This window comes from Manacus vitellinus, unplaced genomic scaffold (assembly GCF_001715985.3).
Source record: "Manacus vitellinus isolate BGI_N305 unplaced genomic scaffold, ASM171598v3 scaffold_20_pilon, whole genome shotgun sequence".
In the NCBI taxonomy this organism is placed as follows: domain Eukaryota; kingdom Metazoa; phylum Chordata; class Aves; order Passeriformes; family Pipridae; genus Manacus; species Manacus vitellinus.
In genome coordinates this window covers 5,142,048-5,274,358 of record NW_021939471.1, presented here as the reverse complement: position 1 = coordinate 5,274,358, position 132,311 = coordinate 5,142,048, and the positions used below count along the sequence as shown (strand labels likewise).

Sequence of the window (132,311 nt, the reverse complement as noted above, 5' to 3'; positions counted from 1 at the left end):
GAGAAAGAGAGAGCCCTGGCCCCGCCGGAGCGCGGCTCTGCGCTGGAACGGGGCAGCCCGGCGCGTAACTGCGGGAGTGGGGCGCAGGGAAACGGGGCCCCGTGTGCGCATCCTGCGGGCGGCTGTTCCCGTGCGCACCGAACGGAGAGCAGATCGGGGGATGGACACCGCGACCGCGCTACCTGTTCCTTAAAGTCGGGCTGACCTTTATAATGAGTTTCCTATGTGGGTCAGCAGCCGGTCCTTCTCCGATACACCGAATAATCGGGAAATTAGGCTGTAGTAGCCTTTTTAGGGGAAGAGCGTTATTTGGGGTACTGTGTGGATCGTACATAATGTGTTACATCGGAGAGAATTTGCACTGTAAGCTCTTCATTTTAAACGTGTAGTGATATGGTTAAGAGCACTCGGATGTTTTTTAAAAAAATCAATGGATTCAGATCTTAATGGGTTTGGAGTCTGATATAGCTGTTTTGTTTAATACCTTGCTGCACGCTGTTGGAGTGGGAAGTCAGCTAGCAAAATCTGAAATTCATGCTTGTATTCGTGAACTGAATCTTCAGTCAGATCTGTTGGTTTTTCCTGGAGAAAATGAAGGCAAAGAGCTAGGTTCACTCAGCGGCTTGTGGGGAACCTGGCACTTCTCCTGTTAACTTAGAGGTGATCAATCTTCATTGGAATCAGGCAGACCATCACGGAAAACACACAGCCTGTTTGTCTTTATTATTGGGGGCTTTGTTGTGTCACGGGCTGGCGAAATTCCAATTTGGACTTTTGTCCAACAGATTTGTGATCGAATGGGGATAAGTTGATGACATTTCCAACCTAGAGCCATGAAATAGCATAATTACCGGGTGACTTTTGAGGAAACCAAGTCTGTGAAATAGAAAAAAAAAAAAGTGTGCGAGGTACTGGGGAATATTGACTAAGAGAAACACTGAGGGAGAAATAAGAGAAGTGAAAAACAGAGGAGAGGGAAGGACAAAAGAAAATCTGGACTCTGTTATTTCATCAACAAGGTTATTGTACTGTGTGCATTAAAATGCAATCATCCCATATTGTTCCTCTTGCTAGACCAAAGCTGACTTTTTGACTTTTTTTTTTTCCCCTCTTTACATTTGAGGTTACGATGACAGAGAAAATGATCTCTTTCTCTGCGACACCAATACCTGTAAATTTGATGGGGAGTGTTTAAGGATTGGAGACAGTGTGACTTGTGTCTGTCAGTTCAAGGTAAGAGGATTGATATTTCGTTCTCTAATTCGCTAATGAGAATACAAATCAAGGGTCTACCTTTATTACCTATCACTTGGCAATTTATTTCTCTATGTACGGAGAAGTTAGAGGGAAAACCTGGCAGCGTGTATAAAATACTGGCAGGAGAACCAACTGGTGTCAAGAAGGCGTAAGTTTCTCTCGGAAAATGAGGATGCTGTAGCTTTAAATGTCCCTTTGGGTCTGCAGTTTCAGGTTGTGCATTTCTGATTTTTCATCTCTACCCTTTTAACAAGGATTTAGAGTCCTTTCTAAATTCATTTCTGATACAGATCGTGGCTTATTGTATTCGGAGTTCTGATCTAGTTAAAGAAATGGATCTGTAATGTGCTTATGCAATATTTTCAGGAAGGGCTGCATAGTGACAATGCTTCTGCCTGTTTATCTGCCCAGCTGATCAGATTAAGGAGCAATCCCTCTGTTCCAAAATGATGAACTTCCTTTAGGTTTTATATAGTTTTAGGAGAGCTATTACTGAGTAGTAGGGATTTTTCCTTCTAGTTCTTCTCTCTTCCTCCCATAGCTACATCTAAACCTGAGGCATTCTCAAAGTCAGACTATTTCATTATGAAGGATTCCATTTAATATGTTTTAGCCAACTCACAAAACAGCTGGGCTTTAAATAATGACCTGAATAAAAACTGAACAAATTAAAGGGGTTTTAAGCATATACCAGCACGAGGTTGTATGTGTATTTATGCCTCAGTGATCTTTTGCATTTTAATGTGGATTTGCGAAGTGGTGAAACTTATAATGCTGCTTTGAGTATTTACAGAAGGGCAGGCCAAATAGTGCACAGTTCAAGATCGTGCACATCTGTAATGATTATGTTAATATTGAGCTTTGATAGACTATTCACTTTGAAGCATGACAAGTACTGTGTATGTTTCTAGAGCCAAAAATGTCTTCAGAGAAAAACCCCAAGAAGGATTGTTGTCTAATAAGAGCAAGACAGTTGTTTTCTGAAGTGCTTGTGTTTTCCATGTTGGGAGAAAATTCATATTGATCATGGGAGTTTTTTATTCCATTTGGAGTTTGCATGCAGTCCAAAATTCAATGTGAGAATGCTGTTGTGAGCATTTGCCTTGGCTCAGCATGTGCAGTGATCTGAGGGTTGCTCTATTTTCTCTTTCTAAGAAAAATTTGTAAGGCAGTGAGATGTCTGTGATGTGTCCCATTGCTTGGAGGTAAGCGAGGGCAGATGTTGTGCCACGGGCACCAGGAACTTGGAGAAGCTACTGAGAGTTATTGGGACTTGTCTTTGGTCCCAGTTTGGTGTTGCCATTTGGCATAAAGCAGTGGACTCATAGCCTGGAAGGAGTGAACTCAGATGTTGCTATCGACAGGGAAGAAGGCATTGGGAGCACTGTTTTCCCAGGGCAAGATGCTGGTCCCTGGTGATTTTGGATAAATGAAGCTAAGTAAACCTCTCTGGGCTGTGTCATCTCCTCTTTGAGAAGTGAACGCTATGGGTATGCTGAGTTTAGCAGTTCTGTAGGGAGGAGTTGAAACAGATTTCAGGAAATCAGATAATTAGTGTATGAATATGTTAAAAAGATCAAAAGACTGAGTTGAGCCTGCTTGATCACTAGAAAATGGGTTGAAATCAACCGTAATCTTTGCTTCCAGTGGCCTTTGGATCAGGCCCTGTGAACACTTGACGCTCTTTGTCTTGATATGAGCCCTCTGTGGAGCCGCAGGGCTGACTGTGACCTTGGAGGGCAAATTACCTGTGGCTGATCCTGTGCCAGCGCTGCGAAGGGCGATGTGGTGCCGGGGGCTTCTGTAGTCGAACGCATGTGCTTTGATACAGGCAGAGCTTGGGGGGATGTTAGCTTCTCTTGTAACATCAGTGGACAGTGTGACAAGCCAAAAAGATATGCCACCCGAGTAGAAAATTAACTTGTAGTGCAGTGTCTGAGGCTGGCTAAGTGAGGCAGAGCTGGCCAGGTAATTTATTTCACAGGTAAGGAAGTCCTCCATCAGAACTCAAATCCCCATTTCAGTGGCAACTGTTTGGGGTGATAATGAACAAATCAATAGCAGAATCCTCATAGTTATAACTATGTTTTATGTTTTCTTCAGAATTTGCCAGGGACTTTAACTGCAACTGGAGAGAATAGACGAGGATGAAAAGCTAATTTTGCTTCCGTACTGATGAAGAGTCCTGGGCTGGTGAAGGCAGAAATGGGTAGCGGGGCTGCAATAGTCTTGATCTGGGCTTTTAAAGACCAGAATCGCAGATGCATCATGTCTGTCCGAGTGGAGTTAAAATTAATTTACTTGTATTTGAAAGGCTGAATATGATCAGACTGCTCTGGAACACCTGAGTTAGGCTTCAATCCCTGGAGAGCCAGCGGGCATGTATTGAGAAAGAGGTTCATATCAGCTGGTTTTCTTGTCACAGTCTACTGTGACTCCTCAGAATGAAACATACTGAATTTGAAAACAACATGTTGCACTCTGATTGGGAAATTTAGACCCGTCCCAGCTCAAGGCAAGCCCAGACCTTGGTGCTGGCAGGGAGGGAAGGCACTGGGACAGTGCTGTCTCCAGCAGTGGGGCTGAGCATGGAGGAAATCACCACCTTTTCCTTCCCTCAAACTCAGTGGGTCCAACAGAATGGGTAGAGCTGTGCCAGCAGTCATGTGGTTGCAGACATGCCTTGCTGGGATCTGCACTCGTCTGCCCAAAGCCAAAGGTCTGGCAGCTTGGACTCTCCCTTCTTATATTTCATGAACATATCAAAAAATATACCAGGGTATTTCCATCAGTGTCTTTTCTCTTTAACCACCAGGACTGGGTTCAGTCACTGTTTCTTATGTGAGGAAGGAGTCCTTTTTTCATGCATGTTGAATCTCTCATGCATGTTGAATGTGTTCAGTGTTTATGGAGCTGGAACATCACCTGTCCAACTTGCAGCTTTGTTGTATTTCCGGAATATATTTTTGTGCTACTTGGTTCCAGATGTAGGTGCCATTTTGGGGTAGTTAATCCAGGGTACCAGAAGGAGGTCAAACTTTTAACAGTGTTACCAGGAGGAAGAGTTATACAGGTTACCATGTTCTTTAAAAAAACGAACCATCTACTTTCAGTGTCCAGCACTGACCCAAACACTTGCAAAGCTGGTTTGTCCCTGGCTGTGACACTGGGCACTTGAGGCTGCAAGTGCTGAGGAAGGCAGCCTTTGACTGACACTTGGCTGAATTGGTTGCATCCATTTCCCTGCTTTACAGCTGTATTTTAAAAACTTGGACATATGAGAGAGAAGTGGACAGTGTTGCACTGTGCCGTGAGGTTTAGTGGGAGTTTTGACATGGATTTCCCTGAGTGGTCGATCAGTCCTTACTTGGGGCATGAAGAATCATTCTTACATCTAGGGCTTAGTCTATTGAGCCCTAAACCAATGGCAGAAACACGTTACTAGACTGAGGAAACTGACTTTCAACATCTGATATTCTCCAGTACTAGCAAGAAGTATTTTATGACAGTGAATTGCTGTGAGTATGGGATTTAGCATGGTCAGATGTAAGAGTCTAGCTCTGGTGGGTTGGGAAAAACCTGGTGACTAACATCACAACCTTCTCATTAGTCTTCTTTTCTGGGTAACCTTCACTAGAGTTTCCAGCTCAAAGCCAAGGCAGGATCCATCTGGAAAGATATCATTTCCTTTGTTCCTTGTTGCCCTCACCTTTTTCATCTAAACACTAGTTTTTCGAAGGCGGGGGGGGGGAAGAGTGGGGAGCAGATGAAGAAATACATCTTTGACCAACACAGCTGGAGAAAGAAAAAGCTTCATCATCTGTACTCACCATGGAGTATCTTCTACCTCCACTGACCAAAGCTAAGCTTGAGTGGGGCAGAAGCCACAGGAGAGACAGAGAAATTTCTCCCAGGAGAGTTAATACTTCCTGGAATCCTGGTGTCTCTCAATTACATTTTAAAATTGCTAAACTTTAGAAGAAGTTCCAACCTAGCTCATAGCACTCCCTTCTAGAGCGATGGAGCACTCCTTTCTGTGGATCAGGACTTTCCCATTGATGTAGAGCCGTCTGGCCTTTCAGATCTGCAGCTGAGTCAGTGTAAAAGATCGTCCCTTGCTCTGGGCGAAATCGGTGGAGAAGTTGCCCCTGTTTCTTTGTTTCTTGGGTAAAGAATCCAATATTGTTTCTACTTGTAACAAAGCCTGTTGAGATGCTTCAGGCCAAATTTCACACAAATCCATAGGTGACAAGCAGATAGTGTGTCCAAAGCAAGTACAATTTGATGCTTCATGCTTTAAAAAATATGCACGATTGTGTTAATTGTCCCGGTTATGTATTCCAGATCAGCCTCCAGCAATTGCTGTTGAGATTCTGGATGAAGTTGGCATTTTATGCTTGAAACATTGCTCAGATTTGGAACATAATGGTGAAAATACCCTAGAAACACTTTTAATCAACTGTTTGAAATCTCTGCAAGGAGGAACCCTTTGTTAGGAGCAGGAGGCGAGAATTTTTACTGTTGTGGCTGTTGGTTTTCTTCCTTATTCCGAGGGAAGAGTGCGCTGGGGGTGGGCAGCAGATTGGAAGATTTAAGAAAATACAATGCAAAAGGAAAATGTCATTTGTTTTGGCCCAATCAAAATGTCACTCTGACCAACTATGAATAATTTCTTGGCAGCTGTTCTGTGTGGAGGCCTGCAATTAATGCAATCTATGCAATTGTTTGTGTTAATCGCTTCTGTAGTCATTCAGTTCAAAGCATTTTTGATGTTAATATCCCTGAAATTTCTGCTCTGTGTTTTACATTGTGCCTGACAAACACACCTCAGATACTTTGTGGCATAATATAGCTAAGTAGGATGTATGATTTCTTCTAAATTTTTATTCGGATTTAGGCAGAGGTGAGCATTTGTAAATAATAATTGTGATCATTCCATTTGTTCTAATTAAACAATGAGGCATACCAGGAGTACGGTAATCACGAGATAATCATATCCCTGGTATAATTACCATGTACAGGGCACATCCAAGTATTTCTAAGCCTCCGAGTGTGATTATCTTATGATAACTGCACCCGGTAGGTTGCCCAATTTTCAGTATAAAATGAAATTATTACTTTTTTTAAATGAAAAAGAGAGGGCAAAGCTGTCTTTCAGTGGTAGAGGGAACCAAGCAGGTAGTTTGCAGAGCTCAGCAGGACTATGAGCTGAAGGAGGGGTGTGTGGTGTGAGAAACTTCTTTGCTGAACTCGCTGCAGTGCTGCCACTCCTGCCCACTGGCCACCATGGGGAGAGCTTGGACCTTTGTGGAGCATCCCAGCCACAGCTCGCTGGGAACAGAAATGTCACAGCAGAAAGAGGGATAGATTTTGGTTGTAGGTGCCTCAGAAATAATTTCCCTCTGTCCAGTTAGCTCTAATTATAGCTGAGTACTTAAATAGTCACAGATGCACAGGCAGACACTTGTGTATGTGCAAACAGCAGTGAGGGAGTGTGTGTGCAGGAAGAGGGGAAAGTGAGCCTGCTCCTTACAGTTTGTCTGTAGCCATCCAATGGAAGCACATGAGCTGTCATTGCAGATGTGAGGAGCCCTTTGCCTTGCCCATATTCCTTCCCCAGGAATGCACCCTGCTCATTCTGGCAGGGAGAGGCCTCTCTCTGGGCGCTTACTGAACACTTTGCCTGTTCAGATTACCTTTTCCCTCACCTGTTCAAGTCTGATTTGTCTTTTTAAAAATCCCCCTCCCTCTCCCCTGGTAGCTATAAAGGTGAAGAGAGGAGAGTCAGTGTCTCCCTCTCTGTTGTATTCTTAGGGTTTCAATACTGGAAGGGGCCGGGGGGGGCACCCAGAAGGATGCTGTGCCACCTGCTCGTGTGACTAATGCTGCTGCTCTGTGTCCATTCCTACCAGTGTAACAATGACTACGTGCCCGTGTGTGGCTCCAATGGTGACACCTACCAGAATGAATGCTACTTGAAACAGGCTGCCTGCAAGCAGCAGAGCGAAATACTCCTCGTGTCCGAAGGATCGTGTGCGACAGGTACGTACAACGCGCCCCAGGCTGCCTGGGGACCCTGCCATGCCCCCGAGTAAAATAACCTCTGGGTGGCAAAAGCCATTTGGATTCTTGCTTTGAATTCATTGCAGGTTAATTCTTTGCAATCTTGGGTATGATAAATTGCTGCCACCCTTCCCTTTTAAGTAACTTTGTATAGGTTCACAGTCTGTGATACACTATACCAATGACGCTGTTTTGAAGAGCTCAGTGCAGAAGTTGATTTGTGTTTTTTTAATATGTATCTTGTGCTCCTGATCATCCTGTGCCCTGTACTTCTGAGCTCCTAGGACAAGTTATTGGAAGCAGATTAAGTGAGCAGATGTCTGATAAATGGGCATCTGGATTACCACAAACCTCTCCATAATCTGGAGAGAGAGAACTGGAGCATTATTGCCTGCAATCCACTTTCTTAGGTTTTTCCTTATCCTTGTAGGGCCAGATTCCCAGCTGGTATGATTAACAGACCACTGGTTGTAATGAGTCATGCCAATTTACACCATCTGAAGATTTAGTCCAAAACACACTAAATGAACAGGTCTGTGCAACAGGTGTTTTGTTCTGGACTTGTGAAAACTGACTGGCATGTGAGATACCTTTGCTTAACTCTGAGCATCGTGACCTGTGTATATCTCTGCTTTTATGAAGCACCTAGAAAGGTGAACGAGCAAAACCTGTCAGGAAAACTGAGTTGCTTATGTGCAGGAGTTCTTGATGTTTTTCTTTCGTGCTTGGTATCTACTAGAGGTAGGCAGTGAAGTTAACTTGAAAAGAGCAGGAGGAGTAAGTCTTTGTTCTTGAGAGAGTTCTTTAAACTTAAAGCAGAATTTTTTCTTGGCTGAGGATGGAGGAGTCAATAAAAAGTACATTAGACAAACTTTTTTCAGTGCTGTAATTTTGTGTTTCATACACCTGAGAGAAAATAAACTTCTTCCCCTGGAAATGTTGTTCTTCTCTGAAGCTGTTACCTGGCAATTTTCAAGAAGAAAAAAACATATGCTGCAATTTTTTTGTCTATAAATTGGTATTAAATGGAGCTCAGGCTGACAAAGCCTACTGTGGTGTAGGATTTGTTCAACTTAGTAAATTCTCTCAGCACAGCAACTGGTCTTTTTTTGGTTCAAACTTTTAGATTAAAGGGATAATTTCAGTGCATTGCTACAACTTTGCTAACACTTGCCTACTGGCAGTGACTGTGTTGGAAGCATTCTCTTTGAAACATATTGTGGATTTCAGAAACAGAGAAGGGGTAAAAAAAAAAGGGGTTCATAAAGTCTTGATCCAGGTCTTTGGCCTCTTTTTCTTTCTCCCAAGGAAGAGGCTTAGTGGAGAAGGGAGCAGCCATGTGCCTTAGATTTTCCCCATGGGATGGGGCAGAGAGATGGTGCTCAAGAATCCCCAGCAGAGTCCTGACCTTCTGGAAGAACTGGCATTGAGCTGCCCTCCTGAGCTGGCAGGGATCTGGGCACTGAAGGGTAGAGCAGGAAGAGAGACACAAAGTCTTTTCCCTCCAAAGGGCAGATAATGCAGTAGCTCATTGTGGGAGGCAGGTGACAGCAGGCGTTCATTTCTTTTTCTGTGCTGGGGAGACCTGACACACCTGTAAAAGCAGTGCTTCCCAGACCCATGAGGGCACTGTGGTAAAGACATCTTTCTTTCCTCTTTCCCCATTAGCTAACTGGGGAAAGAACATCAGGACAAAAGATGAAATCAGGAAAATTCAGGACATGGTCACGGGGAAAACACCGTTATTTCTGTTCCCTTTTTCAGCCACCTTTTGCACCTGTCCTTTGCAGCCTTGCTGTATAAATCTAACATTTTAAGCAGTTCTTGCAACCAATTATTTAAACAAAGATTTTTCTTTTCATTTTTAATTTTGAGCAGTGATGGTATGTACAAGCCAGTTCAGATCCACCAGACCTTGCTGTCAGTAAACGAGACCTAACAGTTCATAGGGTAATTGGATCCTAAAGCAGCCTTTCCAAACTCTTTCTATTAATCTTGTTGCTGGTAAATGCATGTTTCACTAAGGGGGAGGATAGGATGGCAACCTCCCTCCCTTCCCTACAGAAGAAACTCCTCTTATGCATTATTTTTGGTAACCCTAGGTGTGTGTATTTCTGTACTTGCCTTGCTTAGGAAGTTTCTTAATGAAGCTCTGGGCTTGGCAGTTTTGTGATGTTACACTTTCTAAATTTGTGACTCTCATCATTCCATCCAACAAAATGTTGAGAAGAGGAAAAATAAAGATAAAACACTCAATGTTGAAACTCAGCAACAACCTTGAGAAAAAAGGAATTTTAATCATTTATCTGAAGACTTTGAATAATAGTAATTTAATGGTTTGTTCCAGCTAGCTGTGATCTCATGAGATGTCACTGTTTTGTAAAGATAATGACATGAATTTACAATTGGTCTGTCCTCGAACAAATGGGTTTTAAAATTTCTCCTTGGTGGTGAGGACTTAGTAGTGACCAAGTGAGGTAACTTTGCACAACTGTTGGGAACAAAGCTTCATTGGTCTCAGTACAGCAAAACGAGGCAGAGACTTATGAGGACATTACAGCGTTCCATGGCTTACGTTATTTTTGTCTGATATAGAGACTTTAAAGCAAAAAAAAAAAAATGGAGACATGAAAAAGATGGCTTGAGTTAGCTATATTCAGATTAGATCTCTATAATTTACTCAGGGATGACATCAAACGTAAGGTATGCTGTAACACACCTAACTAAAGTCTTGCTTTGCATGCATACGGGACATGCTGTAGAGCATGAATATAAATTTCTTTCTGTTTTTTTTCTCAGATGCCGGCTCAGGATCTGGTGATGGAGGTAACAGCCATATTTTAATATCTCTGTGCTTCTGTGTATACACATTGTCTTTCACAATTTCAGATTTTAAGTGGATATGCTTTGCAATTTAGTTGTCGCACTACATATTGTCTTTTGTTCAGCTCTTTCTTTGAAAAAAAGTGGTATTTTGCATTTTAGTCAAGTTGGAACCTAATCATGACATGCTGTTTTCTAGGGAAATTCAGAAAGCTGTGTTACTTCTAATAGGACTTGGAATTATTCATAGGTTGTGCTAGGAGCTCTATCTCCATCTACTGTTACAGTTGTACTCATTTGTTTTATGTTTAGGGTAATATTTCTTTTGTTTTTAAAACATGAGCCAAACCCTTGGCTTCTCCTCACTGGAGGATTCAAGCCAAATATTTTGTGGCAACAGAGAGCACTCCTTCAAAGATATGAAGAAATGTCACAGGGAAAGAACAATGTGTTTTTATAAGGACAGCAACGGCAAAACAGAACGCAGAAATAGTCCAAGCCCTTTGTGGCATACAGGGAATACTGTAAAATATAGGCAAACTAGCCTTTAAGTTGGGGGTTTGTTTGGTTTTTTTTTAGTTATTTTTTTTTATTTCTTAGGTGCAGTCATTAATGGATTTGCTTGTTTGACAGCAATCCTTCTTGGAAGTATAAGTGTTGGGTGTGGCTAATACCCTGCCGTGGGGTAGGGAATGTGACTTTTGGGTGCTGCTTGCATGGTGGGGCTGGCAGGTCAGGCTTCTCTGTGAAGGCCAGGGTTATTTTGGATAGCTATGGAAGATTGTCCTTAAGAGTTACCCTCGTTTTTGCCCAAGCTCCCTGAGTAAGCTCTAGGATCCCCATGGCAGGGGAAGGGCAAGGTCAGCATTGGGCTGGGATGCTGCTGGACTCCTCCAGCTGGGGCAGCCACCAGACCTGAGCCAGCTTTCTTCTTAAGACACAGACAGCAGGTCTGGGCTCTTACCCAGTTTTGTGGCTGGTCCCGGTTGGATTCAGGTTTTTCAAACACAGTCATGTTATTTGGCAAAATATCACCTAGTCCTTGTTTAAGTTTGGTACCCAGTATATTAGAGAGTGCAATGTGTACATGAAGTAGTATTTTTACCTATGAAGTGGTCAACAACATGAGCATGAGGGACCTGCACGGGACCTGATTTTCTGATGTTGGACTCAGGCTGTTTTCTGGAAGTCAGGACACTTTAAAATGCTTCAGATCTGGCTCACCCAAGACCATAACATAAAACATTGCTATTAATTTTCAAAAGTTTTTTCCAGCTATTCCTGTTTTACTCCAGGGTCCTCTTAGATTGTCTTTCTTAGCCCTTACACCAGAGAAATTCCTTACTCAGTGCCTATCAGAAATCTACAATTTGATTTATATGCACGACAGTGTTTTCACACTTAAGAGTTGGACCCAAGGATCCTTGTGGGTCCATTCCAACTCAGAATATTCTGTTAAATCTGTGTACTAAGGCGGTGGGAAAACAAACCTGGCCACTTTCTGAAAGTAATGAATTCCGTTCTCAAAAAGCATAGGAATTTGAAAGTGAGGTTTCCAAGCAATTTCATTTTAGAAGCTAAGGTTGACAGAATTCTGATGAGCAGAACAGGACCTTGGGACTGACTGGGCAGGTAGTAAGGAAGCAGATTCCTGAAGGAGAAAGAACCAAGTTGGTACATGTGTTTAAAGGTCTACAAAGCTGCCTTGTATTATTCAAGATTTAGTAGACAGCTATGGTGGTTCTTAAAGTACAAAAGTATATTTATGTGCCCCAAGAAGCTAAATCCAGCCAAGTAAATATTGACACTACATCACTCTTTATTAGACATGGTTTTGTTGTAAAAGCTGTAATAAATTTTGGATGTCATCACAGAAAGTCTTGTAAAATCCACTCCAGCAATCATGAGTGGGATATGCTTCTGTGAGAAGCCAGAGGTCTTAGGCAATCTTTTGTGGTTTCTGTTTTTCTGAAAATTTTCCTTTCTTATGCTTCTCCAACCAGTAGTTGTTAAAAAACTAACCAGTGCAGCATTTTTTTTTTTTTTAGCAAAACTACAGCCATAGGGACGCTCCCAGCCAGCCATACCTATGCCTAATTCAGCAGAATGGGGCTGTGCTGGAGGCTGTAGGTGTCAGAGGTGCTGGGTATGTCTGCAGTGAGGCACCTGAGATACCTTGGGCACTGGGAGCCCTTAGGAACAGTCGTTCTCTGCCTGATTTGCCTGGTTTCTTGTTGTGTTGGAGGGCTGACAGGTCACAGGGTAGCGCAACACTTCAGCATTGCTGTGGTGGTTTCCCCCGTGACTGACACCAGTTCAGCTTTCAGTACTGCTGTTCCCTCAGCGTAGCTCATCACATGAAATTAGAATTGCTAAAGGGTTCAGAAATAGCTGGAAAGGGGTTGGTGCAATGGACAAATGTAGACAAGCACACCATGTGGTCACACAAACCTCTTTTTGTCAGGAAACTAGACAGAGCTTGAACAATACAGCCAGAGGCTGTGTTTTGCTGCCATATTTTCCTTCCACATATTTCCACCTGGGTTTGCAGAGAAATCTTCTCAATTTGTTGTGTAGGATTTGGGATTTTTTGCTTTCCTGTCAGGCACACTGTGATCAGAGAGGTCCCAGCTTCTTAGCACTTCAATGATCTTAAGGGCTTTTCCAGAGGTGATTTAATTCTCCTTTATGCAGCACTAACATACAGAAGTTCCCTAATTTGTGAAGTGATGGGGGGACCTTAATGTCATTTGATTACTGAGCCTTCAGCATGCACTTTTGGGGCTATCCAGTAGATGGGTAAGACAGTAGGTGTTCAAGTTTCTTGCTGCAGAAGACGTTTTTCCCTGTAAATGAAGACGAAAAATGCAGAATCAAGAGCCATTTCTGTGTTTTGATTGCAGAAGCTGGGAGTATGGTGTGGAATTATTTAAAAACCCACATCCCAGAAAGATACTAATCAGAAACGCAGAAAAAGTGAAAGAGTTTATACAGGGAGTAATTTAAAGAGATTCCATTCATTTTCATCTATGCCGTTCTCTAGACAACTGGGTTTTTTTAGAACCCAATGATTCATGTTTTGGTCTTGAGCAGCTTTGTAATGAATTCTTTCTCGTTTCCTGGCTTCCTTCTAAGAGCGACGAACTCGAGATGCAGTATTTCATTATAGCTTTTAACGGGCTGAGGACGTCTCTTCTCGGTTTCATTTTCACACTGAACACATCTTTCTCCCCCCTGCATTGTCTGCACTCTCAGCCCTGTTGATTCACAGTCTGATGGCTTTACTGTGGGTGACTGTCACACCAGGTGTTGCTGTGATTGCCAGCATGGCAGTGCAGGAGCACCTACCTGGAATTACTTTCAGAGCCTCCTTCAATTTCCATTCAAGTCCTACTGACTTCAGTGGGAATTGTATGGGCCCCTGGGTACACAGATCTTATCCTAGTTTGATTTTTATGTTAATTCTTTATGATCTATAGTAAAGCAGAACGAAAAAAGCAAGTCATAATCCATCAATATCATCATCACCATTTATTTTACAGTAGAATCTAGAGGTCCTAATTCTAAGATTAGGACTCCAGTGTGGTACACCCTGATACTGTGAGGCACTTCACAGTGAGGGAGAGAATAAAATCTGTGAAGCAGAGTCTGGATATCCAAGTCAGGCAAAGGCTGGAAGTTGCATCACACTTCAGCATCCAAATTGGGAATAACACTTGCCACTTCAGAGCCAAGCCAGTGCTGGGTCTTTTGAACCACGGTGTTTGTCAGCAGACCCGTATGCCATCTAGAAAGAATCAGAGATTATACTGCTTTAAACTGAAAATCAACAACCTCACAAACCATCTTCTTTTCTCCATCTCTCTGCCTCTCTTGTTTTGTGTGTGTATTTTAAGGATAAGCATGGCTTGTTTGTTTTTTTGTTCTTTCAATTTATCCCTTCAATCTTATCTAGAAAAAATTGAAGTCCTGCAGCTCTTTGTAGGTGCCAACATGTAGATTTAATGATAGATTTAGTATTCTGGTCTGCCTTTCCTGTTGACTTAGAGATGTGTGAGTAAACACATACATATTATAAATCTATATGGGGCAGCAGTCATCTTGAAACACTAACTCAGAGAAAATAGGGAGGAAAAAATTAACACTTTGAATCCTATGCTATTTTTTAAGGCAAACCATAATTCAGCATGTATATCTTTTTTTCTTTAATCAACAGGAAAATGACTACTTTGACCCAATTGAATTTGCATTTGTCTCCATGCTGGTTTTGTATGACTAACTTGAATTCAGCAGCTCTGCTGCTTTTCCAGTGATTTCTGTTACTGCTTTATTACAATGTTGATTAACGGGCAGGGCTGTGCAGAACACAGTGAATATTGCTGTAAACACTGTCCTAGCAATCACACTTGAGCCAAAATGCACCATAAAACCTGGAGTGTATATTGGTTTGAATGAAGCAGTGTATAAAATGCAGTGCTGATAAACACACATATACACACGTGTTCTCAATACATGGGAGAATACTCTGAAAGTTCCAGTTTAACCTCAGAAAGAAAGGGAATTGGTATTTTGAGCTACAGATCCCGTCCCTTCTTTGCCTGGGTGTAACAGGTGATACAGGCTTCTCTCATGTGAATTTAGAATACCTGCTGACCACAGATGCTGTTGTCAACTGCAATAAGGCAATAGGAAAACTTCTTCTACTCTAATTTAATTTGGGAGATATAATTTAAAGCAGCATCAGAAGGTACAGAATCAACTATAAGCAACGTGAACTGACTTGGTAAATACCTCTGGAGGAAATGTTTAAATCTTAAATGATTGACCTGACGGTGGATGGTCAAATATATGTCTCCTTTGTTAAACGGTTTTTTACCTTGTTAACCTCAGCATGGCACTGAGCCCAAACCAATAAGCTCCTTGAAAGGCTGGGTTTATTAGCTCAGGCTCTTCGCTGTCCTAACATGATTACATGACTTCTAGTTCAGGTCTGGTGCACATCTGACCTATATAAGAGTTAGGTCAGGAAAAGGCAGTTAATGTCTCTCCATGGCCTTTAAAACTTCAGAAAGGATGAAGTTCCCATATGTTTTTGTTGACTAGATGAGAAGCACTTGGGCATTCACAAGTGCCAGACTTCTAGGCCCCTGCCTGGAAGGCATTTTGCACTGGTTAGGATGCATTAGCAGTTTTGGAAATCCTAGGAAGGTATGGAGTTGATGGGAATACCAGCTTTTGGATTCCTCTCAGGCTCTCATTTGAGCTAAATACTGAGCTCATCAACCCCGCTTGACTGAGATGTTCCAGCAAATCCCCACAACTCCTGTGAACTTGAAGCTCTCCAGGGTTACAGACAAAGTATCAGTCTGGAAGATGCTGGTTTGAGATTTAGTTGCCTGGGTTCTGCCTGCATTTCCCTTGCTGCGTCTGAAGTTAGCATGCAAAAATCCAATGAAAAATGATGTGTTTTAGAACTGCTTGCCCTGTTATTAATGGGCTGAAGTCTTTGCTGTGTTCTTGGTGTGAGTGCACAGGTCCCACCCATCAAGCAGGCTATCAACACTGAGAAATACCATGGGAGAAAGTTGACCGGTAGTGAATGATCTGTGGCCCATTTTCAGCCATTCATGCAAAACCAAAAAAGAAATGAATAGAAGATGCAGAAGATCCAGACTTCTGTAGGCGAGAAGTATGAATGACGTTCATTCATAGCCTCTTCCCTACATTATGCAATTCTTTATGGTTTTCAGCACTTCTTGTAAGTAGTTCAGAGCTGCACAAGGAGACTGTGAATGGAAGATGCTCACCTACATCCAAAAATACTGAGGATGCTCTGGTTTTGCTTTAAGAGTAAAAATTGCTTTTCTGCGTCAAAATGGAGCAAAAAAAAAATCAAAAATGTGCTGTCTAATCATGTTCAATCTGTAAATCCACAAATAACTAAGTCATCAAACCATCAAACAAATCCAGTGATACTCCAGCAAACAGATTAAAACGGGAACGTCCAATCGCAAATAGTCATTTATTGGTCTGTTACTGTAAACACAGCAAGAGAGATGTAGTGATCTAGATTTGTCTGCTACATCTCTGTAAACCTGGATTAATTTTCTTGTGACAACTGTGGAGTCACTAGAGATTAGCTGTGATGACAGTGAGAGGCAAATCTAGCCCACTGTTTTGCTTTTCTGTGCAGCAAGTTCTTCCATAGGGAAAAAAATGGTTTTTAAGCTTTCAAATGGCTCTACCACACTTACTACAAACACCTTCCTTCATGGGGTAAGAGCATGTGTTCAAGCACATGCTTGATTTTTATCACATGCTTAAATGCCGTGTAAGTTTTTTTTCTGAATGTGGATGTCTTACACAAGTGTGACCTGAGGCAGCCTTGGAGTGACCAGAACTCAGATCCTTGTTCATCTCTTCATAATATATTCTGTGGTTTAGTGATTGAAGAAGCTGATTCACTGTGAGCTTGCTTTGAACTGGTTTTGGCGTGACATAGGATTTTGTTAGATGCTCTCATGAGATCTTTAAAAGAACAAATGGGATGGAAACTGCCAAGCCTCTCTAAAGGTTTGTGTACTTGCTTTTCTTTAACTCCAACATTTCAGACCTCAGCTGCATCTGGCAAATTTAATATATTCTGCACTGGATATTTAAATTCCCTTTTGTCTAAGAGGCTTTCTTTCGTTTCAGAGATTGGGAAATAAAAGCAGACATTTTGCTTGCTGTTTTTGAAGTCAGCGTGAGCTTATCTTCAGGAAGGACATGACTGATTCCCAGACATTTAGCAAAGTGGACATGGCCACCTACTTTATGTAATTGCACATACAGGACAAGCTTATTGAGTGTAGTGCAAGCCCAGGAATCCAGAACAATTCATGATCAAATCCAGATGAGTTAAAATTTTACAGTACAGTGCTACCAGTTCTTTAAGATTCTGCCCCTAGTCTTTTAGCCCAGGTTTTTTAATAGCATTATAGAAAGTGCTTAGTTTTTCACTTAAACCCATAAAATGTTTTTAGGCCTTGTTGCTCAGGAAGCCCAACATGAACAGAAACCCAAAATGTTCAACAATAGGGAGATGTCTAAATTGCATTCTGAAAATATCATGATTTGGGAAAGAAGAAGTCAAAACCATTCCATGTTATTTCACATGAATTTTTTAATTCCTTGGACTTCTTGATCTCATTTGTTCTAGCTGCATGGGAGTTAGATAATGATGGTGCCCTGAAGCAGGGCTCTTTTTACCTCTACGGCCCCAAATATCTTGCAGGTAGGAGTTTAAAGAGAGCTAGTTAAGGACCTTTAATATTGCTTTTCGGTAAGTCTGAGAACATGGGGAAGTTCTAAAGGAGAATGTAGGTTTGTATTCTAAGAGAATGTAGGTGTTTGGTTATTCAAAAGGGTAAGGGGGGAAAATCCAGATATTTATAGGCCTGCCAATCTGACATTGATTGAGGTAGAGCAGGACATTCAGTCCTGGACCTACTCAATAAAGAGATAAATGAGAACTAATGCTGAGCAATGTGGGCTGATGTAATAGATTCTGTCAACTAATTGAAATGTTATTTATGAAGCTACAAGTTTGCTTGATACGCTGTATGTAGATGTCAGTGAAGTATTTGGCATGCTGCAGTATGAAACTATGATTAAGGGACAACAATCATGCAAAATTGACATGGTACACAATTAGTGGAATAAAAACTGCCTTTCATGATGTAATTATAAGTGGATTTATTGTTGTTAGATGGACAGCACAGGGATAAGCCTTATGCTATTTATTTGTTTGTTTGCTTTACCGGTGGCATACATGGGCACATACTTTCCTCATCCATCAAGTTCTCAACAGATATAACTGGGGAAGTAGGAAATGAGTGGTTCAAGGTTGCAACTGGGTACACTGGTGCTAGAGCAGGCCTTCTGATGTGACCAAATGTAAAGCCACAACCACAGAGCAAAGACAAGAAATCAGAGGAGTGAGTGGGGAAAGACCACTGGAAACAGTGGTGCCACAAAGAAAGCTGGAGTTTTAGTAGTTAGTGGGCTTGTGTGAGTCCTCTGCCAACACAAGGGACAAAGGGCCACCATTAGCCTGGTATATTTAAGAATCAGGCTCTTGAGCAGGGCTAAGGATGTCAGATTACCCCCACCATTACCAGAGGTGGCGACTGTAGCTCCAAAAGTACTGAGAAGCAGGGGAGGAGAGGGCTGTGAGCTGCCAAGGGTGACAAACAAACACTGCCATGAAAGCTTTGATGCCTTTGGCTTTGTCAAGGGAAAGGAAAGGACTGCATAGGTCATGATCAGTAAGTACCAGTGTGGGGAACACAAATGAGCAGCAGGGCTCTTTATGCTGACAGACAAAGGTCTAATGAGATGCTAGGCTGGCAATTAAAGCTAGACAAACTCCGAGGGAAGTTTAGATGTGTGTTTGTAAATGAAGGCAATAGCACAACCAAGTAAGTCATTAAAAGTTATGTAGGATGCTGCATCACTTGAAATTTTGACACTTGGGTGTCTGGATTGCTCTGCTCAAATGAGGATGAATTTTAAACTCCAGGGCCTCTGTCACATGGGAGATTGCAACATATGCTTAGCAGACCCTTAATTCTAGGTACCATAAATTAGTTTACACATGAAATAGGCAGAGTTTAGCCTATTTTGTTCAGCAAGATTGCTGTGTTAAGCAGTCTGGAAAGGGATTGATTTCGTGGATATGTTTGCTCACTTCAGAATCCACACAATTGTTTGTCTCTAGCCTCTCCCATCTCACTGTGTGCATTTACATACACAGGTAGGGGAAGCGAGGTGGACTTTAGTAGCAAGTGGGAAACCTCATGCATAACGCTCTGCTAATTGCTAATGCATTTAGAGATAGGCCACACCACACTGCCTTTCATCTTAAGACTTCTTTATCTTGCCTGGCACTGGATAACTTCAGTAGCTCCCTATCTCACCTGAGTCATGACAGGCCCCTTTGGGCTCCTCCCTGTCCTGCAGTACTTCTCTGACTCCCGGTGTATTTACTGGTCTACCCCCAGCTGGTGCTTGGAGGGAGTCCTGAAGAGGAGGAGGATCACCACCTGTCTCTGGAGGATCTGTCCAGTATTCTTTTCCTCCTCATTTCTCCTGGTGTAAAGGGACGAGACCAAGGGGAGGATCTGCACCCAAAGAGCTCTGAAGTTGCAACCAGTATTGATCATGATTAAATATAATTTGATTTTTATCTGCTACTACAGAGAGCCTCCCTGCATTTGATGTGGTGTGTGTGATGTGTTTGGGAGGCGAGAGAGAAGGTACCAGAGTAGGCTGGGGTTGCTTTGGCTCATACACATTGTCCACTAGATTCAGTCAGAGAAGCATCTTCATATTTGTTATAATAGGGCCTTGATAAATAAATAACTTATTCTTTTGTACAGTGCCTGAAGTTTTCATCAAAAGAGGAGGAAGCCTGTTACATGAATCACAAGGCCAGTGCAGGACAAGTCTATGCTGTAATTCATTTAGACAAATGTTGAAGTGAATTGATGGACTCAGGTTTGTTTAGATTAGTGGCCTTTTGAAAAATGAGTTGTCCTGTGTGTACAATTTTTCAATCTGTTTACATCTAATTAGCTGTTCAGATTGGCTAAAATTAAGCGGTGTCACTTGTAATGTGTTCAGAGGTGAGGATATGATAAAATAGGCTCTTTTATAATCTCTCCAGAAAGTGACTTGGAGCACTAGCATAGTGTGAAGTGAGGGTGTATGGAAGATCAGTCTGTAATGTGGAAGCAAATATAATCAAACTGCAATCTCACAAATGTAGTGAATTGTCTAATCATCTTTCTGGTACTGATTCAAAGAAGGAGCAAGTTTTTCTATCATCCTCTCTCACGACTCCTTTTTGGCAGATATGCCTGGCTGTTTGGGGCATGGTGTTGGGGTGGCTGCCCCTGTACACTGACATCTTTACCTGTTTCACTATTGATTCCTGCATGCTAGATATTCCTCCCTGGAGAGAAGTCATTTGAACAGCTTGAAATCTAAAAACTGATTGCTGCAATGTCAGGTTTCTAATTCTGCAGCTCAGCTGACAGCTCTGGAAAGTCCCTTTCAAAGGCAGAAAATACAACACTCTTCAGCAGACTTTGTTCTGTCACCATACGGCCCCAATTCTATTTTACTGCTCCAAAACCTACAGGCTTTCACATGTTTCTGACCGAAAATTCTGCTATTAATATGTAAGCTTCTCAGCAATTAAGCTGTGCTTGTTGCTGCATCAGTGCTTTTAGACCGTGACCAGCAAGCAGCACCCTCTGTATGGCAGAAGCAATTCGGTTCTCGTGCTTAGTCATGGATACATGTCTAAGGAGATTTTGGCACAGGTTTTCTCAAATATTTTTGAAAGTTTTTCTTAGTCTTGTCTTTTTTCCTTGGCATTTGCTAGTAATGTGCAGAGCAAATCCCAAGAAATACAGCATTTGAGCTGCAAAACTATGGGCTTTTCCATGGTGAGTATGAGGTGCTGCCATCTGGCTCCTGCCTCCACCCAGGTCCTTGTGGCATGGCACAGCAGTGCTGTCCCCTCTCAGCTGGCCACTGGGCCCTGTAGTGCAGGACATCTTAGTGTGTTGAACCCCCTGCCTCATTTGTGCAAGGAGCTTCAGTGGAGCCATGGCCCACCTTCTTGGTGTCCTGTCTCTCTTCCTAGGACCTGGTGTGCCAGGATTGGTGGTGATGCACCTGTGTATCTGTGCTGGGAATGAAAGCTCAGCAAAGTGGCTCAGAACTTCAGTGTCAGGGTCCTGCCATTCACTCAAGTGTCACAGAAACAGCAGGAGGGGACCTTTAAAAGCTGGTGGGAGCATTACCCTGTGAAGCCTTTGCAGGCAGCACTGCAGAGCCATTTCTTAATTGACAATAGTACATAGGAACTGAAAAGTTTTGGTTTTAAGGCATTCATTCTTACTTGTAAACGGGCGTGAGCTGGTACTGGGCAGTATTCCAGATGATTTTCTATGTTTTCTTTTGCATATCCATCTACCCTCTACCTGAAGTTTAAGTACCTCCTTTCCATCTCAACTCCTGCACTACAATTAATGAAGTAACTTTCTAGACCGTTATAGTCATTTGCAAACAATTACAAACACAGAACACGAGAAGGTTCAAAGTTGGTAAAAAAATGGGAAGAAACCTCTACACATAGTAGCCTGAAAATTCACCAGGCCTCTTCATCATATTTTCCTGTCTTCAGGGAAAGTGCTTCGTTCTTAGTTCCTTTTCAACTTAGTTCATAAGAAGGAGAGATTTTGTTTTATCTTAAATGAGGAATTGAACAGCTGCTAGGGGCAGGGGAAATGGTGTCAGAAACAATCTTCCATTGTATTTCATTAGATGTATCAGAAGTCTTTATTGAAGAGATTATTAGTGCAATCTGTATAATTAGAAATATGCACCCCAGTTTGTTTTAGGTGATACATTGTGGTGAGGCATATAATCTGCATTTTCTCCCTTCATGTAAAAGTGATGTGACTTCAGGATCAGAACCTCATACGGTCATCTCTGCTGTTTCTGTGTTTAATGGCATTGTGCAAGTAACTGATGAAATGCTATTAATTTGAAGGGACATAGAGGGAACATAAGATCCTCAAGAGACTCTGATCTGACAGCAGTGAACAGCATGGGAAGCTGTCAGATTGCACAAGTTACTAAAGTCAGGTTAAATTAGTGCCCCACTACTTATACAGTGGTAGTAGGTGCTAGCATGTATGATACAAGTGTCACTGTGTAAATCCCTGCAAATTCCAGTCTTAAATTAATGGCACAGAGAATTCATTTAGCCGTGTCACTTGTCAGATGGTAGTGTCTCAGAGTGGGACAGGCAATGAGAATTCTTTGCATTTCTTAGGACTTAGTGTCACTTCTACTGTTTTTCATAAGGTGTTACACTGGTTCAGCTTGATGTCTCAGCTAGGCTTATAAGCATGCTGAAAGTTCTAGCAACTTTCATCTTCATTACCTCCCATGAGGGGGAAAAACGGTGATGAAGGTGTCATCACGTTGTGGAGAATAAAAGTAAGCATACTGTCTGGGTCATGTGTGTACATGAAGAGGAGAAGGAGTAGACATTTTAGAGCACCCTGGCCTGGTGACCCTTTGGGGCATGTGCTGGGTATGTCCAAGAGAGGTGTCAAAGGAACAAAATGGAGCACAGAAGAAATAATCAGTAGTGAGGAAGGGAAAGTTCTTCTGTTACCTCATACCCCTGGGTATGATTGCATTGTTATTGTCTGGAAAGACTTAGTGCCAGAGGATTTCATAAAAGACAGTAATCCTAAGGCTAAAGAACCTCTTTCTTTAAGGTAAGCAGTCACACAAGGCTGGTGTAATGTGGCCCTTAGCAATAGCAGCCAGTTATGCCATCAACACCATCGAGATAAATAATATTTACCAGAGGCAACCATCAGATGATTTATCTAAACCTTAGACTGCTCCTGGCCAGATTACTTTTTGGTATGTTTTACATTGCACTGTCATTAAACAAGTACATTTAGAGTAATAATCCCCTCCTAGCTTGAGTTTCTTCAAAGTGCTCTGTTTGAAGGAAAGGCGAAATATGTGTTTTTCAAGAGCTGCTGTTGTAACGGCCAATTCACTGTATAGTTTACAGGCATTGTAGAGGATTAGCTAGAGAGTGCTCCAGAGGTGCTCTTCCATTGTCATCCCACAGCTGACGATGTCAACTGAGGGAGAAGAATGTAGGTAAGAAATGCAAATAAGCCAGAGAGAAAATATTGCTTTCTCCTTTAGCTTGTCTTTCAAAAACAGAAGGTATAATTTCTGATCCTTTAAACCTACCCATGAATGAAAGCATGTCAGGGCATGCTCCAAAACATTTGCCTACCAGTGTCTCCTGTGTAGAAACTATTCTGAATATCAAAAGTTGTGCCTCTGCTTTTACACTCAGAATTGTAATTTTGTAAAAAAATTCAAGCTTTTAAGCCGACCACAGTATCCTTGTGAGAAAAAGAAGAGAAAGGTCAGTGAAGCTTGTCCTTGATGAGAAGCAATCCCAACTGATGTCCAGAAAACTGCAGTGGTAAACTGAGCCTAGCTTATGTAGGACAAGCATGATCAAGCTTTTCACTCATTTCAGATGCTTCTTGACAATTGTTTTCAGCTAGATCTGGTCTTCAGCTAGACTTAATTGAGGTCTTGCTAATGAATTTGTAGGAGTTCACTGGCCCTGGAAGTTTTTGCTGTAATGCACTCAGTATATTATATTAAAAATGTATATCACAACTGAAGCAGTTTTGTATAACAAGCTTTAATGCAGCATCTGCTTATTTGTGCCTTGGGGATGTGAGACAACAGCAAACTGCTTACTGCTTGAGAAATCAGCACAGCACCACAGGCGTTGCTCTGGTGTTAGAAGTCAGGGCAGTGCCTTAATCTGGATGCAGATCAAATTGCTCTGTTGATAATTAGAAGACAATAAGCCTGCATGAAATTGAACCAAGATGTATTGAAATCAGGTAGTAATTCTCCTTAATGCTGACTGGAAGTAAGCCATGTCAGAAGGTAACCAGAATGCATTATTGTTTGGCATTATAAAAAGGTCCATTTAAATAGCTGTCTCTCACCTACGGCTATTTAACCTTTTGTAGGTAGGAGCATTACAAGGGAGCCTAATACATATTTTGTGTGCATTATTCTGCATAAATGCATGCCCACAATTTTTATATTTCTATGTGCATATTCATCATGAATCAGACTGGGGTCAATGTATTTCCAAGTCATGTCACTGGAGATGGCCAGGAGCAGCTGTTTCCAAAAAGGGTGAAAGAAGCTTCATCCTTGAGCTACCCTAGTGGGAAATGGATCACTGAAGCCTACCAATGAATGCTTGGCTGGTGCAACAAGATGAGAGTGTAAATGTGAACATGAATGGTCTCATATAAAAAATGTGTTTGTATGTGAGAGCCAGCTGTGAAGAAACCTAAATGCTGGGGTCTGGTGATGTGATAATGAACTTAATAGTGATCCCTTTGCTGAAATGAAACCTATGTCCTCACTGTATGTCCTCTTTTCCTTGGATTCTGAAAGCTGAACACGAGACCCTTCAGGATGTTGGGGACCTTTTCCTGTGCTGGCCCTTATCTTGTTTGCCTCTGTCTGCTCATTTCAGCTGTAACTTTTTTGTAGAAGATGCATGTTGTTTTAGGGAAGCACTGCTACTCTTGAAAACATTTTATTTCCCAGTATTTCAACTTGTCCATTTCCTCCCTGTGCTTTTTGTACACAATTTTCTGTGCTAATAGGACATCATTAGTTTTATTTATATTGAGTACTGTTACTAATTTTTAGGTGATTGACTGTGGTGCATTCCCATAACCTGACATAATTGGCTGCAGTTTGCTGTATTTTTTCATAATGTATCCTTCAAAACAGATGAACTTGTGCTTCTGTTGATCAGTAACTAAAAGGAAGAAGCTAAGGCATCGTTTGAAAGCTCAGAGATGCAGTACATCTATGAGCTCTCGCTTGGTCTGATCAGCAGCCTTATGGTGGGTTTAATTTGGAAATCGTTATTTGGACAAAACTGGGGCAGAGCTGCATCTCAGCTGGTCCTGAATAACCTCGCAAACATCAGCCTCTCAGTGTCTGTGCAGCTCAGGCAGCAGATGCACTGTTTATTTACAGACAGATGTAACTGGAATCTCAGATCTGTGCCTAATTTTGCATTGCCATAGTGAACAGTTTTAAAAATACTGTGTGGGCACCTTGCCACCACTCAGGCAGCAGGACAGGAGACACATCCTGTGGAGCTCAGCCAAGAAACTTACCATTGACTCCTCTCCTGTTCCCAGCTCCAGCACACCACTTCAAGTGGTGGTGGCAATACAGAGCAGAGTATTAAGAGGAAGTGTCATTTTTGTTTATGGTGTTAATTCAGTTATCAAAACCATCAGCAGAAGTTCTTGCTGAAACTGGAGGCATTACTGGGCTGTCCACCTAACCAGATGCATAGGGAGGAGTTTTAATCCCCTTTATGCACTCCATGCCAGAGCAGTCTGGGTGCAGGCAAATAGACATGACCAGTGGCATTGGCTGGAGATTTATAACTTCCAAGGCTGCAACTGTAGGACTGAATCTGGTGGTGTGGCTCTGCCTGAAACCTAATAGCAAAATTAATCCATCTACCCAGCTACAGGGGTATGTAGCCACTTAATGCTTCCCCTAATCACGTAATTCTGCAAAAGGAAGTACAAGTGATCCAAAACTCTGATCCCTGAAGTCTGATGCCTCAGGAAATGCCTTTGTTTCTGAATTTATTCAAGCACTTATGGAACATTTGGTCAGGTGCTCACACAGCAAATGAATTCTTGAAAATACGTTAAATGTTTTTCATCCATAATGTCTTGAAAAAGTGTGGTGTAGCCACAGATATAATGGCTTGTGCTATTCCTCAAGGGGTTCAGGATTCAAAGAAGAGTTGAGCTTAGTGCCTTCTACTTAAAGGCATTTAAATAGCTGATCCTTTTCTTGCTTTGTTCTTTTGGAAGCTCACTTTCTTTAAATGTAAGGCATTTTATGGCCATTCCTTAGACCAGTACCAGAAGGAGAGAAGAGCTGTGTGTGTGTCAGTGTTTGTATATGTATCACATAATATATGGAGACATAATAAGTAAGACCACATTATTTATATTTAAAAAAAAAATCAAAATAATTGGTTCATTTATTTTTAAAGCTATGGAAAGCAGGATTGTTCTTTTTCATTTTTTTTTTTTTTTTTTTGTAAAGGCCTGCAGCAGGCGCAGAGTCTGAAAACCCGCATTATTAAAATTGACAATCACAATAATGCTCTAAAATCCACAGGAAGAGGCTCTGATGATTGAAAAGCCAAGGAAATAATCAGTAGTCAAGGGCAGACAGGGTTCCTAAAGGGATTCCAGCTTGTAGAGAAGAAATAATACACCAGGAAGTAACAAATGGAATTAATTGGTTCTTCAAGTAGAACAGTTACAGGAGGAAGGAGGATTATACATATGTATTATTATTTAAATAATGTGAATGAATAGAGGATTCCAGACCTGCGGGTAGCACATAAACACTACTAAGAGACCCTGGGCTGCTGAAATAAATCTGCATTACAACTGGGCAAGGAAAGAGGAGAATAAAGTGCAGCAGCTCCACTTGAACTTATCTTGGCTGATGACAAATTTGTTAAAATGTTAGATGTGCAGGTTTTAAAATCACATTTTTGAACACTGAAAAGTTCCGTTAGCTTTTCAGTTTTTTGTTTATTCATGGGTCCTTGGTTGCTCTGAAATAAGCAGCTTCAGAGTTGGAATTCTGCAAGCCTGACATTTAAATGGCAGTTTTAGTTGTATGTAATTTTCTTCTGCAGTCCTTTTGGGAGTATTTTAGTGTCCTATTATGCAGTGACTGTACTACAAACTGAAGTTGTCTGTGTACAGTGGATTGCATGTCCTCTTCCATTTCATCCCTGGCTCTAGGTGGGAGTTCTGTGTGGGAAATTTATAAGAATTGAGAGATGTTGTTTGTAGTTGGGCTGTGTGGTCTTTAAGCAAGAAAGTACTGGACAAACATCAAATACTGTTCTAATTGTGAAGTGGAAAATCTTCAGCAAATCTAAAGTCAGAAACTTGTCATAGCAGCTATACTATTTCCATTAGAGGAAATCCCTATAGCATCTTTGAAGTCGACTCCATGTGTTTCTCCTAAAAGGCATAAACCAACTTTTTGCTTTGCCCAGCTCTTATAATTAGCAGGGATAAAAATGTTCAGGATTTCAACAAGCCTTTCTGTGGGAGTGCAGATGTGACTCTTGGTGACTCAAACATTTCCCAGAACTTAAGTTACCCTCTATGTAATTATTCCAAAGAATTATCCTTCCAAAATTAGAAGGAAAAAAAACATGCAATTACAACTGTAATATTAACATACTTAATGTCTGCCTCATGTCTGAGCATCGAGTCAGAGGCTATATTTTCAAGCAATATACACACTGTAAGCAAAGTGGGTTGGGCCACACAATGTCTTGAACAAAGATGCTAAATATATGAGCTCTGCATCATTTATGCCATGATTGGCCATGGAACTTGAAGAGAAACTGAGGAAAGTTATGTTTCATTCTAATTACTCTTTCCCTACCCTCTTTCTCCTTTACATATTGATCCAGCTGTTTTGTGAAGCGCAGCAATCTCAGCTCAGCTCACTGTGGGCTGTCGAGGTCCTGCCCTGCCTTTTGCTGGCCTTGCGCTTTTCCCGGCCCCTCGCCGTGCGCTTTCTGTGCACCACCCTTCAGACAACACCTTCGTCCTCTGCTGACTGTTGCAGGGCAGTGGCTCAGCACAGGGCCAGGCATGGTCCTCCAAAAGTGCCTTGGGAAGGGACTGGGGTAGGGCAGCCCCCTGCTTTCTCCAGAGGAGTGTCAGGGGAGCTGGAGAGGATAGGTGTGCCTGTGTGTGATGCCGCATGGTTAGAGCGGTCTGCCAGTGTCATGCTTGTCAGTCCCACTGCTCTTTCCCTTATGGAAGAATTCACTTATTAATCAGAGTGAGTGTTGCACCCACTAGACCTGAACTGTCGTGGAAAATGGGGGAGCAGGAGACAGATCAGCACAGAGGTGTATGTATGAGCAACAGCAGTGGAAGAAGAGATGCTGTTGAAAGCTCTGGAGATGCATTTTGTTTAAGGGGTTAGTTAAATAGAAACACCAGAGCCTTAGATAAACTCAGGTTGCATAAAATGCACGTAATTTATGATTTTTTTTTGGTTTTTTTTAAATATAACATTTTGTTGGACTCCCTCTTTTTTTTTTTTTCCCAGCAAACTTTGTTTTGTGCTTTAGTAGCCAGTTTGATTCCACCTATTAAAAAAATGAGTTTTCAGATTGCTCAACCTGATTAAATCCTGCTGGACTTCTGTTCACAAGGAGCTGTGAGAGCTGTAGTAAGTGGAAAGGAAAGCATATACGTGGTAGAAAATGTACCTTGCAGAACGGTGCAACATTTATATGACATGACATGCTCATGTGAATCAAATGTGCTATTTTTACAGCATGTATTAAATGTGAAATTGTGACTGGCGTTAGAGCAGTGCCAGAATTCCTGCCAATGTGCCATGTAATTTTATTTTAAGAATGAAAGGTCTTGAATGAGAACCCTGTGTTTCCAGCAAATTTATTCCATTTGTCTGGGGTCGACTGTGTCCATAGGTCATTGCCCCCTTTGTGTTTGATTTCTTCCTTACACGATATTTGATTTCATCTCAGAATATGAGCATAGAAGCCTAGGTGGCTTCTGCAGCTGTAAAATCGTGTACAGTGCATGAGAATGTCCCCTCTGTATGTGGTGTGCTCCACATCTTCAGCCAACTTTAGCTGAAGTCGCTGGAGCTGTGTTAGCATGCATAAGAAGAGGAAGAGCCGAATCCAAGAGGTGTAGTTGTTTGGTGCCACCCTTGGCTGTGAAATAATCCCTCCCAAGAGTGGGGTGAGAGTTGGGTTGGAACTTATGTCAAAACCAATGGTACTGTGTACGGTGCAGACCTGGGCCAGGGCTGCCTTAATGCAAAGATTAGTCTCAGAGCACAGAAAGTAGTTTTTGGATGCCTGATTTGAGACATTGCGAAGGGACCTGTTTTACCATAAAAATGGGAGGCTTCAGAGGAATTGGCTCCTTAAAGTCGTGTCATGCTGTGCCAAGGAAAATGCCTGTCTGTTTTTAAAACATAGGCATGGCTTTGATCCTCCTGCATCAGAATGAGGTGATTAATGCCAGGGACAGACTGACACTGGAGGAAAGGAGAGTCATGATGGCCATTAGACTCCTGAGGGCCCCCACCAGCTGCCACTGCATGCTGCAGCGGGGGCCAGGTCAGGCAGCAGAGGAGCAGCAATGAGTCACTGCTTTGGCTAATTGGGGTCTGTCAAGTTCAAGTACAAGACGGGATCACTGGGGACGGAAGGAGGCAATACACAGATGAGCTCAGCAAAAATAGAGTGAAGGGGTTTTAATATTTACCTCTGAAGTGTTTCTCATCTCTCATAATATTCACCTGAGTTCATATCCCTAAAATAAAATTAAAAAAAAAAGTCCTGCAAACATAACATGATTTCAAGAAATTATTTTATTGTAATTATAGCTAATCCAATTAAAGGTGATTTGTAATGACTACAAATTAATTACAGAAATACTGGATTTAATGAGTGGATTACTATTTGTTTTGATAAAAGAGAAAATGCAAATACCAGGCTAGAGTATTTGTTTCACTTAGATCATGCTGAGCTCAATACTGCTGGATTTACAGCACCATTTGTTTCCACAGCTAGGGAGAGCATAGTCCCAGCTAAACAAATCGAGTCAAATATCAAACTCTTTTCCTTTCAAAGAGGGTATCTGTATGACAGGGGCAGACTTGCATGCCTTTCATATAATGGATATCAGATGCAATGTCTGAGGTCAGAACTTGGTGTGATGAGTTGGGAAATACAGAAGTTATCTCTTTTTCTCCTTTTTTTTTGTTTCAGTTTTTATCTAATTTTCAGTAGAAGCTTGCTAGCTTGTACATAGGCTGCTGCTTGACAAGATGCTCCCACGTACATGCAAGATACGCACCACATGCCTGCTCTCCCATCCAGCAGCAAGCTGAATCTTTGCTGGCTTGGCTCATCCTCTTTTGGGCTGATCCTACAGCTGGGAGGATACACGGAGGAATAAAGAAGTGTGGGTATGTGGTCAGGCCAGGCAGCTGACAACCCAGCAAACCCAAGGTGGGGGCAGCAGGCACTGTCTCTGCAGCAGGTGTGGTGGGGAGCAGTCAGGGGAAAAGGCCTCATGCTGCTGCTGGAAGGTGGTGCAGAACGTGGGTGCATTGCACCCCTCAGCTTGGAAGCAAAGGCAGGCACAGGGTTAGGCTGTCCAGGGCTTTGATGGGGATGGCATTTTGTATGTAGGTTCTGTCTGGGGGACACAAAGCAGATACCACAGCTCTGCTTTTGCACCTTCCTGGTCACAAACGGTGTGACCAGGAAAATTCCTGCTTTGTAGAGGACTGAAACACAGGGGAATTAGAAAGCTAGCACTGAGGGCTGCTTGTGTGTGTTGAAGGTGGAAGAAACGTTTGTTGATAAGGTTCAAGTCTTGGGAAGTCAACAGGTTTATAAAGTCAAGAAGAGCTCCCACACAGAGAACACAAGTGTCTTGAGGCTCTGATGGGGGAGTTTCCAAGTTACCAAGCATTGCATAAGTAAAAATGCAGTCTTGTTCCAGAGATGTGCACAGACTTCAGTCAGGTGGTTCCTTAGCAGACATGTCATCTCCATTGCTTTACATAATTCATCCCCTGCATTTTTCTCATCTCATCAAACCTGCCGCTTATTTTGACTATCCATGACCTTCTTTTGTAAGTGCCACCACCTCACCATCCACATTATCCCCTGTATGTGGCTTGGACTCGCTTCATCCTCAAAGCCTTTGCAGCTCTGTCAGTCCTTAAGTCTTGATCACACAGCTGTATTAACAGAATTTTTCCAAGCAGCCAACTCTTTGGTTTTGTTATCGAAGGTGATTGACTAACTAAATGGAAATGAGCTTCCTTCCCAGCAGCTCTTGCAACAAATTAGCAATGGAAGAAACTCTGGTTCCTAAGGAAGTCAGAAACTACTGAGCAACCTGTAATCAAGGTTCTCCTAATGTTGTGTTTTAAGTAGACCCATTATCATAGCAATGTCTTCCTGAAAGCATTTAGACTTCATTACCCCATTAGAGAAATTAACATATTTTAGCTGATAAGCTTCTGGTGCATTCAAAAACTTGCAATAACTGCTGGGTGTTGAAGCTACTCTAAAACATGCTTTCATTAAAGGGGGCTTGTGCCACATAGGAAATATATAAATAGAAAACCTATAATTAAAATGCCACATTATCTTGTTCTAAACTTGGTGTGTCTTGAAATTTAAATATACAGCATGATCTTTAGGATTTTCCAGCAGAATTTTTCCAATTTTATGAGCATAGCGGGAAAGAAACTGGATGTGGTTGTATTTCTTCTGTTTTTTGTTTTTGTTTTTTAAATAACAGAATTTCAAATATGACTGTAATAACTGTCTTTTTAATTAAAGTTGTAATACAACTTTTTTAACCAGTCAGTGACTCTGAGAGGTAACTGATCGTCATCGTGCTGTTCACAGGAGAGATTGCACAGGAGAACATTAGGAAGAAATGACAAGGAGAATCAGCAGGGTCAATGCAGAGTCAGTATAAGCGTGTGTGATTGCAAAGTCAACAGAGAAGAGCTGGTTTATGCCAGAATTTGATCTTGAACAAAAAAAGAAAAATAACAGAGTCCATAAATATGGATGTAAGGAGACCTTCTTTTTTGCTTTTTACAAAAATAGCCAAAATTCAGATTTCTGAATGCTTTCATGGTCAGAAGAATGTATAAAGCCAGTTCCTGTGGTTTGGTTCACAGCAGCTCTCTCCTGCAAAGGTCCTTAATGCTGCAAGTACAGCATGATTTCTGGTACAGCCTTTCCATCAGTGGGAGCTCCGGCTGGGGTTTCTCATCTGAATAAAGCTACTTATTCTCATGAGGCTTGTAGGGAATTAGTATTCTTTTAAAATCTGATCCAAAAGTTGTGGGAGTCATGCAGAGACTAACAGAAAGAGAAAATCAAAAAGTTATTGTGCTTCTCTAACAGTGATAGAAGTGGCATGTGGTCTCTGGAGGACAGATTTAACTATAGAAGAGCTAAAACATTTTTGTATTTGTAGGTATTTGTGGTGCAGGGCTGTTCCAGATCATATTCAATGCCTTGCTGTAATGGAGTTGTGAAAGCTCAAGCTGCAACCCATATGTAGAGTACTGCATGGGCCCTGGGGTAAAAGGGAAAGCATCCAAGGAGAGGGGATCAATACAACCACTTGATTAACAAAAGGGTGATGTAGAGCGTAAGGCTGTATCGTTGGACAACTTCTGATTGTAATTACTGTCACCTCTTCCAGGTCATTTCATGGTCTTCCCATGGGATGAGATTTTACAAGTTTTGTCTTTTGAAGTAGTCTGTAAGTGTTTAAAATTAAAAAAAAAAGGAAAGAAAAAAAAAGAAAAGAAAGCCCATCCTTGTTCCTCGTTCATGCACAGAAATCTTGGACCTATTATTCTTTGCACACTTCCATAAGTTAGATATTTTTCTGCTTTTGAAGAGGGCCTGCAACAGGCAGAGGGAGGCATGCAAACATGCTCCTGTCTGCATGGGGCACTGGGCAACCTCACACGTGCGGGTGCAGGTTTGAGTGCTCATACTACTTTAATGGGCCCTGGATAATTGGCTGCCTTATTAGTCAATGAATGACCTTCCGTATGCTTCTGTAAAATTATATCTTGATTGATTGTAGGCATGTTGTGTGTGTTTGTTTGTTTGTTTCTGCTGATAGGGAACACCCCAGAAGCGTGGTCAGAGGCAATCTAGGTGCCATTCCCTGGGCACAGCTGTGTGATATATTGGCCCAGCTCAACACAAAAGTAGCAAGTTCCCATTCATCAGACTGAGCTTCAAAAGCATGGCAGGGAGAGAGGGTTGTCTCTGTACTAATGATCTAATATACACTGTTTGTATCAAAACTGTCATAGCAAGGACACTGGTGGGAGTAAGAATGCAGTCAACTCAAAGCTGTGCTTCTGGCGTTATCTGGCACATTTGCAAAATACATCCTCAAAAATGTAATTATATAGAATTCACAGAGGTCTTATGAAAAATGTGTCAAGTTGGATGTTTATTCCGATGGTAAACCAGCTCTGACATTCCCCTCTATGATGAAATGTGATCATGTGTGGGTGTGTAATGATATGTATTCATACACACATAGGTATTTGCATATTATATTCAGACAGAACGTGTATGGCAGTGTATGGGTGCATATTTATATATTTGCTCTCTCACAGATGCAGTAGAGGGGTGATTAGATGCCAGGGATGGTAAATTTTCACTATAACTTTGTAAGGCCAATCTGTAATTATCTGATACTGTATCTTACATAAAAGCTACCCTATGACTTAGGCTTAAACCTACCTTCTTCCTCTGCTCTAAAACTTTGTTAAATTCTGTATTTCAAGAGGGATTTGGAGGTCATGGGGGCCGCCTCACAAATGCACCACCACTGGGTTACCTGCAGTGGCAAGGCCAGTGGGTGGCAGGGGGTCATCTCCTGCCGGTGCCAGCTGTGCTGGGCACAGGACAGCCTGGGAACATCCTAGGCTGGAGAAAAGACCCAGGTACGGGTAGTACAGCAACCAGAGAGTGCTTCCAAATGCTGCCTTTGGCCTCTCTATGCTTGACTTTTAGCACAGCATTTGACTTTCATGGCCTCTGCTAAATTTATAGACGTGGTTATGCCAGGAAACTCTGCTCTGAAAACGCTTACGGGGTCCGCAGAGAAGACAAGCAAGCGGGCAAGGAAAAAGTAGTAGCTCTCCTTCCATTTTACTGCTAAAGAAGTGAGATGCAAGAGATTAATGGATGTGCCCAAGGTCATATTGGAAATCTGCTGCAGAGCCGGGCGCTGAATCCAGATACTCTGCATCCCAGCTCAGTGCCGTAGCCATATTTTTTTCTGCTAGTATTTAAAAGAAATACTGTTCCTGGAGAGTGGAACAAATCAGAAAAATAAGCTGGTAGTGTGCGAATGAGAAAAGGTCATTTGTCCTGTTTCATCACTTTGTTGTCCAAAGATCTAATTACTTTGGGAATTACCTCAATGGCTTTCAATCAGTGCCTGTCTGTCTTAGGTCATTCCACACACCTCACCTTGTCAGTTTAAGATGCTTTGTAAAGACTTTTTTTTTCCCCTCTTAATTAAAAAATAATGCTCCTGGCCAGCTCTTCTGCACGTGTTTTTCAAACCTATGCATGAGGCTGAATACTGGCAGAACCAAGCACTTGTACTCCTGACATCTGATGATTGCTGTGTAAGAAGCAAAGCACTTTTACCTGCAATATATCAGAGCTTTCCACAGATTAGAGATGACTTATAAATTACACTGTGGAACTTCTTCACCTGCAATTGAAAAGTAATCGCTGGGGTGCTGGGAGGTGTGGGCCATTTAAGAAGACAGAATTTCTACACTGTGCAGTCCCTCACAGCACATTTTAAAATCAGGAATTACTCTAAATCAGCTTGTTTTAAAATAACGTGTTTCAGTTCTGCTATTGCCTTTCACTTTTAGGATCTTTAAGGGTGCATTTATATTTTCAGGATTTTTTTCTCTGCAGTCACAGAGTCAGGCAAGACTTCTCAGTCCTTCCCCCACCTGTTCCATGGAATCATTTGTCTGTGCTTTTGGTCCCAGCACCCAAGGCCTTCACAAAACCAGCAGGTATCATACATATCACAACAGAACCATGACAATAATTGGTTCTCAGTGTATAGTAGGTTATGCAGACAGCTGACCTGGAAGAAATAGAAAATCAAAAAGAATGGGCTCATTCTCAGTAAATAGCACTTTCAGCCTGAAAGATACTTGGGATCATTCCCCAAGAGGTCCTCTCCCCCTCAACTTTGTAACTCTTCCAATTCTTTTTTTACTCTGACCCAGATTCTGGATGACTGATTTTGGGTAGAACCATGTGTATACCCCTGAGTTCTCAGAAAAAGCTTTTCCTGGCCTGGCTCCTGACTCATGCTGATCTCTGCATGGAGAGGATGCCTACTCTAATGCCAGAGATACTGGGGTTTCATGGAAAGACCAGTTACTAGACTGAACAGTCTCTCTTTTCACTATACTACACAAGTCTTAAACCACATTTTGCTATGCCAGCTATTAATTCTGAGTGAGAGCTCCAGAGGTCCTTCAGCAGCACATGGCTGGCCAAGGCTGGCTCACCTTCATGGCATGGGGGATTAACCAGGAGCTCTGGTCAGGGACACAGTCTGCATTTTGCAAGATGGGCAAATACTGAGAAGAACAAGTCTTTACCCCTAGAAGTTTACAATGTAAGTAGGCCAAATCTCAGTTAATGGCTTGAAAATAATTTTTACAAAGCTATAATTAGGTTAGATTGTACCTTACCCTCCTTTCTTCCCCCCTTCTATGAATGGAGTCAGTGACCTAAAAGCTTTGTACCTGACTCCATCCCTTTGTTTCTATAATTAACAGTGTTTACTTTGTATTTTCCTTACTGCTGAGAGGGACAAAAGCTTCTTCTGTTCCCCTTAGATGCAATTTGTATGATACTGTAGTTATTTAGAATTAATGACAATAACCGTGTCCATTCTAGGCCCTTGTGCAATTAATCAATCTCCCTCAAATTCTGCACGCATTAATGAGCTCACTTGGGTGGCAGGGAAAACACAAGAGTGAAACTGCCTCATTTCTCAGCTTTCCCAAAAATGTACCCTCATTTTCTCTTCTCCCCTTCCTTCTCCCTCTGCCTTCTCTTGCTCCTTGTCTGTGCATTCTTCTGAACCTGATCAGTGTAGTGCAACCTGATCTAAGAGCATAGTTGCAAATTCAACCCAGAGCAAGCCTAAAGGGGCTTCTGAAAGGAAGGCAGAGAACGAGACACTTTTTCAGCTACAGCTTATAGCATTTATTCAGTTGGGGACACAGGAATAAACTCTTCAAAGGAAGAAGTTTGGTTGTTTTCTCAGACTTTTTGCTTATTTAGTGTTAGGGCATTAGCTTTCATCAAAGATCTTAGGAGTGATGAACAAGCCAGTTCAGTGGTGACTAAGCAGAAGAGCAGCAGGTGAAGTCCAGCCTTTTTGTAACAGTTCTGTGGCTGGGAGAGGTCTCAGATCTTTATTGCCTTTATTGTAAGTAAAGTACCATGGGATGGATGGGTTTTATTAAGACAACACCCAGTTCACCTGAGCAAAAGAAATCAAAAAAAGGTCAGCCAGTGAAATCCAGTCTTTGCAGAGCTCTGCAGGGTGCCAAACACCAGTTGTCACTCCAGTGGGAGTGATGGTGAAATGCTAACATGGTTGAGGATGAAAGGTGTAAGTTAGGGATTTCGATAGTGCTCTGCTGAGGTCCTCTTATTTGTCAGCAATTCTGAATCAGATTAACATCAAGTCCTAGGCTAGCAAGCCCCGAATTGAATACAGCTGTGTTACTCTGCATTTCCTTTTTTATGTCAGCAGCTAATTCAAGTTACTGTTGACCAAAGGTCCTTTCGCAGTCACCTGGCAACTTCTACTCTATCACATTAATCATCCTCATAAAGATGTGCAGAGGTGAAAGAGCTTTTACCAGTTTCAGACTGAAAGTGTCTTTTGAAAGAATAAATGGAATAATTTTGCGGCATTTAAAATGCCACAGTGCCACGCTTCAGTCTGCACATCCTTGGGTGAGTTTAAAATTGTCCTTGCATTAAGCAGAGTTAAAGGGTCTCTTCAATGTGCCTGTAAGTCTGCTGCAATTCACACAAAGGATTGCTTTTTTTTTTCCCCAGTGGGACAAGAGCAGCAATATCAGTTTTGAAACTTCTGGACTGATATGTCAGCTTAGTCCTTTACTCAGCATGACCTTTATCATCCCATATCTCATTAGAGCCACAGATTAGCGATTTGTCTTTTGAAAGATCAGAATCATCATTTCTAGATGCTGTTTCGTATCCGTATATTTATATCATACTCTTCCTTGGCATTTCAGTACATGGTATGAAGCATTGGTTTTTAGATCTAACAATTCTGGGAGGGGAAGAGCAAAACACTAGTAAAATGTCAACATTATTATGGCTTAAAGAAGAATATTACAGCGTTCACGGTCTTGTGATGAAACCAACTTCCTGTCTGAGAAGAGTACAGTTATTTTCATTTTACAAATAAGCAATTGAGATATAAATAAGTGTTATAGTTTTACTGAGATTGTAGAAGGAGCTTTGAGAGAGCCAGTTCATCCCTCGTAAATCTGACCAAATCAGCTGATGGAGGAAGAAGATTTATGCAAGAACAAAGAAAATGGAAATCACTGGATGTGTGTAAGAAAAGGTCCATAACTGCCCCAGATTGGTGCTTTCAGTAGCATCATTCTTGGTACGTGAAATTTGGTTTCTAAGTATTTCCTACAGTGGAGCAGAAAGCATTTGTGTTTCTTAATACTCTTCCTTGATCAAAACTATGTAATATTTGTTTGTGATCACCATAAATACTGATGTGTATATGCATTTTCACATAGACGTAGTGGCAGAATTATGTTCTGCCTTTTGAAGGGATGTGTATGGTTAACCAAAAAGCACACAGAATCACAGCTTCTCCCTTGATAACGTGTGACTTTTGATATAATGCTGGTGTAAGGGAGATGACCTGGTTCTGCATTAAGGTGCCTGAAGAGGGAGCTCAGCGTCTCTGGTCACCCCTGTGCACAGGGCAAGCAGGACTGGCTGGACCAGAGGACATGCAGGGCACTGAAATTAGGCTCTTCCTCTGGACTGCTATGTACCCTCCAAAGTCTCTTTGTCTTTCTTCCCTGTTCCTATATGGACCTCAGAGATAACAGGTATCAAAGCTGGAGTGCCCGAGGGAGAGAAGTATTTGTGAACACCTATTGCTTTGTCTCTACTGGCAGCTTCTTGGGGAGATGGCATCAAGGCCTGGCCCCTCTCACCATTCAGGACCCTCCTGCCCAGAGCAAAATGTTGCCCTCACCTCCCCTGTGCAGAACACCAAAACCCAGGGTGGGCAGATGGGATAGTTTATCCTCCATGGTTTCCCATATGGTGGTGTGGGGAAAGTTTTGACCTTCTCAGTGCTGCTGTCAGGAGGTTCATGTGGAAATGACGCTCAAGGACTTTGTGATGCGTCTGGGGTTGCGCGTGGGACACAATGAGCAGGGAAACACAAGCTGATATGTGTTAAAGTCAATTTACCGTGTCTGTTAAGAATTACTGTACATCAGTGGTACCCAGGGAAATTCAATACAGCTGCAGTAGCTAAAACATACCTATTTGTACAGTGCCTGGCACAACTGAGCTATGGACATTCCTCAAAGCATAGCAGGAATCTCCCACATCATCATTGCCTCTCTTAGTCCTGTGTAGGGCATGGTCCAGTCTTATTTAGTAGTGAAGCATCAGCCCATAAATCAGATTACCAGTATTGGGTTGTGTATGTAGCAGTTCCTTTTTTCTTGCAACTGATCATAACCAAAGTCGGACAGAAAATAATGGGGTTCATATATTAAATATGACAGTTTATAAATGTTCAGCACACTAATTCTCATAGTATAGGGGGTCATATTTAGGTCAAGTGATAAATGTAAAGACTGATAAGGAAAACCTTTTTTTTTTTCTTTTTGAAATTAGATTATTTAGCAAGAACCAAACTTTGTACTATTTGTTGAACAAAACGCACGAAAGTTTATTAAGCAAAATAAACAGAGGAAAATCAAAATATTTAATCACACAACCACAAAGGAAGGAATGAAACAGCTTGGCAAATTGCATTTGCAGCATGGTAAAATGTGTACTGTGTCTGCATAAATAGTAAATCAGCATTTTTATAGCAATACTTTGTGAAGCCTCAAACTTGATATGTGTAAATACTGCAAAGTACAGATATATTTGAATATAAGAAGGTAAATACATCAAACCAAAGTCCAAAATTAGGCAATCACCTCCTAATAATTATTTGTAAACATCCTGTTGATCTTAGAACTCTCTATTTGATGTTTCAATACTCTGTTCAGCGATGATACATTGCAAGGCTGCATTCAAATAGTCATTAGTTTGGAAGTTTCCGTTGTTAGCAGGATACTGAGAAGATAAATGATGAATTGTGGTTTCCTGATTCCATCTTTTCTTTGCTCCCCGTAGGCCTCGTGCTGTCTCCTCTTGATTTATGCCGGAATCAGAGCTTGCTTTCAGTCTGACTGGTCTAGTCCGAGTGCAGACTTGCTCCTGGGTCTGTGCGCATCAGGGAAATCAAACCTTTTGGGAGCTGCCACACGTCTTGCCTCTGGGGCCTGAGAAAACCTCCATCTCAACACCACTAGTTTTCTCTTCCATGGCTCAGAGACTTGGCTGTCTCTAGAGGCCTAAATCTGGAGATCATTAAAAGCATTGGAACGCTGATATTGGCTTAATGGGTCCAGGTGTAGGTGTATATTATCAAGAGAGCTGTAAATAAACGCTTTGGGAAGATGGCTTCTTTCCCAACTGTGCATAGCAAGGGGTGGCACTTGCTGCCAAGTTTGGTGGTTTCATCATGGGCCCTGTGGTCTTTTGAATTCATACACAAGCTTAGGATCCTCTACGTGCGATTTATTGAAGATCTGAGCTTTCTTTGATTGCTTTTAAGGAGTTTCTCTTGCCCCTCTGTGGTAGAAAGCAAGCTGGCAATGCAGTCTAGAAACCCAAGGGGAAAAAAGGTGTGCCTTGGATTTATTATTTTTGATGAAAGGCATTTTTTAAGCTGGATTCACAGTTCCTGGATCCTCTCTCATCAGTTTGAATGCTTGTCCTTGTTCACTGAGCCCTTGCTCTGCAGCCACACCGCTTTGCTTTCTCACTCCTCTTAACAGTGCTGGGTATTAAGGTGTTTTATCCTGTGTTCACGCAGTTTACAGTCATCCAAGGTAACTACAAAGAGTGAAAACACAAATAAAAGCCTAAAGGAAGCCTGTGATTAAAATGGAGAAAAGTATCTGTGGAAAGGCAAGTGCAGGATTCGCTCCAAATGTCCAGCTCGACAGAAATCTTTTAATTACAAATCAGACCCTGAACACAGATGTCCTGTTCTCTTTCTTTTGAGTCTGAACCTTGATAAAGCACTTTGACATGAATGGATCTCTGGGAATATATAGCAGGTTCCCAGTACAAGGCAGTAGTTCCAGCACTGCCTGAGCAGTGGAGGAGCTGCTTATGGCTCAGGGCCTCTGCCAGCACTTTGACTGAGGGAGTAGAAGGGAGGTGAAGGAGGGTGGAACCTAAAGAGGAGCTTGCTCCAATTAGCAGAAGGCATCTCATCAGGCTGAACTAAGCATTGAGCACGCTTGGGGTTAGCTCCAGTCTTGCCTTTCCCCCTGAACAGTTACATAATAAGTGTTCGGAAAAATAACTTTGCTTGGCAGAACACGGTGTATGGGAAATGAACTCATTTCTCATGGTGATTTAGATGCCACAGATATTATGATGTTAAGGCTCTTGTTTTAAAGGGTTGCAGGCTTTTAACAGAGATCACAAGGAACATCATGCTTTGGGATTTAACGTTTATTCATTCAGTTCATCAAGTACTGATATGCACATAGTACTTTGTTGCAGGCATCACAGTGCTGATAGTAGCCTGAGGTTATGAACAAGAGATCTCTAGACAGTACAGAAAAGGTTGGCCTTGCGTAGTTCTAACCCAGTCGTCATATAATTTTTCCTTAGATCCGACTTGCACGTTTTGTACTTTGAACAAATACAAGCAGGGCTTTTGTTCACCTCCCCTGCTTTCTGTTGATAAAGGGCTTTATCAATTGATTCTTGGAGCAGCAGTGAAATGGGTGATTTTTCTTTCCAGTGAGTTTCAGGCATGCCAGGGCTGTGATAAAATCACCAGAGCCTGTCTGTTCTGAACACCGAAGCAATCAAAATTAACATACTACTAATTTCAGCAGCAGTCTTTGAGTTAAAATTATTAAACACCTTCCCTTCCTTTGAAAACATTAACCCAACCTGGATCTCATTATTGCAGAGATTGTACAGTAATCAGAGCAGGGTTTCAGCTGAGTTCATAATGTCAGGATTTCACTGGCCCCATTCAGGAGGAGGGAAAGGGACATGATAAATATACTGTAATGTTAACAGAAACAGTATCCATTGATTTCAGTAAGGAATAATATTTCCATGTGCATATCCTTCTCCCTCGTGCTCTTTTTTCCCCACTTTGAAAGATGTTATAGCAGGTTTAAAACCTTACAAAAATTCTGTATTTTTTTCCAGAGAGGTGAAAAGTTTAATGTATGAATTCAAACAGGAAATTTGAATCTCGTGCTAATTCCTGGGTGTGGATCTTCTATCAGGAAAAAAGTTGTCCGAATTCACACTCCAGATCTCCTCTGATGAGAGACAGCTGAGTAGGTTCATATAGAGGTGGCAGAGACCAAATGGCTCATTGTTCCCAGTTCTTTCCAATTCCTGACTTGTGTCCTCTCTCTCCACATCCACAGTATCCTATGATAGCCATTACACTTCTTCTTGGCCTCTGTCTTAGGTCAAACAGGCCACAGTCTCACGTAATTTTTCTATTTCCTCTTATCTTCAGTCATCTAGATTGAGAAATTAGAATTCCTTGAGCGTGGCTAACTAGACCTTAGCACAGCACTCCAACAACAGTATCAATACTTCTTTGTTTCGCCTGATGGTGAAAACACGTCATCTCAGAAATTCTAAGATTTTTTCACCTGTCTTGCAGTGGCATCACGGACAGATGTCTCATGATCTGTCCATCACTGCCTCATTACCCCTGTGGTGTTGCTATATCTGCAGCATTTCTCATGACTAAAGGAGTCCTGGTCATTGTTGCTGCCATCTAAATTTGACTCTAAAGTCTAGATGCTCAGGTATCACTGGAAGTTACTTGATGCTGGAAGTGACTTTCCTATTGTCTTCCTGCAGAGGTCTTATGCCCAGTTTGTTAGGTCTTAGCAAGTTTATTAGTGTCCATCCACCACTTCAGCTAGTGGCAATTGTTCTTCTGTGTCACTCATCTCCAAGGTGGCAAGGAATGCAGATCAGACATAGGGTTGCACATGGAGATGTCTTAATTTTGTCACAGATACTTCCTGATGGATAACATGAACAGTGTCTGTGCTTTGATGTGCACTGTGGCTGTTGGTCATAGGAGCTTTTTCAGCATTTTGCTGAGTTGGAGTGAAAGGATGGAGATGATGTTGTTTTTTGTGGTCAAGAAGCTGATGACAGTTGATCAGCTGGATCTCATCAGGCTTGTTCTCCATTAATGCCCTTTGTAACTGTACAGCACAGTGCTAGGACCTGCTGTTCACAATGTGTTTTCATTTGCACTAAGCTGTTTGTGTTTTTTTTTTCTCAGAACTCAGCTCTCTCTATACTCACAGTAACTATTATCCTAAAAATCTTCATGAAAGATTATTGCAGTTGTAAGATAATTTGATGAAACAGCACTCTTAATGCAATTATTCACGATAACAATGATCACAGAGATGAAGAAAGTACATGCTGAAGAAATTTATTAGAGAATGGGTAAAAGCAAGATTGCTTACACTGTTGCTTAACAGCATTCAATTGCTTTGCATTGCTCGGTACAATGAAATCAATGGCCTTGCTCACTATCACCTTTTTTTCTTCTATTTGTGTAAATACAATCTATGCTAATGAATGTGATATTTGAACACATCCAAACTGGTTTGTCTTGGAGACTACGAGTAACAGTTTATTTATAACCTCATTGGAATCAGATCAACATCCAGGCCAAGCTTTTTTTCTCTCTCTTTATTAAGAGAAGGGAATAACTTTCATACGGTTATATGTATGTTGCTAGAATAGAAATCACATAGAGCTGGGAAGCTCATCGCACTGGATTATTTGCTGTGTCACCAATGTTTTTAGTAGTGCTGCAAGCTAACCCTTTAGAAATCAGTCAATGCTTTTACTAAATGGTAACGTCTAATTTTTGAGTGCTTTTACAAAATCCACACAGTTGATGAAAGCAGATTAAAGGAGCGTGAAATTAGTGGGGCTTACAGCTCTTTATGGTTTGTGAGCTGAACTATTATTGGTCTCCAGACCTGATTCAGAATCCCAATAAATGAAGGCCAAAGTTTCTTATATTTAGATTTTCTAAATAGAAGAGCTTTTAAATTACCTTCTTCACACTAGATGAACACCAAATCTCTTGTACATTTGTGTATGAAATTATCCTCTGCTCTTCTCTTTAAGCTGTGACAAAAAAGAGCAAAATGTTGAATGAACTAACACTTTGGCATGAATTTAAGGGCCAATAGTGATTATTAGGGCCTAGGGAGAAGCATTCCCCAGGGCCACATTATTGCCTTGATGTCTAATGATGGGCTGGCACTGACTGCATTTGGAAATCAAATAATGCATCAGACTGTTAAACTCCCATTAAAACGGTGGTTTCTAATATGTCTGTGGATTGGAGCTTGCATTACTGTCTAAATCCCAGTCCAGAGCTAAAGAAGTGCTCTGCAGGAGCACCTAGGAAAGATCCAGGCTTGTCTACTGATGCAGATGACTATATTCTCTGACTATTATTTATTATGGTAATATCCATATTGTGTTAAAATCCTTCTGGCTGAAAAAGAAGACCCAGAGAGTTCAAATTCTTAAAGCAGAAAGATGAGCAAGTGGAGACTGGTATTACAAAGAGGCTGCAGGATGCAAGCAAAGCTGTAAAAATTGTTTGTGGTCATACCTTAATGTAGTAACTTCCCTCTTTCTGCATTGCTGATTTTGTTTCTCTTTTCGAGTATGATTCGTGTCAGAAAATGATGTTCAGGAAGGTGTCATGAAGGTTTATTGACTTTATAGGTCTTCTTGGAAAGCAACAAAGCAATGAATGTAAGGGTTTGTAAATATTTTTAAGAGCCAGAGAGATGGGATGGACACCAGATGACCAGGAAGGTGGCAGGTATTCAAGCACACGGCAGGGGAGCAAGGAAAAGTGTCATGCTGCTGTTGGAGGTGTAAGGTTAAAGCAATATTGCACTCCTGAGAAGGAGGGGCCTGGTCAAAACACTGGTTTGAGAATGTTTTTGCTGGCAGAGAGTCTTGTGTGTGTTTGCAGGGTTAGAGAGTAAGGCTGTAAGGCTGTGTGGAAAGTACTCAAATCCCAAATAAGCAGACAACTTCTAGAAGCAAGAAATGGCTGGTGGTAGAAGATTCCCATTGCTCCCCTACAGCAGGAACTCCAAAAAGTTCTGATCAGTAGTGGCCTTGGGCAGGTGGTTTCTGTCTTCTGGGAAAGAGAGAGGTCTCTGGGATTTATTTAATTATCTGGAATATTATTCTTTTCCTAGAGCTGGTGTCTGAAGAACTGTTTAACAAACTGACAGCAGTGCATGGTCTTCATGTATATGGAAGCTCTGTTGACATTTTGGCATGTCATTCACACTTTATACACCAGAATATAAGGTACACATACTTTAGCCTCTTCAAATGACTGTTCAAGATGTAAGAGGAAGGGCCACATTAATTCCAGCCATGTCTGAAAGGAGGTGCAGTGGCAAAAATGTTTTGTTTGCTATAAGGTTTAAAACTCATGCTGCCAAAACCACTTCAGTGTTTAGCTCATCTGCTTTCATGCCAAAATTAAAAAAAAAAAAGGGAAAAAAAAAAAAGAAAAAATGTTTCTGATACAATAAGAAGCAGAACAATCTGTGATTCCTAGAAAGCTCTGCTAAGCAAGGTTTCCACAAACATGAGAGGTTATTGCTTAGGGGAAAAAAAAAAAAGAAGATAAAGGAACAACATTTTCCAGATGTGAAGTTACACTTACACTTTGACTTCTGGTATTGTTTTAATTTAAAAAAAAAAATATGCTTCCAGAGGCTTTATCACAAAAGAACCTGGTTTTACATTTGATGCTCTTAACAAACATGGATTCTCAGTCACCCCTAGATAATTTTAGCTTTTAAATGCAATGACTTTTATTCTTCTACCTTGCTATATTTACAGTTCTGTAATGATTTTCTTTTAGGAGAATAAATAGTGCTTCATCTTCACAGTCTGTAGAAATACACAAGTGCAAGCCCTACTAGCATTGCAACACTAAGGTAATATGTAGCACAGAATTGGATTCCAGATATGTCTAATATAAGGAAAATGCCCAGTGAATTGCAGCTTATGCTTGTTCACCTTCTCTTGCGTGGTGGCAGAATAAATGTGTTGTAGCAGCTTGGGATGGCAGGGTCTGCTGCCATTGAGAAGAGACCCTGTAAAAATCAGGTATTTGCAGTGAGCCTGCACCACTGTGTAATATACAGTTAGAGTCACCAAAATGAGAATAGTTTTGGGTTCTTGCACAAAAGAAATATCTGAAAGTTTTCATTTACTGCAGAAGTTTTTGCATAGAAAGCCACATTGGGGTTAAAAAGGACATTTTTAATTGAAGAAATGTTAAATATCCAGTCAAATTTAGTTTCTTATGGTTTCATTTTTCATCCATTCACCAAGAACATTAGATGTGTCTATGCTGCCTTTGGTTGCTGTTTCCATGTTTCGGTTTGAGTACAGGGAGCCAAATGTGTGAAGACAGCTGTCAGTGCTGCTTTTAATGGGCAAAGCCAGAGTGTGATCCGTTCCATCTCCCAGACCTAAAGCTGCCTTTGTGGAGAGCTGGAGGGTGAACCAGCAAAGCAGACAAGCAATCTGCACAGCAGAGAGTTTCACCTGAAGCCTTTTGTGTGCTCCTTTTTTATGTGCTGGGTTATTGCTGAGTTATTGCACTCATACCAAGGTACATAAACGTTGTGGGGTGGGGTATTTTTTTTTTCCTTCTCCAAATGCACAGCTGTAAAACCCTCCTTGCTGGGAGAAAAGACAGTCGTAACAACTACGTTTTCTTCAATTCTTTTTGTTTCTGTTTGGTGTCTCTCGCTGAAAAATATTTCAGTCATCAAAGGCTTGATCCAAGCTAAGAGAATATGCATATCCCCCTGTTTTCAGCAGGAGCTTACATTCATAAACCGTTTTTGATTAATATTAACACCGGGTTTTAGATTCTCAGTTTGGATGACAGAAAGGACCTTTGAATATAGCTTGGCTGCATTGCCTGCATACTTAAATATCTTCACGTATTTCAAGACTGTGAGCAAAATCAGCTGTGTGCCCACCATGGTACTTTTGAGGACTCAGAGAAGGGCCAAGAAGTGAACTCTGATGAGATCTCACGAAAGAGACAGGGCACCGTGATATTATGCAATATCACAGGGAAAGAAATCAGAATGAATCCTTTTAATCAAATAAAGATCAGAGTATTAGGAACAGAAGATAGGGGGTTTTTATCTGCAGGAAATGAATTCCCAGATGAAAAATTCTCGACATCCAGCTAGCATGAGAGCAAAGGTCAGATTTGCCACTTCACCTGTAAACAATTAAACAATTGAGAACTCAAAGAACCATCTACCAGCGACCTTACGATGTGTCAAAACCTGAAATTGCTGGCAAACGATGTAAATCTCAATCCCATTAAGTTCTCACTAGGGCTTCAAGTTTAATGTTGGCAGCAAGGAAAAGTAACTGTTGGCAAATGATGGTACAATAAGTGTTAAAAGTGACAATGAAGGTATTGTACGGTTTGCTTGGCATTTAATGAATTAACACAAGATAGATCCTGTAGGATAGGTGCTCGGTTCACTGATGGCAGTTGAGGTCTTCATGGCTGGCAGAGGAGCTCCTGAGAAAGTGCCCTGACTTCTCTAAGCTTGATTTATTTTGCCTTTTTTTGATTTAGAATACTAGCTTTTTTGAAGCCAGGCTACCACAGGCTATTATGATTTCTTTATCTAATATCCTCCACAAGAAAAGCATAGCCCAAAACTTTCTAGAAGGTCAGTTATAATACCTCATTTACCTAATCAGATCAACACTCAACAAAGGGGCATGAGACAATGAGCTGTGCAAATGCTGTTCTGCAGCTGGTAAGCTGTTGTAATCTGCTGCGTGAGGGTCAAAGCACAGAGAAATCAACATAAAAACCAATGTTGATTTTGGTAGATCATGCCCAAAGGCTTACTGACACATGCAGTTTTTATATCTGGTAGCGAAGAATGTTATAGATGTTCACCAGCAAGTCATATCTGATGGTTTGGTTCACATGAGCAATACTCAAGATCTGAATGGAAGATTATAAAGGCCTTTGGGATTTCTAGTTTTTCCATTCCTCTTTTTTTAAAGTACCATTCGTTATCACAATTAAATTCTACATTTTATTTGTAATGAATTTTCTAGCAAGCAGTTGAAAACACAGGCCACCTCTTAACTGGGGGAATGTTCTAAAAGTCCATTTAAAAAAAAGTGATTGACCAAGAGAAATCCAAAGACACGTGTGACAATATAAAAATTGTAGATAACTTGTTTGTCTTTTTTTTTCAGCTTTTTTTACATCAATATTAATATTTGAAGATAGAAAAATTGGTGCAGAGAAATTAAAGTATCTGTCATGTTAATGGCCATATTTAAACTGGCTTGCCATGTGTGATTTTTTGACTTACAAGAGATTTTTTTCTATGTGTCACACAGGGATATGTTCTTTCTAATTATAATTATTGGTAATGTCTCTGGTTTTCTTTAATAGAGAATAGCTTGCCAGAGTCCCTTTATTACTTGAGTAGTCCATGTAACTATTCCTACTATAGCCCATAGGAATCTACCATCATAACCATGTATTTAGTCTCAATCCTTTTGTTGCATAGTCCAAGGATATATCTAAGAGACCACAAAGTTCATGATACATACTATACTTTAAAGTACTGAAGGTTGCTACTTACCTGAATTTATCACAGGTCTGTGTAATTCCTTTTGTGATAGTTTGTGGTGTTCATAACTTTGAAGTGAATCTTGAAGATGTATCGAACTTTATAGACTAAATATAAGTGATGTGATTATACGTGTGATCTTTCTTAGGATTCTAGAGAACTGGACCTAGTGACTCACTTGGTCTCTTCCAAACCCATTTTTTCTAAAAGAAACAGGTTTCTGAGATGGTGGGAATGGTGATTTGGGATTTTCTCATTGGATCTGGTATTGGACCATTGCTATTAAATGATTGTAAAGGCCACTGTAAGGGGAGAGGTGCTGACTTTCAGACATAACATCATTAACTTGTGGTCATTAGAAAAATCCCATGATACTTTTTGAAAAAGTAGAGTAGTTAACCTTGGTGGCTTGGCCGAACTCCAGCTTTTGTAATTGCATCCTGCCTAACTAAAATTGCATTGCATGCATTCAGTTGGATGTTGTATTCTTCACCTTTTACCCCAAGCTGCTGAGTAGTTCTGTTCAATATATTCTATATTTCAACCTAGAAATGTCTTAATTCAGCGTTACTTGTTTTGAATGATAGTTCGTAAAGTGCTTTGAAATCCTCCTGGCTGAAAGTTGCTGTCTACTGTAGATGTAAATTTTCTTTGTTGCCAGCTGTAAAATCATACAGGATTTGACATCAAAAGATCTATGCCTTGCCCCATTACGATTTGGCTTGAAGAGCTCCTGAAAAACCTAGGCAGGGCATGCATAACACAGCCATTTTCTGCAAGGATGCCGGGCAGAGAGCGTGGATCTTCCAAAGCCAAGCAAGTAACATAATCTACCTATAAATCAATAGAATGCCCTTCAGGGACACTGATACTCTGAGGCAGTCAGGGAATTAGCGACATGGTGTGCAAATGCTGTGCTGGCAGTGATGGTCTTAGCTTTAAGAGAGCATGGCCATGCTCAAAATACTGCAAGAGGTTAAAATTCATCACCCTGGTAGACCAGAGGCTGTCTGAAATGTAACTTTTGTAGGCAGCCAAGGGAAGCTTTTGCTTGTTTGCACTGAAATATGTCAGGGGAGTTTGGAGTGGACTGTGGTCTAAATATAGTGGTGATTGTTTTCTAAGCAAATCTTACATTTTTTTGACAAAAGTCTTCCATCCATGCATCAAAGCAAGTGCACTTCAAGGGATTTTATCTCTGTAGATAAGGCTATGTGATACAGGAATTAGGAAAGGAATAAAGCTGGAATTAGTGCTAAATCCACAGTAATATTCTGCTGTGAGATACTTCGACCCACAGTTCTTTTCAAGTTGCACTGTGTGCACTGCCAGCCAGCTGTGTGTGCTTGCAATGAAACATTAAAGAAAGTTTCAGGCACCTGAAGGTGAAAATCACCTGTTTGTTGTTCTCTGGGTAATATCTACTGTGAGATTCAAAACCTGCCCCTGTCCCCAGAAAGCAAGCAGGGAATTCAAGGGTGAACGTGAAAGAGGAGGAAAAAATCTGCCTAGGGACAGGGGTAATAAAGACAAAGCTTTGTACTTTGCCCAAGAGTAAATTCGGGATTATTTTCCCTTCAGGTAATTCTCTGTACTTCTCTTTGATTTTTTTCTTGTGGGACACAGCAGACTGCACCAGCACAAGCAATGCTGCTCTTGGGATACCTTGCCCTGGCATCTGTGGCTTGATCCAAAGCTGACCAAAGCCAACACAGTGCTCCCATGGACTTCAGGGAGTTTGAGAGTAGAAAGCTCAAGTGCTCCAACAGTGGCTTTATTCTGCCAGTCTCTTTAGAGGAAAGATACTTAAAGCCACCTTTTATCCAAAAAGTTTGAAAGTTTTCAGGCTTTCATGTGCTCAGACTGGGGAAGTTTTTTTTCCCTTTTCCTACCTCGAGCCTGTGGCCCCTCTTCATAGGCTCATAACCTGCTCAGTGTTTGATGTGTTCAAGTGGTGCATCTTTCTGTAGGTCTTATGTGGAGCCCAGCAGAGCTGCTGCCTACGGAAGCGGGGGAGGCATTTTCCAGACAGTGCTGTCTCCTGTCTTGTGGAGCATTGCCACTCCACAGGCAGTATTATATTATGTGAGGCACAGCTTATAAATGTCATTAGAGGACGTCGGGTGTAACAATTATGGCCCAAGGAGCAAGGATAACGATGGCTTTGTGCTAAATGTGGAGCTAATCAGGGACCCTTGGCATCAGGGACCCTTGGCACCAAGCATATTTTGTAGTTCCTTGCCCTGGCAGGAGTGACAGACAGAGGTGACAGCCTGCCTGCAGCCTCCACTGCAGGGGTTTTCGGGAGCAGGGAGACCTTCTCCCATCTATCATGCTGCTTTGTGGTGAGACTGGAGCAGGCAGGGAGAAGGGAAAACATGGGCAGTTTATAAAACAAACAGCTGACCTCTTCAGTCTCCCAGCAGCAAATCTGATTTCAAATCGTGTTCCTATATAAGTAGTAGCAGCAAGTTTATTCCCACGGAGCCAAACCCCTTTCTTAATGGGATGACTTTCCTTCCCTACCCCAAGAAGTGTGGTACCCACCCTTCTTTGTTTCTACAAATGGTTCAAATTGAACCCACAAGGCTTATTTGCTCAACTATGTGCCTAGCTTCGTGAAACAGTGAAGTCTGTGACATGAATCATAGGCAGAGGTGGTTTTGTTTCTTAAATACCATAATTAACCCTTGCTCTTGGCTCTCTTAACAACCACTAGTATTCAGAGCATGCAAACCTGCTACCCAGACACTGTTGTTACAGGAGGCCTGGATTTGCTTATTATAAACTTATTAAATTGCTGGCAGTATCCTGGATTGTCTTAGAAATGCAAAATTCATAGAAATATGAACTTTATAGTTGAACTTAGTAAGCCAGTGGTTTTAACAGGTGAAGATATATGATCTAATTTTGGTGGACAAGACATAAATCTTAGTGTAGTTTGCATTGTTCCTCCAAAGCCTAGTGATGGGGTCTCTGGTGTTCTTTGTCATTGTATGCTGTGCTTTCCATGTGCTCTGGGAGTATAGACCAATTTTCTAGTTATCTACACACCCACCTATTTTTCTTAGGTATTCTCCAACTGTAGCCATGAAGATAAGTTTACATTAGGCCTCATAGAATATATCACCCTCCTGGAAAGAGCTCTTCCACCTCTAATGAAGTCATGTGGTGTTGCCATAGTAATTTCTTCTTACCTGTCTGTGGAATGCCTACCCTGTTTCATCACTGCAAGCCCTATCTTCTTCAAAGCCTTCTGCTCCCCACTCTCATGCTAATTTTCCAGAGGAACGCTGGCCAGCAGTGAGAGCATTAACCTGGACTTCTGCAAAGTTGAGTTCAGAGTTCTGTTCCCAAAGACTGTGCTGAAACTGGCCATGTTCTGGCCCTGTATAAGGACAGCATATGGTGCATAGTCCCAGCTCCTACTCTCGGTATGTGCAAAGTGAGAAAATCCAGGTTTGTGGCCCCAGAAAGAAGCCAAGTCTCTTGGGCCCTGGCTGGGCAGTGGGAACACGTGGCACTGCAGTGTCCACACAGTGGGCAGCCTGGGCATAGCCTCCCTGCTTAGGTCTCTTCATGTGAAATGTGGATAATGATTCTCTTCTCTCTAGGAGGTCTTCTGTGTAGATACATTCAGATATAGATACCTTGCAAAAGAAAGCTAGAAACCAAAAGGGCAATCAAGAGCCAATGAGACTGTAAATGGTCTTCAAAACCATCCTCTGTCCATTGCCTTCAGCATTCCACAACCACTGTTCTCCTGTGTGAAGTTTTCTTTAGCTCAGGACTCATCTGTCTGCCCCTGCAAGTTAATGTGTACTTGGGGGTAGGTGTTTCCATGATGATATTGCTGAGTTCTTCTCTGACATTCAATAGCTTTGAGAGCAGGTAACAGGTAAATGAGAATGTGGTAGCTGCATTTTGGTTACTGTAGTCATCCTGGCAGAACAAATGTCCTTGTACTCAAGGGACACCTCATGAGAAGATGAGCTTTTTGATGTGGATCCACGGCACTTGTCTCCTGTATAATAATGGTGGGATCTGCTATCATGTAATCAGCAGGTGACATCTTTATTTCTCTTCTGAGTTTTTTCTAGCAGATTCTTCCTCTGGTAACAGAGAGGTTAGCTTTGAAGCTTACAGATGGCTGCCTAGGAACCATAACTTTAGCACCTAAAATCCCAAACCCAATTAAGACATGAGGATGGGTGATAGAATATGTATTAGCAATAGCCTGAAAACATTATCTGCACCCCTCAGCCTGTTCTGTGAATCAGCATACAAAATTACTATGAATCAGGTGTACTTAAGAGGTCTGAAAAAACAGAACTGCAACAATATCATGTGCTCAGTAGATGGTAGAGTTTGTGTTTCACTCCTTCCCACCTAACTCCAAAGTAAGAGGCCATCATGATGTTTCAAATTTGTGGAAGCAATTAAGGAAAAAGCCGTGGTGTCATGGGGCCTGTTCAGGATTTCAGGACTGGTTTATGGGCTAGCTGGAGAGTGTGAGCAGACAGCATGGAAAAGGGGAGTATCAAGAAGGTTTAGCCTTTCACAAAGTATGCACCAGCGAACTATGCATTGAAACATTTTATAGGTGCTGCGGAATGTCTGCTGGCACGAGCTCAGTTTCAAAAGTTAAATTAAAAATGGGAATGATGTGACCAAAGGCTCTCTGGGAATAAATCACTGAACTCTGGTCAAGTCTCTGGAATCTCAAGCCAAAATAGTGTGAAGAAAGAATGCAGATAGGCTACAGGAAATTGAATGTCTCCTAGAATGACCCACATCATTTTTTCCATTTGTTAACGATACCTTTGATATGATTTAGAGCTCAGCTGGTTGGACTATTTAGAACCATCCATTTGGATATTGGTAGCAAGAGAGAAGAGTAGCTCACAGAGACACTGTTTATGGCCTGGCAAGGATTTTTGAAGCTGACTAAAACATTTTTCGACAGCTTAACGTCCTCATTGGCTTTGAGAGGCTTCTGAACCAAATATTAGAGAAGCAAGCAGGTGCACTGTTTTACCTTGGCAATGGTGAAAGACCAGAAATTATTTGGAATGGCATTTACTCAGATGCTTAGGTTTGCCACTGTTTTAGAAGGATCACAAATAATGAGATTCAAAGCAAAAGTTAAAGTAATAGTACTATTGGGTAAGTAGTAATATATTTCAATGTCAGTATTTGAATGGGAATTGATTCAGAGCAAAAATAGCCTATTCCAGATCTGTCAGAGAGGCAATGACAATCAGTAGGTGTAGATAGTGCTGTACAAAATGGGGAAAAGACAGGTACCAATCCCACAGGCATTTGCGACCCCAGACTGAGATGAAGCTTTCTGATACTGAGTAATTTCTGTTAATCTATTTCAGTTGTAAATAAAAAGTAACATTAAAAAGACTGTAGTGGTTTAACCCCAACCAACCAAAACATAGCCCTATTCCAGCCACTGTGAAGAAAATTAACTTTGCCTCAGCCAAAAACCCTAAAAAAATCTTATGCTTCCAGAGGGAATATAGATGCTCTGTAAATGTTAATATCCAGTCAAGTCCAAATATGGACTTCTGTTTGTAAATATATTTTGTAAAGAGCAAGAATAAAATAAATTAGAAAAAAAAATGTAGAAGCTGATAGAAAAATATACTGCTGTATTTTTTAATTTTTTTTTCTTTGTTTCAAATAGTGGTAGTGTGGTAGAATAGCTTAATGGATGTTTTTCCTTTGGTCGGATGCAAGTCCAAGAGCAAAATGGAATCCACTTAAGTAGGATATGCATATATGTCTTATAGGTCACATACTGCAGGGGGTATTTTAGTAAACCTGACCGCAAGACCCCAGACACTACTTCCAGTAGCAGAGAGTGTCTAATGCACACTGTTCTTGAGGGTAATTACCAGGAAATGAAGAGGGATCAATCATACTTGATGCACTGAGCAATTATATTTATTCCCTGAAAAGTCTTTAATGTTCATGGGATGCAAAGTGTGTGAATTTCATTTTAGCACAGAAATATTGTTAGGAAAACAGCAGCACTAATGAAGCAGAGAGGCAGTGTAAGACCACAAAGCTGCTCAGACATTAGGGAGATGCTCTCCATAAAATAATCCCATTTTAGTTATATGAACTAAGAAAGAAATGCTGCTGTGGGAATTTGCAAGTTGGGACGAGGTCTTTGAAAAGAACTTCCCCTTACATGCAGACCTAAACCCTACAGGGGCAGATGTTGTTCTGTCAGTGGGGACTGAGATGGGAAACAGTGAAGAGAGTGAGCCTAGATGCAGACGAGCAGGTGGGATGCAATGAAGATAGGCTGTGCCTGATTTAAGAGTGATAAGTACCATGTTCTCTGAGAAAAGAGAGAACCTCATTTTGTGCTCTGTTTCGAGGTTTGGATATGCTGGTGGGACTTGAAGCTCATGTCAGGCCTGGCTCCTGGAAGTGGTTCATTGTGTTGGCAGAGTTGGGTCGCCTGTTTTACAGCCATATCAACCACCAACTGTCGGGGCACTGGAGGTTTTAGCTCCTCTAAAGCATCTTTCTTGGAACTAGCACAACGCATGGCTGTGTTTTCCCCACTTGCTTCATTAGCTCTTTGATTAAACTACCTGTGACAGTAAGACTGGAAGAGGAGATCTGTTTTTGTTAATGAAGTGGTAACATGGAGCTAGGCAGAGCATCCAGTAGATGCTCTGCCTGGTTGTGTGGTGCAGCTGGGATCCTCTCAGGTGGCCTCCTGCTACCCACCAGCCCTCCCCTGACTTCTTCAGCTGTCTGTGGCAGGCTAGTCATGTTCTCACCAAAGTGTTGGAGGGTAGAGGATGAGTTCTGCTCTGCTGAAAAGTGAGGCCATTAGCAAACTTCATACAACCACAGTCATCTTAGAAAAGAAAGGACCACCAGCTCTGGTTTGAGTGGCTGGGATTTTGTGGCCTGTCCAGATTCCGAGCAGCAATGCAAAAGCCTGTGCTGTCCTCCATGGGTGCTCCAGTTCAAAAGAAACCTGAAAGCGCAGATCAAAGCTGGTAATTGTTTCTGGCTGGTTTGACCAATGTGATCAGAAGGGTGATGCTGCCTGGAGCTGAGGGCAGCTGGAGCTGACAATGGGCAGTGGGGGTTTGCTGCCACCTTCCCGTGGTGCTGCCAGCACCGCCCTGCCACCCCCGCAGGGACATCAGAGCAGGGGGAGCCACCACTGAGCTGCCTGTTTGAAATCTTTGAAACCCCGCAATGAGAGATGTGATGCAGACACCAAATTTTGATAAGCAGAAAGAAGGTCTTATCAGATGGTGGGTCAAGAGATTCGTGTGGGTTTTATGAATCACCTCTGTCTGGAGGGCTGCAGCTCTTTGGGGCTGCTGGCATTTCTAGTAGTGATATTTAATCAACATTTTTTTTCTTCTTTTCTCTTCTTTTTCTTCCTCTCTTTCTTTTTTGCTCTTTGAAATGTCTTTCTGAGATTTTTGATGAGGTATTCCAAAAGTTCCTCCTCCCGCCCAGCCAGGCCAGACTAGGGGGGCTTGTGTAGCCTCTCCTGATGCAAAATGATGAGAAAATTCACAACTCCCATGGCAAGAGCTCATTGCAGTATGTCTGCAAAACATGCAGGTGCTAAGAAATTAGGCAGGCACAGAGCCCATGTGAATAATGTTAAGGGAAGAGCTGTGCCTGGGGGAGGTATATAAACCAGATCACACACACCGCATAAAGTCCAAGCCTGTGTTTGCTCTTCACCCTGTCAGTCCATTAATATGATTCCATTTGCAACCTAAAATGGAAAAGCAGCTTAAAAAAAGCATTTTGAAAATAAAGCAGGCAAATAATCAGGCTACAAAGAAGATGTGTCTTTTTTTTAAAGCGTATTCACAAGTTAATTCAGGTAGGAAATTATTCTGACAGGTAGAGAGTAAAGTTTACTCCCATGGGCTATTTGCACTTTATTTAGGGCTTAAATGAAGCGCAAAACCTCATGAAAGACAGAAAATCCTTCAACGTGGAAGAAAACTCTGTGGAGGTGAAATGTGGCTAATCCAAGGCCACCTTCCCCCCAACGTTTTCAATTGCTTGCCTGAGAGCAGTGCAAGGGGTTGGCAGCCCCCGTTCCTCCCAGCCCATGGCACCCTCAGGGACCCGCGTCAGACGATTTCTCCAGTACCTCTCTCCACATATAAATGGACTCATTTAAGCTTGCCTGTGTATGCTTCAGGGGTGCCAGGCTCCCAAGGAAGATAAAATGCCCCTTGGAGACACACATGGTCGTTTCTAAAACCATGCATTGCTGTCAGTGGGATTATAAGCAGAGGCAGGCACCCAGCCTGAGTTGGGACAGCACCGGACCCCTGGTAGCTGCCAGAGGGCTTTTTAATGTGTTATTTTCCCCTCAAATGAGTAGTTTTCTGTTCTTCCTATGGTTAAAACATGGATACAAGCTATGCATCTTGCACTTACATTTTAATGTGTAAATGTTATTGCGGAGTCTGAGGTAATTACCTGGTTGTTCCTTTTACTGCATGTAATTACAACAAAATTCTACGGGGATAGTTTATAGCAACTCAGTGTGAAAATAAGGTACTTGAAAGCAGCAGTTAGGTTAGGGGATGTTTACACTTCGCTCTGAACAGGCTTTGCAAAGAAACGCACCCACATCTACCATATGCTAATTAACTTTTCCTAAGAAATTTTCATGATGAACACCCAAGGCTTGGTCCCAACCTGTTAGGAGAGAGCTCTGCTCTGCTGAAGTCTAGTGGGCACCCACCTGATAGGAGCTGAAAGCTGACCCCCCCTCCATGAGCTAGGAGGCACATCCTCCTCCCTCACTGGGCTGTGTGTCTGAGGCCAGAGCAGTTCCTGCATTTTAGGCTGGCACATACTGGGTAGAGTTTATCCCCAGGGGTTTTCCTGAAGCCAAATTTACACAGTGTTTTGAGCAAGAACAACATTGGATCTTCTATTGCAAATACTTCATATGTGATAACTTAAGACTTTTCCCTACCACACTGGGCCTTTTTTTCTGTCTCTAGACGTGGGATTGCACTGCCTAGCTATGTTTATATTGCTTAGTTATGTTTGGAGAATCTGGCTGCCTTCTGTCTGATTTACTTTTTGGTCCAGATCCCCTCATCCCACGTTTGGGGGGAAGACATGAGGGGTTTGCTGTCTGCTTAAATAGCATCCATACCATCTGTATGTATTCAGACACACAGCTTTACTGCATCAGGGTGATTTCAAGTGCCTTACCTGATCCTTAGCTGCCATTTCAGGGACTAAGCTTTCTTGCTTCTTACCTCTGTGCTCTGTCTACTCAACCAAACATAAAGGGTTTAGTCATTCTTTTAGCTGAGGTAATGGAGAGAATCCCATTGATTAGAACAGGACCTGAATCAGACCCTTCGTTTTTCCCAGCTGTCACATGGGACACACTTATTATTCTGGCTTTTCTTTCCTTTTTTTTTTTCTTTTTTCATCAGAATTCACTGTGGGCATTTTTTTCCATCATTATCTAAGAGTTTGTGGAAGGAAAAGTTGCATTTTAAAAAGAGCCGGCCCTGCTGCAGTTTATTCAGCTGTTTCCTGATTCCAGCTGTGCCCTCTTGCTCTAACAGGGTTAAAAAGGTTGAGTTTTCCAAACGCTAAGTAGAGAAAAAAATCTCAAGGTGATCAGGAACCGTGCATGTAATATTCTTAATTGTTCTGTGCATCATTAAAATGTTCATGCATTTCATGTACTTCAGGCTGAAAATTGCCCATTCAGCTTTAACAGGTAATTACAGGAGTGACCAGGCATTCACATGGCAGCCACATGCTTATTGGATATGACAGATGGATATGCCCGCACCTGATTCATTGTTTTGTATTTCCTTTCTGAAAGGCTATGTTATCACTGTGCAAATAGACAGGAATTCTGGCCCTGGGCCTGCCTTCTCACAAAGAAAAAAGGAGAGGAGCAAAGCACACCCCATGTGCACCTGGTCAGACATGTAGCGTGGGCACTGGCTGCAAGCACTGGAGGCTGAGGAACCTCTGAAGGCTGGCTTTGCTTTAAAAGGGCTGCTCACTCCTTGGAAACAGGAGCAGAGGGGACAGGCTTTGTGCTGTGCCCCTGGCAGATGAGGCACAGAAAGTGCAGCTCCAGGGGATGTGGAACAAAGGTGGCTGTGAGCCCTCTGTGCCGCGTGGCTCTCTGCTGCGCGCGGGCCGCCGAGGCTCCTGACACACATTTAGTCAGTCACAGGCTGCTCTGGTTGAAAGTAGGGCTCCCTGAGATTCCTGGCTTTGCCATCCGCAGATTTGGAGCTGGCATTTGGAGCTTTGTTCCTTCCACCACCTTCTGCCCTTCTCATCAGGGTGCAGTTGCCACAGGTAGCATCATTTTGGCATGAGGATGGCAGGCTGCTGAAAGATGAGCTGAGTGATAACACTGGAAAGTCATTGCTGACTCCTCTTGGAAGTGCAGTGCATTACCTGCATTTCTGTATTAACATAGATTTTGCGACCCATTTAACAATTTTTTTAAAGTGTTTTCCCTTCAAAGAGGTCTGTGCCTTTTCTCTAAAAGGTATTTTATTGTGATGGAACAAAACTTTGATCAGTTGAAGAGATATATCCAAACCACTGTGCCTAAAAAAATAAACTTCTTTCCTGAGGGAGGAAGAAGGTGTGTTTGGCTCCCCTACCTCTTCAGGATCAGAAGAGCTGAAATCTTGTCCACAAGGTCTTAGGTGTGACCAAATCCTTCAAATTTGCAGGAGTCAGAAACTTTTAGAGATTATGCAAAAATATATCCTGGCCCTATATGTGGGTAGACATCACACACCTGGGTGACAGGAAGATGTTTTAATTATGATACCAAGAAATGCACTGTAATTTCAATGGGAATTTGTACAAGTAAAGCTAGAGCTGTGCCTACTGTGGGGCCCAGCCATTCCCTAACTTGCAGAAAAGGGATGATATCATCATAGGCATATAGTTCTGGAAGTAACTTCAACTGATCTCATCCATCCTTCTCAAGTCTGATGGGAACAACTATAGTTAGACTGTCCCTTGCTGAGACTTTGCATGGACCAGTCTCAGAAGCTACTTCTGAGCACACTGGCTTCATTCCAGTGCAACCTGTTCCAGTACATGGTAATTATTAGAAGTTGGAGGGACAAAATTTCCTAATATCTGACTTAAATCTCCTTTGCTGTAAATTATATCAATTATTTCTTGTCTCAGAAATAATGGATGTGGAGAACAATTGATTATCCTTCTTTTTATAGCAGCCTTTTTAACATACCTTTTTATATCAGACGACTAGTCTCCTTTCAGTCTTCTCTTTTCCAAAGTAAAAAAATTCCATTCCCCTAAAATCACTGCAGAAGTCGTGTTTTCTAAATCATGTCATCCTTGCAACTCTCCCTTGGACTCTGTGAAGGTGGCTGCTCCTTCTCAAATGCTCTGCTGGAGCATTTCTCTACGTGAAACCAGAGCAGCATCAGGCAGAGTGGGATAAGAATGTCTTGTAAATGTGTCAAAATGCCAGGGGCAGGGGGGAATAAATAGGCATTGGACTAGCCAAAATGTTGATTTATTTTTTTAAGCTCAGAATAAAATTTCTAGAGTTCTTCTGCATTGCACATTTTTTCTGCCAGTTGTCCTGTTTTGACATTTCCTGTCCCCAGGAGGTTTGTACTGGCAACTTCTATTGTATTAAAACAATCTGGTCCTAGTTAATCAATGTGCAAAGCTCTCAGTCTCTACTAGGCTACACATCTGCATTTCCTCCTCTAAATCGTTCATGCTCTTTCTGTTTTGGTGTTCAGCCACCCCATAAGTAAAACTTCTGAGAAATTAGTTTACCCTCTCTGTCAAAGGGTAATATCTTGCATGTTCCAGCACCTTGTAGGTCTGAGTTTCCTCTAAATAATTGTTCTTGCTCTGCCTCGGATTTCAATTTTAAAAAGCCTTAACCCAATATTTACTCAGCATTGGCAGCAATAGACCATTCGTGGGATTTTATGTCCTGAGGGTAAATAGCTCGTTTCCTTCATCGTTCATTAAAAACAAATACAGTTTGCACCCTTTGTCTCTTCCCTTAAAAAAAACCCCAAACTTTATTATACTGCCCACCAGTGAATATTTCATTATTTACTGCTTAATTGCTGTTTCATACTTGGCACAAAAGATGTAAAATAGGATGGCACTACTAGAGGAATAGCGGTGAAGGGGAGAAACAGACCCAAAACATCAATGGCTGTGGAAATGCCGTTTCTCACTCGGCGGCGTTCGGTGTCATTAGCCGCGATAGCGAACCCTCTCAGCCGGCGTGGTGAACCCTCGCGCCATGAAGCACTTGTAATTGTTCCTTTGTGGCGCTGCACCACGGAGAGGCACCATTTTCTGACTCATTTCTATTGTTTTGAAATGAGATCTACAGTCTGTGGACGCGACCTCTTGAAAGGAGCTCCGTACTTGATCATCCTCATCATATTTAACTGGGGTTTATAGTGTCCACTTGAGTCTACTGACACAGTGGGTGAGAAAATAGAGAATTAATCTTCTATCACATTCCCTTCTGTAGAGAAATTTCCTAATTAAACATAGCAGAAAATTACTTTAAAAGTAGCAGGAGGAGGGGGGGAAAGTCCTTCCTCTATTGTGGGCATGGGCAATATTAATTAAAAAATTGTAATTTATTCATGCAAAGCTTCTGACTGCACTTCATGTCCGCAGTGGTTTTCCTAACATGGAACTAACTTTGCCCTCAACAAGGACTTGTGTTAGAAAAACAGAAGAATGTACTATAATTACTGTTTTGCTCCTGGTTGGTTTGCTTCAGCTTTTCTGTTCATATTTATCTGTGTTTCCAAATTTAAGAAAAATCCCTTGGTAATTGTCTCTTCTGTAAGATCTTCTCACTGTGACAGTTGTCACACAAACTGAGAATTTTGCACTTTAATATTCCAGTCTATTAGCTGCTAAGAGCACAGATAAGATAATGAGCAATGAAAGTCCCTTTTTAACACATTTTTGTTTTAAAATGACAACTTTAAATATATTACTCTGTTTAGAAAGAAAAATCTGAGTGGATGGCATGATGGGTAATGATATGTAAATGACCATTCATGCATGAAAATCAGGGCCACAGTTGAATGTATTAAGCAATGACTGATATAATCATTATTTTGGATTTTGCATCTGTAGGGAGGGGATTGCAGATATCAAGTGAATTGCATATTTAAAGAAACATCAATGTGTGTGTAGAATAAAGAATATTTTTTACATTTTTGCATTAAGTATCCTAGTGTTATGCTGTTTGGACTTAAATAAGGTCAATATGCTGGGTTTATGCTTTTTATATTATCTCTGGCTCTCGCTTTGGCAGATCCTCCCTTTCCCTGTTTGTACAGCATGCCATCAGAGTGCCAAGTTTGTAATGTCAACTCTTTTCAGTTCCCTGTAATGCATTTATCTACAGAAAGCTGCCCACTGCTCACATGGGGGGGAGAGCTTAGGGAAAGCCGGTTGCCCACAGTTTTTAAAAAAATATGTAAAATTCGCTATTGCTGCGATGCCTTTGTCACTCTCACGTTGAAACGCGCTTCCCGCGTTGGCAGGATGGTGTGGGAAAGTTACTGCTGCAGGTCTGGTGGAGCTGTGAGCTTGAGGCAGCCCCCATCACAGTTGACACTGGTCCCTACCTCAGCACATCACAGATGTGGCAGGGTCATCGCTTAACTGGCAGTTTCTGTTTCAAGGGTCAAGGCAGCTGCTGTGTGGGTTGGGGCCGTGGCACTGGGGTCACAGACGAGGAGGGTGATGGGCAGCACACAGGCACCGACACTTCGTGTGGCTGCTCCTTCGTCCTCCAGCCCACACGTTAGTGGTGCTTCTGCTGCTGATGTTACTGACCTTAATGTGGGCTCGGAGTGTAGCTATTTGGTCATTGCTGCAAATGCACACAATTTGTATATGTGAGTATACACGTATTCTAAGTAGAGCCGCCTAAATGTCAGCTACAGATGCTTTGTTCTGGTGACCAGAGGTGGCAGGAAGCGGGAAGGCTGTCTGAAGCTGACCCAAAAAAATGAGGAAAGTGTCTCTGGGGATTATTGTCCGGGAGGTGACAGTATAACTCACTTCTTTGCTTCCTAGCCAGAGCTCTGCAGCTGTTCTGCTTTTAAAGTGCCGCTTTCATGAGGAGACTGAAAAAAAGGAAAGGATGACTTGAGAGGGTGATGTTTTCTTGTCTCATCTCGTTTTGTGTTACGAACTTTAAAGAAAAAAGAAAATTCCATTTTCGAATAAGAGAAAAATAAGCTCCTGTTATACAATATCTGCATTAACAGATTCCTTCTATCAAAGACAGAAAATAACTGTGGTACTAAATAAAATTAATGCATCTCGAGTTTGGAGAACATTATGCTAAATGTCCATGATACATTCTCTGTCCCCTTCGGCAGTAGCATATGATCAATTTTGCTACTCTGTCCTTACCTAATTATTGCTGTCGCTAATGAAGGGAAGTAGAGAAAAACATGTCTTAGTAGGTTAATAAGCCATCCAGAAAATTATATTAGCATGATCAATCCTTAATGATTATGGTTTCTCATAATATTAGATCACCTGAAAGGTGTTTTTCGTAGGAAATGTGAGGGGAAGTATGTATCATTTTGCAACCATTCTTCCAAGTGTGCTCAGTTAGTGTTAGGAGAGAAATGCAGTCAGACTTTGGCTCAGGAGTTTTGACTGCTCTTGCAAACATTGATTTACTTAGTGAAACTGGCTTATTTTATCATACAAGGATTTGGAAGGGCAGTAAGTATGGGGGATTTTCTACCTTTCCTCCTTCCACAAATATGTGTGAGTTGATGGTGTGCATGTTCTCTATTGCTTTTCATAAGTTTTTGTAAATAAGCTGGTAGTTTCAGATCAGTCTGAGCAGCTTCCAGCTGGCATTTTCCCTCTTCCTCTCTTCATGATGATACACCTTCATTTGCAATCTAGTATTTGGTTTAGCATCTGTCAGGATTTCTTTCATATGTTTTTTGACTAGTTGCTTCTCGAAGGACCCATGTATGCCAGTACTGCAGCATACTCAGGACATGTTTGTTTTGATGAAAACACTTCTCTTAGAGCATGTCCTAGGCACTAAAATGAATAGCACAGAGGAATGATCCTCAAACATCAGACTCATCAGACTCCTTTTTTTTTTAATTTTATTTATTTAAAGATTTTCCCCAAATTAAACTGAATCACAATCCTCCCTTTTAATTTGTTAATTACACTTCTGCAATGGTAATGCAATCAGTGGATATAGCTAAAGTGTTTGTGTGTGGGAATCAGTATTAATGAGAAAGAGCGTATTTGCAAAGTGTGGAAAGTATCAGCTCTTTGCCTTGTATCTGTCTGCTGGTGTAAGGCTGCTCTCAACTGGACCCAGCTGAGCGACGCAGGGAAGCCCAGCTGTAGGAGGAGAAGGAGAAGAGTCCTTCCAGGTCATTCTCTCCCTAATGGTCCCTTCTGCACTTTCTGCCTTTTGGGCCAGGGAGGCCTGCATTTTGGGCAGCACAGCCTCTGGAGAGCTCGAGCTCAGCAGAGGTAGCACCTTGGCCAAAGCAGCAAGTCAGGGCTCTTGCAGCCTGCCTGCCCCAAATGACTTCACAGGTGACAAAACTCTGAGCGAGCTCATAAAGGTTAATCACAACTAAGTGAGAATGAAATCTGGCATTTTCCTGCTGGGCTTCCAATTTTCTGTATATGCAGTGTATTGAAGCTAAGTGAGATTAAATGTTTAAACCTTTTCTGCCATATGGCTTCCCCTATATCATAAACACATCTGTAAAATTATACTCAGAAGGGCAACATTGTTCTGGTGTAAATGGATTCAAATCCATGCTTTTCCGCTGCTCATATCAAGGCTGAGTTTGATGTGTCACACTCAACCTGTTTGTCCTGTTAGTGGAGGTCTGGGAGGCTTTTCCTCCCAGTCACGTAAACTCTGAGTGACAGCACAAAATTAGATCCTCATTTTATCCACAGACCTGGTCCAGGAGGCTCCTTCTCCTAAATCCTTGCCACCCTTCCAGGAGTGGCTGTGCTACTCATTCATAAACTCCCTCGCCTTTCTGCTGAGGCTGTCAGCAGTGCTGCTGGTACTTCTCATGCCTTTTGTGCAGCAGAAATGACTATTCCACTCCATAAACCAAGGAGTACTGTAAGCCAGTAATGGTGCTGCTCATGCTATGCCTCAACCTGCCCACTAATAATGGAAATAGAAGGGGAAAAAATGGTTTGATTGTTTTGTTTCCCATTTGTCCTGAAAAGTTGTCATACTACCAGATATTTTCATGGAATTAACTGATGCCATATGTTTTCATCTTTGTTGAAGAGTAGAGCTATATAAAAGATAGGATCTATGTTGCATAAATATTGCATCTCCTCCTGCAGGACTTGGAGACTTTGCAGCTGCATTCATCTTAGCTTCTGGCAAGTTCTTTAGGTGCCAGCACTCCTGTTCACCCCGAGCTGTGGCAGAGACTCAAGGAGTAGCTAGCTACAGCCTTGGGAAGGCAGTAATACCTTTGCACACATCAGGAGGGATGTCTTTACAACCAGCTCTGAGACATATTTTCTTCCTTTTTTTTTTTTTTTTGTTTGTTATGGGGTTTTTTTTTAGGGAGTTATCACAATAAAAGGAGCAAACCCTGGGATGAACCCTGGTTGTACAAGTTTAGAGGATGAGCTCAGTGGTGACGATTGCAGACCAGGGAGTGCTACTGCAGAAATTTTAAATTCTTGTGGGGCAGGAGCTGTGAAGGGGGATTGGAGATCCTCTGGGTTCAGAGTGACCACTGAGCTGGTGGAGGAAGAGGCAGATAAGGAGCCATCTATCGTGGCTCCCAACCACGAGGGTACAGCCTGGCTGAACATGGGTTTTGACTGTCAGTTTTGGCACACAACTGAGCTGCCTCCTTGTGAGACCCCATTACTGAACAGGAGCTTGGCACTCATCTTCTTGACTTCTGAGCTCCAGGGCAGCTCCAGTTCTCAGTTAGCTGTGTGTAACCTGCATTAGCACCACAGGAATAAACAGAAAGGAGTATAACATGGAATAAAAGTGGAGTGGGAGAAGAAAACTGTGTTCCTCTTATTAAATTCAGTGAAAGGTAAACCCAAGTAATTTTTAGAGTAGAGCCACTTTACACCACGCTGATTATGTAAATGGGACATAAACTAAATTGGACTTTCACTCGCTCTGACACTCCCTTCCATTGCCAGAGTGATTTACAGAAGCTTTAGTATAAATTAAAACCAGGACTAGTGTCTACAGTCCACATTTTAGGATTTAAACCAGTCATTTCCCAAGATAATTGTGGTGCAGTCAAGACTAGGAGCAGCTTCCTAAAATTGGTTAATACCCAGATTTGGGCTTCTTCAGTGGCTTAAATGAAGTGGCATATTATCTCCTCTATAGTCTGCCTGAAAGATAGATTTGATGTCTGCAAGCAAAGACATGAAATTGCTATAGGCTTCCATTCTTATAGCCTGCCACCTATTTGATTTATGTGATAAGTGATCTCAGATGACCCTCCAAGGCACTGAACCATTAGAGAGTTATGTTGCACAGAGATAAGAAATCTTCAGAGATACCTAAATCTTCTTTTACCACTGGGAGTTTCATCTGTTCTGGAATAAAGAACATTTTTATGTATGATGTTGCTATCTTGCTAGCCATACTAATATTCAAAAGGATACACAGACTTAAATCAATAGCAAAGTGACAAAGATCTTAAAACTGAAGTAGTCACCAAGTGAATGCTAGACAGCTCTTTTAGGTTTTATCTTTGTTCCTTTCATTCTGTTTCTTGAAAGATAAGTAGCTGTGAAGGTTCACATTCAAGTCTTCTGTTAATCTTTCCACCAGGTAGGAAGCTGACAAAAGCACCCTTTCTGTGTGGAAAGCCCTGGAAAGTCACATCACCCATTTGGGACTTGCTTGTTGTAGCCTTTGCGAAACCATGGGTTGGATCCTTCCTTTTTTCTTTTTTTGTCCCCCTGAATTTCTATTAAGTCCGTGATGCAGGTTCCTCTCTGCCTAGTGAATGAGAGTGCTTAGAACATCAGGTGGTATGTGAATTCTTGCCAGTGGTCAGGGAAAGCACAGACCAGTAATTTCTGTGGTTTGTGTCCAACTGTAGCATCTTTCCCTACAGAAGGCGGCACTGCTGCCTCATATTCTTCTAACTGAACCTCTGTCTAATGCACTATTTCTTCATAGAGTTTTCTGTAAGTGCCATGTTACAGCTTGTATACAGCCCATATGTTCCATCTATCAAATGATCTTTGCATTGTGTGTTCAGTGCCTCAAGCATAAGGTATCCAGCAGGAAGCTACTGTTTCAGGCAGTGCGGGATGCAGCTTCTGCACAGACATACAAGAGGAAGAGGAGGGACCAGAACCAGTCCTTGCTTTTCAGTAGAGCCTGAAGGTGCCAGAGGTTTTGCAGGTCTGCAGGGAGAGGATGTTTAGCAGTCCACAGAGGGAATGAAGGAGGTTTCAAGCCTGGGCTACTCTGCTTCCTTCTGGCACATGGGAGCAGCCGTCCAGAAGGAGCTCACACTTGACTCTCCTTCAGCCTTTGATGGCCATTTTCTGACAAATAAGAAAAGCGTTAAGACATTGGGTGATTCCCTGCACTGCGGCTTCCCATCTACCTTGACACAGTGCTGAGGTTCAATGATCTGTGTGGCTGGGCAAGTCAACCTGAGGGAGGAATCAGACGTCATCTTTTTTCATTTCTCCTTGATCCTGAAAAATCTTCTGGTCCTTGCAATTAGAACTATAGTAATCTCCTTCCAGGCTCTTTAATAATGGCCTTGCTTGGTGACCTGTCACATTGCATCCTTCCAGCTGTGGCCATGTCCACTTGGTTGTTTTGTTCATGCTGTTGGGCATATTGAAATACATGAGAGCAGGGACTGATGCCACAAAAGCTTTGGCAGCATTGCAGGCATGTTTTTACAAAAAGATGTATCTATTTCTTGAAAATTCTCCTGCAAGAAAGTGATTTCTTTTTAAAATTAAATTAATGCAAGGCAGAGATGACTAGTCCCCGTGTGCTATTTGGCTTTTTACTCAAAGATGTTTACGAGGGGAAGTTCTTGGCAAAATTAAATGAGCCTCCTCTTCCTCAAACTGGCAAATACTGTCAATGCTGGTCACTGTACACCTTCATAAATCTGCAAAGTTGGCATCCCACATACACCAGGCAAACATCAAATTTTGTAGGGGGACAGCGCAATGGTGCAATAATCGCAGCTGTTTTATGTCAGCATTCAGAAGGCTTACAATAGGGTTTTATTCAATGAGCCATTCCTTTTGAAACACCATTAGAGACATTTGCTAGGAGAAACTGGCCTCGACTAATCGTATTTAATTTTTTATCAAATGCACCGTGGGAGCAGCAGGAATATGCATGAGACAGAAACAAGCAAGTGGTATTTATTTATAATAAATAAACTTTGAGTAAGAGTTGAATTCGTTCCCTCCTGGCCACAGTTGTACAAATGCAGACAAGTCCCTGCAGAGTTCTGGGGCGGGATCACATCCTGGCTTCAGACACAGGTGCTGTAGGAGACCTCCAGTTGCACCCGCTGAAAGGAGAGAACATGTGCAGAGGAGGAGAGCTGTTCCTGTGAAACCATTCCCATCCCATCCACTTTTAGCCACAATAAATGAGGATGTTAATGCTGCTCATCTCACCAGGAGAGACCTCCGAGTCCCCAGATGGCAGCTGGACAAGGCTCCCGAGATGTTGAGCTGTGTGAAGTGAGGAGTGCACGGCATTGCATGAGCCCAAACCTCTCCTCACAGCAGCAGCACCCCGTCTGCAGGGCTGCCAGTGCTGCTCCAGCCTGGGCCCTCAGGTAGGGAAAGTGCCACTGAAAAACAGGGGGTGGTGGGAAAAGGGAAGAAGCGAAAAGAGAACGAGAGGGGAGGCCTGACAGGAAGCAAGACGAGGTAAAAAATAAAGAGAGTGCTAGAGAGAGCAGCAGTGTTTAGATGTAATGTGAAACAGTTTTCGTACTATTTATTTACCGAACTCAGAGCACTCCCAGGCACTGTTTTCTTGCACTAATGAGACTGTATCCAGGGCAGAAGCAGAGCCTTCAGCACAAGATGTGGGTGAGCTCAGCACAGGGCCATGCACAAGGGTGAGCTGTTCCAGCAGTGCTGCTTTCCTGCCCGACATCAACTCAGCATTGCACAGGAGTGACAAATCATGAATAGACCCTACAGAAGTAGTATTTAAAAATTATAAACATGATAGTTTCTGGTATTTGTTATACTCACAAGCTTTTTCTCCACAGCCCGAAAGCTTAGACATACCTTTCAAAACAAATGTATATGTAGAAGCTGAGGTCCTTATACGCAGATATAATCCACCAGCTGTGATTTTTAAGAAAAAAAAATGTAATCTGAAAGTCACAGTATAAATATGAGAGCTGGAAAACACTGCAAATTGAGTCTGACTGGCATCAAAGCAGTGCCAGGCTCTATCTACATGGTCTTTAGCAATAAGATAAGAGCACATTTTATCAGCAATCTGCGCTGGCTGGATGCATCTAGTTCCTCCTCAAAAATCCTGTTAGGTATTTGCATCGTGCCAAAGTCATCCTGTTAACCTTTTCTAGCACTTGATTGAGAATGGTGATGCAAAGGTATCTAAAGATGGTGCCTGAGGCAGTATAAACACTGGGGAAAAAGGTCTGGTTTCCTTGGCAGCCAGCTCAGGTATGGCACAGCCTTGGTGCTATTTAAATCACGTGCCCATAGATAGCAGAGAGGTGGTTTCAAGGACTCACCGGTGGTGGTGTGGAGAAACAGATCAAAGGCCCAAAGGAGGATATTTCAGGTCTCCTTAAGAATTTCTGTGTCAGGTCCTGAGCTGGGTAGAGACACTGTTTTCTCGTGCAATAAGTAATTTCCCCAGAGTGTTTGTGGGTGTGAGAGAGAGCAAATTAGTATTTATTGAGATGGAGCCAGCCAGCAGGAGTAGAGCAGAACAAGGCACGTCAGAGTTTGAATTTATTACCAATCCTGTAGGCCATTTTCCTTTCATTTTGACTGTAATGCCATTCTGAGCCTCAGCCAGACTTCGAGAGCAGAGTCATTCGTGAGTTGACCCCCTGCTTCACACCCTTCATTTTTCTCACTTTGCAGGTTTTGACTGAGCTAATGCTTTGAGGAAAAAAAGACTTATTGATTAGAGTGGAGTCGCTTGCAGCGTCTGGGCTTTTATTGGTACAGTTTGTGAGGTGTTGTTAGGCGCTCAGTACAGGTGCAGGTAGTGTTTGTTCTAACACATTTAGTAAATTATGCTGGCTCCTCTGCCCTGGTTTCTCAGAGCTTTCTCACTTCATCCACTCACCTTCTCACCTGCTCAGAGCGTTCTTGTTAGGACTGAAGCATGTGGCAAGATCGCGTCAGCTGTTCCAAAGAGCATCCTCCTCCTCCTCCTCCACTACATTTTTGTTTGCACATTGTCTTTCATTCCACAGTACAAAAATGGCCATCAACTCTCATCTCCGTGTGATTTTTGTTATTACCTGGATGTTATAGCTAAAAACCAAGCATGTATCCTGTTAGGATGAGCTAGAGCAAGCTTGTTTTGAAGTTCTTCTTTCAACAACAGCAAAAATGTCCCATTATGAGGAGTCAAGTTAGAATCAGCAATGAGCATAGATGTGATCACATCAATCAAAGGAAGACTACAAAATAGCAGTCTTAATTCATAATTCATTATAGTCATATTTCGTATATTCAAGTGTGTGGTGATGCTTTATACTGTCTCTTTGTTGTGTTCTCCAGTATAGTTAAAATAAATTGAATAAGGATTGTTATAATAGTCCTACAAAGCTATGTGAAAACTGAGCTGAGGCTTTCTTGAGTTTGCCCTATTACCTGCAGAGGCATGTTAGCAAAGAGAGAGTCGGAGATTTGTGTTTAGCCAGTGTTGCCACCTAATTGTCTCTCACCCTCACGGCTCACCAGCTATTCTTCCCACTTCCATTTAGGCCTCACAGTATGGTCCACTGGGCAAGTTACATGCATGTCCCCTGTGACACTTGGTGTATCAGATCAAGGTGTCATGCATATTCCTTACCATCCCACTGGAGCTGCTTTTCTGGAAACTGCAAAGAGTTTGTTTCCCTCCTGACTTTGACACTTGTCAAGATCTTGGGAAGACACTGAGCAAGGGTTATTCAGAAGCTCAAGCTCAGAGATTTTGATGTCTGTTTGATAAAACATCTAAACCACCAGTCCAAGTCCCAGCATGAGTCTGGGAATCTGTGTGCATAAAGTCCTAGCATGACTTTTGGGGGTTGTAGCACTTACAGAAGACTCAACTTAAGAGATGAAGTATAAAGAGAAAGTAGAGGTGTCTACAGTGGGGGGAGCAGTTTGGGGTTTTTAGTTTTCTCCTGATGTTACAGGAGATAATCACAGGGTCAAACCTGTGATTATCAGACCTACTGATGATACTTTTAATCTGTTTTTTCTGCTAGGGAAACAGAGTAAAATGCCTCAGAAAGGTTTTCTTTCTTGTGGGACTTGCAAACAATACAAATCTTCTTGAAATCACAACTATCTGATCTGAGTGCAGTGAGAATGCCAGAGAAGGACCAAATTATTAAAACAGAAGCTGTTGTGGTTACCACAGTCCATTGATTCTGTAAATTGTGTGTAGTGCCTTCACAGCTAAGAATTTATATTGCTTAGGAGATTGACATAGTCTCTGAAGTGACTTTCAGATAATGTTAGTGACCTTCTAACCCTTTTTAGCACACTTCTTTGGACTCTCAGAGTTGCTAATCTTGCTAATGCAAATAGGAATTTGCAGCTTAACATTTCTCAGTTGTGTGAGTAATAAGTGGTGGGCTTCAGCATTCAGCCTCCCCTGAGCCCTACACTGTTCCTGCAGGGTCTTGGTGTTAAAACCTCAACAGTTGCTAATATGAGAACTACGCAACATGCATGAGAAGAAGAATCGTTCTCCTTTTTAGAAAAGGAATCCAGAAGCTAGATTATTTTTGCTAACCATTTTTTTTTCGGTTGGGTTATGAAAGAAGTGCAAATCAGCAAGTGCAGTGAGGGAAAAAAGGAAAAAGAGTCACCTTAGAAAATAAGCATCCACTAGTCCTCAAGCTAAAAAGCAGCAGGAAATGTTGGGAAAATAACTCATTCTAAGATGTCCAGATTTATCAAAGCACTTATCTGCACAGCATGGAGAAAACAAGCCCCTCTCTGTGTCAGTTCTCGGTGTGGGTGCATATGCCAGTGGGTATGTTTGTGTAGGGAGAGAAAACACACCTTTAGGAAATGTAAAGAATAATATTATCTATAGTTACTGCCAACAGAAAGAGTGAGTGAGATAAACAGCTGTCTTTTTTAATCAGGACTGCTGCACACTAGAACATTTAATGACAAAGTGCACATTGACTATGGAAAGCTGGATGCAGAGCTTCTTCAGAAAACTATGAGGGAGTGACCTGTTATTTTCAAGTAGAAATTCAGAACTGCAGTGTGCCTTAGTGTGGATGGTCTTCTCTAAATCAGTTACGTCTCTTCGACCTACTCAGCCTTTCAAATGCCTTTCTTTAATGACTTAAGTAACTGTATCACTTATCTTGTGATGTGGAACCGTGTGAGGTCCCTGGTCAAACCACACGTGCTGGACAATTATGAATGGAAACATTACAGGGAGGAAGAAAACAGAGCATATGTTTTTAATTAAAAGGAAATACAAGGGAAGTGCTTTGCAGAATAACAAAATAAATAAATTAAAGCTTTATTCCATAAAGTATATATTCTCACCCTCCTGAACTGGAGCAATTGTTGTGTTTTCAACAGGTGAAAATGGCTGTTGAAAATGCCCATAGGTCCCATTGTTCTTTGAATACAGTCACTAGTTACATGTCCTGCCTAAGGTCTTAACCACTGGAAATCCCCTGCCAAGATTGGCTGTCAGAGTTATCTTCTCAATAAAATAGATTTCTATATTTAAAATGTAAATGAAACTTAGTGAAAATTGCAGGCCTGGACTCAGCTGCAGGGAGGTGGGGAGGAGCATGAGCCTCACAGTCCGAATCACACAGGTGGCACATGGGGATGCTAATGGTGTGAGGATGTGGCACTTGGATACCTTGTCCGCCCTTGTACATTGACTTTTATAAAATGTGAGCCTAAAGCATTTCTCAGTTATTTAAGGAAACAGAAAAACCACAGCTCAGTCCCTCCCTATAAAGCTTGACAGTGCAGTAGAATGAAAATCCAGCATGTGTTTTCCTGGTTTCCTTTTAGGTTTTTTTGTACATGAATTTTAGGGATATAAAGGTGAGCAAATCTGTACAAATAGACAATCACCATGCTCATCATAGGTGATTTTTTCCAATTTAATATAGTCTAAATTCAGGCATGACTGATAAGAAATTGGTGCAGCAGAGTTTTATACCTAAACATACCAACACTTCCTTTGACTATATTATGGCTCAGGAAGAAACATTTTAGACAAGTCATCTACCTTAGGTATTTCTGTGGTCTGTATCACTGTAGTATCTAAGCATATCACAATATTTTAATATACTTGTTTCCATATTCTCTGCTGGTAGAAAATGGTATTATTCCCATTTTGGCATATGGGAAGCATGACAGAAGTTGCATTATTTGTACAGGGTATGGAAGCAAGTTTGTGGAAAAACAGGCATTGAGGTTACACTTGCTGCTCTAAGGGCAAAAGCCCTTTCTCCTCTAACAGCTTTGTGAAAGCTTGGGATTCTTGTCCTTTCTTGAGTAAATAACAAAAGCAGCCTATTCTGACACAAAAGCCTCTGGTAACAACACAATTGTACCTCAAGCAGATGATTTGTCCAGTCGACGTCACTGAGGCTTCCGACACACTTCAACATGTCCACCAGCTTTGGTAGGCTGGACCCAAGTGTGCAGTAAGCCCACACCACAGTGCTGACTCCAAATGCCAGAGGGATGACACTGCAGAGGCTGCTTGTGCAGATAACAATATCAGTCAAAGCTGATTGATGCTTAAATTCTGCGTTTGTTTAATAACTCTGCAACTGGCAGAAGGATATCGCTATGTACAGTGTCTTGGTATAAAGTGGCATCCTTCAAAAGATATCAAAGGGTGTTTATGTACTTTTATACAAACATAGATAATGTTTCTTTTGGATCTTTTAACAAACCCCCTTTTTGTGCCTACCTTAGTGGTCTTTTTCTGCCTTTCAGTACTCAGCCATCAGTATTTTCTCGCACCCATATTTTTATTTTCCCCTTAGTCCCTTCATGTTTTTGGCTTAAGGGCCAGGTACAAACCTTATACAACTGCAGACACTGGGTTTCAAATTTAACCTGTGCTGGAGATTGTCCCCTCCTCTGGACAGCACTAAATCTTTCCTGCCAGAGATAACTACTCCATGGGGCTCATAACTGTACTTCTGCAGAGAAAAATGTTTTGCCTTTGGAATAGACTAGATTGCACTATATGGCAAGTAATTTCAAAATATTTTCAAGGAAAGCATCCCCTTGGGGCCATCTCAAGGCCTTCATGGGTAAAGGACACAAGGCAGCATGAGATGCTATCAATTCACCTCCATTATTTTCCCAGGGAACAAAACAGTGAGGCTCAGTGGGGACACAACCTTCCTGGGATGCAGCTTGAAGGGAATCATTGTTCAAGAGGAAAGAGAAGAGGAAGGGTCTTTCTCTGGTTTTTAACTCCATAACTCAGGGAGTTTTTCCCAGACCACCATGGGAATCCCTGTGTTGGCCCCGTTCAGAAACAGCGTTGGCCAGCCATCAGCTTTGTGAGCAGCACATTAAGCTGATGCAGTGAATAGATTTTTCTAGAGTGAGAGAAGTGCTTTGCTACAATGCCATCTTTACTAATGTATATTCTTCTGCTTTCCATCAAACAGTCAATGAAGGCTCAGGTGAAACCAATCAAAAAGAGACATCGACCTGTGACATTTGCCAATTTGGGGCAGAGTGTGATGAAGATGCAGAGGATGTTTGGTACAGTAATTTGCTCTACTCTTCTATTTTAATGAATGTTGTATTATTTAAAGGTACTGTGGTTTAGAAAGCATTACAAATGTAAGATACTCAATTTTCTGCACCCAGAGATTCATCTCAAAGTGAATGAGGTGGTTGTTATTCTGAAAAAAAATGTATAAAACACTCTGGTTTATAATTTTGGAACATGCACAATTTAGACCAACTCTAGAAACACAGTTATCCATTTTGTTGCCATTATAACTTATGTTATTCCATCTGGGGTTTTACAGCTTCATACTTCAGTAAAAATAGAATTGGGAAAAATAATTGACCTAAAGCTTTTCCAGTTAGAAAGTATCATTAGTATTATCATCATGTTAATTCATGTGTGGCATTAGAAATGCTGGGAAATCTGTTTCACTTTTTCCTAGTTGCTGGAGTTGAAAACCTAACCCTCAATTGTTTGAAAAAATGAGAGTGTACATTTAGACATTTTCTCAATGGAAATGGTTTTAATTTTTATTTTTTAAAAAATGCTTCAAAATTATTCGTGTTTTCTTATTATTTTAAACCTTAATTACATTAGCTGAAGGGAAATAATTCTATTTACTCAGATTTTTATTTTTTCATTCTGTATTTTGCCTAGGAACTATGCAAACATATATTAGGCCAGCTCTGAGCTAATCATTTCATTGTGATTTTGGAACAGCCAATAGATCAAAAAGGTCACTATTCACAGAGTTTTAGTTCTAGCACTGCCTTAGTGCCCTGCCTCGTATTTCTATCCAAGTAACTAGAACAAACTTAGAGACAGAACAAAATAGTCTTGCAAATGTTAGAACTATGGTCTGTATGGTGCTTCTAAAGCTGTGGGGTAGTGTTAGCTAAAGAATGGACACGGAGACTGGGCAGTGAGATGTCAATAAAGCAGCATGGCCCAAGTTCTGACTTGGACAGTAAGAATAGAACAGAGAGGAGTCAATGACTGAATGGTGAACATGATAACTGGGCCCAGTGTTAGGCAGGTGACCTCACCCAGGCAAGGCACCCATGCCCTGTTGGTCAGGTTGGTTCTAGTCTTTAAAATAACCCAACTAAACAAACCGCAGAGTCCTTGTTCTGTCTCCAGTCATCAAAGGAAATGGTGGTGTTGAAAAACAGGAGCAAGGTGCATCATGGTTATAGGTTTCAGTAATGTAATGAAATTTGCGAGTGAGAAATTGCCTAATGTTGACTTTGCTTAAGGAAATTACCCCAGGTGTTACGATTTTCATTGTCTCCTTGGCTGGTTGTCCTTGAAAGCTTTCGTGGTGCAGTATAGAAACAAAACCATGGTAAAATTAATATATCAAAATTCACAGTCTAGTGCTCATGTTTTCATAATTAAGTGCACTTCCAAATTGGAAGGCAGAAGAAGAGAGGGGCAAGGAATAAAATTAGCTACAAGATAACATTATTAATCATAAGCACTGAGTAGCAGTGTTTATTTTTTTCCAGAAATAGCTTGGTAAAATTGCCTGATCCAACTTACCCCAGTGTTCCCACTGCAGATTTTGCACTGTCTAACTCCTCCCCTTTGAAACAACTTGGCCTATATGGAGCAGCATAATGACAGCAGGAGCTGAGGTTCTCAATCTTTATTGACAGGCAGTCTTTCTGCAGGGGAAAGTGCTTCTCGGGGCAGGAAGCAGGGAAGGGCATTTACTGTGAGGATGCCATCAGACAAACTGTTATAAGGCAGGAAAGCCGATTTCCAACCAGAAATACAAAGACCTTGTAAAGCCTGTTAAAAGGTCTGCTTTGAAGTAAACAACTTCATATGCCATAACAGTGCCCTGGTTTCCCATCCCTGCCCCCTGATTAGTCTTGGATAAGCATCTTTCCAAAAAATAAGTCTCCTAGCTTTTTCATTATTTTTATTTCTAGGAAAAAAGCTAACTACATATGGAGGTTCTAGACCCCTCTTTCAAATGTACGTTAATTGACTTTTCATGTTTGGCACCAGATAGACATATTCCCCCACTCCCCCTGCCAAGATTTGGTGTGCAGAAAATGTCCTTAGATTAAGTGGGAAAAGAAATTTCAATTTATTTTTTGATTACTGTTTTTACGTGGATCAAATTTCCAATGTAAGCTGGGCTCCTTTAGCTGTCTCACCTGACTGATGAGGTTTGTACAGTCCAAACGGGGTCCTGGTGGTCCCAGGACCTGTTATTACAGGATGATGAGCCCAGTGAATCCATATCAATCAGGAGTAGTTTGAGGGTGCAGGGACAGTGCCTGGTCCATTCCAGATAAGAGGGATGCAAGCTGATAGCAGAGCCAGACTTCAGAGAGCTGGGGATGCAAGGCTGGCTGTTCGCCTAATATTTCTAGGGTGCCAGAGTAGATCAGAGAAGAGAGCACAGGTGTGATAGCAGATGTGGTTGTGCTGCTGATGATTTAAAGTGACAATTGACATTATTCTGCGTTGTCACAGTCTGTTATTTTGCAGACCATTATTTCTGGTTTAACTCTTACTGTTTTTTCTTTTGGTTTTTTTTGGTTTTTTTTTTTTTTTTTTTGTTTATTCATTGCGAGTTGTCACTCATCCAAATTATGCTATTGTACTGTGTCACCATTATTTTTAAATCTTTTTATTTACCTAAAACCAATCTGTTAATGGCTAGACTCCTGGGATTCTGATGGGGGGTTTGGCACACAGAAGATTACTTGAAGGGGTAAGATTTGTGTGAACGTTTTCTGGAAAGTATGAAGAAAAGGCAGAAAAGAAACCACTGTAATAACAGGTTTTCCATGGCATGTGAAAGTACATGTGTTATTATCCTATTCTGCAGTCAAGTATCATGAGAGTGAATGCAATTTGGCATTCCATTAGTGAATCTCCTTCTCTAAGTTAAAAACAAAGACTGTTCAGTTGAAAGTCTTTAACATCTTGCTACTTTAATATGTGAAAGCTTCTTGTCACTAAGAGGATTGTGTATTACTGGCATTATTCCCACCTTTAATGCATTTTGCACCAGTGGGCTTCATGAATATTTAAAGCAGGGCAGTGGCTATGCTCTTTAGCACTGGATTACAATCTATTGGTAAATCAGGCATTTGGTGTTGCTTGCTTTGGGTTTTATTTCTGAGCTGGCTAAGGAATAATTGATTTTGTCAGACAGGGCTACTCAACATAACACCGAGAGATATACTCAAAAGGAAATGCAGAATGAAGCATAACATTTTGAACTGTGGTATATTTCTAAGATCTTCGAAAAAGCATCTATAAAATACTCACTGAATGTAAACAGTGCTCTCCAAATGGAGTGCCTGCTCTCTGCTGAAGTGGCTTAGTTTCAGTACAGAACCACATCAGAAACCTGGACACCAGCATTAATCTCCTCCATATGGGCCCCTTAGGAAATAAGAGCACTCCCTAGACTGGACAAGCCAGGGTTTGCACAGATACTGGGCAGCTATTTCAGAGGTCCACTGATGTGCCCAAAGTGGAAGGAGATAAATAATAGGAAAGAACCCTTCTGTTGAATTTCCTTTTGGAAAATGCTGACAATAGAGAGGACAGGAGTATTTTCTTAAAACCAGATTAAAGCCTGCAAACCTCTGACTTGCAGAGTTAATCAAAATCAAAATGATGAAATGCATCTGTTCCCTCGGAATTTCAATATCAGCAGGTCAGCCAGCAGCAGTCTTGAAGTGCAGCATTGCCCACAGTAAGATGCAGGTTGCCAGCTGGAAGACAGACATGCAGAGATGTGTAGTGTGCTCAGAGAGTGCTTCCCTTGCAGCCTGGCAGTGTCTGAGGAGGTGAGGAGGCCATCTCCACAGAGTGCTTCTCTGCCTGCCCCTTCCTCCCGCCTGGAGGTTGCAGGTGGAGGAGAGAGGCAGCAGTATCTCTGGCAGGAGGTGCCTAACCCTGAAATGGGCCCCTTGGGGGTTTTTACCAGTAATAGAAGGGGCCTAAATGCCCCTACTGTTTCCTGCATCTCCATCCCACACACCCCAGGGACTCCTCCTTGACTGAGTGTAGGGTACTGTACTTTGCCATAGGCACCGTGCTTGTGGTAGGCACCTTTGCTCCCTCTTCACAAGCCTGGCCCACACTGGAGGAGCCTTTTCCATTTCTTGCAAGCAGACTAGGATCCCACCAGGCAGGTCCAGCTCAGGAGAGAATGCTGAAGCTGTTCTGTGGGGACACTGGGCCCCTGAAGACCCTAGGCTGGGAGCTTGGGGGAAGGCATCCAGGCCTGAATGAAGGAGCTTGGCATGCTCAGTGTCTAGGTCAGTGGGTGAAGGAAGGAGCGTTGTTCCCAGGCATGCTGTATGGCTGGGTGATATTCCCGAGTGAGATGGTGACACTGCAGCATAATTACAGCAGGTCCCTTGTGTCCTGCACTTCTTTCCACATGGCTGGGACAGTGAATTCCACTTACCCAAGGCAGACAGGTACATACACAAAACGTATAAAGAAGATGAACTGCCTCAGTCCCTTGTTTCATATTTTACTGTTAATCACTGATACATCTAGTTTGGGTAAATGCTCCTATAAGGCAAGTGAACAGTCTGCAGCTCATGAGAATGACAAAACCACATTCTCATGCAAATAAGTTGCACTGTACATGGGAGATAATCTGTGCAAATCATGCAGCTGCCATCTGCAGCGACCCCTATAATCAATATTGCTCTAGCAATCAATATTTATCTTTATTATGGTATAGAAAGAAAACTAATGTGAAAGAAGCTAATGGTTTTGCCAGCTTCTCAATCCCCACAGCAATTAGGTCAGTCGGCTTTGGGTCCCTTCCCCCTTCCATCAGTTGCTCTCAACCAGAGCATTTGCAAACAAGATGCTGTACTGATACAAAGTACTAAAAGGTAGTTTGAAGTCTCACATACATTACACGGGTATTGGCTGCTCCGTGTTCAGCGGTGTGTATAATAACTATGTGTGACCTACTTGTTCCAGATGCAGAAACAACGAGCTGCTTTAACATCTGCAATGTCCTGAGCATTATACAGTAGATATGTTGCTGTTTTCTGCTTCTTTTCTGTCTCTTTTAGTGAAAAAGTAGATCTTTGTTCATGGCTGGGTATAACACTTAAACATACAAATTGAACTTGTGGTTCAGATAAACACGGAAATGGAATTAAATCATTAAAAATACACAATTCTGTAAAAACTTATATTTCTGCCTATATATCTTCTTGAGATCATACCTAAGGCATGAAGTGAAGCTGCTTCTGCAGAAATCTTCACATGAAGCTTAATAGTCAGTCTAATAAGAGTCCAGGCCAGGGTTTGCAGAGGGTAGTAAAGGCACTGCAGCACACAATCTCTGCATTGCACAGCAACAGATGACCAAGCATCTTACACCTTCTTACAACCATGTCACTTATCTTACACCCAATCTGATAACAGAGCTACCCTCAGTGCCTGCCCAGAAATTAGCCCAGTTCTGTCTCTGGTAACTGCTAATGTTTCATTTGATGCTTGTTCTATGGTTAAAAGATTTTGAAATAGAAGGAAAGCAGCTGACTTCCAGGGTAACTGTTGAGATGCCATGTGGAGACACCATGCAGTGGGCTAAGAGTCAGCAATACTGGAAAAAAATGTAGCCTAAGCAACTGGACATTGGTCATTTAAGGGTCTGCAATGAAAGACAAAACATGAGAAATGTTAGGCCAAGCAAGATGGCACCTACCTGTCTGTATGTTCTGTTTTAACTATTAAGCCTGCTCGGAGAAAGGATTGGGTTGGTGGCTTCTGTTGGAGCCTGGTCAGCCAGATCCTGCTGCCTCTTGGGTATGAGAGCAGCCTGGGGCTGTGGAAAGAGATGCCACATGAACTGGCACAAAAGTGAGAAAACTAGCAAAATACAAAATTGTAGTTTGAATTGCTGTCCACAGCACAAACAAGAACAATGTTGCAGCAGCTGCAGCTTAGGTGAAAGCTTCAGCTTATTAGAAACCAGTGTTTAGACATCATGTTAGACTCAGAAAATAAGGTCCCCAGGTCAGCATTGCATGAACGCCACAGTTCCTATCAGGTAAGATACTGAGATATTTTAGGACTCTTCAGAGGGCAGTTTCAACCTAAAACTAGCCTAGGTGAAAAAGTGACTTCATACCCCACCATAACTAGAGAAAGACCCTCACTGACTTCTAAAAGACCTTAAATCAAGCCAAAATTTGTGGCTTTCCTCTTTCTCAGAATGATTCTGTAGAAAGAGGAGAAGATGTGGAAGAGAATGTTAACTTGATTTTCAATGGGCGTTTCTCTTAAGGGAAGCTTATGGTCCAGTTCTGCAGTTCACAGAGGAGGACAGGGGACTGAACACCTTGTATTTCTAAACTGATTGCACTATGATTGCACTACTAGTAGCTTGGCTAGAAAGTTAATGCTTGGAAAAACGGTGGCTTGTTTGGCCATCTGGTGAAATTGTTTTCTCTACATACATTTTATTTGGGTTTAGTTAAAACCAGCCATTTTTCCCAGTCAGGTGAGTTTCAGAAAATGGCCTTACCATCTCTGCATCCTTCATCCTTTGCCAAAATAGCCTGTTTAATTTTGAAGTGAGACTGATTCCCAACTCCTTTAGGGTGATGGTTTGGAGAATTTGACCTATCCATTGAGTCAATGCAATTCTTCAGAGGCTTATGTTCATTTGAGTAAGTCCTGCCTTTCCAGATTCTCAGGATTTATTTTCTTAATAACATTCTTTAAAAAAAAAAAACAACTTGTTTTAACATAAGCCAAGATTGTCTGGAGTTACTTATGCTTCATAGTGTTTTATTACCAATACACTTTGGAACACTCTGGTAAATAATTCAGCCTACACAAAGAAATTGGCTATATTTTCTCTATACATCGAGGAAGTCTGTCGTGTAGACTATATATCACAGCTCTAAATGTTCTCAGATAAATGCAAACCCACATTGTATTCCATCTGTACTACTCACACAAGTAGGTTTTTAGGGACCTTGTACGACACATCCATCTCTTATCCAAACACCAGAATCCCTAACATTTGGTTTTGTAATAAAAAAGACATTTTTTATCTTTTGCAATTACAGCAAAACTTGCTGTGTGTCCAGGGGATAATACCCTACACAGTCATAAAGCTTATAGTTGGGTTTTTTTCCTTGTGCTCCTCTTTTCAGATGCTCATCCAAACTTACTTTTCAGTTCAGAAGGTGAACTTGCAGTTTATGGAAGTCATGAAAGTTATTCCACTGACTTCAGTGAAACAAAAGTTCTCTCCTAGTTTGATAACTATGGAGTAACTTCTCAGTGGAGCCTTTTGGTGGTAGAAGGGAGAACAGACTCTGTCTGAGTGTAAATGCTCTGTCATTCACACAGTGCAAAGGAATGACTTGGAAATTGTGATGATAAAAGCAGAATTTGCTTTACTGACTGCTTCAATTGCTTCAGAGGAAATATTGATTTGCGAAAAGCCAAAAATAACTTCTGAGATTTTTGGGGAGTTTTCATGTCTTACAGTGCCATGACCCTGTAGGAGCAAGACAAATTCTTTTGAAATTTGGGGGAGGAAGGCTTATAAGACACGTAGTCATCATTTGTCTTAACAATTACTCGTTTGTCAACATTAGAGTTGGGGAAAACAGCTGCAATAATTTAAAAAGTGTGGCTCAAAATAGCCCAATTCTCCCAGTAGCTTTCCATGGCCAGAATACCTACCTATGTGGTGTGTGAATGGGAGGCTTGTAGGCATGGAGGGATGGGTGGTCATGGCAGAGAAGGCTGGAGGGCTGGGTGGGGAAAGGACAGAGCACTGTGGAAGCAGGGAGGTAACCTAAAGCTGACTTGAAGCTAGTCCAGTTTGTTGTTTTCTGGAAAGTGGGGAGGGGCTGCGGTGGCTGCCCATGTTCAGGGACTCAAGGAGAGTTTGGGGGCAGCTACCTAAGGGTGGGAGGAAGGCTGTCCTCACCTGCCTTCCCTATGCCTGGCTTTGAGGCTGGAATGGCACACCCAGCATGAGCAGGTGAATGAAATATTTATATGGTGGGGATGGCTGGAGGATGTGTGGGGTGGCAGCTCATAAGGCACTGAGGTGGTTTGGCTGTGGACTGTGTTAACACTGATCTGTACCTATTACAAGAGTGCATGTGTGTGGCTCAGCATTGTATGAGGCAGCAACAGCATCCCGCTGTATTTTCAGGAAATGTATACAACACATACACATGACAGCAGGGTGGAGAGCAACCATTGGATGTGCCGAGTTTAACAGGGGAGGAAATGAACCCAAGGTTTTGGGGAATTTTTTACTCCTCTGCCCCCAGATGTGACTGTGGTTTTCAGTCCTAGGTGGGAAAATGTCGCAGCCTTCTGAGCGCATGCCTTTATTCGCGTTGGAAGGAATGTTTTTGGCAGTCTCTTTTGTTCTCTTGCTGTAATACAGGGTGTTGTAAAGATCCTGCCCGGCTCCTGACGCTTTGTGGGAGGCACACAAAAGGGTCCCTTTGGGCTCTGCAAGGGCAGAGCTGTGTGCAGGTGCTCCGAGGCTAGGTTTGTAACCCCACGGTTACATTGGTTGTGTAACCTTGTAGCTGGGAGAGCCTGGGCTCACCAGGTTGTGAAAGCGCACATAAGGGATGATAATATGATAATGCACATCAGATATTAATGTGCATTGACACATAATCGTCTGCGTGCATCAGGGCATTACAGCATGAAAGAGCAAATGCAGAGGCCTTGGAGAGCAACGTGCTTTTACACCTTTTTTCCCCCCCCTGCTTTCACTTAGCCTTGTTATTTAACAGTAAGCGTTCCTCCCTCCCTGGCCCCCCATTTAGCCAAAGTCATCCCCCAGCAGTAAACTGAGCAGTGCCTTCACGACGGCCTATTTAGTCGCAATAAAAAGCCGATTGGCCTAATGCGCAATCAAGAAAGGAGTGACATTTATTGCTTCAGTTTTATGATGCTGTGAACTGAGCAAGATTTGGAGCCTTACAGTGCCTTCAGGGGGCAGGAGATCACCAACAATGAATTGTATTTATACCTTTTCCAATTTCCTACCAGCATTTTAGCAATAAATAGACTGTTGTTATTGAGTTTTATGTAAGTATGTTTACGAAAGCAGGAATACAACTTTGTAGCTCAGAATTACATGTGTTGGCTAAATAGATCAGCAGAGAGAATAACTATGTAAAACACTGGGAAAGCACTTACCAATTTATTATCAAATGTCTTAATAGAATGCTTCATCTCTTCCATCCCACTTTATGTTACTATTAAAATAGAACTGCCTCCATTGCAGAAGGTCAGAGGCTCCTTCACACACCCATGTTGGAACATCAAGGGCCACGGTTTGTTCACACATCTAAACCATTAAAAATACATCCCATGCATTAAATATGAGCCTGAGGAAAACTCAATAGTAGCTGATGCAGAGGGCTGACCTCAGCTCTCACAGCCCCTGTGGAGCAGCAGGTGTCCCTTCCTCAGAGTCCATCTCCTGCCCTGGTCCCTTCCCACATGGAGGCTGCAGCTAAAAGCCTGTGTGAGATGTCCCCAGATGTACAGATTTAATTGCTGTCTCTCAGCCTGCCCATTTTGTAAGGGAGCTCTCCCTTGTGGAGGAGCACGGGTGCCCCAGGGTCACCTGTCCTGGCCAGTACTTGCTCCTTTTTCAAGGAGCTGCAGGTGGATTCCACTGATCTGTGTCCCAGACCTGAAGAAGGTTACTGTCATCTCATTAGTTTGCTGGCAAGGATATGTCCTTCAGATGGCACATTTCCTTTGCTCATCTGTCTTCCTTTCCCTGGCAGCAGTACTTTCCCTTGGGGCTTGATCCCAAAAGCAGTGAGCCTCTGTGGTCATCGTGAGACAGCAAGAGAGTCACAGAATATACTGAACTGGAAGGGACCCACAAGGATCATCGAGTCCAACCCTTAGCCCTGCACAGGACATCCCCATAAGTCACACCATGTGCCTGAGAGTATCATCCAAACACTTTTTGAACTTTGTCAGGCTTGGAGCTGTGACCGCTTCCCTGGAGAGCCTGTTCCAGTGCCCAGCCACCCTCTGGGTGAAAAATCTTTTTCTAATATCCAACCTAAACCTCCCCTGACACAACTTCAGGAGAGGCAGCATCCCCAGCCAGTCCTAATGCCTAGTTTCATACAGCAGCTTTCACCTACAGACCTGAATGCTCTGAGGAAAAAGAAGGTTACTGCTGCACCCTCCTTGAACGTGCAGAGAAGTGATTTGCTGGAGTGCCAGTCTCAAACCTGTGGGCTGAGATCTCTTTTCCCTGCTGTGCAGGATGACATGAGGTTACCTTTCCTTATTGCTTTCTGTGCAGAAGGTGCAGGCAGTGCCTGAAGAAGAAGCCTGGAAGAATCCTCCTAAAATTTTGTTAAATATCTAGACTGGATTTTTTTTTGTGATTAAAGGCAGCTAACCAAGCAGGGCACCCTGGAGTATGCAGCCAGTTCAGATGGCACTGTCCCAGGCAGGTCTCCTCAGAACCATGAGGCACACATGTTTGAGGATGCAGAGCAGTTTATGGTGAACAGTATGGTTTTGCACACCTGGAGGCAGTCTTTACATTGAGTAAGTCTTTTTCCACAGTTTTCTTCTCACTATTTTTAGGAAGGTCACTCCTAAGCCTTTCCTTCCCCACCAGCAGTGGATGGCTCACATGTTGAGAGGGATTGACTGGAAGCACACTGGTCTCTGCTTGCCAAAAGGCCATCATCCCTTTACCTTCACTGATAAATCAGAGCTTGCTTTCCACTTTCAGAAGTAACTTCCAGTGTTGTTAACAACGGTGTTACCAGAAATTTGTCACTAGTCCCAGATGGTGCTACAGTTCTCTGTGAGCAGATCAATCCTTCCAGTATGGCAAGGTCCATGCCAGGACCTGCAGCTAGATAGTGTCCCATGCTTCCCACTGGACACTGCAGTATTCCCACTGGCTGTTGCAGGCTGAGGTGAAACTCTGGGATTTGTGGAAAGAGTTCTCATTGTTCTTCTGGCTTCAAAAAAGGAGCGAACAATGTCAGCAGTCTGAGGCACACAGCAATAAACCGTTTGTGAAGGACAGCCTCAAATGTTTACAGAGAGAGAAACAGTCAGCAAAGCTTTGTTTTAGCACAGACTACAGAGACGTGAAGGACACCAAGTGTTGGCAAACCATAAAAAGGCATTTATTTTATTCTGTGGGTTTTAAATAAACTTCACACGTTAGATACCTGCAGACACTAGAACTGGCACGTGCACAGAATTAGAATGTTCTGCTCTGGTCACACAGCTAGTGTGAGGGTTTTTCCATGACTCTTCAAACCCAGTCATCAGCCTTCTCTGTTTGGCTTTAAAGCATCCAATCTAGCAAAGATTACTTTATACAACTTAGTTCCTTTTAAATAGGAATGATATTTAAAAAAAAATATGTCACATTCATTTTGCCCTAAAGGTGTTAGCATACAATTCAATGTACTGTTGAGAGCACCAAAGGCATCAGGAAGCCACATGAAGGTCGTATTGGTGCTGTGAATTGCAAGAAGGAAGCAAAGGTGAATTTCATGATACTTTTTGTCAAAAACTTAGCAAAAAAAGTTATGGGGTAAAAATTAGAGGAGAACTAGGAATCAAATTGCAGTGTCTTGCACAGCAAATTAAAATTATTTCATGAGCTGGAGTCTCCAGGATGACTTCTTGAAAACTGGTGGAGCGTGAGACCATCTCCTCACCGAGCTCCAGGAAGGAGGCAGTGCCCAAGAACTCTCCTCAGGGCTGTAAAGCAAGGTGTCTCAGGGAGCAGTCCAAGAAAATGTTTTGGAACAACCTCCATGAGTTGCCATAAAAAAAAGCGTGCTCTGAAAAATCCACACGTATTTTTAAGCATTGCCAGTCAGTCCCTGCTATTGAGCAGCAGCAGCGTGGCAGCTGTACAGCGACTGCCCGAGCTCCTGGCTCTGCGCTCCAGCTACGCTCCCAGAGTATGTTGCATTTGGTATGCAAGGAAGGGCATCACTAAATATATTCACCACTTTAGTGCATTTTAGCTTGACATGTGTCCAGTGAACAATATTTTGGGCTCTTGCAGTGAAAAAAGCAGGGGGAAAAAAAAAATATCACCTGATTATTCATCGCTTCCTTCTGTTATGATGCTTTGGGGTCCTTCAAATCATTTTCATTATGCACTACATAATAATAAAAATCTCTATGCAGTATGCTGATAATTCCGTGCATGGTTTCTGTGATTTCTAATTGTTTGAATAACAGGATGCTATTGAAATGCCATGCAGAAACACTGCATCACCGCGAGGGAATCAAGCTTTTCTCCTTTTACTCCTGGTGAAGATAAACATTTGAACAGTTGAAATAGGTAAAATATCCCAGGGAAGCCGCTGTGCAAGGTAGACATGCTAAAGCCTTTAGTGCAGAAGCTGTGCTGCAAAGGACAAAAAGGAAAAATAAATTAGATAAATGAATAAATAAATAAATAAAAAACATTGAATGGAAGGCACTCACAATAAGCCATGTTTTTTCTTCTCCTGTGATCTTAAAGCAGAAGAGAAGCACTAGCAGGCCCAGGAAAGAAATACCGCGTGCTATTTTTGTGCTGCCATTATAAAATATGTATTGTTTATTGTTCTGCACTGCAGCTAAAGTTTTGCATCAGCCTCAAAATTACAGCAAAGTTTGTTTTGAAGGAGATATGCAGTGTCTCTATTCTTTAAGCCTCTTTATGATGTTCTTAAGAATGCAGTGATAGGATTTCAATCTCCTGGCAAGCACAGACAGGTTGTAGGGTATGATTCATAGAAAGAGTAAAATACTGTGTGCCAGTGTGCATTATGAATGTATTTTATATATATGTATGTCAGTGTACCTGATGTTCAGCTGCATGCAAAACCAGGCAATGGTGCCAGGCAGTTTTGTCGCTTGGCTGGAGGCATCATTGGGTGCCACCCTCTTGAGCTGTGCTCCACATGCTGCAGGGACCACTGTGGGGCACCTAAGTTTGACCAGACTACCAAAAGTCCCTGTTGACTCTGTACTGAGGGTGCCAGGACTTAGCACTAAAACTTTGCTCTCTGTAAAATGGGTATAATAGTACCAGGTCATTGCTGCTGTAGGGCTGTATGAGATCACTGTAAAGCTTAATGGTGTACTTGCAGATGGGCTGAGGGTCAGAGGCAGGAGCTCATATTTATGTGGTCCTTTTGACACTGGTGTGGAAACTAAGGTGTGTGCAAGCGCCCTGGAGCAATCCAGTTTAGCTGCCTGTGTGTGCAGGCAGCTTTGAGGATGGGTGATGTGCCGAGGTGGGTACAGAGGTGACCTGTCACTGCTCCCCGGTAAAGGAGTATCACAGGCAGTGAGTTTTAACAAGGCACAGTGACAGTCTGAGGAGGCTAGCTGAGCTCCCAGAGGCTGGGTCTACCCAGCCTGGTTAACCTTGCCAGTCCTTGCTTAGAGCTGGTTCAAGAATCTCTGCGTGGTGTTGTGCTGAGACACATTAAACATACCCAAAGCTGCCTGGGTAAGTGAGCGCTCCCAGCAGCCTCCTGACACGGGGCTGAACCGTGGTACAATGCGTGCACCGATGTTGAGGCGTAATGTTAAGCCTGGCTTCATTTCAGCTTGCCTGCTGGTAATGTCAACAAAGATGCCCTGTGTACCAGAGAGAAAAACCTTGCAGGAATCCTAATGATAGAGAAGGCATTTGGGACTGATTGCCACGCTCTTTATGCAGGAATATACTGCCAGGTTTGCTTTAAATGGGCATTTAATGTCCTACTTGGAGGGGCAGGGGGCTTGGAGAGGACCGTGCTGACATCCAGAAATTTCAGCTTCTGATCACCATTTTCTAGTCAGAGCAGAGGAAGATAAGAAATGTCTCTAGTGGAAATATCATAAATGTACAACAACTGTGGTTTTATTTATACACTGTACACTGTTTTATGGCAAAGGAAAGGCTTTGGGCTTTTGTATGCTGCAAAATGTTGTTGGTTTTTTTCTTGATTTTTTTATTTTTTTGCCTGAAGAAAATATATAATGTTTAAAATGATTGCAGAATGGAACATTACTTTCCCTGTAAAATAGTGCTTGCTGAGACATGGTGGGATCTCACACTTGACCAAATTAGCATATGCGCTCAAATATCAGAGCTCTGACTAGTAAAAATAACACTAGATTTGCATTTTCACATTTTTAGCTCTTGCTTCCCTGTCTGTTTGGTTTTATGCCTTTTTTCTTGACTGACAATTCTCTTTGTGGCAGATTTATTGCTGTTCTGCTGTTTGGACCCTGTAATCAACTAGACACTTGGCTGAAGACGTTAGTCATTTCATTAAGTACTTTTTTGCAGATATCTCAGACACAGTTTTCTGTTGCTCTGGTTCCAAAAAGCAAATGACCCATGGCCAGCAAAGTCTGAATATGAATCTTTAATAAACAGAGGTAGTATAAACAATGCTCTCAGGTTTCCAAACAGCAGAGGGCTAATTAAAAGATGTTGAATGGGGAAGAACTGCCATTGCCATCTCGCTCATCTGACAGAAATGTGCCTGCATCTGTTCCCAATGAAACCGCTCTTTTGGAAGCATTGTCTCATTTATCCTCCTTGCTTCCAATCAGAGCTACATAGGAAACCTTCCTCGTGCTATGTTCAGATATTGGATAGTAATTTTTTTAAATTATTTTTCAGTAATACATTGCTGAAAACAAATTCTGAATAGTTGTCTTAGGAGTAAACATAAAGCATAGAGTGAGGTTCTTTTTGTCATCACCGTGTCGCTGATGGTTATACTCTATTCATGAACTAAGGAAATATAATTATAGCATTCCCCTACCCTTCATGGGCAAAGAACCATTCTCTCATTTTATTGAGACACCTCCTTAAAACTCAGTTCCTCCCTCCAGACGCAGTCCTTCATAGCCATGAATCCTGTCTCCAGTTGCTTGCTCTCTGCAGGCAAAGGTACTCTCTCTGCCCAGAAAATAATACCATATGTTATTTGCAGAAGCGTGAGGAGTTAGGAGAACTGCACTCACCCGTGCCTGGTTTATGGACCCCATTAATTTTTAGAGAGACTGATTCAATAGAAAGCCAAGTTGGCTACTCCAGCTTGGCCAAGCAGCCTGCTGCAGCACATCACCATCACTGCTGGGCCATAGACCTCTGGGGTCTGGGCAGCATTGTTTCATGGTCAGGATCTGGGCAAGAGATGACTTCTTTGTGCTCTTCTCTTATTTCCCTGGGAAGGAGAGAAGCATGCTAATTGAGTGAAATAGCCACAGTGACTCCCCAAATGCCCGTGGGTTCCCTTGTGCTGTTGAGTACAATCTTTGCAGTTACTGCCTTGACAGAAGCTTGCAGAGCAGAGTGCAGCGACGTGCACCCCACAGGTCAGCAGTGAGGCACAGGGAGGTGCCTTTCAGCATCTTACCTGCCTCAGGCTAAGGTCAGCTCTGCCAGCTCTCCAACAGGCACCCTCCTGGGCTTCTCCTGCATGTTGGCTGCAGAGTTGCATCTCTGCCTGCAGACACCTTCTGTTTCATCTTGGATGTGACATTCTCATGACAGGGCCCAGCAATGTCATCAGCCCAAAATCTTCTGAAGAGGTGCCCAGGTTTGCCTGTTGGACAGTCTTTTTAGTTTGCTTTGTTTATTTTGCTTCTGTGATCACCAAAGTAACCAAATAGGTTGCTGGATGTTCAGCTCCTCCAAGATTATCATCAGATGAAATTAAACGGAATAAAGTAAAGCGTATAAAAGAAGGAGAATTCATCGGAGACTATCACAATGACCTGAAAGAAAATACAGAAAATGAGCCTTGTTTAATGATTGTTTATGGTGGAAGCCCAAATTTTAATCAATTAACATATGAGCCCATTACTTGAAAGATGCGTTGGGCCTGTGAGGCAGCATCCAGTGTTTCTTCCTTTCTCAGGGGAGCTGCAGGGTATCAGCTGACATTCCGGAGGCTCTCTTTCCTCATAGATGCTTTTAAAGCTGCGTTTCTGACTGCAGAAGGCATAGTTAAACCTTACACATGTATTTTGCGTATGCCCTTGGGTACAGTTGCATCCTGTGACCCCCCCTAGGAGACCTCACTGACCTTCTCACAGTGTCTTGTTTGAGGAACGCTCAGTCAGCCTTTCCATTGCCAAACTTTCTTCAGCGCTACACTTAAAACACAGAAACCAAATAGATTTACTGATATAACTATAATCAGAAGTCATAGCCTGGATGATAAAATGACCGAATTATCAAATTACTTAAAATTAGAGCCATACTCAAGTGCCTCAGGGAGTGGGAAGCTGCAGGCAGGCAGCCAGCCCACCAGCCAGTACCAGCACCGGGTGCTAGCAAGGAGCAGAACAGGATTTCTGGGTATGGCAAGTGTTAGGGTGAGGCTCTCTTTGGGGTAGGGGTTTTCTCTGTCCCACAAGCACTGAAGACTTAATGTACTCCCTGCGACCAAGCAGGGATGTCACATTTTGGTTCTGCTTGTTTAATAGGAGACAGTCCCACTTCTGCATTTTATAATGCTTCAAGAAGTGAAGGCACCTTTACCTATGGCAACAGGATTTCATTCAATCAGATGCAATAAGTGCTGTTTATTTGGTATTTATTCCATCAGTGGCGGATCCCACCTAAGGCTCAGTTGTGCTCTGTGGCCACGTGTGTCGGCGCACACACGTTTGGAGTACATGCCCCACCTCTTTCCCTGCAGTTTGCTCTTCTGGAATTTGGGGGCGTGGTTGAAATTGCAGACTGCTTGTTCCTCCAGTTTGAAAAAATGTGTTTGAACACTGTCATTTCCCCTGATAAGAGGAGCACTATAAATTAAAAAGAGCCAGCAACGCAGGCACATTAATCTTCCTGATGCAATCCTACCTTTAGCATTTCCTGGCATATATTTGATGTTGACTTAATTGTGCAGCCTTGAAGTAGGATTTGAGTATATAAGTACAAAAGTAGTAATAAACTGCAGATACAAGCTAGAGGTTGCCCACTGAAAACTGTGCAAGGGGTGGACGATGCCTGTTGGACAATGCAAGGAGATCCTTGCAGCAAGGGGTGACAAGTTTGCTGTAGTGTTTTTTCGCTGTCCATTTAGCCCTGAAAAATCAAGCTTCACACAGGATCCTATAAGGCTTGGGCATATGGTGTCATCCTGAGGTTGTCCCTTCCTGCTCTCCCTCGCACACAAATGATCTGACATCAGCACAAGCACAAGTTCATGGTGCTCGTGCGGTGCTTGGAAAGAAAGGCCGGTCTCACAGTTAAGATTTTACAATGGAGTTCAGAAGAATCTTGCTTTTCTTCTCACTTTTACTGAAAGAGGTCAGGAAAGCAATTTTGGCTCTTTGTGTTTTGGAAGGCATCAAAAGATGCAAATAAATGCCTGGTGGGCTCTGAAACGGTCTTTGAAATCAGTGGGAGATAGGTCTCTGAGATTTCAAAAATCCCACACAAAGTGTTTGCATGCATCTTTAAGCATCTAAACACCTTTAAAAATATGTCTCTAAGGTGTCTAACTCTGAGCATGGGTTCCTGCGTCCCCTAGGCATTTTTGAAATTGCATCCAAAGTTGCTTAGATTTCCCCTAAAGAGCACCCTTTTGTTGTAATTTCCTCGTTAACTTAATTTTCTCTTGACTTGAAACATAATATATATTAACCTTCACTCATTTTTTGCAGCAAAATGTAGAGAAGTGAAGCTGTTTCTGAGCTGTTTTATTATACAAAAAAAAGGAGCATATGGCTGATTGTGTCCCATCTGAAATGCAAATGGTGGAGCTACGTGGAAAGAATTACTATTACTTGAGCAGTAAATGTTTCCTAATGAAGTGAGTTTGACTAAGGTGGGAAGCTGGAAATGGCTGCAGGAAGAAATGACGATGGTTAATATTTCAGTGGAGCAGAACATTCATATTCTGCTGATAAGGAGGTTCTTAGGAAATGCACTAGAATTTTTTTCTTATATTCTGTATGTTTATCAGTGTGGGGAAATTGTTACACACAGGGAGCTAGACTCTTTTCTTCTAGTTACGAAATCATGTAATTTAATTTATAACCACAGCTTTTCACTGTTGACCTCCTTCTGAGCTGAAGTTTCCTGTATTTTGTGAACATTTGGGGTAAATAGACCTACCCAATGTAAAAGAAAAGTCTAAAAGAAGACTCTGATGTTCATCACCCTGGGCACATTTGTTGAGGCCAGAGGCCAAGAGGGTGCAGAAGGAATCTGACCCACAGTCTCTAATTTCCTTCTTCCTCTTTTCACCAAAATTTTTTTCTCATGTATATCCCTCTGCACTTCTAGTAGTCTAAGGTGTCCAGATGTCTGCTGCAAATGGGAGGTGGTCTGACTTTTAAATACTTTCTTAAATCAAGCAGTGAGGCTAGAGGCTTGACATTTCCATTACTTAACTTTCCAAAGGGAGAGCTGTGGAGTTGGTGCTGTGAGGTTCAGCACAACCAGTGGGCTGGAGATAGAGCATCAATCACATTACTTTGCCTTAATGTCAGAAGGAGCCGGGAAGAGTTTAGATAGCAGCATGTGCACAATTATGTGCTCAGAAGAGCTGAGGCAGCTGCCAGGTTAGACCTCTGGCTTTGTCCCCAAGCAAGATGACATCGGTGTTGCTGAGGCTGAGCTGTCTGTTACAGGGCACAGTCGGGGGACAGGAGATTAGCATGCCATTCCCTTGACAATGCCCGAGGGTGTCTGACATCGCTAATGATAATGAAAAAGGAGAAACCTAGAGAAAAAAGTCTGCAGCCTGCTGTTGATGGAAATAATTAGGTTTCTCCATCTCAGAAGCAGTGGCGAGGCTTGCTGGGATCAGGACATGTCCACATTAGTGTCAGTTCAGATCCAGACCAGACTTCTGAAGTGAATCTCTCTCTGTGCTTTGGTTCACATCTCAGGGCAGCACAGGAGCTCACAAGCTGGGTTGCGGTGCCTCTGGAGATGCCCCTGGGCAATCTGAGGGCAGGGCCACTGCCGCCCTGCCTGCATTTGCCCACCTGTGCTCTTGGACACAGGAGCCTTCACCCCCTACAGAGCATGTCACCAAGTCAGGAGTGGGTGCTGACCTTCCTGGGTAACAACTGGGTAAGGCTTTTTGGTTGCTGAGTTACAAAAATGCTTCCAGAAGTGCTTGTGCACAAAGTCTTTCCTTAAACAGCATGGTTTCAATACTGAGTAGCCTCTGCATCTGGGAGCTGGGGAGATCCCACCAGCCTAAGGCACAGAGAGAGTGCGGTGGCATCAGTGTCGGTCTTGGCAGGGGGTTTTGTCCCAGTAGGGTGAAGTGAGGCTTCAGTATCACATCTTTCATTACTATCAAAGTGCCTGTTACAGGTGCCGGAATTATTTTCAGAATTAAATTATAAATCAGTATAAACTCACGTTTTATGGTATTCTGTGTGGAGGTCAGCACCTGAACAGAGGTGAATTTTGTGGCTCCTTTAATTTGCAGGAGGGCTCAGCAGCTTGATTTATCTGCATATCTGCTTAGGTATTTGGTTTACAAGAGATTACAAGTGGTAATGCTGTGGCACAGTTTTCCATGTATAATACACTTCTTTTATCTTTCCTTTTGCTTGCTTTTAGATGCCTCTTCCCTCTCCCCTCGTCTCATTTCCATTGAGAAATACAAATGGCCTCTTGACAGAACTTTTCATTTTCATTATGTTGATTTGCATTGTTCAGTCAGGATAATACAAACACTTATATTTCTGAGATGTATTTATGATGTTACGAAAAAACTTTCTCATAGTAGCCTCTTCTTTTTTCTCTGTCTTTATCTTTTCAGGTGTGTTTGCAACATTGACTGTTCTCAAACCAACTTCAATCCTCTTTGTGCTTCCGATGGGAAATCTTATGATAATGCATGTCAAATCAAAGAGGCATCATGCCAGAAACAGGAGAAAATTGAAGTCATGTCTTTGGGTCGATGTCAAGGTAACTCTCATAACAAAACTCATTTCAAAGAATGTTTTCAATTTTTGTAAAGGAAAAAAAAAAGGAACCGGGGCTGGCACTTCTTACTCTTCCATTAGGCTCTTGCAGTTTATATTGTAGAGCACAGGCTGCAGGAAGGGGCAGAGCCCACCACAGCACAGACACTAGCGAGGCATGAGGAGTCCTCCACTCCTAACCCTTCCCATGATCTTGACACAGCAGCAGGGGACTCTTCAGCCCTGCACTGGCTTCAACATCAGTCACCAGTACTCTGCCCGGAGCAGCTTGCCCAGAGCCCTGTCTTCCAGGCAGGAGTTGGAGCAGGACAGCAGGAATGCCCCTCAGATACATTTTGCCTCCCAGGATGGATCCTCTGGTGCTCCCCTAACTGGAGCACCATGAAGCAGTTTCAGGAGGCTAAAGATGTGCTCCCAAATACTGTACTTGTCTTGTTTCTCGAGTGACCTGAGCTAGGCCCCAAGATGTTGAAGGTGTCTGGAAGGCAATTTTCCAATAGTATCTCAAGACTTTCTCTGTTTCTCCGTAAATACCACACTTCTCTGTGCACAGCTCTGGGGCTACTACATCACCTGTAACCCTTGAGTTGACTTTAAAAACCCTATTTTGCTCTAAAATAAAAATGAAGAAAATTTGCCTTTAAATAGCTCCCGTAAATAAAGTGTCTGCTGAGGCTCAGAATCTTAACAGCTATTTTCCCCTTAGCTTCTGACCTATAAATCCTCAGTACACCTAGTTACAAGGCCATAGTATACAGATGTATTAAGCACATTCCGGTTTATTCCAATCTCTTTAAAGTTAACCACCCTAAGTGGCAGTTCATTTCAGGGTATGTATTAAAACTCCCCAATTACTTCAAATAGAGCAGAAATGACAACTCCTTCCTCAGACTGATATATTTATCCCAGCTGCAATCTGTTATCACGTATTGTTAGAAGAAAAATCCTGCTGTTTTCACCTGGCAGACCCAGGAGAGCCTTGCAGCCAGCAGCGATGCCATGCACGCAGGCAAGGTTCACTTTGCCTGGGCACTGGCAGCTGGGCTGTGGGCTGTATCAAGTCCAGGCTCCCCAAGCAATTCAACACATTTCTTTTCACGCAGATAACACCACAACAACTACAAAATCAGAAGATGGGCATTATGCAAGGACAGATTATGCAGGTACGGTTCCTATTCCTGTGAGAATCGCAATTTGCAGGATCTGTGTAAGTCTCTTTTCTCCTCCATTTGCTAAGGTGAGGTGTCCTCATCTTCTTGATTTACTTTAAGGAAACACTATCTTTGTGTTACTTTTGCTTTTGCTACAAACTCTCTTTGTGCTTAATAAATGGGTTGCTTCCGTTTTTGTCAATGAACAGATACTCTGGCCATAAAACACCTGACAGTGGGAATAAATATTGTAAACTATTTGCCAGAATTAGCAGACATTATTGAAAATTATTGAATCAGTGCACCTTTTTGTCATGATATACAGGTTTAAGAACGTGAAAATCCAGAGCATAGCACAGCTGTGATTCCATGAAACGTTGCCATAATAGATAATATTACCTGTCAGCCCTTAACTATGAAGTTAATAAAGTTCTTAAAAATGTGGGGGGGTTAAGTGATAAATGTTTTCAATTTATTTAGATGCTACAGTAAAATATGATGGCTGAATAGCCTTATATGGTGCTCGAAATTAAAAGCATGTAAATACTAGTGAGGTTTGGGAGACATTTTTTACACCCTTTCCCCGGGAGGATTGATTTAGAAATTGAACGTGTGTGTGCGCGCGCGTGTGCATGCAAATATTCACAGCTCGCACTGAGAATTAAAGCCTTTGGAGAGATCTTGTGAAAGTGGGTCAGGTGATGCATTCATTGCTGCAGTTTTGTGATATTCCTGTGTTTTTAAAGTATTTGGAGAGAGCAGGTGTGGATCACTGGGTTTAGCTGAGCTGCGTGGCTTAGGCGAGACCCGGGTGGTGTTTTCACAGGTGTTAACATTCGTCGCTGGCAGTGACAGTCCTGTGGGCAGTAGTTACTTCAGCTGGTCATCTCCTGTGTGGGCCCTCTGTGTGTGCTGTCCCTGCAACAATGCGGTACCTGGCCTTAGAAATGATTGTTCTGTTCCTACTTAAAAGCGGTGCATGATGATTAAAACATAGAGCTCTGAATAAATGATGTCTCGGGGAGGCAGAGGAGTGTGAGCTGTTGGGGATGGCTGCAGCACGAAGCAAAGAGGGTAGGAATTGCTATGGGAAGTTAAATACTGGAATGAATTTTGAAAAGATCAAGGATCCACCTGGTCCAGGTATTTCCTACTGCTAAGAAGCCCTTCCATGGGTGAAGAGAGAGACACTCAAAGAGAGAGAAGTCTTCAGTGTCTTTCCTCCAAACTCTTGATTACCCTCACCTTTTTGTGGGAGGTAGCAATCAGTTTTCTTAAATGGCTGTGAGGGCTGAGGTTGTATCCTGTGATAGGCAGATGATAGGGCCAAGTAGGCCAAAATAATTTAAGTTAGAAATAAGGCCGAATAGTATTGTGATGTCAAAATCTTTTTCTTCAGCTGAGGAGAGCACTGGCATGCCCAAGTCGAGATGAAGGCCTGCAGCCCCTTTTCAGTGTTGTGCAGCCTGTCCTATGCTACTGCTGTCTGGTGGATTTACTTTAGGATGGCAGTGACCCACATCACCTAGAGAGGAGACTGCACATTTAAGCATGGAACAACTGAGTTGTAACAATAAGGGAGGAAAGGTAGGTTGAGAATTAGGGAGGAGGAGGAGGAGATCACAGTGATGTCAGGAGAAAGCCAAGTCATGGAGGAAGGGGTGCACAGGAGGCACCTTCAGCTCAAGTGAGCAGGAGGAAGGGAACAGCTCTGGCTTAGGAGAGATGATATTTCAGCCCACGCTCAAGAGGAGGGATGGTGGGTAGAAGAAAATTGATTGCAGCAAAATGTTGTCAGAGGTTGGGAGTCAAGCAGGGAATGCTGGAGGAAAGTGGGTTATTGGGCAGGGAATAGGGCAGAGCTACAGCACAGAGGAGCAGCTCTGTAGTGGGCATGGTCTCCAAGTGCCAAGAGGTTAGAAGAAGTGTGGGAACAGATGGTCCTGTGAGAGATGACAGGGGCCTGTGGAAAGGAGACAGGGCACCTCCCTCCCCTAGAGCTGTGGAAGCGATGGAGGCATCCTGAATCAGCATCAAGTCCAGTTGGTACCTCTTTGGCACAGAAGGACGCCATGATTGCACCTTAGAAAGCAGCATCTCGAGGCTTCTGCTATGGCTCAGGCCCCAGTGGGCTTCTCAAGGGTGGTGACTGTATCCCCTGGGTGGGTCTCATCAGGTACCATCCATTGATTTAAAGTGAACCATCGCCTGCACCAGCTGATGGTTTTTTTGTGTGCACCTATTAGTCTTGCTTAGATTTTTCATTTTTACATACAGTGACAGCATGTAGGGTGCAAATTGCAAGTTCATGCAGGGCAATCCACATGCCTCCAGTGTCCCTAAATGTTTGTGATGTAACCCCATCGGGGGACCGTAGGGGAAAGGAACCGCTGTATCAAAAAGCTGCAACAACTCCAGCCTTTCAGAAATAATTGGTGAAAAGGAAGACAGCAGTATAAAACTGAGGCTCAGTGAACATTCATGCTTCACCGTTTGCCAGACAGGAAGCTCCGTGCCATCCTCATGTTCTTTCAACTGCAGAAACATTTAATGATGGCTATTATAGGAATGTGGTATGTGCTACTTTTTTCCCACCTTCCCATCTCCTTAGACAGGAAATGATGCCCTGATCATGGGAAGTTTTTTGTGAAAAAGTAACAGTTCCTACGCCTCTGAAGAAATTTCCCTGAGCCCGCAGCTTCCCAGAGAATACCTTTGTTCTCTGCCATTTAATGGCACTAAAAATCGCCAAGACCGTGAGCAGTGCGCGCTTTTAAAAACATTGAGTTGTATGGACTGACTTTCCCAGGGGAGAAAATAGCAGTGGGCATAATTGATGTTGTCAATTATGCTAATGCAGCAGTGCCAAATGCTCTTTGCAGAGACTGTGGTAGCTGAGTGGAGCGGGTTTTTCCGTAACCACCCCCGCGCGCTCGGTGCGGGGTCCCAGGAAGGCAGCAGCTTTGCAAACAGCCACAAGTCCCAACGCCCAGCTGAGCTTTTCCATATCGAACCATTCAAACCGTCTGTTCCATCAGTGTCTTTGCTCCCTCCTGTTCTTGCAAGCCCATTGATACTTACAAATAAAGCACAAATCTTTTGGTTTGCGAAACCAAAAGAGGACTCTTTCCTTTGGAGTATAAATCTTTGCGTTAAGTTCGTGTTGCCTTGGATTTTAAGGGCTCTTACGCAGGCAAGATTTATGCTAGGACTGGAAATGCCTGACTAATGTCAGAGGCACCCAAAAAGCAATCTCCCCTTTTTCACCAAAGCAAACCTGAGGAGCTGTAGGGGGCCCTTCTCTGACTCTGTCCTGCCTCTCCAGGGTCACCAGTCCACACTTGCCCTGGCTGCCTGTGCAGTATGTTTGATCAAGTTTGTGCAGTATTATTTGGTTTTAGTCAATAAATAAATGGGTGCAACTTTTCCCACAAATCCAATAAAAATGCACTTTATCTTGCCATTTCCGTGACAGGAGATTTTTAAACATTTTAAGTGTAATGTATGTTTTGGAATTCAGTGTCTGAGTCAAAAGTCCTGTAATGACTGTTTTCTTGAATTTCCCTATTATATGCATAAAGAAGGCTGTTTCAGGAGCATTTTTGCATTCAGAGTCCAAGCAATCAAGGAGTTTTCATCTTGTTAGTTCAATTGCTTATTTATTTTTGTTCTTCAATATTTATATTCTCTTCTTAAGATCTGGATATTAGCAATTATACCCGTAATGATTTTATTCTTTCTCATTATCAAATTACAGAGATTTTTTTTTCAAGCCATTTTGAGCACTATAAAGAATAAGTCAGTATGGATGTGCCATATTTCAATGTTATATATTCATGAATATTGTCAGCGAAGACACTGACAAATTTGATAGACCTATTCAATAATATCATCTTCCAGGCCAGACAAACCTCCCCATATGAGCATTGATTAGATCAAGTCTCAGCAGCCAAATGGCAGCAGTGCAGAGAAGCTGATGGAAGGGGGAAGAAGGCATTTTCAGCCCAGATAGTCTCCTTTGGTGAAAAATGTGCATCTGCAAATGGTCAGTTCGAGCCATATTTTTGGGTTCCTTGACAGCAGTAAACTATCCCTTGGCAGCAGCCTCAGGTGGTGCCTTCTGGGGTGTTGGGTAGTCCCAGGACTCTCTCACAGGCAGTGCCGTGGTCCCTCTTGCCGATGCTGTCGCTGTGCCCGGGAAACGCTAACAAGCACAAAATACTGCACGTCTGCTCGTGGCTGCTCTGTTCCCTGCTCTCCCTCCTGGTTTCCCCATGGGATTTCAAATCTACATGACAGCACTGGATCTTTTTCAGACCCCTTTCTGGCACTGGGGCCTTCCTGGCACTACCGGAGGTGCTCGGGCAAGTAATTTTGCAGATGGCTGTGTTGCCCAAGCAAACCCAGTGCTCTACCAAAAAGGGCAAAATCCATCTGTGTCAACACATCATCTTCCCTTGGCTGGGACAGGGCTGTGAGATGAAGGCCATGGGAGCCATCACAGATTCCAAGGATAAAGAAGAGTTTTGGACTCTTCAGCAAGTCTCTTTAAAAGTCCAAGAGTCTTGAACTCCAAAATAAACACAATGTAACATCAACGTTTCAGAAAAGAAAACTATCCTAAAACTTTACCAAAACCCACCACTCTGCATCGTTAACCTTTAATCCCTTTGAACGGGAGAACAAGCCGTGCTTATCAAAGGAACTGTGAAGAGCTGGCCGTGGTGTGCTGACCCCGTACATGTGAGAAGCACTGGGGTGTGCTGCATCCCTTTCTTCACAGCCTGATACAGAGCCCACCGAATTCAGTCACAGCCATCTTCATTGTCTGTAACAGGCCTGGAGAGAGGCCAGGCATCAGAACAGCAGTGCTGAACTTTTATAGTGACTATTTTTTAGGGTTTTTTTTTTTTTCCCCCAGGACTAAAGTATGAGAACTTCCGACTAGATTCCTTCTCTAGATTGTAACATTTTCAAAGTAGGTTACGTTTTGAGTGTAAACCACTTGACATTGTCCCTTTAAATTAAATTTTGGGTCTACTACTATGTCAGCCATTTCCTAAACTGGTAAAGAATAATAATGCCCCAGAGTTTAGCTATGGCATACGAACTGTTGTGCAGTTTTGCTCTACCTTTGTGAACCAGGCTTTCCTTTCTTCTTAATGGAATTAGCAAGTGAGACACAGAGCTGAGCACTATCACAACTAGAGAGAAACCATTTCTCATCTGCAGCCTTGTGAAAACAGAGGGGCAATTGCATCCTTGCACATGCAGATTTGCTTGGCTTTTGATTCTGCAGAGTCCAAGTTAAGAGGTTGTCACACTAAACAAATAGATTATTTAGAAACAGTTCCTGCTATTCCATCAAATCACTTAAAAATTGGGAAAAACCCCCACATTTTAATATTTTGACAGCACTGTGTCAGCATGAACCCTGTCTAGCTTCAGCCTTCACCTATGCTCACACACACTGGCCTGTAGGAGAAAAACAAGAGTACAACTGATACATTTCTTAATAAATGGGAAGCTTTTAAATGTCGCTGCAATTGTTATTTGCATTTAGAAATTGTTATTTGCATGTATTTGCAAGGTTTTGTGAAAATATATTTAAGTTTTATGCACAATGAAAGTTCACTAAAGGTGGTAGGTGGGGTCTGCAAAGTACAGAAGAAAAGCAATCTCTGTTGTATGTCAGGCCATACAATTTAGGCTTTTTTGGCCTGTGACTTGAGGAAAACGACGAGGGCATCTCCCTCTGGGAGATGTGACCATACTATGCCCCACATGTCTGACTGTTCTTTAAGAGGTCTGATCGTTCAGAGATGTAGATGTCTACAAATGCCTGAAGGGCACATAAACTCAAGACTGTGTAAGAACAGAACCAGTCTCCACTTCTAAAATAGTTTCCTAATGGAGTCTGGTGGAGAAGGCATTCCAGTCTTGTTTTGCCTACCTAATCCAGGCACTCCTGACAGAAAAGTTATCAACAGAGGAACAGAGAAAATGTCTCAGTTCATTGTGTGGAACCTGAAAGCTTCCAAAATCAAGCTCAAGTTTACCATCACAGAAAGTAATGTAGTGTTTGCCTGGCAATATTAACTGTGTGTAACTTAGTTTAATTTAGGGAGTACTATAACACATAGATGAGAAAGCTATTTCTGTTCTGGGATTCTTCTGAGTGATTTTCAAAGGCGAGAGAGAGATCACTATGTTCTGGTAACCTGGTGGTCTCCAGCCCTTCCACTGCCTTGCAGCTCCTCCACTGATGTTGAAACTCAAAAGAAAATCTAAAAAGTAGAGATAGAGACCAACTAGTAGGTTATTAAATCTTACTGCCACCTACTTCTGAACTAAAGTCTGAGTAGTCAGCATTGTCAGTCCCAACTACCCACTTGGCCCCCAAATTTCCACTTGTCTTCAGTGTTTTTTTAAATGAAAACTTGCAGCTGCTTCTTTTTCTGATTTAACTCCAGGTTTTCAAAAGGTGAAGTGTGGAAAGTCACACTTCAGCACTCTTCTTTGTCATCAAGAGGACTGGATGCTTTATTTCTAAAATATGAAAAACCAGGGCATTAATGCAATTGTCTCACGATGGGCACGACAGCAGCACAGGCTACCCCAAGTGCTTTTCTTCTATAGAACTCTCTCAAATTTACATCTAGATCCTGCTTGGCTCCATCTTGCTGAAATCTACATAATATTTTTGGAATAGGAGACAGACACATGGTCGTAGAGGTCACATAATAGCCTCACAAACAAGTCCCCTGCCAGGAAGGAGGCTGCAGCACTCCAGAGCACTGTGCCGTATGATTTAACAGCACTTACTCCTAACAGTCTTTTCCTGAGGAGCATGCAAAATCAAAACAGGCTTATGGAGATTTTAAAAACAAGAGAAACAGAGAGAGAAATATTGCTCATTTAATCTGCCATCCTCTAGAGAATACCTCACTTTTTATGGGAGTTCTCCTCTAACTTTGCATTGCATGTGCTAAGCTTGGTAAAATGTACCTTGTTTTTTTGGATTTCTGGTTTTTTGTGCTTTTATAATGAGATAAATAGTGCCTTTTCATTACTTATGATTTCCCAGTGTCATGCTCATGGAACCTGTAATTGTTAGCATTAAAACTTAAATTAGGTCTCAGGTGAACTGCTAGATGTCTCTTTACCTAGACTGATGTAGCTCAAGGAGGAAGAACATTTCCATTTGTGCCTTTAGAGCTTAGCCCTTAATTTAGTCACTAACGAATGTGAATGAAAAGTTGCAGAATTCGTTTGTGCTTTCTTCCCATAATAAACAAATTCAGTAATGCTGTGAGTGAACATTATAAAGAAAGCTATTTGATTTGCATTAAAGCTTGGTAGCCTGAAAATTCAGTAAATCCAGGCTAAGAATTTGATCTGTAGGGAATAAACAGGAAAACCAAGTTCCGACTTGTAACACCAGTCGGGCAGTTGGGCAGCCTTAAAAAATACAAAATCAGACAAAACTATTTTACTGTTTTCAGCATCCCTGAAGCATTTAAGTCCTGGAAATTAATTCAGGTATAAAGCTTCCTTAATATTTGGGGTTAAAGTGGAGTTTGTAATGCAAGTATATTTTTTTGTCTAGGGTTTCCATCAGAACTGTGCAAAAGTTATCAAGCTTGCTCCAAACACTTGCTCCCATTCCTTCTCCTTCCCCAAGACTGTGTGCCTTACTGGTTGGTTTTTCCCTTGTACTATCATGTAAGCAGTCTTCTGTAACATTTTGTTCTCTTAAAGGTTGTGGATAAAAAGAGAAATTGTATGTGCAATAGAGATGAGCAGACCTGAGTTCACGTAGGTATTTTGACAGATTCTTCCATTTGTGTCTCAGTCCCTAAACACATAATGTATCATTTACATATGTTTGGTCTTATTTGGAGCACAGAAACCCATCTTCATGAGCAAATCTGAGACTTTCAGTTCCTGCTGATCTTTTTGTCTTCTGCTCAGTGTCTGTATTTTGATCAGAAGAATGAGTATGCTCAAAGGGAGGTGGAGCTTGCAGGAAAGAAAGAAGACACTTTCCTGCTTGCACATAAAAATGTGATCCCTAAAGCTCAAGACAGCTTGAATTGTGCCTGATTTCTCAAGTTGTCTCTAACCAGATACCTTCTTCCTAAATAGGACCTCTAGAGGCAAGGGATACCCAGAAGAAAGGTAGGAACCCTCAGAAAATCACTTTTATGGTTTGCAATCATGCTAAGTTGTTATGCTCTAGTTAAAGCTACTCCCAAAATTTGTTTTTCATAGATTTATGGAAATAAAACAACATCATCTGCAGCCATTGTTCAGCTGCCTTGAATATATGGAATGTGCACCATAATTCTTGGCTGCACAGAGCATGTGGGATTTACAGTTATCAAAAAAGGCCTTTTATAGCTGACTAAATCACATTGTAGCACCTAGTTAATACTGTATCTTCACCACTTCTCAGATGAGATACCCCCTATGTGCAGGCCCCTCCAGCATCAAATAACAGGGCTGTGTATGAACTTCTTTCCTTTCTCAACCCCTCTGCCTCCTCCAAAAGAAGGGAGAGTATAAAAAAAAACCACAAACAAACAAAAACAAACAAACAAAACAGTATCTGAGACAAGACTCTGTCAGTCTTCCCCAAGGAATAGGATGGAAAATTAATCTTGTCTGGATTTGGGGAGAAATTTCCCTTGCCATCATTTCCATCCTTACTCTGGGTTCCAGGCACTTTGATCATCTCAAGAGTAATCCTTGAAGGATGCTGTTCAAGATGGTGCACAACAGCTGTTTGCAATCCATTACACTAGTTTGAATTAGTTAATGGACCTTAAGGAGAACCACAGTGTATTTTTATGCCTAGCAGCTCTATTTTAGGCCCAGTTTCTGTAAATTTGCTGTTAAGAATCATAGAGCATTCCCAAGTGTTTGAGAGTTAAAGTTATAATGAGATGCTAGAATATCTGTTTTTAGGAAACATCAACATTTAAATATTTGTGTTTGATCTAGTCTGAAATGTTAAAAAAAAATTATTTTGAAATATTCATAGAACTGAATTTCCTCAGAATTTTGTTCCATGGGATGTTTTGGCATTCTTTATGAAATGTTAGATATCAAAATACCATGAGATGAAAGTGTATGACAGTTGTAATAAATAAGTTGTACCGTAAGGAAAGTTGCTCCTTAGAACTGACTGAAACATCATCTTTTCTAGAAAGAGTATCATCATGTCAAATTGCAATACAAACACGAGATAATCTGATCATTTAGACACGTGCAGTGGTAACCTGAGCTTCCAGATAACAAAGCCTTTCACCTAGACTCAGGAGTATAAATGCATCTGGTAGAATGAAAGGAAATACAGTTGGGAAAGAAAAGTGGGAGCTGGTGTATTTATTTTTAGTAGACCTTCAGAATTAGACTAGATGGAGACAAGTAGCAATTTTTGCCTAGTTTAATAGATTTGAGTAAAGAAAGAAAAAATAGACAAATATTTTGGCACATCAGTTTTACTTTGCTGATGTTCCACTTCTTTTCATTGAATACATCTGCTAAAAGCCATATCTTGTGCTGATTGTTCAGGCAGTGCAACATAACTAATTTTTGAGTTATTTCTTGACATTTAGTGTATGAGACACTGAGACCACTAGTGGGAGAAATTTGTTTCTTACGAAAAATAGAAATGGTTTAGAGAAAGTATGAAATGCAGTGGGAGATGCAGCACATTAAATATCAGCTGTGCCTTCTCCCATACTTCTGTCCATAGAAGCATTTCTGTGCATTCAGAATAAACCCAGCCTTGACATCTGTACCACCAAGAGCAAGCAGAAGTGCTCTTAATAACTCAGCTTTGAAAAGCACCATTTACCTGCTTAGCAAGGTGACTTCTTACACACTTGGGCTGTCATTTTACCTTGTGTCCATGAACATTAAGTTAGTGTGAAACTCTTCTCTTGGAAATACAACAGCTGTAAACAAAACGTGCTGTTAGAGAACCAGTGGCAGTGCAAGCCAGAATATTATCAGCACTGAATTGAAATGCACTGCTTTGCCTACTGCTGCTGTCACCAGCCTTAGCCATTTTAGATAGCATTACATAATGGCAAAATATTTTTCAGGAGGGAAAAAAAAATTAAAACTCTCCCTATGGGTTTAATCTCCCTCTTATTTTATCTGTGGTTTAAAGCTGTGTCAGGTGTACATCAAAAACACCCCCTCCCCAGGGTATTTAATTTACAATTTCATTTAATAATGGAACTGTATTTCCATCCAGCTAGGATGGGAAAGGATTAAATCAAAAGCACTATTCTAAAATCAAGTAACAGAAGTGTAGCCTGTTTCTGTGCTCTGCAAATGAAGTAGCCATGGAAAAGCTTGTTATTAGTCTATAATATCAAAACTATTAGTGTTTTGTCAGGCATGATACATGCTAAACATTTTCCTCTGCAGATTGCCTCAACAAGAACTGTGACTGTTTTTAGACACATCTGGCACTGCGGATTTTTTTCCATCCTGCATTTCAGTGATTTAAAAGGCCTTGGCTGGGCAGAAGGATGTCAGCTGTTTGGTTTAAAATACTGTTATAAGAGTGAATAAGATTTAAAGAGGCAGTAGGTAAAATTCTACTGGTGGGAGAATGGCCATTGAGTGTAATGGCTTTGAGATTTCCCTGTGTGGCTTTTTTCCTGCATTTTTATTCTTAGTAAATTTTCCATTTCCCAGAATTGCTCTTTCTTTTCCATTCAACTTCTCCCACTTTCAATATTAGCTTTAGGAGTGAGCACCGAGTTAAAATACCAAACCCTTTATTTGCTCAAATGCCATCTTTACAGCTCACTTCTGTGGCACTTCTGTAAGACAATAATAACAGGTGCAGGTTTATAAAAATAGTAAAAGCAGGTATTCATCTATTTTAAAAAAATAAGTTCTTAATAGACTTTTCTGGCTGTGCTGAAGCACATTGGAAAAATGGACTGTGTGACCAGTGATGAGTCTCAGGACCTCTGTGGCGCAGAGAAGCTGTTCTGTTCTTGATGGAAAGAAATAGCAGGGCAAGCTCTGCACTTGCATTCTGTCCTGTCACACAAGGGGAACCATGGGATCTGAAGAGTTTGCTGGGAAGTGGACAGGCAACCAGAGCCCATTTGCAGTTCACTTATTTCAGCAGGCAGAGTCTGAGCTGGGTCTACAGGGAAGTCAATTCAAGGACATTGTGCCTCTGGAAGACTTTGCAGTCAGCAGACAAGGAGAGGTGAGGGCTTCATAACAGTGTCTTCAATGCAGTGTGCGCCCTGGAGGGGTCTCTTCAGGCTATGGATAGATACAAAGTATGTTCTGCAGCATTGGGTGGTCTCCTTTCTGCATCTCAGAGGTCAGTTATTGCCTGATAGACCTTTGGCACTGGAGTAATAGGCAAAAAGCTTGCATTTGTATGGTGAGATTGAACCCTTTTGATGCAAACCCAAGAAGAGGCAAAGATTTTAGCTTTGTCTGTCCATTGCAGAGTTTCATGACAGATGGGAAACTGTATCTTTGGTAAAATAGGTAAAGGAATATAGCAGGTTTTTCTGCAGTGGTGTTTTATATTGTTTTACCATTTCCTCCCACACTTAAAATTGGGAATAGCAAGGGATATCTCTCCAGCTTCAGGTATGGGAAAGGAAGAGTACTGAAATCCTGATTATGGAGTAGGAATTACTAACATATAGTCTGCTAAAAGCCAATCCTCTGAGCAGCCACAAAAGATTTTAGCAACAGAACTGAGCAGATACACAAAGCAAGGTTGTAAACTGTGTGGACCCATTGCCATCAGAGTTTTACAGTGCAGGACTCAGGGGAGAGGGGTGACTAAAAATAGAGTCAAACCAAGCAGGATTCATCCCTCAGCAAGTGTAGCGTTTGCTTTGTACGGAGGAGTGATCATGGTTTTGCAACATGCCAATAAAATGTTTCTGAGCGTAACAAAACTTTTCTGAATAGCCCGAACAAAAGCAGTGAAAAGCATAGCTGAAACCATGCTTTTAGCCAACAACAGACATATCTCTGAGTAGTCACAGGCCATATAGGGTCATACTCTGGCAACTGAAATAACCAGGATATTCACAAGGGATTTGCCAGGCATGTGATTCAGGAAGTATACGAAAATACCACATATAGGAGTCAAGTATTTTTATTTCAGTCTCCTATTTTCTCACACACACTTCCCCCAAATTCTGCAGCTCTTTCTTTGGTTTCCTGGATGAATTCTCTCAGGCAGCATGTTTTTACAAGCACAGATGCTACCTTGGAAAAAAAAAAAAAGGGGGAAGGGAGCCAAATGGGTGTCACACTTTAGCTTGGCAGCATCTTACCAACATGTGCCCCAAAAAAAAAGGGAAAAAAAAAAGAGACTGCTTTAGTAATCAAAACTGAATATAAAATCAGTGCAAAACTAGGGCTGTAAAACCTTGAGATTGTCAAAAGGACTGAAGGAAACACCTTGTAGCCAAAATGACATCCCTGACCTACTTGTCTGCGCTGTCACGTACCTGGGTAACCTTTCTCTCTCCATACCTTCCATCAAACCTCTCTGACAGTTTTGCCATTCATACTTGCTTTCAGCTGAAATTTTTCAAGTTTGTTTGAAGTGTGCAACCAAAAAGTAAAGTCTCATAACATCCTGCTGGCAGGCCTAAATGTCCGTGGGAGACCTTTTCAAACATTGCTTCTCTGTGGAAAACAAGCCATTCAGTCCTGGAGTTCCTACTGGAAATTAGGGGACAGCCTGGTAATTGGATTAGGGTGTGCTTTTATTTGCAGCAGTTTCTCAAAATGAAGCTCCTGCTTTGTTTCATTGATCGCCTGCCTGATCTTTGTGACAGTAAAAGCCACACACAGAGCTGAAGGGGCCAGGAGGGATGGAAAATGGAGCTTTGTGTTATGTAAAATGTTCCTCTGAATATGATCAGGTAGAAATAGGTCATAAGTGAATCTCCATCCAAACATGGAAGCATCCTTTGTTAATCCACAGTTTAAATGCTTAAAAGCAATTTTTGTCAGTGAAGTCCTTAAAATTTGGAAGGGCTGCTAGTTGTATCAATACTTAAATTCCTGCAAGCCACCTGCATAGATGCCAACTTCAGGACACTTGGATTCAATGTGTGAATTTGAGACCTTTGGAGTCTACATTGTTGTAGGGATTGGAAGGAAGAGGAAAAAACTCTATTTGACTTACACATTTCCATAGAGGGGTTGGAAATACCAAATTAAGTTTACAGGTGTAATCCCAGAAACACTCCAAACTCAATCATATTTGGTGCAAGAGTTAACCTGGCAGGAATTACAAAACCATAATTTAGGGCACTGTGATGCCCTGTTTTACTAGTCCTCCAGAACAAATTGGCAACAAAACGGTTGTTTGTAACTCTTTCCCAATCTAGCATTTTCCTCCATCAGAACATACGCATATTTTATCCCCTTCTGTTTATGAAAGATGTCTTTAGACAGTTCAGTTCCCATATAGCCCTTCTGAGCAATACAACAGCAGTAACCAGTCACAGCCTGCCCTAGTGTAAGCCATGTTGCCAGCCAGCTATGCAGAGTCTTGCATCCCGTTTCTCCCATTTCGTCATCCTAATGGAGAAAAATGATCCATCCTAGGTGGGCAAGACAAATCCTTTTTTTTTTTTCTGGGTGGGCCCCAAAGGCTCAGCCCTCCTTGAGCCCCCTGTGAGCACACCCACAGCTGGGAGAAGGAGACATTGTCAGTCGCACGACTGTCCCCCGGGGCGGCACCAACAAAACGATCTTGATCCCTCCACACATCAATATTCTTGACACCCGTCTTAAAACTTAGGTCATGCATATCCATCTCCTCTTCAAAAAGTGTCAGAAGGATACAAATATCCCTTCACTATTTTTAGAGCCGTATCAAAAGTATTTATCGGCTTTCTGGCACCTCATCCCATTTGTCATTCTTGATGCTGTCTGCCAGTTGGCAGTGGAGGATGAGTTGCTCTAGAAATGCAGTGGCACATGGGTGAAGCTCCATAAGCTACGACCACAGTGACAGTGACTCCTGGGACTTGTTGTGCCTGTTGTTACAGGTGGGAAGCACCTGGCACAGTCTCCTGACAGGAGACAGAGCCAGGGCTCGAGGGAGCAGCTCATCCTCACTTTGGTGTCTGCTCACCCTTGGGGTGCTAGTAATGTGGAAGAGCTGAGGAGCAGGGCCAAGCTATGAGAGAGGAGGACAGCTGATGTCTGGTGACCCCACCATCCACTCTGCTTGCCACCAGCACTCCCACACTGCCTGGTGGTGCCCAAAGACCACTTCCTTCAGCACATACCCTTGGCTGCGCATCCCAGCACAAACATGAACAAGGACTGGGCTTAAGCTGTGTATTATACATAATTCATACTGCTCATTCTACGTGGTACATGAGAGGTGTTGAGAGTCTTGTTTTTCCATGCACACATTGCCAACAGGAAGCTCTTCCAGCTCCTCCATAGCACATACCTCGAGGCCTGGCATTGGGTGGCTCTTTAATGTGCAGGTAACGTGTTCATCGGCCTCGTGCCACAAAATTGGGTTGTTTTCCTAGCACTGTTAGTTTTTAGAAGGCAATGTATTCAGGTTGAAACTTTGCCCACATACCATCTGCTTCAGCCTTATCTTTCTTTGACAAGAAAGCTGAATATATAATGTCCACTTGGCTTTCCTGGTGTTACATAAGGTTGTGGTTTTGTGTTAGGTTTGCAGTTTCAGAGCTCCTCAGCAGCTCTTGCAACATGCTCCTGCTCTTCTTTTCAAGTGGAAAATCAGTGACAAAAATCAATACCATCTTCATAGCTATAATGAATGTGACCCACAGCCTTTTTTAGGGTGACCACAAGCTTCCATCATATGTCTGAGGCCTATTCGCAAATATTGATTGGTATTGCAGATTATCTGTAGCCATTTCATATGAAATCTTAAGGTCTTGCAGTTTTGCTCTCTGCACGCAGGTTGGTATCAGAGGTACAGCTATAAATCACAGGACCCGCCCAGAGACACTACTGATAGTCAAGGTTGCCAAATTATGAAAATCAGGTGTTTGGGTGGTTTTTTAAGCTGCTTAAGGAGGATGGTTCTCAGACAGCTCCATGTAAGTGAAAGCACTGCTTTGGAGTTGCAGCAGATTCTGTTTACTTGAAGTGGGGAAAAAAGAGTGGAACCTTCATATGCAAATGTATGGCATTTGGAAATGTCATATAGCTGCATCTACATATAAATAAGCCACTCTGGAGTGCTGCACTAGCCAGGCTGCTTTGATAGAGAAATTGCATAGTAGGCACACAAAGCAGAAACAGCAGGATGCCACTCAGTCAAGTTGGGGAGTTTTGTTCCTTAATTACCACTTAACTAAGTTAACTAATATTGCTGTGTCGCTGTGTGTTAGACCAAGAAGGGTTGAATGGTGTGTTGGTGCTGCTTGGGGCTGTGCAATAGGGACAATGGTCTGATTCCTGTGCCCCAAAAGATAGAGCTGAACACAAAGATATTCCTTTGGCAGTATCCCTCCCAGGCAGCCTCTGCCTGCTCTGTAGATCCATGCCTGCTTTCTCTGAAGGAATATCTTCTGCTGCTAGCATCCACGTACCAGTATGTTATTTCAATCCCTGTTTTATGTGGTATTAACAGTAAATTGAAACTCTCAGGCATACTTTTTCAGAAGGGAGGACACAGAGAGGAGCCCTGGTCTGGTTGCCCCTGTCCATTTTTGACCCCTTCCAGCACTGGCACTAATGAGTAGCTAGAGGATAGGTGGATGAGAGGGAAAACAAGCCGTGGGCTGAGCTCTTGGGAGGAATTTCTCACAGAGGGGTGACACCCGCTCCGGTAGTGCAGCGCGGTGTGTGATGGATCCAGCATTCGCCCCTCTGCCTTCAGGCACACAGCTTAATTGGAGGGAACCTCACAAATCTCTGAACTGACACCAACTCTTTTTCAACACAGAATTACAATAATAATAAGGTTAACTCATCCTCTAAGGGCTCTGTCATGAGCTGCCTAAGGAGATCATACGCAAGGAGATAAACTATGACTCTGTTTCTTTACACGGCTGGTTTCTGAAGGGAGGGGGGATGCTGCTCCCACAAGGCTGGTGGCATCTCTCTTAGACAGGGGAATCTGAGTGAAGGGAACATCAGCAGCGTGCCAGAAACAAAGACTGGCTGAGTTAGCACAAAGAGGGATTTAATCTATTCTAAGGATGGGGTTAACGCAGAATTATTCCTGACACAAAAGAAGGAAGCACAAACTGTAAAGGCCCCTTTACCCAGGGCTTTGGTAAATCCACAATACAGCTCTGCTGTATTAAATCACAATCCATGGCAATGATTGCAGGCCTCAAGACCGGCCCCGCAGTGGCTGAGTTAAAGAGCTCTGCTTGTGTACTTTATCCACAAGAGTACTGAGAGATGGCTTGGGGACAGCTGACACAGAGACGACACGCAGAGCTGGAGACCTTCCAGTCTCCTGGACTGGGAAGCAGGCAAGTGCCATTCACAGGCGGCAGTGAGCCGCTCCATGAGGCTGCTGAAGGAAGAGCTCAGTGCGTCATCCTTCTCTTGATGTCCTCAAATTAAGTGTGGAGAGCTGCATCAAACAGCAGCGACCACTGCTTTTACTGGCAGCCTAGGTCGGGGTGAGTGGATGAAAAGTGGTGGCAGAGAAGTAGAGGAGGTCAGACAAGCTGAGGCAACAGCCTGCCTTACCTTCCTGAATGAAACAATCACCCCAGGGAGAAGCTGAGTCTAATGTGAGCACCTGAACACTGAGAAAATGCTGGATTGGAGCAACGTATTAGCCCATGTGAGGTTCTGGTTTTTTTCTTTCAGTTTAGCTGGGTGTTCCAGACATGTGAGCAGAGTTGCTACCGTGTACTTTTATCACGGTGCTATTTTGGTGGTTGTGTTGCATCTTGTATTGCAGTAGCTACTTGGTAGCACCCCCTCGTGTGTGCAGGAGCCTCGGCTGCTAGGGACCTGTACAAGTAAGGCATCTGTGAATACAAGTGGACAACAGGCACTAAAAAAACAAATGAGGGTTAAAAAAAGGTTCTGTTTCGTTTTGAGCAGACAAATGGTCTTGTTATGTGCAGGAAAATGATTAACGAGTCACTTGATTTCAATCAGTCTTCTCAAAAAAGGAAGATGTATTCACAGATGTTGTAAATAAAAGCGTTTCTTGATTTCAAAAATTCAGTGATAGCTTCAACATATATAGCATAGCCCACAGATATATGCTGACAAACTGAAAGTATTCTGTTCTCCATTTGAACATCTGGGGATTATTAGTGTCTTAATTCATTGGTTTCTATTATTAATTATGGCAGCAGGCTGAATAATTACGATACATTGCTGCAAAGACAGAGCACAGTATTTTTTTTCGAAGTGCACTAGGACATCTTGCCATCATCTCAAACATAAAAAGCCCTAGATTATTTTTAAAAAAGGAAAGTGGATGTTATCTTATTCCAGGGAACTCATTTGCATAGGGACATTTAAAATTAATAAATTACTGTGTTCAGCAAGCCTATTTTGTGCCTGAGAAAAGAAGTGAATGTAATTTAATTCAACAAGTTCCATTTCTTTTTTTCCTCTTGGTGAAGCAGCTAATATGGGAAGGGTATTTTTTTGTGCAGTTTATGTGGAAAGAGTAGCTTCAAGTTTGTACTTGGAGTGGCTGCAGGATGAATTTAGGCTCGGGCTGCAGCATAGTGGTGCCAGACAATTTCAGCTGACATTTGGTGTCTCACTTTCCACTCGCTCTCAGGGAGAGTGGGCTGGTGAGCTCCCTCTTAAGCGGCACCAAGCACTTCCTTCAGAATTTTCACTCAACGCCCACCCAAACAGTGATTTTCAGGCGAGTTGCTTGCACACATTTTCTTCACTGTAGAGAGATGCTCTATATTTGTAAAAGCAAGGTTTTAAAAGAAGGGAACATTAAGATAATTGATAGGCCGGCTCTGAGCAGCTGTTAACGGTGTGGTGTGGCTGTGCTGGTGCACAGCAGGGTGGCTGCTGGCAGATTTGTCAAAGACGGGGTGCCTGGAGCTGTTGAGCAAAGACTCAGGAGAAATCTCTTTTCTCTCAGAGAAAGACCAGAGCTGGATCTGAGCTGGGATTTATCATGGTGGTTCTTCATTACAAGTGACTAGGAAGCCTGCTTAAGGACTTCATCCCTAAGCTGCTGTGGGACCTCAATTCCTGTTGGATGCTGTTAGAGGAGGGGAACTACCAGCAAACCTGCTAAAGCAATTCTGCACTTTCAGAGGGAGCAGCACCATTACACCCTCCTCCTGACTTTGCAGAGGGACCCTTGAACCATTCCTGCAGACATTCCTGAGCTGAGGAAGCTGCTTTTTACACCAAAAGAGCAGCAGTTCTGACTCTGTGTGAAGACTGCAGATGAGTAACATGAACTGTCCCTAGACTCATCCACAAGATTCAGATCCCCACCCCTAGTCAATCACTGAAGCTCTTCCACAAAGCTCAGGGCATCCCTTACTTTTGCTCCACAGGTTGGTACTCTCTGGACCTTTATTTTGATTTCAAATATGAATTGCACAGCAAGTCTCTATCATGCAGAGCAGAAGGGCTTTGTTAAGTAAGGTCCCAATGCTATGCTCTGTGGCCTACCTTGGGAGAGCTGACAAGGAGGTAAAAGTGTGGGGGGGGATATGCTTCCAAAAGGGGTTGAGAAGGTTAAAGACACAGATTTGACTCAAGAATCCCTTTCCCCCTTCATAAGTCCTCTGATAATGTGATGTGGAAGGAGTCATTACTTCAATATCAGCAAGAGCTTTCGTCTGCAAATTTGACTGACCTCAGAGGTATTAAAAGATTAAATTATTATGTAAGTCAATTCTCCTTAACCACTTTTGCCAATGAGATAGGTGTCAAAATAGCTTCTGCTGCACATCATTCACTGTCTTATCCCTTATTTGATGAAATATATGTGTATATATGTATTTTGAAGACTTCCCTTGGTCCAGTGATGACTGTACAGTAGATATTAACACTGTACATGAGCCAATATTTTCTCATATGGGCATAGCCTAATAGTTATTATTTCCAAAGCTCCAACATTACCTGCTGTGCATCAGCCAAAATGCTAGTGTAAGAATTTATAGGCTGTGACCCTCTGCTTTCCTTGCTTGAAATCACCTAGAAAGTCTCACTGATTCAAACATGAAGAATGACAGAGTTATCAGGCCTGCAGAACAAATTGTTAAGTGCCTGGCAGCCAATTTTTGGATATAAAAATTTTGCCTAGATTTTTATTTTAATTTCTCCAAAGTGGATTCTAGGAACTTATGTCTCGAAAGAATTTTCTGGGCACTCTAGACAGTACTTCATGTAATCCTCATCAAGGACACTAATGGATTTATTCGTTTGTCAGTGGCACTGCTCCACATGTTCAGTTGTGTAACAGAAGATCCACACTCAGATGGGAGCTGGGGAACTGGTGAAGGCTTCCCAGAGAAGAGTTTGGCTGCCTTGTTTTTGTCATTTGCAGGCAGACTGTTTTAGATTTTGAATTTCAGCTTTCACTGGAATATTTACCTGAGAATCCTAATCGTGTATGTTCAGCTTCCAAAGGCTGAAGGAAAGTCATATAGCTAAACCAGAAATTCAAATAAAAATAATACAAAATATATTTGAAATAATTCTTCCACTCCTTCTTAGTGGAAGGCAGAAACAGCCATAGATATTAAGGAATTTAGACAAGATAGTTTTAAATAATTTATTTAACACTTCAGAAGACGATCCACCAGGAAAAGCAAGATCACTGAGTGGGTGGTCAGTCACACCTCATAACTTTTTAGGATCCAGTTTACCCCAGCAAAACAGCTCATCATCTCAGCATCTGCCTGCCATCCACGGAGAGATTGGAGAGCAAGCGTTCAACTGGGAGACTCTTCCAGTAAGCAAGATGATGATAAGCTGTTTCAGGCTACACAAAGTAGCATCTGGCCTCAAAGCATTTAAAAATAATCTGTTTTGACTAATGTGTCTTATATGATAGGCTATCATGTCATGTGCTGGCACTAACAAAAGATGTGAACAATATGAGATGTCAGGTTAGGCTGAAGATGCAAAAAATGTTGCAGAAATGCAAAAGGTGCTGGCTTCATCAACACCGGGTGTTTTCATTCTGAAAAGTGCTTCAAGAAAAAGATTTATGAATACAGTTGATCTGGAGGGTGAGAGTGTATTTCTTTTTTGAAATAAAAAGGAGAAGCATTTTGAGAAACATGACAGGAATTTCTTTTGTCCAGAGATAGGAGAGACTGACCCAGTCAGCCCAATTTTTATCTTAAGTCTTTACAACTAGCTTCTACCCTGAGTCCTATCCATCACAAAAAAGGTACAAATCTGTCCTTTTGGTGCAAATAAAACCTTGCCACATTGTTGCCAATAACAATGCAGCAAGTCTAATCTTTGAAGAGGAGCTCTGAATTTAACATTACTGAAACCTAACTAACTTTGAATTTGGTCTGTGTGATTCCTTTATGCATACTGATCTGCTGTGCTTGGAAAAAAGTGGGTAACTTTGTATTTAAGCTTTGCTCTCTGTAGGTGTAAGGTTGGTGTGGTAGAGGGGCTCCTTAGTTTAGTGATACTATAAACTGATTAGTGCAAATTGCATCCAGTACTGAATTTATAAATAATCCAGAATTACAATAAGGGTGGAAATCCTAATTTATTTAATTTATTGTTAATTTTTTAAGATATGTACAGTTCTTACTTGCTTTATAACTTTGATATGTTTTTTATTTATATCCTCTCTTTTTAGGATTGATTTATAGTTCTTGTTTCATGGTGATGCATTCATAAGAGTTAGTATCATATCAACAGCTGTATCACTGAAAAGTGCTCAGATCCTTCAGAAATGAGAGTAGTCAGTTTTAATATGAAGAGACTTTTAAAGCATGTCTTGGTATTCGGGTCTCTATATTGAGTCTGAGAAGATGGTTTTTGTAATGAGAAAAATAACCTGTTTTGAGGCAGGGAAATATTTTGTGTGTGTTCAAAATATGCTGGAAGAGGGGAACAACTTAGTCTGAACTAAATGATGCTTTTATTGCGATCTGTATTTCAAATAACCAAAATGGCAGATCAAACTAAATATGCATTTTCTCCCCCCTTGCCTTTATGTTAGATTCCTAACTCTTTGAGAGGAGTCATCAGTCAAAAGGAGAAACTACAAATAATGTGTCTCTAAGTTTTGTGATCTCTTCCAAGCCAGGTGGCAAGTGTTCCTGCATGAAGTGTTTATCCTATAAATGCTAGCAAACCTTTGGCCATCTCATTTTTGATTCATTAAAGCATTTTCCTTCACAAAATTGTGCTTAGAGGTATAATTACAAGTTCTGCAGGATCTTAGATTTACTTTAAAAGTGTGCTAGAGATCTTTTTTAAAGAGAACACAGTTTCTACCCACATGATTGCCGGAAGAGGAAAAGCTCATTCCTCTTTTTACCAGTCCTACTGCCTACACACAGTGAGAGCATCTGCAAGTCCTGGTCCCCCTTTCAAGTCCTAGCAGATTAGTCTGCCCTGAAAGTAACAATTTCCCTCTATGTTGAAGTATGCCTTTAAAAAAAAAAATTAAACCAAATGGTTTCATACCATTTTGACACCACTGCTGGCTCATCTGAAAGAGGAGGGATTCTTGCATTGTGTGGTGGTGGTGCACACACATCACAGAGATACCTCAGTAACTGAGAAGGAAGGATCAGAGATACACACACACACACACACACACACACACGACCATCTCCTGTTCTTCAGAGAGGAAGCAAACTTCATCTTGGTAATGGAATATATGAAAGAAATGGCATTATATTTTCCACAACAGAAAAAAAATGTGTATTAATGAGGATCCCACATTTCTTGCTGCAGTTTTCTGGGCAGAAATAGATTTGAATGTGGGCCAGCAGATGATGCAGAGGTCCAGCACACCCAGAAACCACCAGGCATGGTGTGTAGGTGATCACGGGTATGGAATCCCACAAGTCCCAAGCACATTGGCATCTACATGTGTGCAGTGGGCAAGTCCAGTGACACAGATCACACACATTTTTCCTGTCTAGGAGGATTTCCAGGAGGAAAAAGGAACATGCATGAAGTCCTGCTGGGATGATAACTGTGTATATATTTCACATGCTGATAGCCAGTGTCTCACCTGGAGGGCGATCGGTAGCCAAAAATATTTAGCACCAGACTAAGTGGACCTCCTCTTCCCACCTTTCTCCAGTAGCAGAAATTCCTGGGCAAGCTCTCAAAAGAGGTTGTACCATGGCTATAACAACATGCCTCCTGTCAGCCCATCCTGCCTGTGCCGTCCCAGAGACAGTTGTCAGCCCCAAGCCCAGGCATCCCCACTGTCCTGTGATGCTCCTGCCCCGTGTGGTCATTAACAACCTCTTACAGGTATCCCAAAGTAAGCAGGGAACCGGGAGAGGCAGATGGGTTTGGTTCAACGTACGTGCATTTGAAAAGATGCAATGATGGTCCATAGTGCAGAGGTCCTGAAAATCCTAATGATGAAAGAGAAGCTAATGCTGTCTACAGGCATGTAAAGGTTGCCCGTCATCCTCGTTTGCCGGGAGCTGGTCCTTGCCTGTTTTCACATAAGGACAATATAACCAACTTTATTAGTGCAAATGGTTAGAGACTCTTACAACTCTCCTTGGACAGCTGCAACAGAAAAGAAATTCATTACGAAAATCTGAATCTTGGATCTGCTGCAGACGCTTTTCCCAGAGGTGGGATAATACCTAAGCATGCCTGCTGCTGGCACACCTGGCTCAGAGGCAGAACACAAATTGCAATTGTTTCATAACACTTGGGGACTTTCTTTGGAAGATATAACTGCTTCAACTTATTTGTGTGCAATCTACATTTCCTTAGACATTTATTGTGAGGCTTCTTTCTTCTGTTTTTAATTAATCATGGGTAGATGATACTACCACAGGAAAAGGATTTTTACCATTCGAGATATCGTAAGTATTGGTTAAATTTGGAAGAATTTGCCAAAATTACTCAGATTAATTAATACCTCGATGGCCTAAAAAAATCATGTGAGTTTATGGCAAGTAACACTCCGTGTTTCAGCCTGTGAAGCCTATGTTGAGCACACATCTGTTTCAAAACTAAATGAAGCCTCCATTTTCCTGGCTACAGGGAGGGATTTTCCAGGATTTGTAGTCTCGGTGACTATTTAAGTGCTGCAGAAGTAGGCTCAGAATGTCAAACTAGTTTAAGGGTACTGGGTGATAAGGGATGTGGAGGAGGCCAGTGAACTCTGGGGCACCGCTGTGCAGACTGATGATAAACTTCAGCTCTGGACTCCCACTCTACTTCAGCCATAAAATTATCTTTCTGCATATGTTCTGTTGAATGACCAAATACACTGTAATGGTATATGACATAAAAATGTCCTGAGTCTCTCTCCTAAGCTTGCCTGGGTTTAAGGAGACACTCCATAAAGGACAACAGAAATGATCAGGTATTTTTCATGTGCTGTTCTGTCATCAGTTTTGGAGTAGTCAGATTATTTTTTCTCTTGTCTCATTTGCTGTAACTTGACAGGAATTAGAAAAGAACAAGAGAAACCCTTGCAAAGCTTTGCATTAGCCAACTTGTTTGAAGGTGCAAACCCTTGCTCTTGCTTCCCATGAACAGCATCTTTCACATATTGTTCTTCTGATTTTCCTTTCTTTAATAGTTCTTCCCACCATTTCACCTTATCCTACATTGTCAGGTTAATGTTCCCTTCACCTGTGTTCACAGAGAATGCAAATAAACTGGAAGAAAGTGCAAGAGGGATCTACATCCCTTGTCCAGAGCATTACAATGGCTTCTGCATGCATGGCAAGTGTGAGCACTCCACGAACATGCTGGAACCGTCTTGCAGGTAATCCTTCTACCTAGGAGGGAAATCTACACACATGGAAATACTGATTCACAGAAACACTTAATGTAGATCAACTATGGAAAATACTGGCAACCATGGCCCTTTGTGCTACAAAATCCACTAGACTTAAATTATTCAACCAAGTCCCTATTGTATGTGGCAAAAGTATATTGAGTTATGCACAATGTTAATTGACTGTGAAACCATCCAGTAGCCTTCAGTTATATTTAGATATGTTTTTAAAAGCCCTTCACAAAGCACTCGGGCCATTGCTAGGTGGCCTCCTCAGCCTGAAGGAGGAGAGGAGTGCCACCAGGGCTATGTCCCTGCTGTGGCAGGAGTGATGCTCATGAGGCAGCTGTCTGGGGCAAAGGTGGCTGCTTCATGTGGGAGGTGATTTTGGAGGAGTTTAGGGCAGGGAGGAGGAGTACAGTGAAAGCACGTGCTTCTGCAGTGAATGCCTCCCTGGAGAGGTGCAGATACTACTTCTGAAGTCCAACCAGTGTCCTGGTGGCATGAAAAGCACTGTTTTGCATGGAGCACCATTTTCCTGAGACACTGGACTGGGAGAGCAGAGATACAGACCAGACTTTCTCCCCAGGGCAGATTTTCAAGCCAGCTTCTCCCAGCTCTCACAAACAGCCAGGGCAAATTTCACTCTTTGCAGCTGCTGCATTTTAGGTGCTCCATTCAGCTGGAAAATGTCCTTTCCTCAAGGTGCTGGCAGCTGTGGGAATGCAGGAGAGGAAAAGAGTGGAAGCTCAAGGCTTAACCCATCAGGGTTAGCGCTCCACTGAGAGATCTGAGAGGAGCCCAAGCCATCTGTCTCAGTCCCTTACCATTGCTGCTGCCATTGACCTGGATTTTTGCATCTTCTTGCTTGGTCTTTTTAGGGGAAACAGGGCAAGAGCTAAAATTAGAAAAACACTGTTTGCCCCCAAAATCACAGAGCAGAGTGGAGATGTCAGGCTGCAGGATGGGAACTGGTGAGCAGCGCAGCAGGAGGCATCGGGGCGGATGGTTGCAGCATCAACAGAGGGGTTTTTTATAGCAACCAGACGAAATGTAAATGATGTATCCACTTTCAGGAACATCTAATCACATTTCATATGGAGCTTGGATGATTGCTTATCACTTCCTTAGGGGTAATCTGCATAAGGAGCCACAACTAGATGGCTTTTCACCCTCCCCCACCTCCCTAAAGAAAGGGAGAAATCTGAAATATGTTGTGCAAGGAACTAAATGGGTTCTCATTACAATGTGCAAGTAGTTCCACTTGATGCCAGTTATGACTTAGTCCCCTGGGCACCTCCTGGCACTCTGTGGTGTTGTTCACTCTCATAGACCTTTGTGACACTGAGGACCTGAAGTCTTCCCTATGAGAGGCTGAGCAGGCACTAGTACTCTCTCTGTGGGAGTCCATCCTGCAAAAAAGCACATAAGCTTATGCTTAGGCCACTGATTTTTTTTTTTCAGGTATAATTTTTCCAGCATTCTTTGAAAGCAGCAGGTATAACTAGAAAAAACTATTTTTTTTTTTCAGATGTGATGCCGGCTATACTGGACAACACTGTGAAAAAAAGGACTACAGCGTTTTATATGTGGTTCCAGGTCCAGTACGATTTCAGTATGTCTTAATAGCAGCTGTGATTGGAACCATCCAGATTGCTATCATCTGTGTTGTAGTCCTCTGTATTACAAGGTCAGTATCTCTGGTACTTAGCAATAGAAAAAGAAAATACTTTTGTTTTTCCTACTGTGTGCGCTGATTATACAGATTTCTGCAGTGACACTACTGATAACAAATGCTATTTAATTCACCAACAAACAGCAGATATCATCTGGTCCAGCCAGCCAGTGCTGCTTCATTATTATGACTGAATTTTTACTTCCATTTTAATCAGACTTAGGTAGCAACGGTGCCTACAGCAAGTGAAGTTCCCTATTTTGTATTCAGATAGTTGGACAAATATTGTTCATATAAATAAGGGGAATATAAATGCAGCAGCTGGATCAACACTTAATAAAACTAATCATATCTCCATCTGGTTTCCTTAAGGGCCCATTCCCTTAGTCCTAATCAGGCAAAGCATACAAACTTTTAAGCCTGTTTGCAACCCCGTTGATTAAATGATTTCATTAGCCTTGTGTGCATGTTCAAAGGCACCGCACATGTTTTAGGGTCTTCACTAGGTGGTGGCACACCAAGCCATATGTGATGTATTTGTCTGGGGTTCTTTAAGTGCAGAGGAAAGGGTTGTGTGAATGGAAATGACCAGAATGAGAAGGGGAAAGGCAGTCCTTCCCCTCCTGCATGTGCGCTGCTCCCCCACTGAACTGTGTTACTCTCTGGGAGGGCTTGGGCTAAGTTCTGAATGTCAGACATTCTACAGGCATCTCTCATGAGATTAAATTAATTCAGCTAGCAACACTGATAAAACACTTTTTTACAACTAATTTTCTTTTTAAATTACAAAAAAAAATAAATTAAAAAGTCAGGTATCATACCTCTGTAAAAAATAAAATTTCTAATATATTTCAGTCTTTATGTTGCACTACCTGGCTGGAAGACAAGTGTAGCATTTGTTCCTTGAAAAGCAAAATCCATAAATTCTTTTCTGGCCTAAGGGCGTAAAACAAAACCTCTTTTGGCCAAGCTGAATCCATCAACTAAATGGCAACTGCCGAATGAGGTAGTAGATTATGGTGGTATTCACAGAGGTAATTCAAACAACCAAAAATATCGTGTGTTGTGAGAGAAAGAAGGTGGTGTAGTAACTGATAATGGAACAAATGCTTGTGTATAGTTTTGTCAAGCGATTCTAGCTTTGTCACCTTGACGCAGTGAGGCAGAGCACTTTATACTGAGGAATTCAGACAGTGAGCTCTGAGTGATCTGGTACTGTAATGCAAATTACCCATCACACTGTTTTCATACAGAGACAGTACCTTTTCCCACACACTTTGTAACTGAGTGAATTTATGATCTTTTGACTTTTTTCTGTAATGCATGTAATTACCGCAGAGCATCCTCCATCCCAGCATAATGATTTGAGATACATTTGCAAAAATGTACTCTTAAGTGGCCTAAGAGAAATCCACATGACAAGAGACTGTTGTGGCAGCATATGCATAAGTAATTGAGTTTTTGAAGTAGTCTGCTTTGGAGAACCTGACTGTACTGGTTTGAACTCCACACCCTGAATTCTTGAAAGTGCTGAAACCACCCTGCCAGGTTCTTGGGAGAAAGAAGGGAAACTTTACTCAGAGGCCACTGTGGCCAAATTCTTTGCAGATCCTTTCAGTGCAGCTTCACGTGAATTTGGTGTACTGGGTCCATTTGAGCCACGCAAAACTACCCTTGTAAGCTTCTAGCTGTCACTACTGTTGTTGCTCTTAAAATCTTGTCTGTACAGTGGTGCAAATCTACAGCATGTCCTCCATTGCTTGAAGGCTCTGAGCAAGTGCTGGGCACTTTTAGGGCCATTGTTGCACAGACACTTTAATCTGAATAAATGGGCTGTGCTGCTGACAGGGATGGTTTTCCTTTGCCCATTCCTCCACCTCCTGGGCACAACAAACCTGGTTAGGGGATGGACTCAGCTGAAAACACAACCAGCAGAACTGATGGTTTGTTTTTAAGTGGCTCAATTCCTGGAAGAGATCGGCCACTCGTCTGCTCATTACTAGTGCCAGCAATAGGAATAAGCATCTGAGGTGGAGAAGTAGGGAACCAGAGGCCAAGACATGAAAGAGTGAGGCAGTCCCTCTGCCCAAGGACTTTTAGCTTAGAGGTAAGGCAAAGAAAGAAGCACTGATTAAAGTGAAGGAGAATGGTAAATAGTATAGGTCTGGCCTAGTATCATAATGATTCTCAGCAGTTTTCTTTACAGCTTTGCATTTTTAGTGCTTCCCTAATGTTTAGTCACAGCAGCTTATTTATGTGAAGAAATAACTTGATTAAAAATTAATGCATAACATGTTTTACCTGCTATGAATCACATTGTGAGTAACTCAAGCTTGTGAGCAAGCTTCAGTAGAGGGAGAGCAGGCAGCCCGTGCTCCAGCACCCGGTTTACATTGATGTAACTGCTTTGTTCATAAATGAATGCATCCCCCACACAGAGCTCTACAGAGGACTTTTGATTAAAGAGTTAAGGACCAAAGAAAACCTGTCACTCAGTTTTAGCAGATGATTAAGGTCTAAAAAGCTGGTTAAATGCAAACACCTGTCTTAGGAAACCCAGCTGCACTTCAGACACAACCTACCTGTTAAGCAGTCTCGGTGTTGGTGCTTGGCCCTGGGGCCTTCCCAAGCTCCCATCGATTGGTAATGTACTGTATTACACAATTAAAACATGGGCATTTTTGGTTAAAAGATGCTTTTTCATCATCTTAATTGGAGTAATCTACATTTGAATTGATTTCTCTCAACCTTGAACTGAGTGACTGTGTAGATACTGTCAGTGTTAGTTTTGAGAAAGTGCCCATGAGAAGCTCATCTCCTTCCTTCCAGCTGGAGCAGTTGGTATCCACCATTCTCTGTGAATGCATGGCTGCATCCCCTGGGATTGCTGACCATCCTGATCATTCCCCAGCCACCTGGTTCCTCCACGTTTCTTACAGAACCAGTCTGGTTTTGTAAGAACAAGACTTTACGCACTCTGGCTTCCCGCCCGTGGTTCCCCCGCCTTGCTCTCACGGCTGAGCACTGGGGAAAAGCAGGGCTGTGCCTTCTGCTGTAAATCCTGATCCTCTGGGCTTGGGAGGAGGCCCGGTGTGGGGAGTCAGGCATGGCCGCAGCAACGGGAGCGAGCGGTGCTGCCTCTCAGCGTGGCGAGGTGTCAGTGCACGGCGAGGTCCTGCTGTGCATCTCCAGCTGAACGGGCAGGAGAGGCCGCCCGGGGACAGTCGGGCTGGGAGGCTGTCAGCGTGCACATGACACACGGCTCAGTGAATCAGCCCTGTGTTTGCCAACAGTAGCTCCCTGACTCACTCGGAAAGTTTGATCGCCTTTTTAAGGGACTCGCAGGGAATAATGAGTTTGCTGTGAAATCGCAGACCAGCCAAAGTCTGCCTTAGTTCCATAATGAAAGCTCTGCCGTGACCTCTGAGAGCACAGGGGATGCTGGCAGATTTTTCCTGGAGTAATGATAGCAGCCTACTTCACTGCTTCCCAGAAAGGAACGGTGCAAAATATAGTGCACAGCCATACAGCTTCTCATGAGGAGGTGGTCCTGGTGGCTTGAAAGTGAGGCAAGTCAGGACAGTCTGACCCATATTTTGCTAGACACTTATATAATTGTATTTCAGTATTTTTATATAATTGTATTTCAGTATTTTTAAATACTTTGTAAGTTCTTACGCTCTTGTTTAGCCTTTCAGCTGGCATCAAAAAACTATAGCGTCAGTCCCATTCAACAGGAGGGGAAAAATGACCTTTTTTGTTTTAAGGGGTTAGTAAAAATGTATGTTACTCTATTCTGCTGTTAGTTATCTGACACAGAGCTGAGGGCAAGTGCTTTGAGCTCCCCCTGTGCTGAGAGAGTGGGCTGTCGCTGGTGCATAACCCATAGGGTTTCAGAGGGTGCTGCTGGAAGCCCTCCTGTAACAGAAAAACCAATCAGTTCAATACAAAGGGAATGTTTAGAAAAACATGTGTCAGTATGGTCTGGAGTATTGCGGGGCCTCTTGTCATGCCACTCCAAGAGAGTGTTTCAGTCTCTCTTGTGTAGCTGCCCACAGTTTCTGCCATACTTCCCTTAGCTTTCAGCTGCTTAGAATTTCCTTTGGCCTCCACCTGGGTTTAAACTTTTCTGTGCCGTCTGCCTGAGGATGCCTTTCCATGGAGGGAACCAGAAATATGCCATTAGCTTTCCATTTGGGGGAAAAACTGCACTGGGCAGCATCCCACAGCTGTCACTGCTGCAGGTGAAAGGTTGAAACATGCCCAGCACCAGAGGTCCTGAGGCACAAGAGGTTTGCTTCTGCAGCTGTCCAAAGGAATATCAGATTTGGGGCTTTCCAGTGCAGTTGCTTTCTGCACTAAGCCAAGCAGCCGTGTCAGGAGCGTGGCACAGGGTAGGCACCTGTAAGTGAAGTAGCTGCTTGCTCATGAGCAGCTCATGGAGCATTTCCATGGAGACTAAGAGGGACTGGAGACACTTAGCTCCTCGGAAAGGCAGCCACCGCAGGCACTTTGTAAACACTTCACAGACCTGGCCAAGCAGGTGAGTGAGCGTGAGACCATCCCAGATCTTCCACCTGTGCCTTACTTGAAAATAAACCCATTATTTAAGGATGAGTGATGCGGTGAAGTTGGGGCTGTCGTGATGCAGCAGAGTGGCCACTGCTCAGGAATCTTAGCATTTGCCTTGCCATAATTTTGTTCACAGTATGCTTTTTGGGGGTTGTGGTGGCTTTTTTTTGTGGTGCCATTGCCATTAGCCAGCTCTTTTCGTTTCACCAAGGAGGGGAAGTGTGCTGAGGGACAGAGGATGCCTCTCTTGCCCTCACGTCCCTGCTGCCGCCCGTGCCACCTCCTGAGCAGGTGTGTTGTTAAGAGCTGTGTATTCTCACAACTCTCTTTTCCAGGAAATGTCCCAGGAGCAACAGAATCCACAGACAGAAGCAAAACACAGGGCACTACAGTTCAGACAACACAACAAGAGCATCGACAAGGTTAATTTAAAGAACGCATGTTTCCACAATGGCAAAACTAACTGCAGAGAGCTTGGACTACAAAATACAGTATTATAGACAAAAGATTAAGACAAGATCTACACATGTTGCCTTGCATTTGTGGTAATCTACACCAATGAGAACATGTACTACAGCTATATTTGATTATGTATGGATATATTTGAAATAGTATACATTGTCTTGATGTTTTTCTGTAATGTAAATAAACTATTTATATCACACAATATAGTTTTTTCTTTTTCATGTATTTGTTATATATAATAAATACTCAGTGATGAGAAAAAAATTGCCTTTCTTAAATTTGCTGTATCTCATAGCTGTGTATAGTCTTGGGATATTGTATATGGACACTAACAAATCTCTTTTTCTTTCTTTTTCCAGTTCTAGTGGCAATTTTGAGTCTACTGAACTCAGTAGTAGGGTTTTGAGTTGGTCCAAGATCAGCGACAATTATGGATGTGGGAAAGGTGAAGAATAATTTAACCTACATTGAGGAGGGATAAAATATTTCAGATCCGGAGTCAACTACATTTCATCAGCCTTCTTCTCCCATACCATCTATCTTTACTCTCCCATAGCTTAGGAAGTCTTTGGCTTCTAAATTAAATCCTAACCGAAGGGGAAATGGAAATTCTCGGCAACCGCGATGAGAGTGTCGGGGGTAATGCTTCGATTTGGGAGGGAATTAGGTGTCTGTCAAGGTGAACCCTACAAGAACACTTTGCAGAATCTCCAACTCTGGTCACTGGAGTGAGTGAAAATTGCTTCTCACTCTTGATTGAAAATTATTAGGTTAAAAAAGTTAATAACATAATAACAGCTGAAATGCCAGTCCCATTTGTACCTCGTGAACATGCTGATATAATTTATTTTTTCAAAGAGAAGGTGAAAACCACTCAGAAAATACCTTATGAATAACTTTATAGGTGACCCTACTCCATTAAATGTAATGAACCCAAATGTTGGCTATACCTCAGGAAAATAAGGGCATGTATTTTGTCACATCCACATGATGGACAAAATGCAAAGTTATTTCCATGATAGCTGAAACTCTCCAAAAACACGTTCTTTCGAGAAGGTAATTCTGCTCTACTTTGTGCTATGAATTTTGAAGACAGGAGAGTGAGACTGAAGGGCAGAGTGTGGTAACGTCACTCCTGCTGGATAACATCCACTCCACTAATTGACTGCCAGAGCAGTAGTCACACTAAATAGCACAACTGAACTAAAAAGCCCTTGTAACCGTAGTCAGTGTGCTGCTCCTTTCCAAAGATACTTTGCCAAGGCAGAATGTACCCAAGATAAGGGTTAGGAGTATTTCTCACTGTCATCATCATGTAAGAAATTGCATTTGGGTCAGAGTCAGATCTGGGGTTACCTGGGATGATGGTCTCATGAGTGTGTTTCCATTTCCTGCTTCAGCATCAGTCTGGTCACTCACAACAGTCACCACCAACCCCACCGGTGACAGCCCACCCCATCTGGCCTCCAGACATGGGTGCAGCGGTACTTCCACTCTAACATGACTTTTGGTCTTCCCCTCCCTCCCCTAGCCTGCTTTAAAGTGAATCCATTGCATGATGTTCACACGGTCTCAGTTTTTGTCTTGTTCTGGGTTTCTTGGCTTTTTAAAGGTAATAAAAGGTGATTGGCAAGAGATGCTTCCAGGCACCTGGTCTGTGCTGATTGATGGGAGTGGGAGTGTGGTGCTTGCACAGGCAGCGGGGCAGATGATGGCACAGGGCAGCTCTCTGGCTTTGGGCTGCCAGCCCTGCAGGGACCTTCTGCTCCCCAGAGCCATGGGCTGGGCTGAGGGAGAGGGAGCTGTACAGCCGCCCTCTGCTCCTCAGCCTTCACCCCAGCTCTCTGATCTTTGAGTCCTGTTTTCAGATTGGAAGAGTGATGGTGTGAGGCAGAAGCAGAGAGGCAGCAAGCAGGCATGATCCTGGCCCACTGGACCACAGGGATATTTCCATGCTTAAACCCACTCTAAAATACTCCTCTCTGTCCCAGTCCTTGCTGGTTTTGTGTCTCACACTCAAGCTCAGCAGGGGTGGTCTGACATGGAGGGCAGCCCAGGCACAGCAACACTGTGCTGCACAGGTTTGGTGGCACAAGATCCCTTCTAGGGAGACTTTGCAATCTGTGGTAATTCATACATATAACACCCCTCTTCAGATCCCTCCGTTGGCTACACCTGATGCAGTGATGGCTGCAAGCGTCTCTGAGACTTCAGCATCAGGTTGTGGATTGGGTTGGAGGAGGCAAATGTAGCTCTACCCTGCAGACACCCTCCCATGCTTTGTGCTTTCTGAGCGAAGCGTTGGAGTCTAACAAGCGTCGAAACCGCAGTTTCCGAGCCGATTCCAAATGTCAGTCCCCCCACTGGGACTATCAAGTCTGGACTGTTTATTTCGGTCGCTTGCATTAGATACAAAAATCAAATGTTAACACATACACACCACCATGTAGCTATAGCAATAAACCTAATTAAAAAAGGCAAGGTTTGGCCTGGCCAAAAATAGCACAGCTTCGCTTAGGAGTGAAAACAGGAGTCTGACCCACTGTCTCTAAACTTCCCAACGTTGTGTGCCTTGCTTTTACTGAGCAATGGCACATTTAATCCCCTAACAGCCTGTGTTTGCCAGGTGTCATTAGCTGCTTTCCCAGCTGCAATGTCTGTCATAAAGCCTTGCACCTTCACAATAAAGCTGGTGTTTAAGTATGTACTGCAGACTGGAGAGCAGAGAAGAGAAAGGGATTTTGGTTTTAACACACGGAGGGCAGGTCCCACCTCTTTGGGCCTTTCAAACTTAAACTTCAGCATGCTGGCATGGGCACACAGACTGAAAATAACAGTGTCTTGGGGTTGTATGTACAGGAATGAAGATTTCTAACAAAAACATTTGCAGAAATTGTACCAAATGTAGCAGCAAATTTGGACATGTGGATCTGGGGTTGCTATTTCCTGTTCTGAAGTCTGGAAAGTGCGTCTGTTTGTTAGAGCCATATGCTGGCCAGAACTTGAGATGGGGCAATCTCTGTGCAGTTTAACTTCACAAAATGTAGGGGGTCTGGGCTGGGCACGTAATGGCATGGCCAGGTGAAGCCATGGCCAAGGGGTTGTGCCAAATGCTGAAGCAGAGCCCAGCTCCTCTGCCCAGAGTCACATGGAGAGGTGCTGATGTGTTACTGTTTGTCCGCTTCTCCATGCAAGCTTACACCAACAGGAGCAAGTTTCCTTGTGATGCCCATGGAGATGAACTCAGTCTTTATCTGGAGGAGGCAATAATTCATATATTTTGGCTGTTTCATAGGCTTTTTTTGTCATGGCACTTTGACAACTGTAAATAATCTCAACTACCAGCACACACTGACTTTGCAAACCACATAAGATGTACAAAACCACTGACAAGATCAGTAATACCACACCTGGTGCAATTGCTTAGGGGCAATACACACCACCAGTGTCCCAACAGCCTGCAGTCACTTGCTGGCCCGGCTGTTGTTTTACCACAGGCCACACCACCTGGTAAAAAGAGGTAAAAATAGGACTGTTAGCACACTCCTTCCTTAAGGCTGTTTCTTTCAGCCTGTAATATTTCTGGAGCAAGAAGCCGTGTCCTTATTTTGACCATAATGCATTTCACACAACAACATCCTGACCTCGGTCCTCAAAATAAAGCCAAATTTGCTATTAGCATGCACTGAGTGCTAGTGAGCAGAGTTGACCCACCCTCCCCAGCCTGGGATGGTCAGACGATGTTCAACCCTTTTCTACCTTTGGATACTGTGCTGGATCCCAGCCCATAAGGAAGTTGCCTGTAGCTACCACATAGACTAATTGCAGTCAGGGGGTGACCCTCTCCTTCTCCCACCCCAAATGCTGCATTACAGGACAGGCACAGCTCCACGCCTCACCATCATGATCCTTAAAATTACATCTGATCAGACATTCATTATCATTCCCTTTCATCCAAAGATAATATGACATGATTTACAGAACATTATCATTACAAAAATATTATAATTAATGAAGGAAGGCTGGACATCCTATTCTAGCTGCTTGCCTGCCCCTGCACACGATCACCTCAACTGAAAAGACAGTGGGGCAGTTCCTCCCTGCTGCCACGACCATCAGTGTCACCTCCTCAGGCAACTCTAGGTCAGCCCGGCTTTGCAGAAGTTCCCTGGGTGCCAGCCATGAGGGACCAGTGGTGGCAGAAGGGATGCCCACGGGTCCCTGCGTGCGTCCCACCCGCAGGTTAACCGGGAGGGTGGGTGAGGGTGGGCGTCGTGGATCGCTGCCTCCCATTTTCCAGAAGCAGCTCTCAAAAAAGCCTCATCTTCAAAGAGCTCTCTAAAGCTTCTTTGAAAACAAAATGATTAAAGGCTATCTTCCCTCTCATCCAACATCAGACACATCGCACGCCGCATCCTTGCTTTCACCCCTGATTATGCATGCAGCTTTTCTGCAGCTCCCAGTTTTGCGTGGGGATGGAAGTTACAACCCCGAATTAAAAGCGAAGTTCATTACCACACTTCAAAGCCGGCGCTGTGCCCTGGCCAGGGCAGCCCTTTCTTTAATTTATGGGGGTGTGGCCAGGCTGGAGGTCTGGGGGGGTGTTGGTTATAAGATTGTTGGTTTACAGCCTGCCTCGGGTTTGTAAGGCAAGCGTGGGTAGGTGTGCCCGCATCTAGTGCTGCTGGTGGGGCTTTTCCCTCGAGAATAATCAGGAACCTCAACTGGACTTAAAGGGACATAGACATAATGCTGGGCCATTGGACATTAAGTTTTTAGAGCCTATTATTATTATTATTATTATTAACAACAACAACAATATTAATATTAATATTTTATCTATATTTCTGATCTCGACAGGCCACAACCTGGCTAATGGAGCCTCTTACACTCTACTCTGTTTCACATGGGAGCCAAAAGTCTCATTTTTAGCCCCACAGGCACGCAGTACGTGGGACGCTGCACCCTGACAGTGCCACCAATGCACCTGTGAGCAGGAGAGACAGGGGAGCAGGAGGGGCAGAAGGCACAGGCACAGCAGCCCCTACCCCACCAGCCCTCAGGCTGATGCTTGGCCTTCAAATGCTTGTAATATTAGGTGGGCTTAATTTATTTTAGTTTCAGTTTAATTAACAGTTTTGTCACAGCAGGAGGGCTGTTAAAAAACAAAGACACATCAAAAAAAAAAAAAAAAGAGGCAGGATTTTTTGTCAACTTTTTCTCTTTTTTTTGCCGTATTGAATGAGAGCCACAAGGCAGTAAAATATTCCGCAGTCTCACACAGCAGCCGCCAAGCTGCAGAATAAAAAAAGCATGTGAAGAATCTGCTCTATAATGCTAACGAGGTGGCATCCACTGCGCTTTGTCAATAAAATAGGAGGCCCATTTTGCTCAGCTTAGGAAGCACAGGCACCCAGGTAGGAGCCTTGATGTCAGTCCTTCTCCCATTTGATTTTCCCTGGGTGGTGAGGGGTTTCCTCAGTGGGGGCGAGGGGTCGGGAGTCGTGTGTCATCCCACCGCTGCCCAAGCCCCACAGCCACAGAGGTGACCCCAACCACTGCCATCCTCTGCCTCGCTTTGCTGAAGTCCTGGTGCCTTCACCTCTCACCACCCCAATGTGAAAAATAAAAACGATTGGAAGGTGAAAAATGTTAAGAAAACATAGTAACATCTCATAAACTTGCCATGAGAGAAGCTTTAAAAGGGGCTTGGTTTACACCGGGTCACTCAGAAAAGAAGTGTAATTATTCAAGATAAGATCCAGCTTCTAAATGCAAATGCGGGCGACAGCCCAACACCCCCGACGGCAGCAGCAGTTTTACGGCAGGGAGCTTTCAACAGAACAGGGACGAGCAGAGAGGTGAGGGAGAGCCGTGTAATGTGACCTGAATTAGCGGCTATAGATAGTGCTTCCTGCATGTTTTACATTTTCAAATAAAAAGGATCTTCTTGTTTAATGGTTAATAAAAAAGATTAGTGCTCCCAGGGCACGGATCCTGATAGATGCAGACTGTGCTGGAGGGACCAGCTACAAGACACAAGAGAAGATGAAACCGGTGATTTTATTTTTTTTCCCGTGGAGTACATCACTACCAGCATTTGCAAGTTAATTTGTAATATAATTATATGTTGCTTCTGTCACAGAAGCGCAGCACGTGTGTTGGGCCAGCGGCCCTGCCACTGCCACCGGCAGCCTGGCACATCCAGCAGCACTGCTGGCAGAGAGGAAGGAGAGGAGCAAGCCAGCAGCTGAGTTGGCTCTGTGTTATTAGATGCTAACTATCATATACATATAGATAAGCAACACGTTTATATGTATATATACATATATATATATATATATATATTATATACACACATGTACATATGAGTATATATATACACGCATACATGCTACATATACAGTCATATACATACACACATACAATAAATACACACACACACACATATAAAAATACAATTCTATATAGAAAAATTAATTTATATATATATGTATATCTATGTGTGTGATAGGTACTGCAGAGAGCAAGTTGACTGCCCTGCAGCACGTGCAGCTTCTAAGCCACCCAGGCTAACAGGCATGAACATCTTTGCCCTGCCCAGCTCCCCCCTGCAGCTCCCAGCACTGCCACCTTCCTAACAAAACCAAAACCTGCCATGCCAGCTTCTCGGCAGCATTATACCCTCACTCTGAAAGCTGGGTTGACTTTTCTTTTTTTCCTTTTCTTTCTTTTTTCTTTTCTTTTCTTTTCCTTTCTTTTCTTTTCTTTTCTTTTCTTTTCTTTTCTTTTCTTTTCTTTTCTTTTCTTTTCTTTTCTTTTCTTTTC

The 132,311-nt window shown here is 42.4% G+C and overlaps 2 protein-coding genes across 2 annotated transcripts; both read left to right on the top strand.

Annotated features, from left to right (window-relative positions):
* Window positions 1–446: 446 nt before the first annotated feature.
* Window positions 447–10,814, top strand: LOC108639469 (tomoregulin-2-like). The gene is made up of 5 exons (XM_018071583.1): window positions 447–597; window positions 1,124–1,233; window positions 7,170–7,299; window positions 10,120–10,146; window positions 10,744–10,814. The coding sequence occupies exons 1-5, from the start codon at window positions 447–449 to the stop codon at window positions 10,812–10,814; spliced, it is 489 nt and encodes a 162-aa protein (XP_017927072.1).
* Window positions 10,815–72,582: 61,768 nt separating this feature from the next.
* Window positions 72,583–127,128, top strand: LOC103762343 (tomoregulin-2). Its single transcript, XM_018071582.1, has 8 exons — window positions 72,583–72,598; window positions 73,608–73,704; window positions 93,496–93,644; window positions 94,765–94,824; window positions 118,636–118,759; window positions 120,303–120,461; window positions 125,354–125,440; window positions 125,843–127,128. The coding sequence occupies exons 1-8, from the start codon at window positions 72,583–72,585 to the stop codon at window positions 125,937–125,939; spliced, it is 789 nt and encodes a 262-aa protein (XP_017927071.1). The 3' UTR covers window positions 125,940–127,128.
* Window positions 127,129–132,311: the final 5,183 nt, after the last annotated feature.

What these genes read in the sequence shown, in the direction of transcription:
- LOC108639469 (XM_018071583.1), top strand. Translation starts at nt 447, where the DNA reads ATGGGTTTGGAGTCTGATATAGCTGTTTTGTTTAATACCTTGCTGCAC. An exon ending in CGAAGGATCGTGTGCGACAG is followed by an intron (nt 7,300 to 10,119) that starts GTACGTACAACG and finishes TTTTTTTCTCAG; the next exon opens with ATGCCGGCTCAGGATCTGGT. An exon ending in CTCAGGATCTGGTGATGGAG is followed by an intron (nt 10,147 to 10,743) that starts GTAACAGCCATA and finishes TTTATTTCTTAG; the next exon opens with GTGCAGTCATTAATGGATTT.
- LOC103762343 (XM_018071582.1), top strand. An exon ending in TGCAAGGACAGATTATGCAG is followed by an intron (nt 94,825 to 118,635) that starts GTACGGTTCCTA and finishes CTGTGTTCACAG; the next exon opens with AGAATGCAAATAAACTGGAA. An exon ending in ACAACAAGAGCATCGACAAG is followed by an intron (nt 125,441 to 125,842) that starts GTTAATTTAAAG and finishes TTCTTTTTCCAG; the next exon opens with TTCTAGTGGCAATTTTGAGT.